Here is a 144,179-nt window from a genome sequence, read left to right as displayed (position 1 = left end):
TACCTAAATGTTAGCTGACAGTTAGCTGACAGTTATCTGACAGTTAGCTGGCAGTTACCTAAATGTTAGCTGACAGTTAGCTGGCAGTTAGCTGACAGTTACTTATATGTTATCTGACAGTTAGCTGGCAGTTAGCTGGCAGTTACCTAAATGTTAGCTGACAGTTAGCTGGCAGTTACCTAAATGTTAGCTGACAGTTATCTGACAGTTAGCTGAACGTTAGCTGACAGTTACCTGTGTCTTTGTCTTCAGCAAATCATGAAGGATCGCTGGATCAATAGCAGCAATGATGGTGAGGATCTGAAACCATTTTTGGAGCCGGAGGTGGACATCAGCGACCAGAGCAGGATAGGTACGCACACACAATCTGTCTGTGTGTAATAACAAATATATGGACGGGTGTATGGACCGGTGTATGGACCGGTGTATAGACAGGTGTATGGACAGGTGTATGGACAGGTATATGGACAGGTATACGGACAGGTGTATGGACAGGTATATGGACAGGTGTATGGACAGGTGTATGGACAGGTGTACTGACAGGTGTATGGACAGGTGTACTGACGGGTGTATGGACCGGTGTACTGACGGGTGTATGGACAGGTATATGGACAGGTGTATGGACAGGTATACGGACAGGTGTATGGACAGGTGTATGGACAGGTATACGGACAGGTGTATGGACAGGTGTATGGACCGGTGTACTGACGGGTGTATGGACAGGTATATGGACAGGTGTATGGACAGGTGTATGGACAGGTGTATGGACAGGTGTATGGACAGGTGTATGGACAGGTGTATGGACAGGTATATGGACAGGTGTATGGACAGGTGTATGGACAGGTATATGGACAGGTGTATGGACCGGTGTATGGACCGGTGTATGGACCGGTGTATGGACAGGTATATGGACAGGTGTATGGACAGGTGTATGGACAGGTATATGGACAGGTGTATGGACAGGTGTACTGACGGGTGTTTTGATGTTTGTGGTCAGACCTGATGGTGGGGATGGGATACTCCAGAGACAAGATCAACGATTCACTTGGCAAGATGAAGTACGATGACATCACCGCCACCTACCTGCTGCTGGGCCGTGAGGCGGCTGAGGTGAGGGGTTACTATGGTAACCGTCGGTGAGGCACTCAGACGCCGCAGAGCTAACAGGTGTATGTTGTTCAGGTCGAGGGCGACTCTCTGATCAAAGGTCGCACGTCCGGCAGCAGCCAGTCTCCCGCTCACCTGCCCACGCCTCGCTCCTCCTCCTCCTCCAAACAGAGGAGGTACAGTGACCAAGGTATGTCCCAGAACACCTGCAGAACACACCTGTAGAACACATCTACAGAACACACCTACAGAACACACCTGTAGAACACACCTGCAGAACACACCTGTAGAACACACCTGCAGAACACACCTGTAGAACACACCTGTAGAACACACCTGCAGAACACACCTGCAGAACACACCTGCAGAACACACCTGTAGAACACACCTGTAGAACACACCTGCAGAACACACCTGTAGAACACACCTACAGAACACACCTGTAGAACACACCTGCAGAACACACCTGTAGAACACACCTGCAGAACACACCTGTAGAACACACCTGTAGAACACACCTGTAGAACACACCTGCAGAACACACCTGCAGAACACACCTGCAGAACACACCTGCAGAACACACCTGCAGAACACACCTGTAGAACACACCTGTAGAACACACCTGCAGAACACACCTGTAGAACACACCTGTAGAACACACCTGCAGAACACACCTGCAGAACACACCTGCAGAACACACCTGCAGAACACACCTACAGAACACACCTGTAGAACACACCTGTAGAACACACCTGCAGAACACACCTGTAGAACACACCTGTAGAACACACCTGCAGAACACACCTGCAGAACACACCTGCAGAACACACCTGCAGAACACACCTGTAGAACACACCTGTAGAACACACCTGCAGAACACACCTGTAGAACACACCTGCAGAACACACCTGTAGAACACACCTGCAGAACACACCTGCAGAACACACCTGTAGAACACACCTGCAGAACACACCTACAGAACACACCTGTAGAACACACCTGCAGAACACACCTGTAGAACCCTAACGCTAACTGCCCCCCCTCCCCCACAGTGTGCCCTGCAGCTGCCCCGCCCACCAGGCGGACGGCAGCGGTGGCGGCGGAGGGCGGGTCCAAGCAGGAGGGCGGAGGTCCGAACAGGAAGTCCAGTCCAACGGAGGGCGCCAGCCCGTTGCTCGGCAACGCCCACAACCCCAACGTGAGCGACATCCCGGAGCGCAGGAAGACGGCGGCCACGCCCCCTGTGAGTACCCGTCCTGCAGGTGAGTGCAGCCGAGGGGCGGGGCCTCAGCACGCCATCACAGATGTGTTTGTTGCAGGCGGCGGCGGCGGCCAGCATGACGAGGCGGAACACGTACGTGTGCACCGAGCGGGGCGCCACCGACCGGACCCCCGCCGTCCACAACGGCAAGGAGAACAGGTAGGGTCCACCTGCCCGTCCTCGCCGCTCTCTGACACGCAGACATTAACCTCCCCGCCCTCCCTCAGCTCTGCCACGCCCCCTCAGCGCTCTGTGGGCGGAGCCTCCACACACAGCATCAGCGGCGGAGCCACGCCCCCCGACCGGCTGCGGTTTCCTCGGGGAACGGCGAGCCGCAGCACCTTCCACGGAGGCCAGCTCCGGGAGCGCCGCACCGCCACCTACAACGGCCCGCCGGCCTCGCCCAGCCTGTCGCACGACGCCACGCCGCTCGCCCAATCACGGGCCAGAGGCTCCACCAACCTGTTCTCCAAGCTCACCTCCAAACTCACACGCAGGTACGCCAGAGCAGAGCATCATGGGAGCTGTAGTTTCCTTTCCTCCCCGTGGCTGAGATGGATAATGGGTCTCTAACTTTAATTTATTTAATTTAATCTAATTTGATTTAATTTATTTTATTAAAGGGACGTTCAAACGTTTGGGGTTTGTTGGGCTCCTGGTGTTTCCTTCCTCCCTTCCTCTCTCCCTTCCTTCCCTTCCTCCCTACCTCTCTTCCCCCCCTCCTCCCTTGTTTCCTCCATCCCTTCCTATTTCCTTTCTCCCTTCCTCCCTTCCTTGTTTCCTCCCTCCCTCCTTTCCTCCCTTCCTTCCTCCCTCCTTTTCTCCCTTCCTCCCTCCCTCCTTTTCTCCTTTCCTCCCTCCCTCCTGAGGGTAATGACACTCACCAGGTGAGCTGGACAGGTGTGAGCAGGATGTCAGCTGACCAGGTTGCTGCTGTCCAATCAGAGTTGAGCAGACGCTGTCAGGTGACTGCGCCCTGACGCCTTTGTGTCCCCGCAGCCGTAACGTGGCGTCTGAGCAGAGGGAGGAGCCTGCGTCCCCTGCTGCGTCCCACCTGAGGGAGGTGAAGCCCCGCCCCCTCCGGTTCACCTGGAGCATGAAGACCACGTCCTCCATGGAGCCGCTGGACATGATGCGGGAGATCCGGAAGGTGCTGGACGCCAACAACTGCGACTACGAGCAGCGCGAGCGCTTCCTGCTGCTCTGCGTGCACGGAGACGGGCACGCCGACAGCCTCATCCAATGGGAGATGGAGGTGTGCAAGCTGCCCCGCCTCTCCCTCAACGGGGTGCGCTTCAAACGCATCTCAGGGACATCCATCGCCTTCAAGAACATCGCCTCCAAGATCGCCAACGAGCTCAAACTGTAGAAGCACAGGTACGTCTGAGACGGGGTTTAAATAATAAATAAATAAATAATAATAAATAAATAAATGTGGCTGATCTGTGTCTCTGATTGGTTGCAGATGTCAGGTGGACCGACGGCTCAGAGGCTTCATTTTTCTGCCGTTTGTACTTCATCTGATTGGACGCCACTCATTGATTATTGGCAGTTGATGACACCACCTGCTGTACGGGGTTTCCCTTCCAGCTCAGCAGGGACAGCTACACATGGACTTGGTGCAAAGGATCATGGGACTCGGAGTCCAGTGTTGTTTCACAGGAACTGTTGCAGAGAGCCTGCAGGTGTTTTTGGCCCCGCCCACCTCAGGTGGATAGGTTGTGTGAGTGTGTTTGTAAATAGTTTCTCACCTTGATTTCATTTTGTACATGTGAGCAGTCAGCTGATCGTTATCTGAACATCAGGCTCACCTGTCTCATTAAACACCTGAACGCAGCTCAGCTTCCTGTCATCAACCGCTCTGATCAGTATTTATCACAAAGGTCAAAGGCCGGGGGGTTAAGGTCCGAGCTCAGGCAACCACGACATAAAGTCTGTAGGAAAAACTCCTGTAACTGTGTTTATATTAAAAAGTCTAGAGAACCTCAACAGGTTCGATCTGATCCAGAAAACCTGAAAGAACCCTCTTAATTATGATTGGTCATGGCACTGGGGTGTAAGTAAGTAATACCTCAGTCAGTTGATGTCCGTAGAAAAAAGTATAATTTATTTATAATTGTGAAAAGGTAACATAACAAAAAGATCATCCAAAACCACAGTGGAGCTTTTACTCTTCAGGGTCAACAAACAAAACACCCCCTCTAATTATGAAATGAAAATATCTCTGGCTAAGAGTAAACTTAAAATTACAAGGGCTAAACTCTCTGCCTGACCAAAAACAGGAGAAAAGAGTGAGAACAAAAAAAGGCAGAGAACCCCTACCAGCTTCCACTGTGAGAAAACAAAACGCAAAATTACTCATCAGTGACCTAAAGCACATACCAAAACTGTACAGCTTTTCAAAACGCAATACCCAAGCACGAGCACGAGCACAAGCACGAGCACGAGCACCAGATCAAGGCCCAGAGGAAAAAGGAAGGCAGGCTTGGCACATCTGAGTGAAGCTCTTTATGGAGCAGCTGCGAGCTGTAACACCGGTCACCTGTGGCAGCGAGGCAGGCCTGAAACACAGGAAAAGGTAAGAAGGGTGTCTCCCCCCCCCCCCCCCCCCCCCCCTGGAGGTCAGGGACCGTAACAAGGAGTTAATCTGTAATTTCATTCCAGAGTGGCCCTGCCAGCAGTCTTTTTTCTTCTTCAGATTTTCTTCTGAGCTTTTTTCTGTGAAAACACAGATTTCTGAAACAGCTGGTTTGGATGCTTCTGGAAGGACTTCTGCTGGGAACTGAGCTTCCCAAGTAATGCCTGGAATAAGACCCGAATTAAGGAGCTGAAGAGGAGACGTCTTGGATGCAGAGCAGGAACAATATGGAGGAAAAGGAGGAGGAAGTTTAACCCATTTCTTCCCCTGATCATCAGGGGAAATGTGAGATCAGCAGGAATATCAGGCAGAGACCTGGCTGCAGGAACAGCTCTAACCACTGTTGTGGAAGACATCCTGTCTGGTTCCGGTACCAAAGAAAACTCACCCTTCAGACATCAATGACTACAGACCTGTTGCCCTGACATCCCACATCATGAAGGTCCTGGAGAGACTCCTGTTGACCCACCTGTGTAAGCAAACCAGCACATATCAGGACCCCCTGCAGTTTGCTTATCGCCATGGAGTTGGAGTTGAAGACGCTATCATACACCTGCTTCAACAAACCCACTGTCATCTGGACAAAGCAGGCAGCACTGTGAGGATCATGTTCTTTGATTTCTCCAGTGCATTTAACACAATCCAGCCTGATCTGCTTCGTCTGAAACTCCAGAAGACTCAGGTGGAGGCCTCAACAATCACCTGGATTAATGACTACCTGACAAACAGACCACAGTTTGTCAGACTGAAGAATTGTGTGTCTAACCAGGTGATCAGCAGCACAGGAGCACCACAGGGGACTGTACTCTCACCATTCCTTTTCACTCTGTACACTTCAGACTTCCAGTACAAGTCAGACTCCTATCATCTACAGAAATATTCAGATGACTCTGCAGTTGTCGGGTGTATCAGAGATGGACAAGAAGCTGAGTACAGAGAGCTGGTGGACCGCTTTGTGGCATGGTGTGGGAACAATCATCTCATCTTGAATGTTAACAAAACAAAGGAGATGATTGTAGATTTCAGGAGAAACAGGGTCAGATCAAACCCTGTTTCCATCATGGGAGAAGAAGTGGAGGTGGTTGAGGAATATAAATACCTTGGTGTTCATGTGGACAACAGACTGGACTGGAGACACAACAGTGAAGCCATCTACAAGAAAGGACAGAGCAGACTGTACTTCTTGAGGAAGCTAAGGTCCTTCAAGGTTTGCAACAAGATGTTGCAGATCTTCTACAAGTCTGTTGTTGAGAGCGTCATTTCCTCTTGCGTCATCTGTTGGGGCAGCAGCATCAGAACCAGGGACCTAAAAAGACTCAACAACCTGATAAAGAAGGCTGGTTCTGTTCTGGGGACGACTGTGGAACCTCTGGAGACAATAATGCAAAGAAGGATTTTGCATAAAATCAAGAGAATTATGGACAAACCTGAACATCCTCTCCATGAGACTGTTATCAGAAAACAGAGTCTCTTCGGTCAAAGGCTTCTTCAGTTTGGATGCAAAACGGACCGCTACAGGAAATCTTTCCTGCCCACAGCCATCAGCATCTATAATAACTCCTTGATTTAATTGAGCTACATCAACATTTAATTTCCCTCTGGGATAAATAAAGTATTTTTGAATTGAATTGAACAGCTCTCTGCTCAGCTTTAAGACTATCCGGGCAGACAGAGACTGCAGACAGAGCGCTAACAGGAAAGGAGGAGGATCACAGAGCTGGTTCACCTGAGCTACCTGCTGACGCTCTGTGTAAGTGATATCATCAGCTGCCTGCTGACGCTGTGTGTGACATCATCAGCTACCTGCTGACGCTGCGTGTGACATCATCAGCTACCTGCTGACGCTGTGTGTGACATCATCAGCTACCTGCTGACGCTCTGTGTAAGTGACATCATCAGCTACCTGCTGACGCTGTGTGTGACATCATCAGCTACCTGCTGACGCTGCGTGTGACATCATCAGCTACCTGCTGACGCTGCGTGTGACATCATCAGCTACCTGCTGACGCTGCGTGTGACATCATCAGCTACCTGCTGACGCTGCGTGTGACATCATCAGCTACCTGCTGACACTGCGTGTGACATCATCAGCTACCTGCTGACACTGCGTGTGACATCATCAGCTACCTGCTGACGCTGTGTGTGACATCATCAGCTACCTGCTGACGCTCTGTGTAAGTGACATCATCAGCTACCTGCTGACACTGCGTGTGACATCATCAGCTACCTGCTGACACTGCGTGTGACATCATCAGCTACCTGCTGACGCTGTGTGTGACATCATCAGCTACCTGCTGACGCTGTGTGTGACATCAGCTACCTGCTGACACTGCGTGTGACATCATCAGCTACCTGCTGACGCTGCGTGTGACATCATCAGCTACCTGCTGACACTGCGTGTGACATCATCAGTTACCTGCTGACGCTGTGTGTGACATCATCAGTTACCTGCTGACGCTCTGTGTAAGTGACATCATCAGCTACCTGCTGACACTGTGTGTGACATCATCAGCTACCTGCTGACGCTGTGTGTGACATCATCAGCTACCTGCTGACGCTGTGTGTGACATCATCAGCTACCTGCTGACGCTGTGTGTGACATCATCAGCTACCTGCTGACGCTGTGTGTGACATCATCAGCTACCTGCTGACGCTGTGTGTGACATCATCAGCTACCTGCTGACGCTGCGTGTGACATCAGCTACCTGCTGACGCTGTGTGTGACATCATCAGCTACCTGCTGACACTGCGTGTGACATCATCAGCTACCTGCTGACACTGCGTGTGACATCATCAGCTACCTGCTGACGCTGCGTGTGACATCATCAGCTACCTGCTGACGCTGCGTGTGACATCATCAGCTACCTGCTGACGCTGCGTGTGACATCATCAGCTACCTGCTGACGCTGTGTGTGACATCATCAGCTACCTGCTGACGCTGTGTGTGACATCATCAGCTACCTGCTGACGCTGCGTGTGTGTCTCTGCTGCACTTCAGCTGGTTTATATTTTATCCTGATCTTTGATAATAATGAATGCTGCAGGAATATAATTTATTAATAAAGTTTTATTGAACTGAATTTGGTTTATTTTTCTGGTTTCTATAAAGTCTTAACTGCGACACCTGCAGCCTCCCACCTGTCAGTTTGGATGCTCATTATGCAAATGAGTGGGCGGTCTTGTGAAGTAAAACTGACACAAAGATGAAAAAAAAAGGTTTTAATCAACAAATGAAACTGAAAATTAGAATATGAATATATCACAATATTAACCAAGTTAAATGAACACATATGTGATTAATTTCTGCTTTAGTGAGAACTTAAGGTCATTTTTCCAATAATCCTCTTTGGGATTCTCGGTTCTGATTGAAGATCTCTGAACCCAAAGCTCCCCTCCACCTCAGCAGGTGGTGCAGATGGGATTGCAGCTCGGTGTTTCAGGTGGTGCAGGTGTAGGTGTGCGGGTAATAAAGACAGGTGCGCGGTTTAGTTTGGGCCACAGACTTTATTAGGTTTCAGGTGTTAGATGGTCCAACAGGTGCAGACAGGAAATAGAAAATCCTTCTCACGTTGGAAGACTGAAGTCTAAGCGAGCGGCTCTAAACGCCCCGTGCTGGGACGGACGGGTTACAGTGAGGAGGGGGCGGGGCCAGGTGAGGAGGTGGCGGGGCCAGGTGAGGAGGTGTCGGGTTACGGGGTCACAGTTCACTTCTGCTCGGGCATCATGTCGTCGATGGCGTCTCCGCCCTCCAGACGCTTCTCCATGTTGACCAGCAGGTTGACTCCGTCCACCACCATCTGCACCAGCTCCACCTCAGAGAAGCCCAGGCGGTCCGCGTTGGAGATGTCGAAGACTCCGCCCACCGCCGCGGTGTCCACGCCACCTGAGACACAGAGAGGAGGTGAGGACACGTGCACAGGTGCGTCTCACAGGTGCGTCTCACAGGTGCGCCAGCCTACCTGTTCCTCTCTTCTGCAGCCGCAGCCTCTTCAGGATCTCGCCGAACTTCTCGTTCTTGCTGAGGTTGGGCAGCTTGACGTGCACGCCGGCCCTCAGGCCCGTGCCCAGGTTGGACGGGCAGGTGAGCACGTAGCCCAGGTGCTCGTTCCACATGAACTCGTGCGCTCGCTCCTTAAACAAGCTCTCGATCTGCCAGAGAAACACAGGAAGTGAGTTTGTGTGAGACAGGAAGTGAGAGTGTGAGACAGGAAGTATGAGACAGGAAGTATGAGACAGGAAGTAAGGGTGAGACAGGAAGTGTGAGACAGGAAGTGAGAGACAGGAAGTGTGCGATGGGAGGTAAGGGTGAGACAGGAAGTGAGAGACAGGAAGTGTGCGACAGGAAGTGAGTGGGTGAGACAGGAAGTGAGAGACAGGAAGTGTGAGACAGGAAGTGAGTGGGTGAGACAGGAAGTGAGAGTGTGAGACAGGAAGTGTGCGACAGGAAGGGTGAGACAGGAAGTGTGAGAGGAAGTGAGAGTGTGAGACAGGAAGTGAGGGCGGGTGGGACAGGAAGTGTGAGACAGGAAGTGAGTGGGTGAGACAGGAAGTGTGAGACAGGAAGTGAGAGTGTGAGACAGGAAGTGTGAGACAGGAAGTGAGTGGGTGAGACATGAAGTGTGAGACAGGAAGTGAGAGTGTGAGACAGGAAGTGAGAGTGTGAGACAGGAAGTGAGTGGGTGAGACATGAAGTGTGAGACAGGAAGTGAGAGTGTGAGACAGGAAGTGAGAGTGTGAGACAGGAAGTCTGAGACAGGAAGTGAGTGAGACAGGAAGTGAGAGACAGGAAGTGAGTTTGTGTGAGACAGGAAGTGAGTTTGTGAGAGACAGGAAGTAAGGGTGAGACAGGAAGTGAGAGACAGGAAGTGTGCGACAGGAAGTAAGGGTGAGACAGGAAGTGAGAGTGTGAGACAGGAAGTGAGAGACAGGAAGTGTGAGACAGGAAGTAAGGGTGAGACAGGAAGTGAGAGACAGGAAGTGAGTGGGTGAGACAGGAAGTCTGAGACAGGAAGTGAGTGAGTGAGACAGGAAGTGAGTTTGTGTGAGACAGGAAGTGAGTTTGTGAGAGACAGGAAGTAAGGGTGAGACAGGAAGTGAGAGACAGGAAGTGTGCGACAGGAAGTAAGGGTGAGACAGGAAGTGTGAGACAGGAAGTAAGGGTGAGACAGGAAGTGAGAGACAGGAAGTGTGAGACAGGAAGTGAGAGTGTGAGACAGGAAGTGAGTGGGTGAGACAGGACGTGAGAGACAGGAAGTGAGTTTGTGTGAGACAGGAAGTGAGTTTGTGAGAGACAGGAAGTAAGGGTGAGACAGGAAGTGAGAGACAGGAAGTGTGCAACAGGAAGTGAGAGTGTGAGACAGGAAGTGAGAGACAGGAAGTGTGAGACAGGAAGTGTGCGACAGGAAGGGTGAGACAGGAAGTGAGTGGGTGAGACAGGACGTGAGAGACAGGAAGTGTGAGACAGGAAGTGAGTGTGAGACAGGAAGTGAGGGCGGGTGAGACAGGAAGTGAGTTTGTGTGAGACATGAAGTGTGAGACAGGAAGTGAGTGGGTGAGACAGGAAGTGAGAGACAGGAAGTGAGTTTGTGTGAGACAGGAAGTGAGTTTGTGAGAGACAGGAAGTAAGGGTGAGACAGGAAGTGTGCGACAGGAAGTGAGTGGGTGAGACAGGAAGTGAGAGTGTGAGACAGGAAGTGTGAGACAGGAAGAAAGGGTGAGACAGGAAGTGTGAGACAGGAAGTGAGAGTGTGAGACAGGAAGTGTGCGACAGAAAGGGTGAGACAGGAAGTGAGTGGGTGAGACAGGAAGTGAGAGACAGGAAGTGAAAGTGTGAGACAGGAAGTGAAAGTGTGAGACAGGAAGTGAGAGTGTGAGACAGGAAGTGTGAGACAGGAAGTGAGTGGGTGAGACAGGAAGTGTGAGACAGGAAGTGAGAGTGTGAGACAGGAAGTGAGTGGGTGAGACAGGAAGTGTGAGACAGGAAGTGAAAGTGTGAGACAGGAAGTGAAAGTGTGAGACAGGAAGTGAGTGTGTGAGACAGGAAGTGTGAGACAGGAAGTGAGTGTGTGAGACAGGAAGTGTGAGACAGGAAGTGGCGCTCACCTTGGTGAGTCCGGTGCAGAAGCGGGTGAACACCTCCCGCATGTTCCCGCCTTTCTGCATGCTGATGACACGCAGGTGATCCTCCTCGTTCACCCACACCAAGAAGGTCTTGTTGTCGTTGTGCCTGCAGGTGAGAGACAGGTGAGAGACAGGTGGGAGACAGGTGAGAGACAAGTGGGAGGAAATGTGAGAGACAGGTGAGAGACAGGTGAGGGACAGGTGAGAGACAGGTGGTAGACAGGTGAGAGGAAAGGTGAGAGACAGGTGAGAGACAGGTGGTAGACAGGTGAGAGGAAAGGTGAGAGACAGGTGGGAGACAGGTGGGAGACAGGTGAGAGAGAGGTGAAAGGAAAGGTGAGAGACAGGTGAGAGACAGGTGAGAGACAGGTGAAAGGAAAGGTGAGAGACAGGTGGTAGACAGGTGAGAGGAAAGGTGAGAGACAGGTGGGAGACAGGTGGGAGACAGGTGAGAGAGAGGTGAAAGGAAAGGTGAGAGACAGGTGAAAGACAGGTGAGAGGAAAGGTGAGAGACAGGTGAGAGACAGGTGAGAGACAGGTGAAAGACAGGTGAAAGGAAAGGTGAGAGACAGGTGAGAGGAAAGGTGAGAGACAGGTGAGAGACAGGTGAGAGACAGGTGAAAGGAAAGGTGAGAGACAGGTGAAAGACAGGTGAAAGGAAAGGTGAGAGACAGGTGAAAGACAGGTGAGAGGAAAGGTGAGAGACAGGTGAGAGACAGGTGAGAGACAGGTGAGAGACAGGTGAAAGGAAAGGTGAGAGACAGGTGAAAGACAGGTGAGAGGAAAGGTGAGAGACAGGTGAGAGACAGGTGAGAGACAGGTGAAAGGAAAGGTGAGAGACAGGTGGTAGACAGGTGAGAGGAAAGGTGAGAGACAGGTGAAAGACAGGTGGGAGGAAAGGTGAGAGACAGGTGAGAGACAGGTGAGACAACGGTTAGAGACAGGTGAGAGACAGGTGGGAGACGGGTGAGACAACGGTTAGAGACAGGTGAGAGACAGGTGAGAGAAAGGTGAGACAACGGTTAGAGACAGGTGAGAGACAGGTGAGAGACTGGTGAGGGACAGGTGAGAGACAAGTGGGAGACAGGTGAGAGACAAGTGGGAGACAGGTGAGAGACAGGTGAGAGACAGGTGGGAGGAAAAGTGAGAGACAGGTGAGAGACAGGTGAGAGACAGGTGAGGGACAGGTGAGAGACAGGTGAAAGACAGGTGAGAGACAGGTGAGAGACAGGTGGGAGGAAAAGTGAGAGACAGGTGAGAGACAGGTGAGAGACAGGTGAGGGACAGGTGAGAGACAGGGACTCACCAGATGCCGCGGCCGTCGGGCCAGTCCCGGGCCATGCCGGACGCCAGCAGCAGGGGGGAGACGGGCTTATCGAACAGGAAGTGGTCATCGATCAGCTGCTGCTGCTCCTCCTCCGTCATGTTCTTCAGGGCGTAGTACTTCCCCTTCAGGTCCCCGTCCAGAGAGTCCAGACCTGCATCCAGAGACCACGTTAGAACCACAGGGAGTCCAGACCTGCACCCAGAGACCACGTTAGAACCCACAAGTGACCACAGGGAGTCCAGACCTGCACCTAGAGACCACGTTAGAAACACGGGAAGTCCAGACCTGCATCCAGAGACCACGTTAGAACCACAGGGAGTCCAGACCTGCACCTAGAGACCACGTTAGAAACACGGGAAGTCCAGACCTGCACCCTGAGACCACGTTAGAACCACAGGGAGTCCAGACCTGCACCCAGAGACCACGTTAAAACCACAGGGAGTCCAGACCTGCACCCAGAGACCACGTTAGAACCACAGGGAGTCCAGACCTGCACCCAGAGACCACGTTAGAACCACAGGGAGTCCAGACCTGCACCCAGAGACCACGTTAGAAACACGGGAAGTCCAGACCTGCACCCTGAGACCACGTTAGAACCACAGGGAGTCCAGACCTGCACCCAGAGACCACCTTAAAACCACAGGGAGTCCAGACCTGCACCCAGAGACCACGTTAAAACCACAGGGAGTCCAGACCTAAACCCAGAGACCACGTTAGAACCCACAGGTGACCCACAGGGAGTCCAGACCTGCACCCAGAGACCACGTTAGAACCACAGGGAGTCCAGACCTGCACCCAGAGACCACGTTAGAACCCACAGGTGACCCACAGGGAGTCCAGACCTGCACCCAGAGACCACGTTAGAACCCATAGGTGACCCGCAGGGAGTCCAGACCAGCACCCAGAGACCACGTTAGAACCCACAGGTGACCACAGGGAGTCCAGACCTGCACCCAGAGACCACGTTAGAACCCACAGGTGACCCGCAGGGAGTCCAGACCTGCAGCCAGAGACCACGTTAGAACCCACAGGTGACCCACAGGGAGTCCAGACCTGCACCCAGAGACCGCGTTAAAACCACAGATGACCCACAGGGAGTCCAGACCTGCACCCAGAGACCGCGTTAGAACCACAGGTGACCCACAGAGAGTCCAGACCTGCACCCAGAGACCGCGTTAGAACCACAGGTGACCCACAGAGAGTCCAGACCTGCACCCAGAGACCGCGTTAGAACCCACAGGTGACCCACAGGGAGTCCAGACCTGCACCCAGAGACCACGTTAAAACCCATAGGTGACCCACAGGGAGTCCAGACCTGCACCCAGAGACCACGTTAAAACTACAGGGAGTCCAGACCTGCAGCCAGAGACCACGTTAGAACCCACAGGTGACCCACAGGGAGTCCAGACCTGCAGCCAGAGACCACGTTAAAACTACAGGGAGTCCAGACCTGCAGCCAGAGACCACGTTAAAACCACAGATGACCCACAGGGAGTCCAGACCTGCACCCAGAGACCGCGTTAAAACCACAGATGACCCACAGGGAGTCCAGACCTGCACCCAGAGACCGCGTTAGAACCACAGGTGACCCACAGAGAGTCCAGACCTGCACCCAGAGACCGCGTTAGAACCACAGGTGACCCACAGGGAGTCCAGACCTGCACCCAGAGACCACGTTAAAACCCATAGGTGACCCACAGGGAGTCCAGACCTGCACCCAGAGACCACGTTAAAACTACAGGGAGTCCAGACCTGCAGCCAGAGACCACGTTAGAACCCACAGGTGACCCACAGGGAGTCCAGACCTGCACCCAGAGACCACGTTAGAACCCACAGGTGACCACAGGGAGTCCAGACCTGCACCCAGAGACCACGTTAGAACCCACAGGTGACCACAGGGAGTCCAGACCTGCACCCAGAGACCACGTTAGAACCCACAGGTGACCCGCAGGGAGTCCAGACCTGCACCCAGAGACCACGTTAGAACCCACAGGTGACCCACAGGGAGTCCAGACCTGCACCCAGAGACCGCGTTAAAACCACAGATGACCCACAGGGAGTCCAGACCTGCACCCAGAGACCGCGTTAGAACCACAGGTGACCCACAGAGAGTCCAGACCTGCACCCAGAGACCGCGTTAGAACCCACAGGTGACCCACAGGGAGTCCAGACCTGCACCCAGAGACCACGTTAAAACTACAGGGAGTCCAGACCTGCAGCCAGAGACCACGTTAGAACCCACAGGTGACCCACAGGGAGTCCAGACCTGCAGCCAGAGACCACGTTAAAACTACAGGGAGTCCAGACCTGCAGCCAGAGACCACGTTAGAACCACAGGTGACCCACAGGGAGTCCAGACCTGCACCCAGAGACCACGTTAGAACCACAGGTGACCCACAGGGAGTCCAGACCTGCACCCAGAGACCACGTTAGAACCACAGGTGACCCACAGAGAGTCCAGACCTGCACCCAGAGACCACGTTAAAACCCACAGGTGACCTACAGGGAGTCCAGACCTGCACCCAGAGACCATGTTAGAACCAAAGGTGACCCATAGGGAGTCCAGACCTGCACCCAGAGACCACGTTAGAACCACAGGTGACCCACAGAGAGTCCAGACCTGCACCCAGAGACCATGTTAGAACCAAAGGTGACCCATAGGGAGTCCAGACCTGCACTCAGAGACCACGTTAGAACTACAGGTGACCCACAGGGAGTCCAGACCTGCACCCAGAGACCACGTTAGAACCACAGGGAGTCCAGACCTGCACCCAGAGACCACGTTAGAACCACAGATGACCCAAAGGGAGTCCAGACCTGCACCCAGAGACCACGTTAGAACCATAGGTGACCCACAGAGAGTCCAGACCTGCACCCAGAGACCACGTTAGAACCCACAGGTGACCCACAGGGAGTCCAGACCTGCAGCCAGAGACCGCGTTAGAACCACAGGTGACCCACAGGGAGTCCAGACCTGCACCCAGAGACCACGTTAGAACCACAGGTGACCCACAGGGAGTCCAGACCTGCACCCAGAGACCACGTTAGAACCACAGGTGACCCACAGGGAGTCCAGACCTGCACCCAGAGACCACGTTAGAACCACAGGTGACCCAAAGGGAGTCCAGACCTGCACCCAGAGACCACGTTACAGCTCAGGGACCAGCCCTGTCAGGTTTTCAACACCTTGGGGATCTAAACGACTACTTTCTCAAAGCCAGAGTCTGAGTCCTGAAGGGACAGAGTCTCTGATCACAGAGAAGCTGAATCAGATTCAGGTTTTCATCTTTAATGGTTAATGGACTGAGCCATTTCTTTTTTATGAAGCCGGTCTGAGTGGATCTGTGTGCAGGTGTGTTTTACACCAGCAGGGGGCAGCATCGTCCCACCCTGCCGGGCTCCAGCAGCCGGTCTGATCCGGTCTGATCCGGTCCGTCTCATTTGAATATGAAAGCAGAGATTTTCTCTCTCAGGAACATCGGCCTCATTAACATTCTCAGCAGCTCGGCTCACAGTTACAGAACACTGAGGCATGATGGGAAGTCTGAATAAAGACCTGAACAGAACACTGAGGCATGATGGGAAGTCTGAATAAAGACCTGAACAGAACACTGAGGCATGATGGGAAGTCTGAATAAAGACCTGAACAGAACACTGAGGCATGATGGGAAGTCTGAATAAAGACCTGATCCTCACCAGCTGTCCTGGATCAGCTGTCCTGGGACCAGCTGTCCTGGGACCAGCTGTCCTGGGATCAGCTGTCCTGGGACTAGCTGTCCTGGGACCAGCTGTCCTGGGACCAGCTGTCCTGGGACCAGCTGTACTGGGACCAGCTGTCCTGGACCAGCTGTCCTGGGACCAGCTGTTCTGGGACCAGCTGTTCTGGGACCAGCTGTCCTGAGACCAGCTGTCCTGGGACCAGCTGTCCTGGGACCAGCTGTCCTGAGACCAGCTGTCCTGGGACTAGCTGTCCTGGGACCAGCTGTACTGGGACCAGCTGTCCTGGGACCAGCTGTACTGGGACCAGCTGTCCTGGGACCAGCTGTACTGGGACCAGCTGTCCTGGGACCAGCTGTTCTGGGACCAGCTGTCCTGGGACCAGCTGTCCTGGGACCAGCTGTCCTGGGATCAGCTGTCCTGGGACTAGCTGTCCTGGGACCAGCTGTTCTGGGACCAGCTGTCCTGGGACCAGCTGTTCTGGGACCAGCTGTCCTGAGACCAGCTGTCCTGGGACTAGCTGTCCTGGGACCAGCTGTTCTGGGACCAGCTGTCCTGAGACCAGCTGTCCTGGGACTAGCTGTCCTGGGACCAGCTGTTCTGGGACCAGCTGTCCTGAGACCAGCTGTCCTGGGACTAGCTGTCCTGGGACCAGCTGTACTGGGACCAGCTGTCCTGGGACCAGCTGTACTGGGACCAGCTGTCCTGGGACTAGCTGTCCTGGGACCAGCTGTTCTGGGACCAGCTGTCCTGAGACCAGCTGTCCTGGGACTAGCTGTCCTGGGACCAGCTGTTCTGGGACCAGCTGTCCTGAGACCAGCTGTCCTGGGACTAGCTGTCCTGGGACCAGCTGTACTGGGACCAGCTGTCCTGGGACCAGCTGTACTGGGACCAGCTGTCCTGGGACCAGCTGTCCTGGGACCAGCTGTACTGGGACCAGCTGTCCTGGGACCAGCTGTTCTGGGACCAGCTGTCCTGGGACCAGCTGTCCTGGGACCAGCTGTCCTGGGATCAGCTGTCCTGGGACCAGCTGTCCTGGGACCAGCTGTCCTGGGACTAGCTGTCCTGGGACCAGCTGTACTGGGACCAGCTGTCCTGGGACCAGCTGTCCTGGGACCAGCTGTCCTGGGACCAGCTGTACTGGGATCAGCTGTCCTGGGATCAGGGTAGAGAACCTTCTAGGTTCCTCAGGAGTTGGAACCTGGATCTGAATAATCTGACTTCAGAGCAGAATCCGAACAGAACCGGCTGTGTAACAGAACCACAGAGGTTCGGGTCGTACTTTCGATGGAGAGCTGCTCGATGGCGCGGCGCTCCCCGCGGCTGCAGTGCGGCGGCAGGCAGAAGCCCCGGATGCTGCGTCCGGTCCGGACCCGAGAGCTCAGGACGTAGTTGGGGTCCAGGTCGTCTCCACCCTGAGAGACAGCAGAGAGAACAAGTGTTAGAACCACAGACGGGTCCGGGATCAGGGTCTTAGGGAGGACCTGGTTCTGACCCTTTTGGACTCCTTTTTAGATTCTGTCACTCAAATAAAACATCTGTTCACATGTCACTGGTTGACTGAGCAGGTAACCAGGGTAACCAGGGTAACCATATTATGGTAGAGAGACAACTGATGTTCGGGTATGTTGTTGTTGTTGTTTACGTGCAGGTTGTCTGGATATGTTGTTGTTGTTGTTTACATGCAGGTTGTCTGGGTATGTTGTTGTTGTTGTTTACGTGCAGGTTGTCTGGGTATGTTGTTGTTGTTTACCTGCAGGTTGTCTGGGTATGTTGTTGTTGTTGTTTACGTGCAGGTTGTCTGGGTATGTTGTTGTTGTTGTTTACCTACAGGTCTGGATTCTGGTATGTTGTTGTTGTTGTTTACCTGCAGGTTGTCTGGGTATGTTGTTGTTGTTGTTGTTGTTTACGTGCAGGTTGTCTGGGTATGTTGTTGTTGTTGTTTACATGCAGGTTGTCTGGGTATGTTGTTGTTGTTGTTGTTGTTGTTGTTTACGTGCAGGTTGTCTGGGTATGTTGTTGTTGTTTACCTGCAGGTTGTCTGGGTATGTTGTTGTTGTTGTTGTTTACGTGCAGGTTGTCTGGGTATGTTGTTGTTGTTGTTTACCTACAGGTCTGGATTCTGGTATGTTGTTGTTGTTGTTTACCTGCAGGTTGTTTGGGTATGTTGTTGTTGTTGTTTACCTTCAGGTTGGGTTCGGGTATGTTTTTGTTGTTGTTTACCTGCAGGTTGTTTGGGTATGTTGTTGTTGTTTACCTGCAGGTTGTCTGGGTATGTTGTTGTTGTTTACCTGCAGGTTGTCTGGGTATGTTGTTTACCTGCAGGTTGTCTGGGTTTGGGTAAATTGTTGTTGTTGTTTACATGCAGGTTGTCTGGGTATGTTGTTGTTGTTGTTTACCTACAGGTTGTCTGGGTTCGGGTATGTTGTTGTTGTTTACCTACAGGTGTGGATTCTGGTATGTTGTTGTTGTTGACCTGCAGGTTGTTTGGGTATGATGTTGTTGTTGTTGTTGTTTACCTGCAGGTTGTATGGGTATATTGTTGTTGTTGTTTACCTGCAGGTTGTTTGGGTATGTTTTTGTTGTTGTTTCCCTGCAGGTTGTTTGTGTGTGTTGTTGTTGTTCTTCTTTACCTGTAGGTTGTTTGTGTATGTTGTTGTTGTTGTTTACCTGCAGGTTGTTTGTGTATGTTGTTGTTTAACTGCAGGTTGTTTTGGTTCAGATATCTTGTTGTTGTTTACATGCAGGTTGTTTGGGTATGTTGTTGTTATTGCTGTTTACCTGCAGGTTGTTTGTGTATGTTGTTTACCTGCAGGTTGTTTGGGTATGTTGTTGTTGTTTACCTGCAAGTTGTTTTGGTTCAGATATCTTGTTGTTGTTTACATGCAGGTTGTTTGTGTATGTTGTTTACCTGCAGGTTGTTTGGGTATGTTGTTGTTGTTTACCTGCAGGTTGTTTGGGTTCAGGTATGTTGTTGTTTACCTGCAGGTTGTTTGTGTATGTTGTTGTTGTTGTTCTTTACCTGTAGGTTGTTTGTGTATGTTGTTGATGTTGTTCTTTACCTGTAGGTTGTTTGTGTATGTTGTTGTTGTTGTTGTTTACCTGTAGGTTGTTTGTGTATGTTGTTATTGTTGTTCTTTACCTGTAGGTTGTTTGTGTATGTTGTTGTTTACCTGCAGGTTGTTTGTGTATGTTGTTATTGTTGTTCTTTACCTGTAGGTTGTTTGTGTATGTTGTTGTTGTTGTTTACCTGCAGGTTGTTTGTGTATGTTGTTGCTATTGTTGTTCTTTACCTGCAGGTTGTTTGTGTATGTTGTTTACCTGCAGGTTGTTTGGGTATGTTGTTGTTGTTTACCTGCAAGTTGTTTTGGTTCAGATATCTTGTTGTTGTTTACATGCAGGTTGTTTGGGTATGTTGTTGTTATTGCTGTTTACCTGCAGGTTGTTTGTGTATGTTGTTTACCTACAGGTTGTTTGGGTATGTTGTTGTTGTTTACCTGCAGGTTGTTTGGGTTCAGGTATGTTGTTGTTTACCTGCAGGTTGTTTGTGTATGTTGTTGTTGTTGTTGTTCTTTACCTGTAGGTTGTTTGTGTATGTTGTTGTTGTTGTTCTTCACCTGTAGGTTGTTTGTGTATGTTGTTGTTGTTGTTTACCTGTAGGTTGTTTGTGTATGTTGTTATTGTTGTTCTTTACCTGTAGGTTGTTTGTGTATGTTGTTGTTTACCTGCAGGTTGTTTGTGTATGTTGTTATTGTTGTTCTTTACCTGTAGGTTGTTTGTGTATGTTGTTGTTGTTGTTTACCTGCAGGTTGTTTGTGTATGTTGTTGTTATTGTTGTTCTTTACCTGCAGGTTGTTTGTGTATGTTGTTTACCTGCAGGTTGTTTGGGTATGTTGTTGTTGTTTACCTGCAAGTTGTTTTGGTTCAGATATCTTGTTGTTGTTTACATGCAGGTTGTTTGGGTATGTTGTTGTTATTGCTGTTTACCTGCAGGTTGTTTGTGTATGTTGTTGTTGTTATTGTTGTTCTTTACCTGCAGGTTGTTTGTGTATGTTGTTTACCTGCAGGTTGTTTGGGTATGTTGTTGTTGTTATTGTTGTTCTTTACCTGCAGGTTGTTTGTGTATGTTGTTTACCTGCAGGTTGTTTGGGTATGTTGTTGTTGTTATTGTTGTTCTTTACCTGCAGATTGTTTGGGTATGTTGTTGTTGTTTACCTGCAGGTTGTTTGGGTTCAGGTATGTTGTTGTTGTTGTTTACGTGCAGGTTGTTTGTGTATGTTGTTGTTGTTGTTGTTCTTTACCTGTAGGTTGTTTGTGTATGTTGTTGTTGTTTACCTGCAGGTTGTTTGTGTATGTTGTTGTTGTTCTTTACCTGTAGGTTGTTTGTGTATGTTGTTGTTGTTTAACTGCATGTTGTCTGGGTATGTTGTTGTTGTTTACCTGCAGGCTGTTTGTGTATGTTGTTGTTGTTTAACTGCAGGTTGTCTGTGTATGTTGTTGTTGTTTACTTGCAAGTTGTTTGGGTTCAGGTATGTTGTTGTTGTTTACATGCAGGTTGTTTGGGTATGTTGTTGTTATTGGTGTTTGTCTGCAGGTTGTTTGTGTATGTTGTTGTTGTTTACCTGCAGGTTGTTTGTGTATATTGTTGTTGTTTACCTGCAGGTTGTTTGGGTATGTTGTTGTTGTTTACCTGCAGGTTGTTTGGGTATGTTGTTGTTATTGTTGTTTACCTGCAGATTGTTTGGGTATGTTGTTGTTGTTGTTTACCTGCAGGTTGTTTGTGTATGTTGTTTACCTGCAGGTTGTTTGGGTATGTTGTTGTTATTTTTGTTTACCTGCAGGTTGTTTGTGTATGTTGTTTACCTGCAGGTTGTTTGGGTATGTTGTTGTTATTGTTGTTTACCTGCAGGTTGTTTGTGTATGTTGTTTACCTGCAGGTTGTTTGGGTATGTTGTTGTTATTTTTGTTTACCTGCAGGTTGTTTGTGTATGTTGTTTACCTGCAGGTTGTTTGTGTATGTTGTTGTTGTTGTTTACCTGCAGGTTGTTTGTGTATGTTGTTTACCTGCAGGTTGTTTGGGTATGTTGTTGTTATTGTTGTTTACCTGCAGGTTGTTTGGGTATGTTGTTGTTGTTTACCTGCAGGTTGTTTGTGTATGTTGTTTACCTGCAGGTTGTTTGGGTATGTTGTTGTTATTGTTGTTTACCTGCAGGTTTTTTGGGTATGTTGTTGTTGTTTACCTGCAGGTTGTTTGTGTATGTTGTTGTTGTTTACCTGCAGGTTGTTTGGCTATGTTGTTGTTGTTTACCTGCAGGTTGTTTGGGTATGTTGTTGTTATTGTTGTTTACCTACAGGTTGTTTGGGTATGTTGTTGTTATTTTTGTTTACCTGCAGGTTGTTTGGGTATGTTGTTGTTGTTGTTTACCTGCAGGTTGTTTGGGTATGTTGTTGTTATTGTTGTTTACCTGCAGGTTGTTTGGGTATGTTGTTGTTGTTTACCTGCAGGTTGTTTGTGTATGTTGTTTACCTGCAGGTTGTTTGGGTATGTTGTTGTTATTGTTGTTTACCTACAGGTTGTTTGGGTATGTTGTTGTTGTTGTTTACCTGCAGGTTGTTTGGGTATGTTGTTGTTATTGTTGTTTACCTACAGGTTGTTTGGGTATGTTGTTGTTATTTTTGTTTACCTGCAGGTTGTTTGGGTATGTTGTTGTTGTTGTTTACCTGCAGGTTGTTTGTGTATGTTGTTTACCTGCAGGTTGTTTGGGTATGTTGTTGTTATTGTTGTTTACCTGCAGGTTGTTTGGGTATGATGTTGTTGTTGTTGTTGTTGTTTACATGCAGGTTGTATGGGTATGTTGTTGTTATTGTTTTTTACCTGCAGGTTGTTTGGGTATGTTGTTGTTGTTTACCTGCAGGTTCTCTGGGTTAAGGTCCGTCTTGTGTTTGTCTGAAGGCTTGTATCCTCCGTGGCGGTCCTCGATCACGGGGTCCATCAGGTCCTTGAAAACCTCGTACGTCTCCTCGTCCCCGGCCACGCAGCCCACCGTCATGATGAACGGGTGACCTGTGGACCAATCAGAGGCGGGTGTGATGCAGAGGCCATCAGACAGGAAACAGGGCATTAAGGAGCAGAAATGACCCTGATACGAACAGTCAATCGGATTAAAGGTTATTATTGAGCAGAGAATCTCCAGAATAGAAAGTCTGTGTGAAGGTGATTAACGGGCTGATTAACGGGCTGATTAACGGGCTGATTCCTGGAAACAAGTTGGAGTGAAGAGAAGTTTCTGTGCAATCTGTCGGTTTCCTTCGAGAGGAAACTGTTTCTGAATCCAATTGGCTTGAATTGGACTTATTGAATTATTTAAGTGCCTTGAGATGACATTTGTTGTAATTTGGCGCTATATAAATAAAGTTCACTGTGATGAAGAGTTCTGATGGAAACATGTTCGGCTTCCTGTAAACAAAATGGCTGCTCGTGGCGTGGGGGCCGAACCTGCGACAGCAAGCTCTGGTTCTGAGCTCTGTGTTTCGGGTCAGAAGTCTGTTGTTCTTCATCCGGTAAAGAGTTTAATTCGTTTGGTTTTTTGTTGTTTACAGTAAAGAAAACAAACAAAGCCGTTAGCAACGTTAGCTTCCAAGTTGTGCTCCGAACGTTCGATGATCAGGTGACCCAGAGCCGGGTCCCAGAGCCGGGTCCCAGAGCCGGGTCCCAGAGCCGGGTCCCAGAGCCGGGTCCCAGAGCTGGGTCCCAGGGCCGGGTCCCAGAGCCGGGTCCCCAAGCTGGGTCCCAGGGCCGGGTCCCAGGGCCGGGTCCCAGGGCCGGGTCCCAGGGCCGGGTCCCAGGGCCGGGTCCCAGGGCCGGGTCCCCGAGCCATAGGGGGCGCCGCCCTCCAAATGTAAAATATTGTTTGTACAAATTCATTTAAAAATGTGGGTTTACACCCTCGTGTGTGCCTAATGCAATATGAATGATGTACACTACATTTCCCAGACTCGTGTCGTTTGGCCAATCGTGTGCTGTTGCCGGGCAAATTAGTGAATATTTGGTCTTTGGACTCTGAAAATATGGCCCCAGCAGCAGATTTCAGGTCAAAGGTTTGTGCAGCGCGTTCAATCAGCGGGATGATGCGAGCTGCAGCTTCCACCCGATTCAGGGAGATCCTGATTCATCTGCCAAGAAGGCCGATGGAGGAGAAAGTCCGGACTAAGGACCCAACGGCTTTTATTTTGTAAAAGTCTGCTGCTGTCTGCTGTGGAACAGGAAAAGAAAGTAATCGGCGGATCCACGAAACCTGTAGAAGGGTACGGAACTTTTACTCGGCCATTTTCATTTTAAAGTTCTTCCACACGGCGGAGTCGACAGAACCAAAGTCATCTTGTTACTCATCAACTAACTGAACGGGTCACTTTAGTCCCTACTGCCGGTTCCCCTGTTGGGACCCCGGTTACAGTTCTGGGTCTCCTGTTGGGACCCAGGTTACAGTTCTGGGTCTCCTGTTGGGACCCCGGTTACAGTTCTGGGTCTCCTGTTGGGACCCCGGTTACAGTTCTGGGTCTCCTGTTGGGACCCCGGTTACAGTTCTGGGTCTCTTGTTGGGACCCAGGTTACAGTTCTGGGTCTCCTGTTGGGACCCAGGTTACAGTTCTGGGTCTCCTGTTGGGACCCAGGTTACAGTTCTGGGTCTCCTGTTGGGACCCCGGTTACAGTTCTGGGTCTCCTGTTGGGACCCCGGTTACAGTTCTGGGTCTCCTGTTGGGACCCAGGTTACAGTTCTGTGTCTCCTGTTGGGACCCCGGTTACAGTTCTGTGTCTCCTGTTGGGACCCCGGTTACAGTTCTGGGTCTCTTGTTGGGACCCAGGTTACAGTTCTGGGTCTCCTGTTGGGACCCCGGTTACAGTTCTGGGTCTCCTGTTGGGACCCATGTTACAGTTCTGGGTCTCCTGTTGGGACCCCGGTTACAGTTCTGGGTCTCCTGTTGGGACCCCGGTTACAGTTCTGGGTCTCTTGTTGGGACCCAGGTTACAGTTCTGGGTCTCCTGTTGGGACCCATGTTACAGTTCTGGGTCTCCTGTTGGGACCCCGGTTACAGTTCTGGGTCTCCTGTTGGGACCCCGGTTACAGTTCTGGGTCTCTTGTTGGGACCCAGGTTACAGTTCTGGGTCTCCTGTTGGGACCCCGGTTACAGTTCTGGGTCTCCTGTTGGGACCCATGTTACAGTTCTGGGTCTCCTGTTGGGACCCCGGTTACAGTTCTGGGTCTCCTGTTGGGACCCATGTTACAGTTCTGGGTCTCCTGTTGGGACCCCGGTTACAGTTCTGGGTCTCCTGTTGGGACCCAGGTTACAGTTCTGGGTCTCCTGTTGGGACCCCGGTTACAGTTCTGGGTCTCCTGTTGGGACCCAGGTTACAGTTCTGGGTCTCCTGTTGGGACCCCGGTTACAGTTCTGGGTCTCCTGTTGGGACCCCGGTTACAGTTCTGGGTCTCCTGTTGGGACCCCGGTTACAGTTCTGGGTCTCTTGTTGGGACCCATGTTACAGTTCTGGGTCTCCTGTTGGGACCCCGGTTACAGTTCTGGGTCTCCTGTTGGGACCCATGTTACAGTTCTGGGTCTCCTGTTGGGACCCCGGTTACAGTTCTGGGTCTCCTGTTGGGACCCAGGTTACAGTTCTGGGTCTCCTGTTGGGACCCAGGTTACAGTTCTGGGTCTCCTGTTGGGACCCCGGTTACAGTTCTGTGTCTACTGTTGGGACCCCGGTTACAGTTCTGGGTCTCCTGTTGGGACCCAGGTTACAGTTCTGGGTCTCCTGTTGGGACCCAGGTTACAGTTCTGGGTCTCCTGTTGGGACCCCGGTTACAGTTCTGGGTCTCCTGTTGGGACCCCGGTTACAGTTCTGGGTCTCCTGTTGGGACCCAGGTTACAGTTCTGTGTCTCCTGTTGGGACCCCGGTTACAGTTCTGTGTCTCCTGTTGGGACCCCGGTTACAGTTCTGGGTCTCTTGTTGGGACCCAGGTTACAGTTCTGGGTCTCCTGTTGGGACCCCGGTTACAGTTCTGGGTCTCCTGTTGGGACCCATGTTACAGTTCTGGGTCTCCTGTTGGGACCCCGGTTACAGTTCTGGGTCTCCTGTTGGGACCCCGGTTACAGTTCTGGGTCTCTTGTTGGGACCCCGGTTACAGTTCTGGGTCTCCTGTTGGGACCCCGGTTACAGTTCTGGGTCTCCTGTTGGGACCCATGTTACAGTTCTGGGTCTCTTGTTGGGACCCAGGTTACAGTTCTGGGTCTCCTGTTGGGACCCCGGTTACAGTTCTGGGTCTCCTGTTGGGACCCATGTTACAGTTCTGGGTCTCCTGTTGGGACCCCGGTTACAGTTCTGGGTCTCCTGTTGGGACCCATGTTACAGTTCTGGGTCTCTTGTTGGGACCCCGGTTACAGTTCTGGGTCTCCTGTTGGGACCCCGGTTACAGTTCTGGGTCTCCTGTTGGGACCCAGGTTACAGTTCTGGGTCTCTTGTTGGGACCCAGGTTACAGTTCTGGGTCTCCTGTTGGGACCCCGGTTACAGTTCTGGGTCTCCTGTTGGGACCCATGTTACAGTTCTGGGTCTCCTGTTGGGACCCCGGTTACAGTTCTGGGTCTCCTGTTGGGACCCATGTTACAGTTCTGTGTCTCCTGTTGGGACCCCGGTTACAGTTCTGGGTCTCCTGTTGGGACCCAGGTTACAGTTCTGGGTCTCCTGTTGGGACCCATGTTACAGTTCTGGGTCTCCTGTTGGGACCCAGGTTACAGTTCTGGGTCTCCTGTTGGGACCCCGGTTACAGTTCTGGGTCTCCTGTTGGGACCCAGGTTACAGTTCTGGGTCTCCTGTTGGGACCCATGTTACAGTTCTGGGTCTCCTGTTGGGACCCCGGTTACAGTTCTGGGTCTCCTGTTGGGACCCAGGTTACAGTTCTGGGACCTACCTGGGTTGTCGATGCCGGTCTGGATGAGGTCGTCCAGCGTGAAGCCGCTGGGCGTCTCCTTGTCGCGCAGGCTGGCGTACATCTGGGGCGTCAGCACCTTGGCCATGTGGTTGTTGTGCTGGCTCAGGTCGGGGAACTCCTGCTCCGCCGTGTAGTTCATCTTCAGCTTGTTGTGGGTGTTCCCGAAAGGCATGATGACGTGTGACCTGCGGGAGGATGACATCATCACTCTGCTGCCTGTGACATCATCACACTGCTGCCTGCTGACATCATCACACTGCTGCCTGTGACATCATCACACTGCTGCCTGTGACATCATCACTCTGCTGCCTGTGACATCATCACACTGCTGCCTGCTGACATCATCACACTCCTGCCTGCTGACATCATCACTCTGCTGCCTGTGACATCATCACTCTGCTGCCTGCTGACATCATCACACTGCTGCCTGTGACATCATCACTCTGCTGCCTGTGACATCATCACTCTGCTGCCTGTGACATCATCACACTGCTGCCTGCTGACATCATCACACTGCTGCCTGTGACATCATCACTCTGCTGCCTGCTGACATCATCACACTGCTGCCTGCTGACATCATCACTGCTGCCTGTGACATCATCACTCTGCTGCCTGTGACATCATCACTCTGCTGCCTGCTGACATCATCACACTGCTGCCTGTGACATCATCACACTGCTGCCTGTGACATCATCACACTGCTGCCTGCTGACATCATCACTGCTGCCTGTGACATCATCACACTGCTGCCTGTGACATCATCACACTGCTGCCTGCTGACATCATCACTGCTGCCTGTGACATCATCACTCTGCTGCCTGTGACATCATCACACTGCTGCCTGCTGACATCATCACTCTGCTGCCTGTGACATCATCACTCTGCTGCCTGCTGACATCATCACACTGCTGCCTGTGACATCATCACTCTGCTGCCTGTGACATCATCACTCTGCTGCCTGTGACATCATCACACTGCTGCCTGCTGACATCATCACACTGCTGCCTGTGACATCATCACTCTGCTGCCTGTGACATCATCACTCTGCTGCCTGTGACATCATCACACTGCTGCCTGCTGACATCATCATCACTGCTGCCTGTGACATCATCACTCTGCTGCCTGTGACATCATCACTCTGCTGCCTGCTGACATCATCACTCTGCTGCCTGTGACATCATCACAATGCTGCCTACTGATTGGTTCTGAGCTGCTTCACATTCACCTGACATGAATAACTCAGGAAGAATATGTTTCAATGCTTCAGCTTTGGGGATCAATAAGTTTGATCAGAATTTTTTTTTTTATCAATAAGTGATCAATAAGTTTGATCAGAACTTTATCACTTCTACAGGTTTCTGGACCCAATTAAACAGTTTTATTCAATTCATTTTTATTTATAAAGCGCCAAATACAACAAATGTCATCTCAAGGCACTTGGATAATAAAGTCCAATTCAAGCCAATTGGAATTCAATTAATTGCAATCATAATTATTCATAAAATAATCCAATTCATTCATATAATTATTCTGGTCTCCTGTAACTGAACCCGATCTGAGAAACTCGGCAGGTCCGGTTCAGACCCGGTCCGGATCAGCAGCCCCGGTTCGGATCAGCATCCCCGGTTCGGATCAGCAGCTCCGGTTCGGATCAGCAGCCCCGGTTCGGATCAGCATCCCCGGTCCGGATCAGCAGCTCCGGTTCGGATCAGCAGCCCCGGTTCGGATCAGCATCCCCGGTTCGGATCAGCAGCCCCGGTCCGGATCAGCAGCTCCGGTCCGGATCAGCAGCCCCGGTTCGGATCAGCATCCCCGGTTCGGATCAGCAGCCCCGGTCCGGATCAGCAGCTCCGGTTCGGATCAGCAGCCCCGGTTCGGATCAGCAGCCCCGGTCCGGATCAGCAGCCCCGGTCCGGAGGGGATCAGTGGGACACAAAGGATTAGGATGTGCGGGAGGCCGCGCAGTGACGCAGCAGCAGGCCGCGCGGCTGGAGCACCGTGCGCGCGACGCCGCGGTCACCTTCAGCACCCTCCCCGAGCAGAGCCGGGCCGGTTCTGCCGGGTCGGTTCTGCCGGCCCAGTAACCAGCTGATGGTTCCGAGCAGAATAATCCTGTGAGCATGCGCAGTGCGGATGACAGACGGACGGATTCTGCGCACAGAAGCGGCAGCAGCGCCGCTTTGTTTGCGCAGATTCAGCTTTATTCACAGCCCGCTGCATTTAAGGTGGATTTAAGGTGGATTTATTCTGTCTCAGGTCTTTCTGACCCTGTTTTTGGCTCAGAGCTGCAGCCTGAGTCAGAACATCTCGGAGCGCATCAGCCTGACTGCGCAGCACCTGCAGACAGGACGAGCTGCAAGGTCGCCACAGGCACGCGCCCGCGCACGCACGCGGACGGGCTGTCTGTGGCTCTGCAGCCTGAAAATAACCAACAAATAACTGATAAACAACCAACAAATAACCAACAGATAACCAGTGAACAACCAACAAATAACCAGTAAATAACCCGCCGCTTTGTTCAGCATCTCTCTGGCTCCTCCATCCTCTGACCTCCGCAGCGCGCGCCCTTACCTGCGCTCAGATTTTGATCAGTGATTGGTGGGCTGCGGGTTCTCCTACCTGGTTTCAGTCTGCGGTTCGGAGGTCTGATGCGGGTCCGGTTCTGCTGCTGCTGCTGCTGCGGATTACAGCGGCGCTCAGCCTTTTATACCCGCCCCCTGCCGCCCATTGGCTCCTATTTACAGTCCATTCATTCCATTGGACGGAGGGCTGCCAGGAGTCACGTGACCCCTCTGCTGTCTGAGGTCCGCTTCCTGCCGCAGTGCCGCTGAGCAGCCGGAGAGCCGAAGGTGGAGGCAGGGATGGAGCCCAGGGATGGGCACAGCACCACCTGACACCATCACAGCACCACCTGACACCATCACAGCACCACCTGACACCATCACAGCACCACCTGACATCATCACATCATCACCTGACATCATCACAGCACCACCTGACATCATCACATCATCACCTGACATCATCACATCACCACCTGACATCATCACAGCACCACCTGACACCATCACAGCACCACCTGACATCATCACATCATCACCTGACATCATCACATCACCACCTGACATCATCACATCATCACCTGACACCATCACAGCACCACCTGACACCATCAGGCACCACCTGACACCATCACAGCACCACCTGACACCATCAGGCACCACCTGACACCATCACATCACCACCTGACACCATCAGAGCACCACCTGACATCATCACAGCACCACCTGACATCATCACAGCACCACCTGACATCATCACATCATCACCTGACATCATCACAGCACCACCTGACACCATCACAGGACCACCTGACACCATCAGGCACCACCTGACACCATCACATCACCACCTGACACCATCACATCACCACCTGACACCATCACAGGACCACCTGACACCATCAGAGCACCACCTGACACCATCACAGCACCACCTGACACCATCACAGGACCACCTGACATCATCACATCACCACCTGACACCATCACAGCACCACCTGACACCATCACATCACCACCTGACACCATCACATCACCACCTGACACCATCACAGCACCACCTGACATCATCACAGCACCACCTGACACCATCACATCACCACCTGACACCATCAGGCACCACCTGACATCATCACAGCACCACCTGACACCATCAGGCACCACCTGACACCATCAGGCACCACCTGACACCATCAGGCACCACCTGACACCATCACAGCACCACCTGACATCATCACATCACCACCTGACACCATCACATCACCACCTGACATCATCACAGCACCACCTGACACCATCACAGCACCACCTGACACCATCACAGCACCACCTGACATCATCACAGCACCACCTGACATCATCAGGCACCACCTGACATCATCACAGCACCACCTGACACCATCACAGCACCACCTGACACCATCAGGCACCACCTGACACCATCACATCACCACCTGACACCATCACAGCACCACCTGACACCATCACAGCACCACCTGACACATCACATCACCAACTGACACCATCACAGCACCACCTGACACCATCAGGCACCACCTGACACCATCACAGCACCACCTGACACCATCACATCACCAACTGACACCATCACAGCACCACCTGACACCATCACAGCACCACCTGACACCATCACATCACCAACTGACACCATCACAGCACCACCTGACACCATCACATCACCAACTGACACCATCACAGCACCACCTGACATCATCACAGCACCACCTGACACCATCACAGCACCACCTGACACCATCACATCACCACCTGACACCATCAGAGCACCACCTGACATCATCACAGCACCACCTGACATCATCACAGCACCACCTGACATCATCACAGCACCACCTGACATCATCACAGCTGGTTTTGGTTCTGGTTTTGGTTCTGGTTCCGGTTCTGGTTCTGGTTCTGGTTTTGTGTTTTATTCCTCGAGCCTCCAGAGAGGAACATTGTCATGTCTGAAGCAGAAACAGGAGGAGGCAGCCTGTTCAACCTGCTCCTCGTGGCTCTCACATATTGATCAGATGCAGCATTTAGGGGTTTTTAATCTTTTGATCACATGATCTGATCAATAATCCTGACTTTGATCTTTGCTGGCAGAGCCTGAAAGTGTCCCTGAGCTGCAGCTGCAGCAGCATGACGGAGCATCTGAATTATTCAGCATCTGCAGGATGCAGCACGTGAGCGGCCGGGCTGAACAAGCTGCTCCCGTTACCCTCCAATCAGAGAGAGCCGAGTGTTTCAGGCTGATTCTGTGGGATCTGTGGGATCTGTGGGGATCTGTTGGATCTGTTGGATCTGTGGGGATCTGTTGGATCTGTTGGATCTGTGGGATCTGTGGGATCTGTGGGATCTGTGGGGATCTGTGGGGATCTGTGGGGATCTGTGGGATCTGTGGGGATCTGTGGGGATCTGTGGGGATCTGTGGGATCTGTGGGGATCTGTGGGATCTGTGGGGATCTGTGGGGATCTGTGGGATCTGTGGGGATCTGTGGGATCTGTGGGATCTGTGGGGATCTGTGGGGATCTGTGGGATCTGTGGGGATCTGTGGGGATCTGTGGGATCTGTGGGGATCTGTGGGATCTGTGGGATCTGTTGGATCTGTGGGATCTGTGGGATCTGTGGGATCTGTGGGGATCTGTTGGATCTGTTGGATCTGTGCGGATCTGTGGGGATCTGTGGGATCTGTGGGGATCTGTTGGATCTGTGCGGATCTGTGGGGATCTGTGGGATCTGTGGGGATCTGTTGGATCTGTGGGATCTGTGGGATCTGTGGGGATCTGTTGGATCTGTTGGATCTGTGGGGATCTGTGGGGATCTGTTGGATCTGTTGGGATCTGTGGGGATCTGTGGGATCTGTGGGGATCTGTTGGATCTGTGGGATCTGTGGGGATCTGTTGGATCTGTGGGGATCTGTGGGGATCTGTTGGATCTGTGGGGATCTGTGGGGATCTGTTGGATCTGTTGGATCTGTGGGGATCTGTTGCATCTGTTGGATCTGTTGGGATCTGTGGGATCTGTGGGGATCTGTTGGATCTGTTGGGATCTGTGGGGATCTGTGGGGATCTGTTGGATCTGTGGGGATCTGTGGGGATCTGTTGGATCTGTTGGATCTGTGGGGATCTGTTGCATCTGTTGGATCTGTTGGGATCTGTGGGGATCTGTTGGATCTGTTGGGATCTGTGGGGATCTGTGGGGATCTGTTGGGATATGTTGGATCTGTTGGATCTGTTGGGATCTGTGGGGATCTGTTGGATCTGTTGGATCTGTTGGATCTGTTGGATCTGTGGGGATCTGTTGGATCTGTTGGATATGTTGGATCTGTTGGATCTGTTGGGATCTGTGGGGATCTGTGGGATATGTTGGATCTGTTGGATCTGTTGGGATCTGTGGGGATCTGTGGGATCTGTGGGATCTGTGGGGATCTGTTGGATCTGTTGGGATCTGTGGGGATCTGTGGGGATCTGTTGGATCTGTTGGATCTGTTGGATCTGTTGGATCTGTTGGGATCTGTTGGATCTGTTGGATCTGTTGGGATCTGTTGGATCTGTTGGATCTGTTGGATCTGTGGGATCTGTGGGATCTGTTGGATCTGTTGGATCTGTTGGGATCTGTTGGATCTGTGGGGATCTGTTGGGATCTGTGGGGATCTGTGGGGATCTGTTGGATCTGTTGGATCTGTTGGGATCTGTGGGGATCTGTGGGGATCTGTTGGATCTTTTACAAAATAAAAGCCTGTGAGCAACAGACTTTTACAGAATAAAAGCCTGTGAGCAGCAGACTTTTACAAAATAAAAGCCTGTGAGCAGCAGACTTTTACAAAATAAAAGCCTGTGAGCTACAGACTTTTACAGAACAAAAGCCTGTGAGCAACAGACTTTTACAAAAAAAAAGCCTGTGAGCAGCAGACTTTTACAAAATAAAAGCCTGTGAGCGACAGACTTTTACAAAAAAAAAGCCTGTGAGCAGCAGACTTTTACAAAATAAAAGCCTGTGAGCAGCAGACTTTTACAAAATAAAAGCCTGTGAGCTACAGACTTTTACAAAATAAAAGCCTGTGAGCAACAGACTTCTACAAAATAAAAGCCTGTCAGCGACAGACTTTTACAAAATAAAAGCCTGTGAGCAACAGACTTCTACAAAATAAAAGCCTGTGAGCAACAGACTTCTACAAAATAAAAGCCTGTCAGCGACAGACTTTTACAAAATAAAAGCATGTTAACTCGTTATTATCGCGCGATAATAACGAGTTACTGCGTTAACAATGAGTTAACGCGATAATAACGAGTTAACTGGCCCAGCCCTACTTTCTAAAACCCCACAGAGCTGCAGCTGTGGGTCAGTTGGCGCCTCCCACCAGCCGAGTCCTTGGGCCTTTTTTTGTCCTCTGCGGGCTGCCGTACCTCCGTGCTGTTACCGCACAGCTGATGATTCCTGCTATAAACTGCAGATTGTATAATCTGCTGGATTAAAGCTCTCAGATCACGCAGAGCAGGGGTGTTATCACAGCGAGGGCCGCTCGGCCCCGCCCACTCCCGCAGTGACCTCACAGGGAGGTCAAAGACACACAGTGATCCCGGTCCAGCAGATCCACCGGCCCCCTGCTGGGATCCCCTGCTGGGATCCCCTGCTGGGATCACCTGCTGGGTTCCACCGGGTCCTGCTTAGAAATCTGTTTAAACTTTGGATCTCAGGACTCAAACAGGATCTAAGATGGTTCCTGCGGTCCAGCCCAGTAGAACCGCTTAAATCTACTGGAGCCAAATAAGTATGATGAGGTCTACCAGAAAGATGTCTTTAAGACCTGCTGTAGTCTGACCAACCTGTTGGCTTCATCTGGTTTCAGGGAAGTGATCAACCTTTTCCTGGTGATGATGTCATGATGTCAGAGGGACTCTCAGCGGGTCACATGCTGAGAGTAATCTGATTACAGCTACAGCTGAGTAATTCTCCTTGGATATGTGGCGGTGAATGAATGGGATCAGAGGCACAAAGCGTGTCATACCCCGGTATGATAGGTGGCGCTGTACCCATTCCAGCTGTTGCTAAAAGAGCCACTTCCTGTTGACCTCTTCACCACCAACAACAACAACAAACTCAGGCATTGGAGAAAGATGGAGAACGCAGAGCCAGATGAAGCTACGTCCCTCTACATTTGCTCTGTGATGAGCTGCTTGTTGCACAAACTCGACGCCCAACGGAGCATTCTCCATCGCGTTGTTTGTTTCTTTCTGACGGCGACAACAACAGGAATATCGTCTCCTTTGACTTCCGGGTCACGACCCCGGGAAAACATCTGGAGCATGCGCAGAACGCAAAGTCTGATTCACCACGTGCTTCAGCGTCTACAAGCAGGTTTAGAGTGACTTTCAGCCCAGTTATCTCGGGGTCTGAATCCGATCCAATCCAATTTCTTGTCAGATTAAGGTGTCTACATGCACTTAATAACTCAGTCTGATTGTAATTTAGCCAATAATCCGATCCGATCCAATTCTTAGTCAGATTAAGGTGTCTACATGCACTTAATAACTCAGTCTGATTGTAATTTAGCCAATAATCCGATCCGATCCAATTCTTAGTCAGATTAAGGTGTCTACATGCACTTAATAACTCAGTCTGATTGTAATTTAGCCAATAATCCGATCCGATCCAATTCTTAGTCAGATTAAGGTGTCTACATGCACTTAATAACTCAGTCTGATTGTAAATCAGCCAATAATCCGATCCTTTCGGTGCCATGTGACCCCACTGGGTGATCTGCATCTGCAGCAGACTGAAGTCTGACTCACTCAGACAGGCCCCGCCCCCTCTCCCCCCTCATTTGCATATGAAATGAGAGCGTTTGTGAATGAAACAGTGAAGTCTTTGTTGGTGAGAGTACAGCTCAGTCCTCCACTCTGAGGGCCTCAGAGCCACACTTTCTTTCTGCTCATTTCCTGGCTTCAGATCCAGATTCTGCTTTTATTTCCTTCATTTAACCAGAAGATGCAACATTAAGACATAAAACAAGCCTCATTAAAAGCACGGATTCAGACTTTAGTCCAGTGAAATGTACACATTTCTGACTCTGAAACTGAATGCAGTGTTCTCAGTTCTCAGTTCTCAGTGTTCTGTGAGTTATTTCTGTCTGTCAGTCTTACCTCTGATAAAGCTGGTTCTGAGCAGCAGGTTTCCTTCGGGACGGATTCTGAAACAGCTTAAAGGGACATTTCACCTCTTCTGACATGAAGCTGTATGACATCCCATATCAGCTTCATGTCAAAAGAGGCGAACTGTCCCTTTAAAGGTGTTCCAAGGTGGAGTGGTGGCGTTTTGAGGCTTTAAACGTACAAGAGCGTAGAAGAAGAGACAGAAGAAGAAGAAGAAGAAGAAGAAGAAGAAGAAGAAGAAGAAGAAGAAGAAGAAGAAGAAGAAGAAGAAGAAGAAGAAGAAGAAGAAGAAGAAGAAGAAGAAGAAGAAGAAGAAGAAGAAGAAGAAGAAGAAGAAGAAGAAGAAGAAGAAGAAGAAGAAGAAGAAGAAGAAGAAGAAGAAGAAGAAGAAGAAGAAGAAGAAGGAGGATGGTTCAGATGGCGTGCCATCAGCAGCTCTTCTCCCTGCGTGTAAACGGCTGCAGGTCACCTGACCACGCCATCTCTGGGCGGAGGCTCACCACGCCATCTCTGGGCGGAGGCTCACCACGCCATCTCTGGGCGGAAGCTCACCACGCCATCTCTGGGCGGAGGCTCACCACGCCATCTCTGGGCGGAGGCTCACCACGCCATCTCTGGGCGGAGGCTCACCACGCCATCTCTGGGCGGAGGCTCACCACGCCATCTCTGGGTGGAAGCTCACCACGCCATCTCTGGGCGGAGGCTCACCACGCCATCTCTGGGCGGAGGCTCACCACGCCATCTCTGGGCGGAGGCTCACCACGACATCTCTGGGCGGAGGCTCACCACGCCATCTCTGGGCGGAGGCTCACCACGCCATCTCTGGGCGGAGGCTCACCACGCCATCTCTGGGCGGAGGCTCACCACGCCATCTCTGGGCGGAGGCTCACCACGCCATCTCTGGGCGGAGGCTCACCACACCATCTCTGGGCGGAGGCTCACCACGCCATCTCTGGGCGGAGGCTCACCACGCCATCTCTGGGCGGAGGCTTGCTTGTGGCTCTGAGGCGTTTCCGCACAGTCACCTAAAGGCTGACGGCCTTCTGCGGGTGGGGGTGGGGCCCGGCGTGGCGCCGTCTCCATGGTAACAGCTGCAGCAGCAGGCGGAGAGTCTGTCAGAGCAGATGGAGCAGAATTAGGATTAGAATAAGTGTTCAAAAGGGGGCGGAGCTTCAGCCATCTGATGTGTGTGTGTCGACATCACCAGCAGCACCGTCAGGTGTTTGGAGCTGAATACAAAGCAGGTCCTCCTCCTCCACCCCTCCTCCACCCTTCAAAGCCCCCCAAACGGTCGGTCATTTATTCATGACCAACCGTGGCAAGGACGGCGTGTTCTTCCTGTCCGTTGCCATGGAGATGCCCCGTATCCCTGCTCCGACTGGGGGGGCTCAGCTGCCGAGGAAGAGAAAATGGAGCCTTAAAGGGCCGGTACGCCTTTTCATGTGACCCCCGGCTGATGCTGACACAGCATAAAGGGCCGGTACGCCCTTTATGCTGTGTCAGCATCAGCCGGGGTCATGTGACCGGACCTGATCCATGGTGACATCATTGTTTAGCTGAAGATTAAATAAAGTTTTGTGTGTTTGAACCAAAGCTGCTGACTGTGTTCACTGTCCCCTCGTTCATCTGAACATCAGAGCTCAAAGCCCCGTTACCAGGCAACCAACAGTGGCGGCCATGACAGCTCCATTCAGGAGGGGGAGGGGTGAGGGAGGGGGAGGGGGAGAGGGAGAGAGGGGGAGGGGGAGAGGGGGGATGGATAAAAAGAATAAATGAAGGAAGGAGAGAATGATCCGATTTCTTCACCCTGAAAGTAGAACCAAAGTATTTTAACAGCTTCATCATCATCATCATCATCATCATCATCATCATCATCATCATCATCTTCATCATCATCATCATCATCATCATCTTCATCTTCATCTTCATCATCATCATCATCATCATCATCTTCATCATCTTCATCATCATCATCTTCATCATCATTATCATCATCTTCATCATGATCATCTTCATCATCATCGTCATCTTCATCATCATCATCATCATCTTCATCATCTTCATCATCATCTTCATCACCATCATCATCATCATCTTCATCATCATCATCTTCATCATCATCATCATCATCATCATCATCATCTTCATCATCATCATCATCATCATCTTCATCATCTTCATCATCATCATCATCATCATCATTATCTTCATCATCATCTTCATCATCTTCATCATCATCATCATTATCTTCATCATCTTCATCATCATCATCATCATCATCATCATCTTCATCTTCATCTTCATCATCATCTTCATCATCATCTTCATCATCATCACCTTCATCATCATCATCATCTTCATCACCTTCATCATCATCATCTTCATCATCATCTTCATCTTCATCTTCATCATGCAGCCTCACACTGATGCCTCTGGAACTTGTTTCTGCCGACTGTAAACATTAATAACTTTTATAGTTATTGTTCATATCAGGTCTGAGCTCATATCTGAACCATCCACAGCCTGCTGAACAGGAAGTGACATCATGACCTGTTCCATGTTGCTTTCTGAGGGTTAACAGCTGCTGTCATTGACGCTGCTAACGAGCTAATCCATCACGGAGCAGATTACTGATCACATGATCAGGAGAACCTCAGGAAACAGCTCAGACTTTGTTTGGTGCTGGTCCTCACAGTCCTGGTCCTCAGAGTGGGTGGTCCTCAGAGTGCTGGTCCTCACAGTGCTGGTCCTCACAGTGGGTGGTCCTCAGAGTGCTGGTCCTCAGAGTGCTGGTCCTCACAGTCCTGGTCCTCAGAGTAGGTGGTCCTCACAGTATTGGTCCTCAGAGTGCTGGTCCTCAGAGTGGGTGGTCCTCACAGTACTGGTCCTCAGAGTGCTGGTCCTCACAGTGCTGGTCCTCAGAGTGCTGGTCCTCAGAGTGGGTGGTCCTCACAGTCCTGGTCCTGAGAGTGGGTGGTCCTCACAGTGCTGGTCCTCACAGTGCTGGTCCTCACAGTCCTGGTCCTCAGAGTGGGTGGTCCTCAGAGTTCTGGTCCTCACAGTCCTGGTCCTCAGAGTGCTGGTCCTCAGAGTGCTGGTCCTCAGAGTGCTGGTCCTCAGAGTGCTGGTCCTCACAGTCCTGGTCCTCACAGTCCTGGTCCTCAGAGAGCTGGTCCTCACAGTGCTGGTCTTCACAGTGATGGTCCTCAGAGTACTGGTCCTCACAGTGCTGGTCCTCAGAGTGCTGGTCCTCACAGTGCTGGTCCTCACAGTATTGGTCCTCAGAGTGCTGGTCCTCAGAGTGGCTGGTCCTCACAGTACTGGTCCTCAGAGTGCTGGTCCTCACAGTGCTGGTCCACAGAGTGGGTGGTCCTCACAGTGGGTGGTCCTCACAGTTGGTGGTCCTCACAGTGCTGGTCCTCACAATGCTGATCCTCACAGTGCTGGTCCTCAAAGTGGGTGGTCCTCACAGTGCTGGTCCTCACAGTGCTGGTCCACAGAGTGGGTGGTCCTCACAGTGGGTGGTCCACACAGTGCTGGTCCTCACAGTGCTGGTCCTCACAATGCTGATCCTCACAGTGCTGGTCCTCACAGTGCTGGTCCTCAGAGTGTGGGTCCTCACAGTGCTGGTCCTCAGAGTGCTGGTCCTCACAGTGCTGGTCCTCAGAGTGCTGGTCCTCAGAGTAGGTGGTCCTCACAGTGCTGGTCCTCACATTACTGGTCGTCAGAGTGCTGGTCCTCAGAGTAGGTGGTCCTCGCAGTGCTGGTCCTCACAGTGCTGGTCCTCACAGTGCTGGTCCTCAGAGTGCTGGTCCTCACAGTGCTGGTCCTCACAGTGCTGGTCCTCACAGTGGGATGTCCTCAGAGTGGGTGGTCCTCACAGTGGGTGGTCCTCACAGTGGGTGGTCCTCAAAGTGCTGGTCCTCAGAGTGGGTGGTCGCCAGAATGGGTGGTCCTCAAAGTGGGTGGTCCTCAGAGTGGGTGGTCCTCACAGTGGGTGGTCCTCAGAGTGGGTGGTCCTCAGAGTGCTGGTCCTCAGAGTCCTGGTCCTCACAGTCCTGGCCCTCAGAGTGGGTGGTCCTCACAGTGCTGGTCCTCACAGTGCTGGTCCTCAGAGTGCTGGTCCTCACAGTACTGGTCCTCACAGTGGGTGGTCCTCACAGTGCTGGTCCTCACAGTGCTGGTCCTCAGAGTGCTGGTCCTCACAGTGCTGGTCCTCACAGTATTGGTCCTCAGAGTGCTGGTCCTCGGAGTGCTGGTCCTCACAGTACTGGTCCTCAGAGTGCTGGTCCTCACAGTGCTGGTCCTCACAGTGCTGGTCCTCAGAGTGCTGGTCCTCAGAGTGCTGGTCCTCACAGTCCTGGTACTCACAGTCCTGGTCCTCAGAGAGCTGGTCCTCACAGTGCTGGTCTTCACAGTGATGGTCCTCAGAGTACTGGTCCTCACAGTGCTGGTCCTCAGAGTGCTGGTCCTCACAGTGCTGGTCCTCACAGTATTGGTCCTCAGAGTGCTGGTCCTCAGAGTGGCTGGTCCTCACAGTACTGGTCCTCAGAGTGCTGGTCCTCACAGTGCTGGTCCACAGAGTGGGTGGTCCTCACAGTGGGTGGTCCTCACAGTTGGTGGTCCTCACAGTGCTGGTCCTCACAATGCTGATCCTCACAGTGCTGGTCCTCAGAGTGGGTGGTCCTCACAGTGCTGGTCCTCACAGTGCTGGTCCACAGAGTGGGTGGTCCTCACAGTGGGTGGTCCACACAGTGCTGGTCCTCACAGTGCTGGTCCTCACAATGCTGATCCTCACAGTGCTGGTCCTCACAGTGCTGGTCCTCAGAGTGTGGGTCCTCACAGTGCTGGTCCTCAGAGTGCTGGTCCTCAGAGTAGGTGGTCCTCACAGTGCTGGTCCTCACATTACTGGTCGTCAGAGTGCTGGTCCTCAGAGTAGGTGGTCCTCGCAGTGCTGGTCCTCACAGTGCTGGTCCTCACAGTGCTGGTCCTCAGAGTGCTGGTCCTCACAGTGCTGGTCCTCACAGTGCTGGTCCTCACAGTGGGATGTCCTCAGAGTGGGTGGTCCTCACAGTGGGTGGTCCTCACAGTGGGTGGTCCTCAAAGTGCTGGTCCTCAGAGTGGGTGGTCGCCAGAATGGGTGGTCCTCAAAGTGGGTGGTCCTCAGAGTGGGTGGTCCTCACAGTGGGTGGTCCTCAGAGTGGGTGGTCCTCAGAGTGCTGGTCCTCAGAGTCCTGGTCCTCACAGTCCTGGCCCTCAGAGTGGGTGGTCCTCACAGTGCTGGTCCTCACAGTGCTGGTCCTCAGAGTGCTGGTCCTCACAGTACTGGTCCTCACAGTGGGTGGTCCTCACAGTGCTGGTCCTCACAGTGCTGGTCCTCAGAGTGCTGGTCCTCACAGTGCTGGTCCTCACAGTATTGGTCCTCAGAGTGCTGGTCCTCGGAGTGCTGGTCCTCACAGTACTGGTCCTCAGAGTGCTGGTCCTCACAGTGCTGGTCCTCACAGTGCTGGTCCTCAGAGTGCTGGTCCTCAGAGTGCTGGTCCTCACAGTCCTGGTCCTCACAGTCCTGGTCCTCAGAGAGCTGGTCCTCACAGTGCTGGTCTTCACAGTGATGGTCCTCAGAGTACTGGTCCTCACAGTGCTGGTCCTCAGAGTGCTGGTCCTCACAGTGCTGGTCCTCACAGTATTGGTCCTCAGAGTGCTGGTCCTCAGAGTGGCTGGTCCTCACAGTACTGGTCCTCAGAGTGCTGGTCCTCACAGTGCTGGTCCACAGAGTGGGTGGTCCTCACAGTGGGTGGTCCTCACAGTTGGTGGTCCTCACAGTGCTGGTCCTCACAATGCTGATCCTCACAGTGCTGGTCCTCAGAGTGGGTGGTCCTCACAGTGCTGGTCCTCACAGTGCTGGTCCACAGAGTGGGTGGTCCTCACAGTGGGTGGTCCACACAGTGCTGGTCCTCACAGTGCTGGTCCTCACAATGCTGATCCTCACAGTGCTGGTCCTCACAGTGCTGGTCCTCAGAGTGTGGGTCCTCACAGTGCTGGTCCTCAGAGTGCTGGTCCTCACAGTGCTGGTCCTCAGAGTGCTGGTCCTCAGAGTAGGTGGTCCTCACAGTGCTGGTCCTCACATTACTGGTCGTCAGAGTGCTGGTCCTCAGAGTAGGTGGTCCTCGCAGTGCTGGTCCTCACAGTGCTGGTCCTCACAGTGCTGGTCCTCAGAGTGCTGGTCCTCACAGTGCTGGTCCTCACAGTGCTGGTCCTCACAGTGGGATGTCCTCAGAGTGGGTGGTCCTCACAGTGGGTGGTCCTCACAGTGGGTGGTCCTCAAAGTGCTGGTCCTCAGAGTGGGTGGTCGCCAGAATGGGTGGTCCTCAAAGTGGGTGGTCCTCAGAGTGGGTGGTCCTCAGAGTGGGTGGTCCTCAGAGTGGGTGGTCCTCAGAGTGCTGGTCCTCAGAGTCCTGGTCCTCACAGTCCTGGCCCTCAGAGTGGGTGGTCCTCACAGTGCTGGTCCTCACAGTGCTGGTCCTCAGAGTGCTGGTCCTCACAGTACTGGTCCTCACAGTGGGTGGTCCTCACAGTGCTGGTCCTCACAGTGCTGGTCCTCAGAGTGCTGGTCCTCACAGTGCTGGTCCTCACAGTATTGGTCCTCAGAGTGCTGGTCCTCGGAGTGCTGGTCCTCACAGTACTGGTCCTCAGAGTGCTGGTCCTCACAGTGCTGGTCCTCACAGTGCTGGTCCTCAGAGTGCTGGTCCTCAGAGTGGGTGGTCCTCACAGTACTGGTCCTCAGAGTGCTGGTCCTCACAGTGCTGGTCCTCAGAGTGCTGGTCCTCACAGTACTGGTCCTAAGAGTGCTGGTCCTCACAGTACTGGTCCTCAGAGTGCTGGTCCTCACAGTCCTGGTCCTCAGAGTGCTGGTCCTCACAGTGCTGGTCCTCACAGTGCTGGTCCTCACAGTGGGATGTACTCAGAGTGGGTGGTCCTCAGAGTGGGTGGTCCTCACAGTGGGTGGTCCTCACAGTGGGTGGTCCTCAAAGTGCTGGTCCTCGGAGTGGGTGGTCGCCAGAATGGGTGGTCCTCAAAGTGGGTGGTCCTCAGAGTGGGTGGTCCTCACAGTGGGTGGTCCTCAGAGTGGGTGGTCCTCAGAGTGCTGGTCCTCAGAGTGCTGGTCCTCACAGTCCTGGTCCTCAGAGTGCTGGTCCTCACAGTCCTGGTCCTCACAGTCCTGGTCCTCACAGTGGGTGGTCCTCACAGTGCTGGTCCTCACAGTGCTGGTCCTCACAGTATTGGTCCTCAGAGTGCTGGTCCTCAGAGTGCTGGTCCTCACAGTACTGGTCCTCAGAGTGCTGGTCCTCACAGTGCTGGTCCTCACAGTGCTGGTCCTCAGAGTGCTGGTCCTCAGAGTGGGTGGTCCTCACAGTACTGGTCCTCAGAGTGCTGGTCCTCACAGTGCTGGTCCTCAGAGTGCTGGTCCTCACAGTACTGGTCCTAAGAGTGCTGGTCCTCACAGTACTGGTCCTCAGAGTAATGGTCCTCACAGTCCTGGTCCTCAGAGTGCTGGTCCTCACAGTGCTGGTCCTCACAGTGCTGGTCCTCACAGTGGGATGTCCTCAGAGTGGGTGGTCCTCACAGTGGGTGGTCCTCACAGTGGGTGGTCCTCAAAGTGCTGGTCCTCGGAGTGGGTGGTCGCCAGAATGGGTGGTCCTCAAAGTGGGTGGTCCTCAGAGTGGGTGGTCCTCACAGTGGGTGGTCCTCAGAGTGGGTGGTCCTCAGAGTGCTGGTCCTCAGAGTGCTGGTCCTCACAGTCCTGGTCCTCAGAGTGCTGGTCCTCACAGTCCTGGTCCTCACAGTCCTGGTCCTCACAGTGGGTGGTCCTCACAGTGCTGGTCCTCACAGTGCTGGTCCTCAGAGTGCTGGTCCTCACAGTACTGGTCCTCACAGTGGGTGGTCCTCACAGTGCTGGTCCTCACGGTGCTGGTCCTCAGAGTGCTGGTCCTCACAGTGCTGGTCCTCACAGTATTGGTCCTCAGAGTGCTGGTCCTCAGAGTGCTGGTCCTCACAGTACTGGTCCTCAGAGTGCTGGTCCTCACAATGCTGGTCCTCACAGTGCTGGTCCTCAGAGTGCTGGTCCTCAGAGTGGGTGGTCCTCACAGTACTGGTCCTCAGAGTGCTGGTCCTCACAGTGCTGGTCCTCAGAGTGCTGGTCCTCACAGTACTGGTCCTAAGAGTGCTGGTCCTCACAGTACTGGTCCTCAGAGTGCTGGTCCTCACAATACTGGTCCTCAGAGTGCTGGTCCTCAGAGTGCTGGTCCTCACAGTATTGGTCCTCAGAGTGCTGGTCCTCACAGTACTGGTCCTCAGAGTCCTGGTCCTCACAGTGCTGGTCCTCAGAGTGCTGGTCCTCAGAGTGGGTGGTCCTCAGAGTGCTGGTCCTCAGAGTGCTGGTCCTCACAGTACTGGTCCTCAGAGTGCTGGTCCTCACAGTGCTGGTCCTCACAGTGCTGGTCCTCAGAGTGCTGGTCCTCAGAGTGGGTGGTCCTCACAGTCCTGGTCCTGAGAGTGGGTGGTCCTCACAGTGCTGGTCCTCAGAGTGCTGGTCCTCACAGTGCTGGTCCTCACAGTGCTGGTCCTCACAGTATTGGTCCTCAGAGTGCTGGTCCTCAGAGTGCTGGTCCTCACAGTCCTGGTCCTCACAGTCCTGGTCCTCAGAGTGCTGGTCCTCACAGTGCTGGTCCTCACAGTGCTGGTCCTCAGAGTGCTGGTCCTCAGAGTGGGTGGTCCTCACAGTGCTGGTCCTCAGAGTGCTGGTCCTCACAGTGCTGGTCCTCACAATATTGGTCATCAGAGTGCTGGTCCTCACAGTGCTGGTTCTCACAGTGCTGGTCCTCACAATGCTGGTCCTCAGAGTGCTGGTCCTCACAGTGCTGGCCCTCACAGTACTTGTCCTCAGAGTGCTGGTCCTCAGAGTGGCTGGTCCTCACAGTACTGGTCCTCAGAGTGCTGGTCCTCAGAGTGCTGGTCCTCAAAGTGCTGGTCCACAGAGTGGGTGGTCCTCACAGTGGGTGGTCCTCACAGTGCTGGTCCTCACAATGATGATCCTCACAGTACTGGTCCTCAGAGTGCTGGTCCTCAGAGTGCTGGTCCTCACAGTGCTGGTCCACAGAGTGGGTGGTCCTCAGAGTGGGTGGTCCTCAGAGTGGGTGGTCCTCACAGTGGGTGGTCCTCAGAGTGCTGGTCCTCAGAGTGGGTGGTCCTCAGAGTGCTGGTCCTCAGAGTAGGTGGTCCTCAGAATGGTTGGTCCTCAAAGTGGGTGGTCCACAGAGTGGGTGGTCCTCACAGTGCTGGTTCTCACAGCGCTGGTCCTCACAATGCTGGTCCTCAGAGTGCTGGTCCTCACAGTGCTGGTCCTCACAGTACTTGTCCTCAGAGTGCTAGTCCTCAGAGTGGCTGGTCCTCAAAGTACTGGTCCTCAGAGTGCTGGTCCTCACAGTGCTGGTCCACAGAGTGGGTGGTCCTCACAGTGGGTGGTCCTCACAGTTGGTGGTCCTCACAGTGCTGGTCCTCACAATGCTGATCCTCACAGTGCTGGTCCTCAGAGTGGGTGGTCCTCACAGTGCTGGTCCTCACAGTGCTGGTCCACAGAGTGGGTGGTCCTCACAGTGGGTGGTCCACACAGTGCTGGTCCTCACAGTGCTGGTCCTCACAGTGCTGGTCCTCACAATGCTGATCCTCACAGTGCTGGTCCTCACAGTGCTGGTCCTCAGAGTGTGGGTCCTCACAGTGCGTGTACTCAGAATGCTGGTACTCACAGTGCTGGTCCTCACAGTGCTGTTCCTCACAGTGCTGTTCCTCACAGTGCTGGTCCTCACAGTGCTGGTCCTCACAGTGGCTGATCCTCACAGTGGGTGGTCCTCAGAGTTGGTGGTCCTCACAGTGGGTGGTCCTCAGAGTGGGTGGTCCTCACAGTGCTGGTCCTCACAGTGGGTGTTCGTCAGAGTCCTGGTCCTCAGAGTGGGTGGTCCTCACAGTGGGTGGTCCTCACAGTGCTGGTCCTCAGAGTGCTGGTCTTCACAGTGGGTGGTCCTCAGAGTGGGTGGTCCTCACAGTGCTGGTCCTCACAGTGGGTGGTCCTCAGAGTGCTGGTCCTCACACTGGGTGGTCCTCACAGTGGGTGGTCCTCACAGTGGGTGGTCCTCACAGTGGGTGGTCCTCAGAGTGCTGGTCCTCAGAGTAGGTGGTCTTCAGAATGGGTGGTCCTCAAAGTGGGTGGTCCTCAGAGTGGGTGGTCCTCACAGTGCTGGTCCTCACAGTACTGGTCCACAGAGTTGGTGGTCCTCACTTTGCTGGTCCTCACAGTAATGGTCCACAGAGTGGGTGGTCCTCACAGTGCTGGTCCTCACAGTGCTGGTCCTCACAGTATTGGTCCTCAGAGTGCTGGTCATCAGAGTGCTGGTACTCACAGTGCTGGTCCTCAGAGTGGGTGGTCCTCACAGTGCTGGTTCTCACAGTGCTGGTCCTCACAGTGCTGGCCCTCACAGTACTTGTCCTCAGAGTGCTGGTCCTCAGAGTGGCTGGTCCTCACAGTACTGGTCCTCAGAGTGCTGGTCCTCACAGTACTGGTCCTCAGAGTGCTGGTCCTCACAGTACTGGTCCTCAGAGTGCTGGTCCTCAGAGTGATGGTCCTCAGAGTGGGTGGTTCTCACAGTCCTGGTCCTGAGAGTGTGTGTTCCTCACAGTGCTGGTCCTCACAGTGCTGGTCCTCACAGTGCTGGTCCTCACAGTCCTGGTCCTCAGAGTGCTGTTCCTCACAGTCCTGGTCCTCAGAGTGCTGGTCCTCAGAATGCTGGTCCTCACAGTCCTGGTCCTCAAAGTCCTGGTCCTCAGAGTGCTGGTCCTCACAGTGCTGGTCCTCAGAGTGCTGGTCCTCACAGTCCTGGTCCTCAGAGTGCTGGTCCTCAGAATGCTGGTCCTCACAGTCCTGGTCCTCACAGTCCTGGTCCTCAGAGTGCTGGTCCTCACAGTGCTGGTCCTCAGAGTGCTGGTCCTCAGAGTGGGTGATCCTCACAGTGCTGGTCCACAGAGTGGGTGGTCCTCACAGTGGGTGGTCCTCACAGTGCTGGTCCTCACAATGCTGATCCTCACAGTGCTGGTCCGCAGAGTGGGTGGTCCTCACAGTGCTGGTCCACAGAGTGGGTGGTCCTCAGAGTGCTGGTCCTCACAGTGCTGGTCCTCACAGTGGGTGGTCCTCAGAGTGGGTGGTCCTCAGAGTAGGTGGTCCTCACAGTGGGTGGTCCTCAGAGTGCTGGTCCTCAGAGTGGGTGGTCCTCAGAGTGCTGGTCCTCACAGTGCTGGTCCTCACAGTGCTGGTCCTCACAATGCTGGTACTCACAGTGCTGGTCCACAGAGTGGGTGGTCCTCACAGTGCTGGTTCTCACAGCGCTGGTCCTCACAATGCTGGTCCTCAGAGTGCTGGTCCTCACAGTGCTGGTCCTCACAGTACTTGTCCTCAGAGTGGCTGGTCCTCACAGTACTGGTCCTCAGAGTGCTGGTCCTCAAAGTGCTGGTCCACAGAGTGGGTGGTCCTCACAGTGGGTGGTCCTCACAGTGCTGGTCCTCACAATGCTGATCCTCACAGTGCTGGTCCTCAGAGTGGGTGGTCCTCACAGTGCTGGTCCTCACAGTGCTGGTCCACAGAGTGGGTGGTCCTCACAGTGGGTGGTCCACACAGTGCTGGTCCTCACAGTGCTGGTCCTCACAATGCTGATCCTCACAGTGCTGGTCCTCACAGTGCTGGTCCTCAGAGTGTGGGTCCTCACAGTGCGTGTACTCACAATGCTGGTACTCACAGTGCTGGTCCTCACAGTGCTGTTCCTCACAGTGCTGTTCCTCACAGTGCTGGTCCTCACAGTGCTGGTCCTCACAGTGGCTGATCCTCACAGTGGGTGGTCCTCAGAGTGGGTGGTCCTCACAGTGGGTGGTCCTCAGAGTGGGTAGTCCTCACAGTGCTGGTCCTCACAGTGGGTGTTCGTCAGAGTCCTGGTCCTCAGAGTGGGTGGTCCTCACAGTGGGTGGTCCTCACAGTGCTGGTCCTCAGAGTGCTGGTCCTCAGAGTGCTGGTCCTCACAGTGCTGGTCCTCAGAGTGCTGGTCCTCAGAGTGGGTGATCCTCACAGTGCTGGTCCACAGAGTGGGTGGTCCTCACAGTGGGTGGTCCTCACAGTGCTGGTCCTCACAATGCTGATCCTCACAGTGCTGGTCCGCAGAGTGGGTGGTCCTCACAGTGCTGGTCCACAGAGTGGGTGGTCCTCAGAGTGCTGGTCCTCACAGTGCTGGTCCTCACAGTGGGTGGTCCTCAGAGTGGGTGGTCCTCAGAGTAGGTGGTCCTCACAGTGGGTGGTCCTCAGAGTGCTGGTCCTCAGAGTGGGTGGTCCTCAGAGTGCTGGTCCTCACAGTGCTGGTCCTCACAGTGCTGGTCCTCACAATGCTGGTACTCACAGTGCTGGTCCACAGAGTGGGTGGTCCTCACAGTGCTGGTTCTCACAGCGCTGGTCCTCACAATGCTGGTCCTCAGAGTGCTGGTCCTCACAGTGCTGGTCCTCACAGTACTTGTCCTCAGAGTGGCTGGTCCTCACAGTACTGGTCCTCAGAGTGCTGGTCCTCAAAGTGCTGGTCCACAGAGTGGGTGGTCCTCACAGTGGGTGGTCCTCACAGTTGGTGGTCCTCACAGTGCTGGTCCTCACAATGCTGATCCTCACAGTGCTGGTCCTCAGAGTGGGTGGTCCTCACAGTGCTGGTCCTCACAGTGCTGGTCCACAGAGTGGGTGGTCCTCACAGTGGGTGGTCCACACAGTGCTGGTCCTCACAGTGCTGGTCCTCACAATGCTGATCCTCACAGTGCTGGTCCTCACAGTGCTGGTCCTCAGAGTGTGGGTCCTCACAGTGCGTGTACTCACAATGCTGGTACTCACAGTGCTGGTCCTCACAGTGCTGTTCCTCACAGTGCTGTTCCTCACAGTGCTGTTCCTCACAGTGCTGGTCCTCACAGTGCTGGTCCTCACAGTGGCTGATCCTCACAGTGGGTGGTCCTCAGAGTGGGTGGTCCTCAGAGTGGGTGGTCCTCACAGTGCTGGTCCTCACAGTGGGTGTTCGTCAGAGTCCTGGTCCTCAGAGTGGGTGGTCCTCACAGTGGGTGGTCCTCACAGTGCTGGTCCTCAGAGTGCTGGTCCTCAGAGTGCTGGTCCTCACAGTGCTTGTCCACAGAGTGGGTGGTCCTCACAGTGGGTGGTCCTCACAGTGCTGGTTCTCACAATGCTGATCCTCACAGTGCTGGTCCTCAGAGTGGGTGGTCCTCACAGTGCTGGTCCTCACAGTGCTGGTCCACAGAGTGGGTGGTCCTCAGAGTGCTGGTCCTCACAGTGCTGGTCCTCACAGTGGGTGGTCCTCAGAGTGCTGGTCCTCACAATGGGTGGTCCTCACAGTGGGTGGTCCTCAGAGTGGGTGGTCCTCAGAGTAGGTGGTCCTCACAGTGGGTGGTCCTCAGAGTGGGTGGTCCTCACAGTGCTGGTCAACAGAGTGCTGGTCCACAGAGTGGGTGGTCCTCACAGTGCTGGTCCTCACAGTGCTGGTCCACAGAGTGGGTGGTCCTCACAGTGCTGGTCCTCACAGTGCTGGTCCTCACAATGCTGGTACTCACAGTGCTGGTCCACAGAGTGGGTGGCCCTCACAGTGCTGTTTCTCACAGCGCTGGTCCTCACAATGCTGGTCCTCAGAGTGCTGGTCCTCACAGTGCTGGTCCTCACAGTACTTGTCCTCAGAGTGCTGGTCCTCAGAGTGTTTTTTCCTCACAGTACTGGTCTTCAGAGTGCTGGTCCACAGAGTGGGTGGTCCTCACAGTGGGTGGTCCTCACAGTTGGTGGTCCTCACAGTGCTGGTCCTCACAATGCTGATCCTCACAGTGCTGGTCCTGAGAGTGGGTGGTCCTCACAGTGCTGGTCCACAGAGTGGGTGGTCCTCACAGTGGGTGGTCCACACAGTGCTGGTCCTCACAGTGCTGGTCCTCACAATGCTGATCCTTACAGTGCTGGTCCTCACAGTGCTGGTCCTCAGAGTGTGGGTCCTCACAATGCGTGTACTCACAATGCTGGTACTCACAGTGCTGGTCCTCAGAGTGGGTGGTCCTCACAGTGCTGGTCCTCACAGTGCTGTTCCTCACAGTGCTGTTCCTCACAGTGCTGGTCCTCACAGTGCTGGTCCTCACAATGCTGGTACTCACAGTGCTGGTCCACAGAGTGGGTGGCCCTCACAGTGCTGTTTCTCACAGCGCTGGTCCTCACAATGCTGGTCCTCAGAGTGCTGGTCCTCAGAGTGCTGGTCCTCACAGTGCTGGTCCTCACAGTACTTGTCCTCAGAGTGCTGGTCCTCAGAGTGTTTTTTCCTCACAGTACTGGTCTTCAGAGTGCTGGTCCACAGAGTGGGTGGTCCTCACAGTGGGTGGTCCTCACAGTTGGTGGTCCTCACAGTGCTGGTCCTCACAATGCTGATCCTCACAGTGCTGGTCCTGAGAGTGGGTGGTCCTCACAGTGCTGGTCCACAGAGTGGGTGGTCCTCACAGTGGGTGGTCCACACAGTGCTGGTCCTCACAGTGCTGGTCCTCACAATGCTGATCCTTACAGTGCTGGTCCTCACAGTGCTGGTCCTCAAAGTGTGGGTCCTCACAATGCGTGTACTCACAATGCTGGTACTCACAGTGCTGGTCCTCAGAGTGGGTGGTCCTCACAGTGCTGGTCCTCACAGTGCTGTTCCTCACAGTGCTGTTCCTCACAGTGCTGGTCCTCACAGTGCTGGTCCTCACAGTGCTGGTCCTCACAGTGCTGTTCCTCACAGTGCTGGTCCTCACAGTGCTGGTCCCCTGTGGACAGCTGTTCCCTCAGAACAGAAACACCTGCTTGCTCAACTGTGCAGGTGCATCTGACAGCAGGTAATGTAAACAGTACTCAGACTGATCAGAACCGCTGAGTTTAGGAGTCTGCAGCACTATGTTTTCACCCAGGAAGTGAGAGCAGACACTTCCTGTTTTAAGAGCAGACACTTCCTGTTTGTGAGAGCAGACACTTCCTGTTGGTCAGTTTTTATGACTTTCCTCTGCGGGTCAACGGGTTCATCAGCTGTAGTACCATCTGTAGTACCATCTGTGGTACCATCAGTAAACTGTAGTAGTACTGTAGTACCATCTGTAGTACCATCTGTGGTACCATCTGTAGTACCATCTGTAGTACCATCTGTAGTACCATCTGTGGTATCATCAGTAAACTGTAGTAGTACTGTAGTACCATCTGTAGTACCATCTGTAGTACCATCTGTAGTACCATCTGTGGTACCATCTGTGGTACCATCAGTAAACTGTAGTAGTACTATAGTACCATCTCTAGTAGTACTGTAGTACCATCTGTGGTACCATCTGCAGTACCATCTGTAGTACCATCTGTGGTACCATCAGTAAACTGTAGTAGTACTGTAGTACCATCTGTAGTAGTACTGTAGTACCATCTGTGGTACCATCTGTAGTACCATCTGTAGTACCATCTGTGGTACCATCAGTAAACTGTAGTAGTACTGTAGTACCATCTGTAGTACCATCTGTGGTACCATCTGTGGTACCATCAGTAAACTGTAGTAGTACTGTAGTACCATATGTAGTACCATCTGTAGTACCACCAGTATCATCAGTATACTTTAGTAGTACTGTAGTACTCATAGTACCAGCTGTAGTACCATCAGTAAACACTGTAGTATTACTGTAGTACTCATAGTACCAGCAGTAATACCAGCAGTATACTGTAGTAGTACTGTAGTACTCATAGTACCAGCTGTAGTACCGTCAGTAAACACTGTAGTATTACTGTAGTACTCATAGTACCAGCAGTAATACCAGCAGTATACTGTAGTAGTACTGTAGTACTCATAGTACCAGCTGTAGTACCGTCAGTAAACACTGTAGTAGTACTGTAGTACTCATAGTACCAGCAGTACCATGTACCATCTGTACTACCATCTGTAGTACCAGCAGTGGTATCATCAGTATACTGTAGTAGTACTGTAGTACTCATAGTACCAGCAGTAATTACAGCAGTATACTGTAGTAGTACTGTAGTACTCATAGTACCAGCTGTAGTACCATCAGTAAACACTGTAGTATTACTGTAGTACTCATAGTACCAGCAGTAATACCAGCAGTTTACTGTAGTAGTACTGTAGTACTCATAGTACCAGCTGTAGTACCATCAGTAAACACTGTAGTATTACTGTAGTACTCATAGTACCAGCTCTAGTACCATCAGTAAACACTGTAGTAGTACTGTAGTACTCATAGTACCAGCTGTAGTACCATCTGTGGTACAAACAGTAAACTGTAGTAGTACTGTAGTACTCATAGTACCCGTATGTATCAGGCTCTGTTCGTATTAACCTCCCCCCTCTTATATAAGGGCATCACAGGTGCATCATGGGACATGAGGAGGTGAACCCAGTCGATTAGGAAATCCTGAGCCGGTTTAATCCCCGTAACCTTAGCAACCAGCAGATCTGTCACACACTGGTGGCATTTCAGAGGGGGGGGGGGTAGTAACAGAGGGCTGATGGAGCCATCAGGGGGGGCAAGGACGAGCTGAAGAAAGATGGAGTCAGAGGACAAAGGTGTGAAATACAGACAGAAGGGGAAGAAGGGATGAAGGAGGAAGTGGAGGAGGAGGGGGAGGGGGAGGGGACAAAGGGATAAATTGGGTGAGGGAGGGGGGAGGAAGAGTAATCTGGGGCACTGAGCACCACATGACCGTCTCCATGACAACCGTCTCCCTGCAGGTCAGAGAGGGCTGTGATTGGCTGCAGCACCAGTACTCTGACAGTGTGAGAAAGTACTGTAACATAACTGAAGTACAAGTACACAGAGGCCCGGCCTGCAAATACTCAACCAGAGTACAAGTACACAGAGGCCCGGCCTGCAAATACTCAACCAGGGTACAAGTACACAGAGGCCCAACCAGCAAATACTCAACCAGGGTACAAGTACACAGAGGCCCAACCAGCAAATACTCAGAGTACAAGTACACAGAGGCCCAACCAGCAAATACTCAACCAGAGTACAAGTACACAGAGGCCCAACCAGCAAATACTCAGAGTACAAGTACACAGAGGCCCGGCCTGCAAATACTCAACCAGAGTACAAGTACAAAGAGGCCCAACCAGCAAATACTCAGAGTACAAGTACACAGAGGCCCAACCAGCAAATACTCAGAGTACAAGTACACAGAGGCCCAACCAGCAAATACTCAGAGTACAAGTACACAGAGGCCCAACCAGCAAATACTCAGAGTACAAGTACACAGAGGCCCAACCAGCAAATACTCAGAGTACAAGTACACAGAGGCCCAACCAGCAAATACTCAGAGTACAAGTACACAGAGGCCCAACCAGCAAATACTCAGAGTACAAGTACACAGAGGCCCAACCAGCAAATACTCAGAGTACAAGTACACAGAGGCCCAACCAGCAAATACTCAGAGTACTCAGAGTACACAGAGGCCCAACCAGCAAATACTCAGAGTACAAGTACACAGAGGCCCAACCAGCAAATACTCAGAGTACTCAGAGTACACAGAGGCCCAACCAGCAAATACTCAGAGTACAAGTACACAGAGGCCCAACCAGCAAATACTCAGAGTACACAGAGTACACAGAGGCCAAACCAGCAAATACTCAGAGTACACAGAGTACACAGAGGCCCAACCAGCAAATACTCAGAGTACACAGAGTACACAGAGGCCCAACCAGCAAATACTCAGAGTACACAGAGTACACAGAGGCCCAACCAGCAAATACTCAGAGTACACAGAGTACACAGAGGCCCAACCAGCAAATACTCAGAGTACACAGAGTACTCAGAGCAGCACGGATGGAGCCCGTGTCTCTCTCTGTGCATCAGCTCGTCTCTGCCGCCCTCTGGTGGGGAAACGCTGCAGCAGCAGGCTGTTTAAAGGAAAGTTACGCTCTTTTTCATCACTTTGTTTCAGGACTGAAATGTGTCTTTTCTCATCTTTTTGTTGCGTTTAACGGTGACGTCACTGCTGTAATGTTTGATAGTCCATCCCTTCATCTGGTCAGGACCGGTGGGGGGGTGGGACACGGACTCCAGAAGTGAGAAAAGAAGCTGGGTTTATTTTACAAAGAAAGTTAAACAAAAAGCGCGATAACAAGACCAAACTGTGGAATAAACACATGAATATTATCCAAGAACAAAACAAAAGACTTGACATGAAGGACACTTAACTTCATCGTGGTAAGGGAGAGGGGACAATGAACAACCAAGACCTAAAACAACCTAAAACATGATCAAACATCAAACTAAAAACATGGTAAAACCCCCTGGGACACACATCTGTCTGCTGGAGAGGCTCCCAGTTTGTTTCCTGATGGGAACCGAACTGAGATGATTTATTCGGACAGTCACCTCAGACATGTCTGACCTACTGGTCTACAGGTCTCTGACCAACAGATCAGATTATTACAATTCAGTTCAATTCATTTTTATTTATATAGCGCCAAATACAACAAATGTCATCTCAAGGCACTTAGATAGTAAGTCCAATTCAAGCAAATTGGAATTCAATTAAATAATAATAATCATAATTCATAAAATAATCCAATTCGTTCATATAGAGCCAATTCAAAAACAATTTCCTAGTTAAGGAAACCAACAGATTGCACTGAAAACTTTTTGTTTTTCGGTCCAATCTCCCGGCCTGAGCGTGCCTGAGGCGACTGTGGAGAGAAACGACTCCCTTTGAACAGGAAGAAACCTCTGGCAGAACCAGACTCAGGAAGGGTGGCCATCCGCCTCCATCAGCTGGGGTTTGAGAAGACAGAAAGGGGGGGAGGGGGCCGCGGCGGCATTGTAACACCATTCAAAGGATATCTGTTGGAACAGGGAAACACGAGTTAATGACCACAATAATATCACATATACATAAAGAGAGTGAAGTGAGGAAAGGTGTGACAGATGAGGCCCCCCAGCAGTCTAGGCCTATAGCAGCTTAACTATGGGATGTTTCAGGATTACCTGAGCCATCCCTATTCAAGGTAAACACAAGAAACTTGTGCTAACGAAAAAATAAATAATAAAATAAAGGACCAGACTCAGTGAGTAATTCCCTATACTCCCTATATAGATCTGCTCCTCACACCACAACTACCATCTTTTTACAGCCACAAGCTACCTCAGCCTCTCACCAACTGCACACCAGTCACAGCGGGGTGGGGATGCAAACCCTGGTTCGGGTAGGGGGAGATATAAAAGAGGTAAGATAAGCGGGAATGGGATTCAAACCCTGGTTCGGGTAGGGGGTAATGAAAGTATAGAGGGTGCCAGAGGTGGAGGCAGAACAAGACACACTAGCAGATACACTATCAGATTCAACAGACCTAACTATAAGCTTTATAAAAAAGGAAAGTTTTAAGCCTGGTCTTAAAAGTGGAAAGGGTGTCTGCTTCCCGGACATTTACTGGCAGCTTATTCCACAAGAGAGGGGCCTGATAACTGAAGGCTCTGCCTCCCATTCTACTTTTAGAAACTCTGGGAACCTCAAGTAAACCTGCAGTTTGGGAACGAAGTGCTCTGTTAGGAAAATATCTTACAATGAGATCTTTAAGATATGATGGAGCTCGGTCATTAAGAGTTTTATATGTAAGGAGAAGAATCTTAAATTCTATTCTGAATTTAACAGGGAGCCAATGAAGAGAAGCTAAAACTGGAGAAATATGATCTCTGCTGTTAGTTCTCATCAGAACTCTGGCTGCAGCATTTTGGATCAGCTGAAGGCTTTTCAGAGAATATGTGGGACAGCCCAATAATAAAGAATTACAGCAGTCCTGAAGTAACAAATGCATGGAGCAGTTTTTCTGCATCACTCTGAGACAAGATGTTCCTGATTTTAACAATATTACGAAGGTGAAAGAAGGCAGTCCTAGAAACCTGTTTTATATGCGAGTCAAATGATAAGTTCTGGTCAAAAATAACTCCAAGGTTCCTCACTGTAGAACTAGAAGTCAAGGAAATACCATCTAGAGTAACTATATAGCTAGACAATTTCTCCCTGAAACGCTCAGGTCCAAAGATAACGACTTCAGTTTTGTCTGAATTTAGAAGCAGACAGTTCTGAGTCATCCAGGTCTTTATGTCTTTAAGACATGCTTGTAGTCTGACCAACCTATTGGGTTCATCTGGTTTTATAGATAAGTACAGCTGAGTATCATCAGCATAGCAATGGAAATTTATGCCATGCTGTCTAATAATGTTACCTAATGGAAGCATGTATAAAGTGAAAAGAATCGGTCCAAGCACAGAACCCTGGGGAACTCCATGACTTACTCTGGTGTGTGAGGAAGATTCTTCATTTACAAGAATAAACTGAAATCTATCAGATAAATATGACTTAAACCAGCCTAATGCAGTTCCTTTAATCCCAATAACATGTTCAAGTCTGTGTAATAAGATACTGTGATCGACCGTATCAAATGCAGCACTGAGATCCAACAGGACAAGCACAGACACAAGTCCGCTATCAGAGGCTAAGAGGAGATCATTGGTAACTTTCAGCAGTGCTGTTTCTGTGCTATGATGCACTCTGAATCCTGACTGAAACTCTTCAAACAGATTATTTCTGTGTAAGTGATCACAAAGCTGAGCAGCAACTATTTTTTCAAGAACTTTAGACATAAAAGGGAGATTGGATATAGGTCTATAATGAGCTAACACTTCTGAATCAAGAGTAGGTTTTTTAAGTAAAGGTTTAATTACAGCAACCTTAAAAGTCTGAGGTACATATCCTGTCAACAAAGACAGATTGATCAAATCCAATATGGAAGTGTCAATTAATGGGAAAACCTCCTTGAACAGTCTGGTTGGGATTGGGTCTAAAACACAAGTTGATGGTTTAGAAGAGACTATTGCTGTTGTTAGTTCAGAGAGATCAACTGGGCAGAAGCCGTCTAAATACAAATCAGGTTCTAAAGATACTTCTAAAGCTGCTGTACTTGATGATACATCACTGATAATAGTGGGAAGGACTCCATCAATCTTCTCTCTGATAGAAACAATTTTATTAATAATTACAGTATACATATATACACACAAATACATACATTATACAGTTAGCTGCCCTGTTAGCTTAGGAGTAACTGTTTGTTTCTGCTGCCAGTTTGGGAGGCAGAGCCTTCAGTTATCAAGCCCCTCTCTGTGGAACCAGCTGCCAGTTTGGGAGGCAGAGCCTTCAGTTATCAGGCCCCTCTCTGTGGAAGCAGCTGCCAGTTTGGGAGGCAGAGCCTTCAGTTATCAGGCCCCTCTCTGTGGAAGCAGCTGCCAGTTTGGGAGGCAGAGCCTTCAGTTATCAGGCCCCTCTCTGTGGAACCAGCTGCCAGTTTGGGAGGCGGAGCCTTCAGTTATCAGGCCCCTCTCTTGTGGAACCAGCTGCCAGTTTGGGAGGCGGAGCCTTCAGTTATCAGGCCCCTCTCTTGTGGAACCAGCTGCCAGTTTGGGAGGCAGAGCCTTCAGTTATCAGGCCCCTCTCTGTGGGACCAGCTGCCAGTTTGGGAGGCAAAGCCTTCAGTTATCAGGCCCGTCTCTGAGGAATCAGCTGCCAGTTTGGGAGGCAAAGCCTTCAGTTATCAGGCCCCTCTCTGAGGAACGAGCTGCCAGTTTGGGAGGCAGAGCCCTCAGTTATCAGGCCCGTCTCTTGTGGAATAAGCTGCCAGTAAATGTCCGGGAAGCAGACACCCTTTCCACTTTTAAGAACAGGCTTAAAACTTTCCTTTTTGATAAAGCTTATAGTTAGGGATGGCTCAGGTGATCCTGAAACATCCCATAGTTAAGCTGCTATAGGCCTAGTCTGCTGGGGGAGCTCCCATGATGCAATTCTCCATGAACATGTGACATACGGTGTTTGTTGTCCCCTCTTTCCCTTCCTCTCGTCCCCCAGCTGGTCCAGGCATTTGGTTCCTGGTTCTGGTTCTGATGGAGGTTTCGTCCTGTTCAAAGGGAGTTTTTCTCTCCACAGTCGCCTCGTGCAGCTCAGGATGGGGATTGGATCAGAGAGAAGATTCAGTGAATCTGTTGGTTTCCTTGTTTTTAACTGGTTCTGAATGAACTGGACTCATTTGGCAGTTAATGGATTGCACTTTGCTTGAATTGGACTTGAATTGAATAGAACTGAATTCTGAGATGAAACTTAGTGTGTTTTGGTGCTTTATTGATAAATTGAATTGAATCGATGATTCTGCTGCACTTTGCTGCAGCTTCTGTTTGTATTCAGAGTCCAGGGTTCCCCTGAAACTAACCCGGGTGTCTCCAGATGAGGGCGCCGTCTGACAGAGTCCGAGCTTGGGTCATAGCTGTGGGATAAAGTTCATGTACACACACAGAAGCAGCTGTTTGCTTTATTTCATCACTTTATTTACATTTCTGAGGGCTGAATCGGACTTCAGTTCTCATACATTTGTTCTCTTTTTCACATTTAACAGGCGGTTTGTTACTTTCTCCTTTCTGATGGTCTATAGCTAAAACCTTTAGCTCAAAGCTGTCACCAAACTGCAGTTTTAGTCTGTTTTCCGAAGGAAATCGCTGCTCCCACTTCAGTCCCTTTTGTTCATCAAGAAATTTAATTTAGAAACCAGAAGAAATCTGGTTACATGACACTTTCAAGTGTCTCCTTCATTGTTCCAAAATACCAAAGTAGCCGTTGGGGGTCCATCAGCTGGACACGTTTCTTCAGATTCATCAGAGTTCCCAGATGACGGCTTGAGCCAATCACGCCACATCCTGCAGCCGGACGGATTTCCTGCTCTGTGGTCAGGGTTCTGGCTGGATGCTAGCTGGATGTTAGCTGGATGCTAGCTGGTCACCGGCACCTCCTGCTCCCCGGCCGCCGTCGGGATGTTGATGTTCGGGTCATCGTCCACTTGGTAACACTTCCCGAGGTTCTTGATGATGTTAAAGTTGGAGCGGGCTGTCTCTGCCAGGCTGTTCTCCAGAATCCAACCCTCCGACTCTGACTCTGGATCGCCCAGCCGAAGAACGTTCTCCATGGCCGTCTGCAGGTATCGGACCCCGGTCAGAACAAGCAGCTGGCGGGAAAAGATCAACGTTACTGTGGAACATCTGTTAAGGTAAAGTGAGCCACTACTGCGTCATAAAGAAGGAGAATGTTTACTGTCTCTTCCTTTTTCTTAGCCTCTTCCTGACCCTAAACCTAACCCTACCCGACCCTACCCTAACCCTACTCTACCTTACTCTAACCCTACCCAACCCTAACCCTACCCAACCCTAACCCTACCCGACCCTACCCTAACCCTACCCTACCCTAACCCTACCCTACCCTACTCTAACCCTACCATACCCTAACCCTACCCTAACCCTATCCTAACCTAACCTAACCTAACCCTAACCTAACCCTACCCCACCCTACCCTACCCTAACCCTACCCTACCCTACTGAACCCTACCCGACCCTACCCTAACCCTACCCTACTCTAACCCCACCCTACCCTACCCTAACCCTACCCTACTCTAACCCTACCCAACCCTACCCTAAACCTAACCCTAACCATACCCGACCCTACCCTAACCCTACCCTACCCTACTCTAACCCTACCATACCCTAACCCTACCCTAACCCTATCCTAACCTAACCTAACCTAACCTAACCCTACCCTACCCCACCCTACCCTACCCTAACCCTACCCTACCCTAACCCTACCCTACCCTACTGAACCCTACCCGACCCTACCCTAACCCTACCCTACCCTACTCTAACCCTACCATACCCTAACCCTACCCTACCCTACTCTAACCCTACCCTACCCTAACCCTAACCCTACCCTAACCCTACCCTACTCTAACCCTAACCGACCCTACCCTAACCCTACCCTACCCTACTCTAACCCTACCATACCCTAACCCTACCCTACCCTAACCTAACCTAACCTAACCTAACCTAACCCTACCCTCCCCTCCCCTCCCCTACCCTAACCCTACCCTACTCTAAACCTACCCTACCCCAACCCTACTCTAACCCTACCCTAACCCTACCCTACTCTAACCCTACACGAACCCTAACCTGACCTAACCTAACCTAACCCTACACTACCCTACCCTACCCTACCCTACCCTACCCTACCCTACCCTAACCCTAACCCTACCCTGCCCTAACCCAACCCTACCCTAATCCTACCCTACTCTAACTCTACCCTGCCCTAACCCAACCCAACCCTACCCTACCCTAACCCTACCCTACTCTAACTCTACCCTGCCCTAACCCAACCCTAACCTAACCCTACCCTACCCTACCCTACTCTAACCCTACCCTACCCTAACCCTACCCTACTCTAACTCTACCCTACCCTAACCCTTACCCTACCCTAACCCTATCCTACCCTACTCTAACCCTACCCTACCCTACCCTACCCTACCCTAACCCTACCCTACTCTAACTCTACCCTTCCCTACCCTAACCCTACCCTAGCCCAACCCTACCCTACCCTAACCCTAACCCTAGCTTAATCTAACTCTACCCTACCCTACCCTAACCCTACCCTACCCTACTCTACTCTAACCCTAACCCTAACCCTACTCTAACTCTAACCCCAACCCCAACCCTAACCCTACCTTACCCTACCCTAACCCTAACCCTACCCTACCCTACTCTAACCCTACCCTAACCCTAACCCTAACCTTAAAACTTTGAAGGAATACCTCTAAGTTAATAGTTAACGGACACATCAATCAGAAGATGTTCCAATGAAACTAAAGGACGGACACCAAAATCATAGCATTCATGATACCCAGAAAGCCAACTGAAAGGGGAACTGATGGAGGTGCACAGCAGGGTGGAGTTTGTGGGGTTAACATCTCAGAGTCCCTGTTCTGAACTGATGGAGGTGCACAGCAGGGTGCTGAGTCTGAATGAATGATTTAACCTGTGCTGTTTTTGTCCATAAAATATTGAGAAACAACAGATTCTTGGACTTGGACCAGTTAAAACTGGTTAACTTGTGATTAATAAGAAGCAGAAAGTAGTCTGAAGTTAACTTTGTGTGCAGAACTCAGAGAGGAAAGCTTCTCCTTGTGTTTCTGCAGGATAACTGAGGATAACTGCGTACCTCAAAGAGCCAGATGAGGAGCACAGTGAGGCCGATGGACTGCATGATGCCGGTGTAGTGGTCCAGCAGCGCCTGCCGGCAGCCCCTCCCCCACAGGTTCTGCTGCCGGCTCTGCTGGTCGTAGTTGTAGTGAGCCGAGGGTCTGCTGAGCTGCTGCTGGATGCAGGGCCGGGGAGACAGGGTGCTGCAGCAGCTGAAGGGGACGCCGTCCATCAGGAACTTCCCCTCCACGTTGGACCTGAGGCGGCTGCAGGGACAAGAGAAACTAAGTGAACCCTTGATCCAGCAGCTGGAGGGGACGCCTACCAACAGTTCCTCACAAACAGTTCTTCACCAACAGTTCCTACCAACTGTTCCTCACCAACTGTTCCTACCAACTGTTCCTACCAACTGTTCCTACCAACTGTTCCTCACCAACTGTTCCTCACCAACAGTTCCTACCAACTGTTCCTCACCAACAATTCCTACCAACAGTTCCTACCAACAGTTCGTACCAACTGTTCCTCACCAACAATTCCTACCAACAGTTCCTCACCAACTGTTCCTACCAACTGGTCCTCACCAACAGTTCCTCACCAACAGTTCCTCACCAACAGTTCCAACCAACTGTTCCTACCAACTGTTCCTCACCAACAGTTCCGACCAACAGTTCCTAACAACAGTTCCTACCAACAGTTCCTACCAACTGTTCCTACCAACTGTTCCTACCAACAGTTCCTACCAACAGTTCCTACCCAACAGTTCCTAAGCAACAGTTCCTACCAACTGTTCCTACCAACTGTTCCTCACCAACAGTTCCCACCAACAGTTCATACCAACTGTTCCTCACCAACAGTTCCTCACCAACAGTTCCTCACCAACAGTTCCTCACCAACAGTTCCTATCAACAGTTCCTCACCAACTGTTCCTACCAACTGTTCCTCACCAACAGTTCCTCACCAACAGTTCCTCACCAACAGTTCCTACCAACTGTTCCTACCAACTGTTCCTCACCAACAGTTCCGACCAACAGTTCCTACCAACAGTTCCTACCAACAGTTCCCTACCAACAGTTCCTCACCAACAGTTCCTACCGAACAGTTCCTACCGAACAGTTCCTACCGAACAGTTCCTACCAACTGTTCCTACCAACTGTTCCTCACCAACAGTTCCTCACCAACAGTTCCTCACCAACAGTTCCTACCGACAGTTCCTACCAATAGTTCCTCACCAACAGTTCCTCACCAACTGTTCCTACCGACAGTTCCTATCAACTGTTCCTACCAACTGTTCCTCACCAACAGTTCCTCACCAACAGTTCCTCACCAACAGTTCCTACCGACAGTTCCTACCAATAGTTCCTCAACAACAGTTCCTCACCAACTGTTCCTCACCAACTGTTCCTATCAACTGTTCCTACCAACAGTTCCTCACCAACAGTTCCTACCCAACAGTTCCTACCAACTGTTCCTACCAACTGTTCCTCACCAACAGTTCCTACCAACTGTTCCTCACCAACAATTCCTACCAACAGTTCCTCACCAACAGTTCCTACCAACAGTTCCTACCAACTGTTCCTCACCAACAATTCCTACCAACAGTTCCTCACCAACAGTTCCTACCAACAGTTCGTTCCAACTGTTCCTCACCAACAATTCCTACCAACAGTTCCTCACCAACTGTTCCTACCAACTGGTCCTCACCAACAGTTCCTCACCAACAGTTCCAACCAACAGTTCCAACCAACTGTTCCTACCAACTGTTCCTCACCAACAGTTCCGACCAACAGTTCCTAACAACAGTTCCTACCAACAGTTCCTCACCAACTGTTCCTACCGAACAGTTCCTACCAACAGTTCCTACCACCTGTTCCTACCAACTGTTCCTACCAACAGTTCCTCACCAACTGTTCCTCACCAACGGTTCCTACCAACTGTTCCTACCCAACAGTTCCTAAGCAACAGTTCCTACGAACTGTTCCTACCAACTGTTCCTCACCAACAGTTCCCACCAACAGTTCCTACCAACTGTTCCTACCAACTGTTCCTACCAACATTTCCTCACCAACAGTTCCTACCAACAGTTCCTACCCAACAGTTCCTAAGCAACAGTTCCTACCAACTGTTCCTACCAACTGTTCCTCACCAACAGTTCCTACCAACTGTTCCTCACCAACAGTTCCTACCAACAGTTCCTCACCAACAGTTCCTATCAACAGTTCCTCACCAACAGTTCCTACCAACTGTTCCTACCAACTGTTCCTCACCAACAGTTCCTCACCAACAGTTCCTCACCAACAGTTCCTACAAACTGTTCCTACCAACTGTTCCTCACCAACAGTTCCGACCAACAGTTCCTACCAACAGTTCCTACCAACAGTTCCTACCAACTGTTCCTACCAACTGTTCCTCACCAACAGTTCCGACCAACAGTTCCCTACCAAAAGTTCCTCACCAACAGTTCCTACCGAACAGTTCCTACCGAACAGTTCCTACCAACTGTTCCTACCAACTGTTCCTCACCAACAGTTCCTCACCAACAGTTCCTCACCAACAGTTCCTACCGACAGTTCCTACCAATAGTTCCTCACCAACAGTTCCTCACCAACTGTTCCTCACCAACTGTTCCTATCAACTGTTCCTACTAACAGTTCCTACCAACTGTTCCTACCAACAGTTCCTCACCAACAGTTCCTACCAACTGTTCCTAACAACTGTTCCTACCAACAGTTCCTCACCAACTGTTCCTCACCAACAGTTCCTACCCACTGTTCCTACCAACAGTTCCTCACCAACAGTTCCTACCGACAGTTCCTACCAATAGTTCCTCACCAACAGTTCCTCACCAACTGTTCCTCACCAACTGTTCCTATCAACTGTTCCTAACAACAGTTCCTACCAACTGTTCCTACCAACAGTTCCTAACCAAATGTTCCTACCCACAATTCCTCACCAACTGTTCCTACCAACAGTTCCTCACCAACAGTTCCTACCAACAGTTCTTCACCAACAGTTCCTACCAAAAGTTCCTACCAACAGTTCCTCAAACAACAGCTCCTACCAAAAGTTCCTCACCAACTGTTCCTACCAACTGTTCCTGACCAAAAGTTCCTACCAACAGTTCCTCACCAACTGTTCCTACAAACAGTTCCTCACCAACTGTTCCTACCAACAGTTCCTCACCAACAGTTCCTCACCAACTGTTCCTCACCAACAGTTCCTCACCAACAGTTGCTCACCAACAATTCCTACCAACAGTTCCTCACCAACAGTTCCTACCAACAGTTCCTCACCAACTGTTCCTCACCAACAGTTCCTCACCAACTGTTCCTACCAACAGTTCCTACCAACTGTTCCTACCAACTGTTCCTACCAACAGTTTATCACCAACTGTTCCTCACCAACAGTTCCTACCAACTGTTCCTACCAACAGTTCCTCACCAACAGTTCCTACCCAACAGTTCCTACCAACTGTTCCTAACAACTGTTCCTACCAACTGTTCCTACCAACTGTTCCTCACCAACAGTTCCGACCAACAGTTCCTACCAACAGTTCCTACCAACAGTTCCTACCAACTGTTCCTACCAACTGTTCCTCACCAACAGTTCCTACCAACTGTTCCTACCAACTGTTCCTACCAACAGTTCCTCACCAACTGTTCCTCACCAACAGTTCCTACCAACTGTTCCTACCAACAGTTCCTCACCAACAGTTCCTACCCAACAGTTCCTACCAACTGTTCCTACCAACAGTTCCTCACCAACAGTTCCTCACCAACTGTTCCTCACCAACAATTCCTACCAACAGTTCCTCACCAACAGTTCCTACCAACAGTTCCTCACCAACTGTTCCTCACCAACAGTTCCTCACCAACTGTTCCTACCAACAGTTCCTACCAACTGTTCCTACCAACTGTTCCTACCAACAGTTCCTCACCAACTGTTCCTCACCAACTGTTCCTACCAACTGTTCCTACCAACAGTTCCTCACCAACAGTTCCTACTCAACAGTTCCTACCAACTGTTCCTAACAACTGTTCCTACCAACTGTTCCTACCAACTGTTCCTCACCAACAGTTCCGACCAACAGTTCCTACCAACAGTTCCTACCAACAGTTCCTACCAACTGTTCCTACCAACTGTTCCTCACCAACAGTTCCTACCAACTGTTCCTACCAACTGTTCCTACCAACAGTTCCTCACCAAATGTTCCTCACCAACAGTTCCTACCAACTGTTCCTACCAACAGTTCCTCACCAACAGTTCCCACCAACAGTTCCTACCAACTGTTCCTACCAACAGTTCCTCACCAACTGTTCCTCACCAACAGTTCCTACCAACTGTTCCTACCAACTGTTCCTCACCAACAGTTCCCACCAACAGTTCCTACCAACTTTTCCTCACCAACAGTTCCTACCAACTGTTCCTCACCAACAGTTCCTACCAACAGTTCCTCACCAACAGTTCCTATCAACAGTTCCTCACCAACAGTTCCTACCAACTGTTCCTACCAACTGTTCCTCACCAACAGTTCCTCACCAACAGTTCCTCACCAACAGTTCCTACCAACTGTTCCTACCAACTGTTCCTCACCAACAGTTCCGACCAACAGTTCCTACCAACAGTTCCTACCAACTGTTCCTACCAACTGTTCCTCACCAACAGTTCCGACCAACAGTTCCCTACCAACAGTTCCTCACCAACAGTTCCTACCGAACAGTTCCTACCGAACAGTTCCTACCAACTGTTCCTACCAACTGTTCCTCACCAACAGTTCCTCACCAACAGTTCCTCACCAACAGTTCCTACCGACAGTTCCTACCAATAGTTCCTCACCAACAGTTCCTCACCAACTGTTCCTCACCAACTGTTCCTATCAACTGTTCCTACTAACAGTTCCTACCAACTGTTCCTACCAACAGTTCCTCACCAACAGTTCCTACCAACTGTTCCTAACAACTGTTCCTACCAACAGTTCCTCACCAACTGTTCCTCACCAACAGTTCCTACCGACTGTTCCTACCAACAGTTCCTCACCAACAGTTCCTACCGACAGTTCCTACCAATAGTTCCTCACCAACAGTTCCTCACCAACTGTTCCTCACCAACTGTTCCTATCAACTGTTCCTAACAACAGTTCCTACCAACTGTTCCTACCAACAGTTCCTAACCAAATGTTCCTACCCACAATTCCTCACCAACTGTTCCTACCAACAGTTCCTCACCAACAGTTCCTACCAACTGTTCCTACCAACTGTTCCTCACCAACAGTTCCTACCAACTGTTCCTACCAACAGTTCCTAACCAAATGTTCCTACCCACAATTCCTCACCAACTGTTCCTACCAACAGTTCCTACCAACAGTTCCTACCAACTGTTCCTACCAACTGTTCCTCACCAACAGTTCCTACCAACTGTTCCTACCAACTGTTCCTACCAACAGTTCCTCACCAACTGTTCCTCACCAACAGTTCCTACCAACTGTTCCTACCAACAGTTCCTCACCAACAGTTCCTACCCAACAGTTCCTACCAACTGTTCCTACCAACAGTTCCTCACCAACAGTTCCTCACCAACTGTTCCTCACCAACAGTTCCTCACCAACAGTTCCTCACCAACAATTCCTACCAACAGTTCCTCACCAACAGTTCCTACCAACAGTTCCTCACCAACTGTTCCTCACCAACAGTTCCTCACCAACTGTTCCTACAAACAGTTCCTACCAACTGTTCCTACCAACTGTTCCTACCAACAGTTCCTCACCAACTGTTCCTCACCAACAGTTCCTACCAACTGTTCCTACCAACAGTTCCTCACCAACAGTTCCTACCCAACAGTTCCTACCAACTGTTCCTAACAACTGTTCCTACCAACTGTTCCTACCAACTGTTCCTCACCAACAGTTCCGACCAACAGTTCCTACCAACAGTTCCTACCAACAGTTCCTACCAACTGTTCCTACCAACTGTTCCTCACCAACAGTTCCTACCAACTGTTCCTACCAACTGTTCCTACCAACAGTTCCTCACCAACTGTTCCTCACCAACAGTTCCTACCAACTGTTCCTACCAACTGTTCCTACCAACAGTTCCTCACCAACAGTTCCTACCAACTGTTCCTAACAACTGTTCCTACCAACAGTTCCTCACCAACTGTTCCTCACCAACAGTTCCTACCGACTGTTCCTACCAACAGTTCCTCACCAACAGTTCCTACCGACAGTTCCTACCAATAGTTCCTCACCAACAGTTCCTCACCAACTGTTCCTCACCAACTGTTCCTATCAACTGTTCCTAACAACAGTTCCTACCAACTGTTCCTACCAACAGTTCCTAACCAAATGTTCCTACCCACAATTCCTCACCAACTGTTCCTACCAACAGTTCCTCACCAACAGTTCCTACCAACTGTTCCTACCAACTGTTCCTCACCAACAGTTCCTACCAACTGTTCCTACCAACAGTTCCTAACCAAATGTTCCTACCCACAATTCCTCACCAACTGTTCCTACCAACAGTTCCTACCAACAGTTCCTACCAACTGTTCCTACCAACTGTTCCTCACCAACAGTTCCTACCAACTGTTCCTACCAACTGTTCCTACCAACAGTTCCTCACCAACTGTTCCTCACCAACAGTTCCTACCAACTGTTCCTACCAACAGTTCCTCACCAACAGTTCCTACCCAACAGTTCCTACCAACTGTTCCTACCAACAGTTCCTCACCAACAGTTCCTCACCAACTGTTCCTCACCAACAGTTCCTCACCAACAGTTCCTCACCAACAATTCCTACCAACAGTTCCTCACCAACAGTTCCTACCAACAGTTCCTCACCAACTGTTCCTCACCAACAGTTCCTCACCAACTGTTCCTACCAACAGTTCCTACCAACTGTTCCTACCAACTGTTCCTACCAACAGTTCCTCACCAACTGTTCCTCACCAACAGTTCCTACCAACTGTTCCTACCAACAGTTCCTCACCAACAGTTCCTACCCAACAGTTCCTACCAACTGTTCCTAACAACTGTTCCTACCAACTGTTCCTACCAACTGTTCCTCACCAACAGTTCCGACCAACAGTTCCTACCAACAGTTCCTACCAACAGTTCCTACCAACTGTTCCTACCAACTGTTCCTCACCAACAGTTCCTACCAACTGTTCCTACCAACTGTTCCTACCAACAGTTCCTCACCAAATGTTCCTCACCAACAGTTCCTACCAACTGTTCCTACCAACAGTTCCTCACCAACAGTTCCCACCAACAGTTCCTACCAACTGTTCCTACCAACAGTTCCTCACCAACTGTTCCTCACCAACAGTTCCTACCAACTGTTCCTACCAACTGTTCCTCACCAACAGTTCCCACCAACAGTTCCTACCAACTTTTCCTCACCAACAGTTCCTACCAACTGTTCCTCACCAACAGTTCCTACCAACAGTTCCTCACCAACAGTTCCTATCAACAGTTCCTCACCAACAGTTCCTACCAACTGTTCCTACCAACTGTTCCTCACCAACAGTTCCTCACCAACAGTTCCTCACCAACAGTTCCTACCAACTGTTCCTACCAACTGTTCCTCACCAACAGTTCCGACCAAAAGTTCCTACCAACAGTTCCTACCAACAGTTCCTACCAACTGTTCCTACCAACTGTTCCTCACCAACAGTTCCGACCAACAGTTCCCTACCAACAGTTCCTCACCAACAGTTCCTACCGAACAGTTCCTACCGAACAGTTCCTACCAACTGTTCCTACCAACTGTTCCTCACCAACAGTTCCTCACCAACAGTTCCTCACCAACAGTTCCTACCGACAGTTCCTACCAATAGTTCCTCACCAACAGTTCCTCACCAACTGTTCCTCACCAACTGTTCCTATCAACTGTTCCTACTAACAGTTCCTACCAACTGTTCCTACCAACAGTTCCTCACCAACAGTTCCTACCAACTGTTCCTAACAACTGTTCCTATCAACAGTTCCTCACCAACTGTTCCTCACCAACAGTTCCTACCGACTGTTCCTACCAACAGTTCCTCACCAACAGTTCCTACCGACAGTTCCTACCAATAGTTCCTCACCAACAGTTCCTCACCAACTGTTCCTCACCAACTGTTCCTACCAACAGTTCCTACCAACTGTTCCTACCAACTGTTCCTACCAACAGTTTATCACCAACTGTTCCTCACCAACAGTTCCTACCAACTGTTCCTACCAACAGTTCCTCACCAACAGTTCCTACCCAACAGTTCCTACCAACTGTTCCTAACAACTGTTCCTACCAACTGTTCCTACCAACTGTTCCTCACCAACAGTTCCGACCAACAGTTCCTACCAACAGTTCCTACCAACAGTTCCTACCAACTGTTCCTACCAACTGTTCCTCACCAACAGTTCCTACCAACTGTTCCTACCAACTGTTCCTACCAACAGTTCCTCACCAACTGTTCCTCACCAACAGTTCCTACCAACTGTTCCTACCAACAGTTCCTCACCAACAGTTCCTACCCAACAGTTCCTACCAACTGTTCCTACCAACAGTTCCTCACCAACAGTTCCTCACCAACTGTTCCTCACCAACAATTCCTACCAACAGTTCCTCACCAACAGTTCCTACCAACAGTTCCTCACCAACTGTTCCTCACCAACAGTTCCTCACCAACTGTTCCTACCAACAGTTCCTACCAACTGTTCCTACCAACTGTTCCTACCAACAGTTCCTCACCAACTGTTCCTCACCAACAGTTCCTACCAACTGTTCCTACCAACAGTTCCTCACCAACAGTTCCTACCCAACAGTTCCTACCAACTGTTCCTAACAACTGTTCCTACCAACTGTTCCTACCAACTGTTCCTCACCAACAGTTCCGACCAACAGTTCCTACCAACAGTTCCTACCAACAGTTCCTACCAACTGTTCCTACCAACTGTTCCTCACCAACAGTTCCTACCAACTGTTCCTACCAACTGTTCCTACCAACAGTTCCTCACCAAATGTTCCTCACCAACAGTTCCTACCAACTGTTCCTACCAACAGTTCCTCACCAACAGTTCCCACCAACAGTTCCTACCAACTGTTCCTACCAACAGTTCCTCACCAACTGTTCCTCACCAACAGTTCCTACCAACTGTTCCTACCAACTGTTCCTCACCAACAGTTCCCACCAACAGTTCCTACCAACTTTTCCTCACCAACAGTTCCTACCAACTGTTCCTCACCAACAGTTCCTACCAACAGTTCCTCACCAACAGTTCCTATCAACAGTTCCTCACCAACAGTTCCTACCAACTGTTCCTACCAACTGTTCCTCACCAACAGTTCCTCACCAACAGTTCCTCACCAACAGTTCCTACCAACTGTTCCTACCAACTGTTCCTCACCAACAGTTCCGACCAACAGTTCCTACCAACAGTTCCTACCAACAGTTCCTACCAACTGTTCCTACCAACTGTTCCTCACCAACAGTTCCGACCAACAGTTCCCTACCAACAGTTCCTCACCAACAGTTCCTACCGAACAGTTCCTACCGAACAGTTCCTACCAACTGTTCCTACCAACTGTTCCTCACCAACAGTTCCTCACCAACAGTTCCTCACCAACAGTTCCTACCGACAGTTCCTACCAATAGTTCCTCACCAACAGTTCCTCACCAACTGTTCCTCACCAACTGTTCCTATCAACTGTTCCTACTAACAGTTCCTACCAACTGTTCCTACCAACAGTTCCTCACCAACAGTTCCTACCAACTGTTCCTAACAACTGTTCCTACCAACAGTTCCTCACCAACTGTTCCTCACCAACAGTTCCTACCGACTGTTCCTACCAACAGTTCCTCACCAACAGTTCCTACCGACAGTTCCTACCAATAGTTCCTCACCAACAGTTCCTCACCAACTGTTCCTCACCAACTGTTCCTATCAACTGTTCCTAACAACAGTTCCTACCAACTGTTCCTACCAACAGTTCCTAACCAAATGTTCCTACCCACAATTCCTCACCAACTGTTCCTACCAACAGTTCCTCACCAACAGTTCCTACCAACTGTTCCTACCAACTGTTCCTCACCAACAGTTCCTACCAACTGTTCCTACCAACAGTTCCTAACCAAATGTTCCTACCCACAATTCCTCACCAACTGTTCCTACCAACAGTTCCTACCAACAGTTCCTACCAACTGTTCCTACCAACTGTTCCTCACCAACAGTTCCTACCAACTGTTCCTACCAACTGTTCCTACCAACAGTTCCTCACCAACTGTTCCTCACCAACAGTTCCTACCAACTGTTCCTACCAACAGTTCCTCACCAACAGTTACTACCCAACAGTTCCTACCAACTGTTCCTACCAACAGTTCCTCACCAACAGTTCCTCACCAACTGTTCCTCACCAACAGTTCCTCACCAACAGTTCCTCACCAACAATTCCTACCAACAGTTCCTCACCAACAGTTCCTACCAACAGTTCCTCACCAACTGTTCCTCACCAACAGTTCCTCACCAACTGTTCCTACCAACAGTTCCTACCAACTGTTCCTACCAACTGTTCCTACCAACAGTTCCTCACCAACTGTTCCTCACCAACAGTTCCTACCAACTGTTCCTACCAACAGTTCCTCACCAACAGTTCCTACCCAACAGTTCCTACCAACTGTTCCTAACAACTGTTCCTACCAACTGTTCCTACCAACTGTTCCTCACCAACAGTTCCGACCAACAGTTCCTACCAACAGTTCCTACCAACAGTTCCTACCAACTGTTCCTACCAACTGTTCCTCACCAACAGTTCCTACCAACTGTTCCTACCAACTGTTCCTACCAACAGTTCCTCACCAAATGTTCCTCACCAACAGTTCCTACCAACTGTTCCTACCAACAGTTCCTCACCAACAGTTCCCACCAACAGTTCCTACCAACTGTTCCTACCAACAGTTCCTCACCAACTGTTCCTCACCAACAGTTCCTACCAACTGTTCCTACCAACTGTTCCTCACCAACAGTTCCCACCAACAGTTCCTACCAACTTTTCCTCACCAACAGTTCCTACCAACTGTTCCTCACCAACAGTTCCTACCAACAGTTCCTCACCAACAGTTCCTATCAACAGTTCCTCACCAACAGTTCCTACCAACTGTTCCTACCAACTGTTCCTCACCAACAGTTCCTCACCAACAGTTCCTCACCAACAGTTCCTACCAACTGTTCCTACCAACTGTTCCTCACCAACAGTTCCGACCAAAAGTTCCTACCAACAGTTCCTACCAACAGTTCCTACCAACTGTTCCTACCAACTGTTCCTCACCAACAGTTCCGACCAACAGTTCCCTACCAACAGTTCCTCACCAACAGTTCCTACCGACAGTTCCTACCAATAGTTCCTCACCAACAGTTCCTCACCAACTGTTCCTCACCAACTGTTCCTATCAACTGTTCCTACTAACAGTTCCTACCAACTGTTCCTACCAACAGTTCCTCACCAACAGTTCCTACCAACTGTTCCTAACAACTGTTCCTACCAACAGTTCCTCACCAACTGTTCCTCACCAACAGTTCCTACCGACTGTTCCTACCAACAGTTCCTCACCAACAGTTCCTACCGACAGTTCCTACCAATAGTTCCTCACCAACAGTTCCTCACCAACTGTTCCTCACCAACAATTCCTACCAACAGTTCCTCACCAACAGTTCCTACCAACAGTTCCTACCAACTGTTCCTCACCAACAATTCCTACCAACAGTTCCTCACCAACAGTTCCTACCAACAGTTCGTACCAACTGTTCCTCACCAACAATTCCTACCAACAGTTCCTCACCAACTGTTCCTACCAACTGGTCCTCACCAACAGTTCCTCACCAACAGTTCCAACCAACAGTTCCAACCAACTGTTCCTACCAACTGTTCCTCACCAACAGTTCCGACCAACAGTTCCTAACAACAGTTCCTACCAACAGTTCCTCACCAACTGTTCCTACCGAACAGTTCCTACCAACAGTTCCTACCACCTGTTCCTACCAACTGTTCCTACCAACAGTTCCTCACCAACTGTTCCTCACCAACGGTTCCTACCAACTGTTCCTACCCAACAGTTCCTAAGCAACAGTTCCTACGAACTGTTCCTACCAACTGTTCCTCACCAACAGTTCCCACCAACAGTTCCTACCAACTGTTCCTACCAACTGTTCCTACCAACATTTCCACACCAACAGTTCCTACCAACAGTTCCTACCCAACAGTTCCTAAGCAACAGTTCCTACCAACTGTTCCTACCAACTGTTCCTCACCAACAGTTCCCACCAACAGTTCCTACCAACTGTTCCTCACCAACAGTTCCTACCAACTGTTCCTCACCAACAGTTCCTACCAACAGTTCCTCACCAACAGTTCCTATCAACAGTTCCTCACCAACAGTTCCTACCAACTGTTCCTACCAACTGTTCCTCACCAACAGTTCCTCACCAACAGTTCCTCACCAACAGTTCCTACCAACTGTTCCTACCAACTGTTCCTCACCAACAGTTCCGACCAACAGTTCCTACCAACAGTTCCTACCAACAGTTCCTACCAACTGTTCCTACCAACTGTTCCTCACCAACAGTTCCGACCAACAGTTCCCTACCAAAAGTTCCTCACCAACAGTTCCTACCGAACAGTTCCTACCGAACAGTTCCTACCAACTGTTCCTACCAACTGTTCCTCACCAACAGTTCCTCACCAACAGTTCCTCACCAACAGTTCCTACCGACAGTTCCTACCAATAGTTCCTCACCAACAGTTCCTCACCAACTGTTCCTCACCAACTGTTCCTATCAACTGTTCCTACTAACAGTTCCTACCAACTGTTCCTACCAACAGTTCCTCACCAACAGTTCCTACCAACTGTTCCTAACAACTGTTCCTACCAACAGTTCCTCACCAACTGTTCCTCACCAACAGTTCCTACCCACTGTTCCTACCAACAGTTCCTCACCAACAGTTCCTACCGACAGTTCCTACCAATAGTTCCTCACCAACAGTTCCTCACCAACTGTTCCTCACCAACTGTTCCTATCAACTGTTCCTAACAACAGTTCCTACCAACTGTTCCTACCAACAGTTCCTAACCAAATGTTCCTACCCACAATTCCTCACCAACTGTTCCTACCAACAGTTCCTCACCAACAGTTCCTACCAACAGTTCTTCACCAACAGTTCCTACCAAAAGTTCCTACCAACAGTTCCTCAAACAACAGCTCCTACCAAAAGTTCCTCACCAACTGTTCCTACCAACTGTTCCTGACCAAAAGTTCCTACCAACAGTTCCTCACCAACTGTTCCTACAAACAGTTCCTCACCAACTGTTCCTACCAACAGTTCCTCACCAACAGTTCCTCACCAACTGTTCCTCACCAACAGTTCCTCACCAACAGTTGCTCACCAACAATTCCTACCAACAGTTCCTCACCAACAGTTCCTACCAACAGTTCCTCACCAACTGTTCCTCACCAACAGTTCCTCACCAACTGTTCCTACCAACAGTTCCTACCAACTGTTCCTACCAACTGTTCCTACCAACAGTTTATCACCAACTGTTCCTCACCAACAGTTCCTACCAACTGTTCCTACCAACAGTTCCTCACCAACAGTTCCTACCCAACAGTTCCTACCAACTGTTCCTAACAACTGTTCCTACCAACTGTTCCTACCAACTGTTCCTCACCAACAGTTCCGACCAACAGTTCCTACCAACTGTTCCTACCAACTGTTCCTCACCAACAGTTCCTCACCAACAGTTCCTCACCAACAGTTCCTACCAACTGTTCCTACCAACTGTTCCTCACCAACAGTTCCGACCAAAAGTTCCTACCAACAGTTCCTACCAACAGTTCCTACCAACTGTTCCTACCAACTGTTCCTCACCAACAGTTCCGACCAACAGTTCCCTACCAACAGTTCCTCACCAACAGTTCCTACCGACAGTTCCTACCAATAGTTCCTCACCAACAGTTCCTCACCAACTGTTCCTCACCAACTGTTCCTATCAACTGTTCCTACTAACAGTTCCTACCAACTGTTCCTACCAACAGTTCCTCACCAACAGTTCCTACCAACTGTTCCTAACAACTGTTCCTACCAACAGTTCCTCACCAACTGTTCCTCACCAACAGTTCCTACCGACTGTTCCTACCAACAGTTCCTCACCAACAGTTCCTACCGACAGTTCCTACCAATAGTTCCTCACCAACAGTTCCTCACCAACTGTTCCTCACCAACAATTCCTACCAACAGTTCCTCACCAACAGTTCCTACCAACAGTTCCTACCAACTGTTCCTCACCAACAATTCCTACCAACAGTTCCTCACCAACAGTTCCTACCAACAGTTCGTACCAACTGTTCCTCACCAACAATTCCTACCAACAGTTCCTCACCAACTGTTCCTACCAACTGGTCCTCACCAACAGTTCCTCACCAACAGTTCCAACCAACAGTTCCAACCAACTGTTCCTACCAACTGTTCCTCACCAACAGTTCCGACCAACAGTTCCTAACAACAGTTCCTACCAACAGTTCCTCACCAACTGTTCCTACCGAACAGTTCCTACCAACAGTTCCTACCACCTGTTCCTACCAACAGTTCCTCACCAACTGTTCCTCACCAACGGTTCCTACCAACTGTTCCTACCCAACAGTTCCTAAGCAACAGTTCCTACGAACTGTTCCTACCAACTGTTCCTCACCAACAGTTCCCACCAACAGTTCCTACCAACTGTTCCTACCAACTGTTCCTACCAACATTTCCACACCAACAGTTCCTACCAACAGTTCCTACCCAACAGTTCCTAAGCAACAGTTCCTACCAACTGTTCCTACCAACTGTTCCTCACCAACAGTTCCCACCAACAGTTCCTACCAACTGTTCCTCACCAACAGTTCCTACCAACTGTTCCTCACCAACAGTTCCTACCAACAGTTCCTCACCAACAGTTCCTATCAACAGTTCCTCACCAACAGTTCCTACCAACTGTTCCTACCAACTGTTCCTCACCAACAGTTCCTCACCAACAGTTCCTCACCAACAGTTCCTACCAACTGTTCCTACCAACTGTTCCTCACCAACAGTTCCGACCAACAGTTCCTACCAACAGTTCCTACCAACAGTTCCTACCAACTGTTCCTACCAACTGTTCCTCACCAACAGTTCCGACCAACAGTTCCCTACCAAAAGTTCCTCACCAACAGTTCCTACCGAACAGTTCCTACCGAACAGTTCCTACCAACTGTTCCTACCAACTGTTCCTCACCAACAGTTCCTCACCAACAGTTCCTCACCAACAGTTCCTACCGACAGTTCCTACCAATAGTTCCTCACCAACAGTTCCTCACCAACTGTTCCTCACCAACTGTTCCTATCAACTGTTCCTACTAACAGTTCCTACCAACTGTTCCTACCAACAGTTCCTCACCAACAGTTCCTACCAACTGTTCCTAACAACTGTTCCTACCAACAGTTCCTCACCAACTGTTCCTCACCAACAGTTCCTACCCACTGTTCCTACCAACAGTTCCTCACCAACAGTTCCTACCGACAGTTCCTACCAATAGTTCCTCACCAACAGTTCCTCACCAACTGTTCCTCACCAACTGTTCCTATCAACTGTTCCTAACAACAGTTCCTACCAACTGTTCCTACCAACAGTTCCTAACCAAATGTTCCTACCCACAATTCCTCACCAACTGTTCCTACCAACAGTTCCTCACCAACAGTTCCTACCAACAGTTCTTCACCAACAGTTCCTACCAAAAGTTCCTACCAACAGTTCCTCAAACAACAGCTCCTACCAAAAGTTCCTCACCAACTGTTCCTACCAACTGTTCCTGACCAAAAGTTCCTACCAACAGTTCCTCACCAACTGTTCCTACAAACAGTTCCTCACCAACTGTTCCTACCAACAGTTCCTCACCAACAGTTCCTCACCAACTGTTCCTCACCAACAGTTCCTCACCAACAGTTGCTCACCAACAATTCCTACCAACAGTTCCTCACCAACAGTTCCTACCAACAGTTCCTCACCAACTGTTCCTCACCAACAGTTCCTCACCAACTGTTCCTACCAACAGTTCCTACCAACTGTTCCTACCAACTGTTCCTACCAACAGTTTATCACCAACTGTTCCTCACCAACAGTTCCTACCAACTGTTCCTACCAACAGTTCCTCACCAACAGTTCCTACCCAACAGTTCCTACCAACTGTTCCTAACAACTGTTCCTACCAACTGTTCCTACCAACTGTTCCTCACCAACAGTTCCGACCAACAGTTCCTACCAACAGTTCCTACCAACAGTTCCTACCAACTGTTCCTACCAACTGTTCCTCACCAACAGTTCCTACCAACTGTTCCTACCAACTGTTCCTACCAACAGTTCCTCACCAACTGTTCCTCACCAACAGTTCCTACCAACTGTTCCTACCAACAGTTCCTCACCAACAGTTCCTACCCAACAGTTCCTACCAACTGTTCCTACCAACAGTTCCTCACCAACAGTTCCTCACCAACTGTTCCTCACCAACAATTCCTACCAACAGTTCCTCACCAACAGTTCCTACCAACAGTTCCTCACCAACTGTTCCTCACCAACAGTTCCTCACCAACTGTTCCTACCAACAGTTCCTACCAACTGTTCCTACCAACTGTTCCTACCAACAGTTCCTCACCAACTGTTCCTCACCAACAGTTCCTACCAACTGTTCCTACCAACAGTTCCTCACCAACAGTTCCTACCCAACAGTTCCTACCAACTGTTCCTAACAACTGTTCCTACCAACTGTTCCTACCAACTGTTCCTCACCAACAGTTCCGACCAACAGTTCCTACCAACAGTTCCTACCAACAGTTCCTACCAACTGTTCCTACCAACTGTTCCTCACCAACAGTTCCTACCAACTGTTCCTACCAACTGTTCCTACCAACAGTTCCTCACCAAATGTTCCTCACCAACAGTTCCTACCAACTGTTCCTACCAACAGTTCCTCACCAACAGTTCCCACCAACAGTTCCTACCAACTGTTCCTACCAACAGTTCCTCACCAACTGTTCCTCACCAACAGTTCCTACCAACTGTTCCTACCAACTGTTCCTCACCAACAGTTCCCACCAACAGTTCCTACCAACTTTTCCTCACCAACAGTTCCTACCAACTGTTCCTCACCAACAGTTCCTACCAACAGTTCCTCACCAACAGTTCCTATCAACAGTTCCTCACCAACAGTTCCTACCAACTGTTCCTACCAACTGTTCCTCACCAACAGTTCCTCACCAACAGTTCCTCACCAACAGTTCCTACCAACTGTTCCTACCAACTGTTCCTCACCAACAGTTCCGACCAACAGTTCCTACCAACAGTTCCTACCAACAGTTCCTACCAACTGTTCCTACCAACAGTTCCTCACCAACAGTTCCGACCAACAGTTCCCTACCAACAGTTCCTCACCAACAGTTCCTACCGAACAGTTCCTACCGAACAGTTCCTACCAACTGTTCCTACCAACTGTTCCTCACCAACAGTTCCTCACCAACAGTTCCTCACCAACAGTTCCTACCGACAGTTCCTACCAATAGTTCCTCACCAACAGTTCCTCACCAACTGTTCCTCACCAACTGTTCCTATCAACTGTTCCTACTAACAGTTCCTACCAACTGTTCCTACCAACAGTTCCTCACCAACAGTTCCTACCAACTGTTCCTAACAACTGTTCCTACCAACAGTTCCTCACCAACTGTTCCTCACCAACAGTTCCTACCGACTGTTCCTACCAACAGTTCCTCACCAACAGTTCCTACCGACAGTTCCTACCAATAGTTCCTCACCAACAGTTCCTCACCAACTGTTCCTCACCAACTGTTCCTATCAACTGTTCCTAACAACAGTTCCTACCAACTGTTCCTACCAACAGTTCCTAACCAAATGTTCCTACCCACAATTCCTCACCAACTGTTCCTACCAACAGTTCCTCACCAACAGTTCCTACCAACTGTTCCTACCAACTGTTCCTCACCAACAGTTCCTACCAACTGTTCCTACCAACAGTTCCTAACCAAATGTTCCTACCCACAATTCCTCACCAACTGTTCCTACCAACAGTTCCTACCAACAGTTCCTACCAACTGTTCCTACCAACTGTTCCTCACCAACAGTTCCTACCAACTGTTCCTACCAACTGTTCCTACCAACAGTTCCTCACCAACTGTTCCTCACCAACAGTTCCTACCAACTGTTCCTACCAACAGTTCCTCACCAACAGTTCCTACCCAACAGTTCCTACCAACTGTTCCTACCAACAGTTCCTCACCAACAGTTCCTCACCAACTGTTCCTCACCAACAGTTCCTCACCAACAGTTCCTCACCAACAATTCCTACCAACAGTTCCTCACCAACAGTTCCTACCAACAGTTCCTCACCAACTGTTCCTCACCAACAGTTCCTCACCAACTGTTCCTACCAACAGTTCCTACCAACTGTTCCTACCAACAGTTCCTCACCAACTGTTCCTCACCAACAGTTCCTACCAACTGTTCCTACCAACAGTTCCTCACCAACAGTTCCTACCCAACAGTTCCTACCAACTGTTCCTAACAACTGTTCCTACCAACTGTTCCTACCAACTGTTCCTCACCAACAGTTCCGACCAACAGTTCCTACCAACAGTTCCTACCAACAGTTCCTACCAACTGTTCCTACCAACTGTTCCTCACCAACAGTTCCTACCAACTGTTCCTACCAACTGTTCCTACCAACAGTTCCTCACCAAATGTTCCTCACCAACAGTTCCTACCAACTGTTCCTACCAACAGTTCCTCACCAACAGTTCCCACCAACAGTTCCTACCAACTGTTCCTACCAACAGTTCCTCACCAACTGTTCCTCACCAACAGTTCCTACCAACTGTTCCTACCAACTGTTCCTCACCAACAGTTCCCACCAACAGTTCCTACCAACTTTTCCTCACCAACAGTTCCTACCAACTGTTCCTCACCAACAGTTCCTACCAACAGTTCCTCACCAACAGTTCCTATCAACAGTTCCTCACCAACAGTTCCTACCAACTGTTCCTACCAACTGTTCCTCACCAACAGTTCCTCACCAACAGTTCCTCACCAACAGTTCCTACCAACTGTTCCTACCAACTGTTCCTCACCAACAGTTCCGACCAAAAGTTCCTACCAACAGTTCCTACCAACAGTTCCTACCAACTGTTCCTACCAACTGTTCCTCACCAACAGTTCCGACCAACAGTTCCCTACCAACAGTTCCTCACCAACAGTTCCTACCGAACAGTTCCTACCGAACAGTTCCTACCAACTGTTCCTACCAACTGTTCCTCACCAACAGTTCCTCACCAACAGTTCCTCACCAACAGTTCCTACCGACAGTTCCTACCAATAGTTCCTCACCAACAGTTCCTCACCAACTGTTCCTCACCAACTGTTCCTATCAACTGTTCCTACTAACAGTTCCTACCAACTGTTCCTACCAACAGTTCCTCACCAACAGTTCCTACCAACTGTTCCTAACAACTGTTCCTATCAACAGTTCCTCACCAACTGTTCCTCACCAACAGTTCCTACCGACTGTTCCTACCAACAGTTCCTCACCAACAGTTCCTACCGACAGTTCCTACCAATAGTTCCTCACCAACAGTTCCTCACCAACTGTTCCTCACCAACTGTTCCTACCAACAGTTCCTACCAACTGTTCCTACCAACAGTTTATCACCAACTGTTCCTCACCAACAGTTCCTACCAACTGTTCCTACCAACAGTTCCTCACCAACAGTTCCTACCCAACAGTTCCTACCAACTGTTCCTAACAACTGTTCCTACCAACTGTTCCTACCAACTGTTCCTCACCAACAGTTCCGACCAACAGTTCCTACCAACAGTTCCTACCAACTGTTCCTACCAACTGTTCCTCACCAACAGTTCCTACCAACTGTTCCTACCAACTGTTCCTACCAACAGTTCCTCACCAACTGTTCCTCACCAACAGTTCCTACCAACTGTTCCTACCAACAGTTCCTCACCAACAGTTCCTACCCAACAGTTCCTACCAACTGTTCCTACCAACAGTTCCTCACCAACAGTTCCTCACCAACTGTTCCTCACCAACAATTCCTACCAACAGTTCCTCACCAACAGTTCCTACCAACAGTTCCTCACCAACTGTTCCTCACCAACAGTTCCTCACCAACTGTTCCTACCAACAGTTCCTACCAACTGTTCCTACCAACTGTTCCTACCAACAGTTCCTCACCAACTGTTCCTCACCAACAGTTCCTACCAACTGTTCCTACCAACAGTTCCTCACCAACAGTTCCTACCCAACAGTTCCTACCAACTGTTCCTAACAACTGTTCCTACCAACTGTTCCTACCAACTGTTCCTCACCAACAGTTCCGACCAACAGTTCCTACCAACAGTTCCTACCAACAGTTCCTACCAACTGTTCCTACCAACTGTTCCTCACCAACAGTTCCTACCAACTGTTCCTACCAACTGTTCCTACCAACAGTTCCTCACCAAATGTTCCTCACCAACAGTTCCTACCAACTGTTCCTACCAACAGTTCCTCACCAACAGTTCCCACCAACAGTTCCTACCAACTGTTCCTACCAACAGTTCCTCACCAACTGTTCCTCACCAACAGTTCCTACCAACTGTTCCTACCAACTGTTCCTCACCAACAGTTCCCACCAACAGTTCCTACCAACTTTTCCTCACCAACAGTTCCTACCAACTGTTCCTCACCAACAGTTCCTACCAACAGTTCCTCACCAACAGTTCCTATCAACAGTTCCTCACCAACAGTTCCTACCAACTGTTCCTACCAACTGTTCCTCACCAACAGTTCCTCACCAACAGTTCCTCACCAACAGTTCCTACCAACTGTTCCTACCAACTGTTCCTCACCAACAGTTCCGACCAACAGTTCCTACCAACAGTTCCTACCAACAGTTCCTACCAACTGTTCCTACCAACTGTTCCTCACCAACAGTTCCGACCAACAGTTCCCTACCAACAGTTCCTCACCAACAGTTCCTACCGAACAGTTCCTACCGAACAGTTCCTACCAACTGTTCCTACCAACTGTTCCTCACCAACAGTTCCTCACCAACAGTTCCTCACCAACAGTTCCTACCGACAGTTCCTACCAATAGTTCCTCACCAACAGTTCCTCACCAACTGTTCCTCACCAACTGTTCCTATCAACTGTTCCTACTAACAGTTCCTACCAACTGTTCCTACCAACAGTTCCTCACCAACAGTTCCTACCAACTGTTCCTAACAACTGTTCCTACCAACAGTTCCTCACCAACTGTTCCTCACCAACAGTTCCTACCGACTGTTCCTACCAACAGTTCCTCACCAACAGTTCCTACCGAAAGTTCCTACCAATAGTTCCTCACCAACAGTTCCTCACCAACTGTTCCTCACCAACTGTTCCTATCAACTGTTCCTAACAACAGTTCCTACCAACTGTTCCTACCAACAGTTCCTAACCAAATGTTCCTACCCACAATTCCTCACCAACTGTTCCTACCAACAGTTCCTCACCAACAGTTCCTACCAACTGTTCCTACCAACTGTTCCTCACCAACAGTTCCTACCAACTGTTCCTACCAACTGTTCCTAACCAAATGTTCCTACCCACAATTCCTCACCAACTGTTCCTACCAACAGTTCCTACCAACAGTTCCTACCAACTGTTCCTACCAACTGTTCCTCACCAACAGTTCCTACCAACTGTTCCTACCAACTGTTCCTACCAACAGTTCCTCACCAACTGTTCCTCACCAACAGTTCCTACCAACTGTTCCTACCAACAGTTCCTCACCAACAGTTACTACCCAACAGTTCCTACCAACTGTTCCTACCAACAGTTCCTCACCAACAGTTCCTCACCAACTGTTCCTCACCAACAGTTCCTCACCAACAGTTCCTCACCAACAATTCCTACCAACAGTTCCTCACCAACTGTTCCTCACCAACAGTTCCTCACCAACTGTTCCTACCAACAGTTCCTACCAACTGTTCCTACCAACTGTTCCTACCAACAGTTCCTCACCAACTGTTCCTCACCAACAGTTCCTACCAACTGTTCCTACCAACAGTTCCTCACCAACAGTTCCTACCCAACAGTTCCTACCAACTGTTCCTAACAACTGTTCCTACCAACTGTTCCTACCAACTGTTCCTCACCAACAGTTCCGACCAACAGTTCCTACCAACAGTTCCTACCAACAGTTCCTACCAACTGTTCCTACCAACTGTTCCTCACCAACAGTTCCTACCAACTGTTCCTACCAACTGTTCCTACCAACAGTTCCTCACCAAATGTTCCTCACCAACAGTTCCTACCAACTGTTCCTACCAACAGTTCCTCACCAACAGTTCCCACCAACAGTTCCTACCAACTGTTCCTACCAACAGTTCCTCACCAACTGTTCCTCACCAACAGTTCCTACCAACTGTTCCTACCAACTGTTCCTCACCAACAGTTCCCACCAACAGTTCCTACCAACTTTTCCTCACCAACAGTTCCTACCAACTGTTCCTCACCAACAGTTCCTACCAACAGTTCCTCACCAACAGTTCCTATCAACAGTTCCTCACCAACAGTTCCTACCAACTGTTCCTACCAACTGTTCCTCACCAACAGTTCCTCACCAACAGTTCCTCACCAACAGTTCCTACCAACTGTTCCTACCAACTGTTCCTCACCAACAGTTCCGACCAAAAGTTCCTACCAACAGTTCCTACCAACAGTTCCTACCAACTGTTCCTACCAACTGTTCCTCACCAACAGTTCCGACCAACAGTTCCCTACCAACAGTTCCTCACCAACAGTTCCTACCGAACAGTTCCTACCGAACAGTTCCTACCAACTGTTCCTACCAACTGTTCCTCACCAACAGTTCCTCACCAACAGTTCCTCACCAACAGTTCCTACCGACAGTTCCTACCAATAGTTCCTCACCAACAGTTCCTCACCAACTGTTCCTCACCAACTGTTCCTATCAACTGTTCCTACTAACAGTTCCTACCAACTGTTCTTACCAACAGTTCCTCACCAACAGTTCCTACCAACTGTTCCTAACAACTGTTCCTACCAACAGTTCCTCACCAACTGTTCCTCACCAACAGTTCCTACCGACTGTTCCTACCAACAGTTCCTCACCAACAGTTCCTACCGACAGTTCCTACCAATAGTTCCTCACCAACAGTTCCTCACCAACTGTTCCTCACCAACTGTTCCTCACCAACTGTTCCTATCAACTGTTCCTAACAACAGTTCCTACCAACTGTTCCTACCAACAGTTCCTAACCAAATGTTCCTACCCACAATTCCTCACCAACTGTTCCTACCAACAGTTCCTCACCAACAGTTCCTACCAACAGTTCTTCACCAACAGTTCCTACCAAAAGTTCCTACCAACAGTTCCTCAAACAACAGTTCCTACCAAAAGTTCCTCACCAACTGTTCCTACCAACAGTTCCTCACCAAAAGTTCCTACCAACAGTTCCTCACCAACAGTTCCTCACCAACTGTTCCTCACCAACTGTTCCTACCAACAGTTCCTCACCAACAGTTCCTACCAACAGTTCCTCACCAACTGTTCCTACAAACAGTTCCTCACCAACTGTTCCTACCAACAGTTCCTCACCAACAGTTCCTCACCAACTGTTCCTCACCAACAGTTCCTCACCAACAGTTCCTCACCAACAATTCCTACCAACAGTTCCTCACCAACTGTTCCTACCAACAGTTCCTACCAACTGTTCCTACCAACTGTTCCTACCAACAGTTTATCACCAACTGTTCCTCACCAACAGTTCCTACCAACTGTTCCTACCAACAGTTCCTCACCAACAGTTCCTACCCAACAGTTCCTACCAACTGTTCCTAACAACTGTTCCTACCAACTGTTCCTACCAACTGTTCCTCACCAACAGTTCCGACCGACAGTTCCTACCAACAGTTCCTACCAACAGTTCCTACCAACTGTTCCTCACCAACAGTTCCTACCAACTGTTCCTACCAACTGTTCCTACCAACAGTTCCTCACCAACTGTTCCTCACCAACAGTTCCTACCAACTGTTCCTACCAACAGTTCCTCACCAACAGTTCCTACCCAACAGTTCCTACCAACTGTTCCTACCAACAGTTCCTCACCAACAGTTCCTCACCAACTGTTCCTCACCAACAGTTCCTCACCAACAGTTCCTCACCAACAATTCCTACCAACAGTTCCTCACCAACAGTTCCTACCAACAGTTCCTCACCAACTGTTCCTCACCAACAGTTCCTCACCAACTGTTCCTACCAACAGTTCCTACCAACTGTTCCTACAAACAGTTCCTCACCAACTGTTCCTCACCAACAGTTCCTACCAACTGTTCCTACCAACAGTTCCTCACCAACAGTTCCTACCCAACAGTTCCTACCAACTGTTCCTAACAACTGTTCCTACCAACTGTTCCTACCAACTGTTCCTCACCAACAGTTCCGACCAACAGTTCCTACCAACAGTTCCTACCAACAGTTCCTACCAACTGTTCCTACCAACTGTTCCTCACCAACAGTTCCGACCAACAGTTCCCTACCAACAGTTCCTCACTAACAGTTCCTACCGAACAGTTCCTACCGAACAGTTCCTACCGAACAGTTCCTACCAACTGTTCCTACCTACTGTTCCTCACCAACAGTTCCTCACCAACTGTTCCTCACCAACAGTTCCTACCGACAGTTCCTACCAATAGTTCCTCACCAACAGTTCCTCACCAACTGTTCCTCACCAACTGTTCCTATCAACTGTTCCTACCAACAGTTCCTACCAACTGTTCCTACCAACAGTTCCTCACCAACAGTTCCTACCCAACAGTTCCTACCAACTGTTCCTAACAACTGTTCCTACCAACAGTTCCTCACCAACTGTTCCTCACCAACAGTTCCTACCGACTGTTCCTACCAACAGTTCCTCACCAACAGTTCCTACCGACAGTTCCTACCAATAGTTCCTCACCAACAGTTCCTCACCAACTGTTCCTCACCAACTGTTCCTATCAACTGTTCCTACCAACAGTTCCTACCAACTGTTCCTTACAACAGTTCCTCACCAAATGTTCCTACCCACAATTCCTCACCAACTGTTCCTACCAACAGTTCCTCACCAACAGTTCCTACCAACAGTTCTTCACCAACAGTTCCTACCAAAAGTTCCTACCAACAGTTCCTCAAACAACAGTTCCTACCAAAAGTTCCTCACCAACTGTTCCCACCAACAGTTCCTCACCAACAGTTCCTACCAACAGTTCCTCACCAACAGTTCCTCACCAACAGTTCCTCACCAACTGTTCCTCACCAACTGTTCCTACCAACAGTTCCTCACCAACAGTTCCTACCAACAGTGCCTCACCAACTGTTCCTACCAACAGTTCCTCACCAACTGTTCCTACCAACAGTTCCTCACCAACAGTTCCTCACCAACTGTTCCTCACCAACAGTTCCTCACCAACAGTTCCTCACCAACAATTCCTACCAACAGTTCTTCACCAACAGTTCCTACCAACAGTTCCTCACCAACTGTTCTTCACCAACAGTTCCTCACCAACTGTTCCTACCAACAGTTCCTACCAACTGTTCCTACCAACAGTTCCTAACCAACTGTTCCTCACCAACAGTTCCTACCAACTGTTCCTACCAACAGTTCCTAACCAACTGTTCCTCACCAACAGTTCCTACCAACTGTTCCTACTAACAGTTCCTCACCAACAGTTCCTCACCAACAGTTCCTACCGACAGTTCCTACCAATAGTTCCTCACCAACAGTTCCTCACCAACTGTTCCTCACCAACTGTTCCTATCAACTATTCCTACCAACAATTCCTACCAACTGTTCCTACCAACAGTTCCTCACCAACAGTTCCTACCCAACAGTTCCTAACAACTGTTCCTAACAACTGTTCCTACCAACAGTTCCTCACCAACTGTTCCTCACCAACAGTTCCTACCGACTGTTCCTACCAACAGTTCCTCACCAACAGTTCCTACCGACAGTTCCTACCAATAGTTCCTCACCAACAGTTCCTCACCAACTGTTCCTCACCAACTGTTCCTATCAACTGTTCCTACCAACAGTTCCTACCAACTGTTCCTACCAATAGTTCCTCACCAAATGTTCCTACCCACAATTCCTCACCAACTGTTCCTACCAACAGTTTCTCATCAACAGTTCCTACCAACAGTTCTTACCAACAGTTCCTACCAAAAGTTCCTACCAACAGTTCCTCAAACAACAGTTCCTACCAAAAGTTCCTCACCAACTGTTCCTACCAACAGTTCCTCACCAACAGTTCCTACCAACAGTTCCTCACCAACAGTTCCTCACCAACAGTTCCTCACCAACAGTTCCTCACCAACAGTTCCTCACCAACTGTTCCTCACCAACTGTTCCTACCAACAGTTCCTCACCAACAGTTCCTACCAACAGTTCCTACCAACAGTTCCTCACCAACTGTTCCTACCAACAGTTCCTCACCAACAGTTCCTCACCAACAGTTCCTCACCAACTGTTCCTCACCAACTGTTCCTACCAACAGTTCCTCACCAACAGTTCCTACCAACTGTTCCTACCAACAGTTCCTCACCAACTGTTCCTACCAACAGTTCCTAAACAACAGTTCCTCACCAACTGTTCCTCACCAACAGTTCCTCACCAACAGTTCCTCACCAACAATTCCTACCAACAGTTCCTCACCAACAGTTCCTACCAACAGTTCCTCACCAACTGTTCCTCACCAACAGTTCCTACCAACAGTTCCTCACCAACTGTTCCTCACCAACTGTTCCTACCAACAGTTCCTCACCAACAGTTCCTCACCAACTGTTCCTCACCAACTGTTCCTATCAACTGTTCCTACCAACAGTTCCTACCAACTGTTCCTACCAACTGTTCCTACCAACAGTTCCTCACCAACTGTTCCTACCAACAGTTCCTCACCAACAGATCCTCACCAACTGTTCCTCACCAACAGTTCCTCACCAACAGTTCCTCACCAACAATTCCTACCAACAGTTCCTCACCAACAGTTCCTACCAACAGTTCCTCACCAACTGTTCCTCACCAACAGTTCCTACCAACAGTTCCTCACCAACTGTTCCTCACCAACTGTTCCTACCAACAGTTCCTCACCAACAGTTCCTCACCAACTGTTCCTCACCAACAGTTCCTACCAACTGTTCCTACCAACAGTTCCTCACCAACAGTTCCTGCCAACAGTTCCTACCAACTGTTCCTACCAACAGTTCCTCACCAACTGTTCCTCACCAACAGTTCCTACCGACTGTTCCTCACCAACAGTTCCTCACCAACAGTTCCTACCGAACAGTTCCTACCAACAGTTCCTACCAACTGTTCCTACCAACAGTTCCTCACCAACTGTTCCTAACCAACTGTTCCTACCAACTGTTCCTACCAACTGTTCCTCACCAAAAGTTCCTCACCAACAGTTCCTACCGACTGTTCCTCACCAACAGTTCCGACCAACTGTTCCTACCAACAGTCCCCTACCAACAGTTCCTCACCAACAGTTCCTACCGAACAGTTCCTACCAACAGTTCCTACCAACTGTTCCTACCAACAGTTCCTCACCAACTGTTCCTAACCAACTGTTCCTACCAACTGTTCCTACCAACTGTTCCTCACCAACAGTTCCTCACCAACAGTTCCTACCAACAGTTCCTCACCAACAGTTCCTACCGACAGTTCCTACCAATAGTTCCTCACCAAGAGTTCCTCACCAACTGTTCCTCACCAACTGTTCGTACCAACTGTTCCTACCAACAGTTCCTACCAACAGTTCCTACCCAACAGTTCCTACCAACTGTTCCTCAACAACAGTTCCTACCAACTGTTCCTACCAACAGTTCCTCACCAACAGTTCCTACCCAACAGTTCCTACCAACTGTTCCTCAACAACAGTTCCTACCAACTGTTCCTACCAACTGTTCCTCACCAACAGTTCCTCACCAACAGTTCCTACCCACAATTCCTCACCAACTGTTCCTACCAACAGTTCCTCACCAACAGTTCCTACCAACAGTTCTTCACCAACAGTTCCTACCAAAAGTTCCTACCAACAGTTCCTCAAACAACAGTTCTTACCAAAAGTTCCTCACCAACTGTTCCTACCAACAGTTCCTCACCAAAAGTTCCTACCAACAGTTCCTCACCAACAGTTCCTCACCAACTGTTCCTCACCAACTGTTCCTAGCAACAGTTCCTCACCAACAGTTCCTACCAACAGTTCCTCACCAACTGTTCCTACAAACAGTTCCTCACCAACTGTTCCTACCAACAGTTCCTCACCAACAGTTCCTCACCAACTGTTCCTCACCAACAGTTCCTCACCAACAGTTCCTCACCAACAATTCCTACCAACAGTTCCTCACCAACAGTTCCTACCAACAGTTCCTCACCAACTGTTCCTCACCAACAGTTCCTCACCAACTGTTCCTACCAACAGTTCCTACCAACTGTTCCTACCAACTGTTCCTACCAACAGTTTATCACCAACTGTTCCTCACCAACAGTTCCTACCAACTGTTCCTACCAACAGTTCCTCACCAACAGTTCCTACCCAACAGTTCCTACCAACTGTTCCTAACAACTGTTCCTACCAACTGTTCCTACCAACTGTTCCTCACCAACAGTTCCGACCAACAGTTCCTACCAACAGTTCCTACCAACTGTTCCTACCAACTGTTCCTCACCAACAATTCCTACCAACAGTTCCTCACCAACAGTTCCTACCAACAGTTCCTCACCAACTGTTCCTCACCAACAGTTCCTCACCAACTGTTCCTACCAACAGTTCCTACCAACTGTTCCTACCAACAGTTCCTACCAACAGTTCCTCACCAACTGTTCCTCACCAACAGTTCCTACCAACTGTTCCTACCAACAGTTCCTCACCAACAGTTCCTACCCAACAGTTCCTACCAACTGTTCCTAACAACTGTTCCTACCAACTGTTCCTACCAACTGTTCCTCACCAACAGTTCCGACCAACAGTTCCTACCAACAGTTCCTACCAACAGTTCCTACCAACTGTTCCTACCAACTGTTCCTCACCAACAGTTCCGACCAACAGTTCCCTACCAACAGTTCCTCACCAACAGTTCCTACCGAACAGTTCCTACCGAACAGTTCCTACCGAACAGTTCCTAACAACTGTTCCTACCTACTGTTCCTCACCAACAGTTCCTCACCAACAGTTCCTACCGACAGTTCCTACCAATAGTTCCTCACCAACAGTTCCTCACCAACTGTTCCTCACCAACTGTTCCTACCAACAGTTCCTACCAACAGTTCCTACCAAAAGTTCCTACCAACAGTTCCTCAAAGAACAGTTCCTACCAAAAGTTCCTCACCAACTGTTCCCACCAACAGTTCCTCACCAACAGTTCCTACCAACAGTTCCTCACCAACAGTTCCTCACCAACAGTTCCTCACCAACTGTTCCTCACCAACTGTTCCTACCAACAGTTCCTCACCAACAGTTCCTACCAACAGTTCCTCACCAACTGTTCCTACCAACAGTTCCTCACCAACTGTTCCTACCAACAGTTCCTCACCAACAGTTCCTCACCAACAGTTCCTCACCAACTGTTCCTACCAACAGTTCCTCACCAACAGTTCCTACCAACAGTTCCTCACCAACTGTTCCTACAAACAGTTCCTCACCAACTGTTCCTACCAACAGTTCCTCACCAACAGTTCCTCACCAACTGTTCCTCACCAACAGTTCCTCACCAACAGTTCCTCACCAACAATTCCTACCAACAGTTCCTCACCAACAGTTCCTACCAACAGTTCCTCACCAACTGTTCCTCACCAACAGTTCCTCACCAACTGTTCCTACCAACAGTTCCTACCAACTGTTCCTACCAACTGTTCCTACCAACAGTTCCTCACCAACAGTTCCTACCCAACAGTTCCTACCAACTGTTCCTACCAACAGTTCCTCACCAACAGTTCCTCACAAACTGTTCCTCACCAACAGTTCCTCACCAACAGTTCCTCACCAACAATTCCTACCAACAGTTCCTCACCAACAGTTCCTACCAACAGTTCCTCACCAACTGTTCCTCACCAACAGTTCCTCACCAACTGTTCCTACCAACAGTTCCTACCAACTGTTCCTACCAACAGTTCCTACCAACAGTTCCTCACCAACTGTTCCTCACCAACAGTTCCTACCAACTGTTCCTACCAACAGTTCCTCACCAACAGTTCCTACCCAACAGTTCCTACCAACTGTTCCTAACAACTGTTCCTACCAACTGTTCCTACCAACTGTTCCTCACCAACTGTTCCTACCAACTGTTCCTCACCAACAGTTCCGACCAACAGTTCCTACCAACAGTTCCTACCAACAGTTCCTACCAACTGTTCCTACCAACTGTTCCTCACCAACAGTTCCGACCAACAGTTCCCTACCAACAGTTCCTCACCAACAGTTCCTACCGAACAGTTCCTACCGAACAGTTCCTACCGAACAGTTCCTAACAACTGTTCCTACCTACTGTTCCTCACCAACAGTTCCTCACCAACAGTTCCTACCGACAGTTCCTACCAATAGTTCCTCACCAACAGTTCCTCACCAACTGTTCCTCACCAACTGTTCCTACCAACAGTTCCTACCAACAGTTCCTACCAAAAGTTCCTACCAACAGTTCCTCAAAGAACAGTTCCTACCAAAAGTTCCTCACCAACTGTTCCCACCAACAGTTCCTCACCAACAGTTCCTACCAACAGTTCCTCACCAACAGTTCCTCACCAACAGTTCCTCACCAACAGTTCCTCACCAACTGTTCCTCACCAACTGTTCCTACCAACAGTTCCTCACCAACAGTTCCTACCAACAGTTCCTCACCAACTGTTCCTACCAACAGTTCCTCACCAACTGTTCCTACCAACAGTTCCTCACCAACAGTTCCTCACCAACAGTTCCTCACCAACAGTTCCTCACCAACAGTTCCTCACCAACTGTTCCTACCAACTGTTCCTACCAACAGTTCCTAACCAACTGTTCCTCACCAACAGTTCCTACCAACTGTTCCTACCAACAGTTCCTAACCAACTGTTCCTCACCAACAGTTCCTACCAACTGTTCCTACCAACAGTTCCTCACCAACAGTTCCTAACCAACAGTTCCTACCGACAGTTCCTACCAATAGTTCCTCACCAACAGTTCCTCACCAACTGTTCCTCACCAACTGTTCCTATCAACTATTCCTACCAACAGTTCCTACCAACAGTTCCTACCAACAGTTCCTCACCAACAGTTCCTCACCAACAGTTCCTCACCAACTGTTCCTCACCAACTGTTCCTACCAACAGTTCCTCACCAACAGTTCCTACCAACAGTTCCTCACCAACTGTTCCTACAAACAGTTCCTCACCAACTGTTCCTACCAACAGTTCCTCACCAACAGTTCCTCACCCACTGTTCCTCACCAACAGTTCCTCACCAACAGTTCCTCACCAACAATTCCTACCAACAGTTCCTCACCAACAGTTCCTACCAACAGTTCCTCACCAACTGTTCCTCACCAACTGTTCCTACCAACAGTTCCTACCAACTGTTCCTACCAACTGTTCCTACCAACAGTTTATCACCAACTGTTCCTCACCAACAGTTCCTACCAACTGTTCCTACCAACAGTTCCTCACCAACAGTTCCTACCCAACAGTTCCTACCAACTGTTCCTAACAACTGTTCCTACCAACTGTTCCTACCAACTGTTCCTCACCAACAGTTCCGACCAACAGTTCCTACCAACAGTTCCTACCAACTGTTCCTACCAACTGTTCCTCACCAACAGTTCCTACCAACTGTTCCTACCAACTGTTCCTACCAACAGTTCCTCACCAACTGTTCCTCACCAACAGTTCCTACCAACTGTTCCTACCAACAGTTCCTCACCAACAGTTCCTACCCAACAGTTCCTACCAACTGTTCCTACCAACAGTTCCTCACCAACAGTTCCTCACCAACTGTTCCTCACCAACAGTTCCTCACCAACAGTTCCTCACCAACAATTCCTACCAACAGTTCCTCACCAACAGTTCCTACCAACAGTTCCTCACCAACTGTTCCTCACCAACAGTTCCTCACCAACTGTTCCTACCAACAGTTCCTACCAACTGTTCCTACCAACAGTTCCTACCAACAGTTCCTCACCAACTGTTCCTCACCAACAGTTCCTACCAACTGTTCCTACCAACAGTTCCTCACCAACAGTTCCTACCAACTGTTCCTAACAACTGTTCCTACCAACTGTTCCTACCAACTGTTCCTCACCAACAGTTCCGACCAACAGTTCCTACCAACAGTTCCTACCAACAGTTCCTACCAACTGTTCCTACCAACTGTTCCTCACCAACAGTTCCGACCAACATTTCCCTACCAACAGTTCCTCACCAACAGTTCCTACCGAACAGTTCCTACCGAACAGTTCCTACCGAACAGTTCCTACCAACTGTTCCTACCTACTGTTCCTCACCAACAGTTCCTCACCAACAGTTCCTACCGACAGTTCCTACCAATAGTTCCTCACCAACAGTTCCTCACCAACTGTTCCTCACCAACTGTTCCTACCAACAGTTCCTACCAACAGTTCCTACCAAAAGTTCCTACCAACAGTTCCTCAAACAACAGTTCCTACCAAAAGTTCCTCACCAACTGTTCCCACCAACAGTTCCTCACCAACAGTTCCTACCAACAGTTCCTCACCAACAGTTCCTCACCAACAGTTCCTCACCAACTGTTCCTCACCAACTGTTCCTACCAACAGTTCCTCACCAACAGTTCCTACCAACAGTTCCTCACCAACTGTTCCTACCAACAGTTCCTCACCAACTGTTCCTACCAACAGTTCCTCACCAACAGTTCCTCACCAACAGTTCCTCACCAACAGTTCCTCACCAACAGTTCCTCACCAACTGTTCCTACCAACTGTTCCTACCAACAGTTCCTAACCAACTGTTCCTCACCAACAGTTCCTACCAACTGTTCCTACCAACAGTTCCTAACCAACTGTTCCTCACCAACAGTTCCTACCAACTGTTCCTACCAACAGTTCCTCACCAACAGTTCCTAACCAACAGTTCCTACCGACAGTTCCTACCAATAGTTCCTCACCAACAGTTCCTCACCAACTGTTCCTCACCAACTGTTCCTATCAACTATTCCTACCAACAGTTCCTACCAACTGTTCCTACCAACAGTTCCTACCAATAGTTCCTCACCAACAGTTCCTACCAATAGTTCCTCACCAACAGTTCCTCACCAACTGTTCCTCACCAACTGTTCCTACCAACAGTTCCTCACCAACAGTTCCTACCAACTGTTCCTACCAACAGTTCCTCACCAACTGTTCCTACCAACAGTTCCTCACCAACAGTTCCTCACCAACTGTTCCTCACCAACAGTTCCTCACCAACAGTTCCTCACCAACAATTCCTACCAACAGTTCCTCACCAACAGTTCCTACCAACAGTTCCTCACCAACTGTTCCTCACCAACAGTTCCTACCAACAGTTCCTCACCAACTGTTCCTCACCAACTGTTCCTTTCCAACTGTTCCTATCAACTGTTCCTACCAACAGTTCCTACCAACTGTTCCTACCAACAGTTCCTCACCAACAGTTCCTACCAACAGTTCCTACCAACTGTTCCTACCAACAGTTCCTCACCAACTGTTCCTACCAACAGTTCCTCACCAACAGTTCCTCACCAACTGTTCCTCACCAACTGTTCCTACCAACAGTTCCTCACCAACAGTTCCTACCAACTGTTCCTACCAACAGTTCCTCACCAACTGTTCCTACCAACAGTTCCTCACCAACAGTTCCTCACCAACTGTTCCTCACCAACAGTTCCTCACCAACAGTTCCTCACCAACAATTCCTACCAACAGTTCCTCACCAACAGTTCCTACCAACAGTTCCTCACCAACTGTTCCTCACCAACAGTTCCTACCAACAGTTCCTCACCAACTGTTCCTCACCAACTGTTCCTACCAACAGTTCCTCACCAACAGTTCCTCACCAACTGTTCCTCACCAACAGTTCCTACCAACTGTTCCTACCAACAGTTCCTCACCAACAGTTCCTACCAACAGTTCCTACCAACTGTTCCTACCAACAGTTCCTCACCAACTGTTCCTCACCAACAGTTCCTACCGACTGTTCCTCACCAACAGTTCCGACGAACAGTTCCTACCAACAGTCCCCTACCAACAGTTCCTCACCAACAGTTCCTACCGAACAGTTCCTACCAACAGTTCCTCACCAACTGTTCCTAACCAACTGTTCCTACCAACTGTTCCTACCAACTGTTCCTCACCAACAGTTCCTCACCAACAGTTCCTACCGACTGTTCCTCACCAACAGTTCCGACGAACAATTCCTACCAACAGTCCCCTACCAACAGTTCCTCACCAACAGTTCCTACCGAACAGTTCCTACCAACAGTTCCTCACCAACTGTTCCTAACCAACTGTTCCTACCAACTGTTCCTACCAACTGTTCCTCACCAACAGTTCCTCACCAACAGTTCCTACCGACTGTTCCTCATCAACAGTTCCGACCAACAGTTCCTACCAACAGTCCCCTACCAACAGTTCCTCACCAACAGTTCCTACCGAACAGTTCCTACCAACAGTTCCTACCAACTGTTCCTACCAACAGTTCCTCACCAACTGTTCCTAACCAACTGTTCCTACCAACTGTTCCTACCAACTGTTCCTCACCAACAGTTCCTCACCAACAGTTCCTACCAACAGTTCCTCACCAACAGTTCCTACCGACAGTTCCTACCAATAGTTCCTCACCAAGAGTTCCTCACCAACTGTTCCTCAACAACTGTTCGTACCAACTGTTCCTACCAACAGTTCCTACCAACTGTTCCTACCCACAGTTCCTCACCAACAGTTCCTACCCAACAGTTCCTACCAACTGTTCCTCAACAACAGTTCCTACCAACTGTTCCTACCAACTGTTCTTCACCAACTGTTCCTACCAACTATTCCTACCAACTGTTCCTCACCAACAGTTCCTACCAACTGTTCCTCACCAACAATTCCTACCAACAGTTCCTCACCAACAGTTCCTACCAACAGTTCCTACCAACAGTTCCTCACCAACAATTCCTACCAACAGTTCCTCACCAACAGTTCCTCACCAACAGTTCCTCACCAACAGTTCCTACCAACAGTTCCTACCAACTGTTCCTACCAACTGTTCCTACCAACAGTTCCTCACCAACTGTTCCTCACCAACAGTTCCTACCAACTGTACCTACCAACAGTTCCTCACCAACTGTTCCTCACCAACAGTTCCTCACCAACAGTTCCCACCAACAGTTCCTTCCAACTGTTCCTCACCAACAGTTCCTACCAACAGTTCGTCACCAACTGTTCGTACCAACAGTTCCTACCAACAGTTCCTACCAACAGTTACTCACCAACAGTTCCTCACCAACAGTTCCTCACCAACTGTTACTACCAACTGTTCCTCACCAACAGTTCCTACCAACAGTTCCCCACCAACTGTTCCTACCAACAGTTCCTACCAACAGTTCCTCACCAACTGTTCCTACCAACAGTTCCTACCAACAGTTCCTCACCAACAGTTCCTCACCAACAGTTCCTCACCAACAGTTCCTCACCAACAGTTCCTACCAACAGTTCCTCACCAACAGTTCCTCACCAACAGTTCCTCACCAACTGTTCCTCACCAACAGTTCCTCACCAACTGTTCCTACCAACTGTTCCTCACCAACTGTTCCTCACCAACTGTTCCTCACCAACTGTTCCTCACCAACTGTTCCTACCAACTGTTCCTCACCAACTTTTCCTACCAAAAGTTCCTACCAACAGTTCCTTACCAACAGTTCCTCACCAACTGTTCCTCACCAACAGTTCCTCACCAACAGTTCCTACCAACAGTTCATCACCAACTGTTCCTCACCAACAGTTCCTCACCAACAGTTCCTACCAACAGTTCCTCACCAACAGTTCCTACCAACAGTTCCTACCAACAGTTCCTCACCAACAGTTCCTACCAATAGTTCCTCACCAACTGTTCTTACCAACTGTTCCTACCAACAGTTCCTACCAACAGTTCCTACCAACAGTTCCTGTCAACAGTTCCTCACCAACTGTTCCTACCAACAGTTCCTACCAACAGTTCCTCACCAACAGTTCCTACCAATAGTTCCTCACCAACTGTTCTTACCAACTGTTCCTACCAACAGTTCCTACCAACAGTTCCTACCAACTGTTCCTCACCAACAGTTCCTACCAACAGTTCCTACCAACAGTTCCTACCAACTGTTCCTCACCAACAGTTCCTACCAACAGTTCCTACCAACAGTTCCTCACCAACAGTTCCTACCAACAGTTCGAACCAACAGTTCCTACCAACTGTTCCTCACCAACAGTTCCTACCAACAGTTTCTCACCAACTGTTCCTCACCAACAGTTCCTACCAACAGTTCCCTACCAACAGTTCCTCACCAACAGTTCCTACCAACTGTTCCTCACCAACTGTTCATACCAACTGTTCCTCACCAACTGTTCATACCAACAATTCCTACCAACAGTTCCTCACCAACAGTTCCTACCAACTGTTCCTCACCAACAGTTCCTACCAACAGTTCCTCACCAACTGTTCCTACCAACTGTTCCTACCAACAGTTCCTACCAACTGTTCCTCACCAACAGTCCCTACCAACAGTTCCTACCAACAGTTCCTCACCAACTGTTCCTCACCAACAGTTCCTACCAACTGTTCATACCAACAGTTCCTCACCAACAGTTCCTCACCAACTGTTCCTACCAACAGTTCCTACCAACTGTTCCTACCAACAGTTCCTCACCAACAGTTCCTACCCAACAGTTCCTACCAACTGTTCCTACCAACAGTTCCTCACCAACAGTTCCTCACCAACTGTTCCTCACCAACAATTCCTACCAACAGTTCCTCACCAACAGTTCCTACCAACAGTTCCTCACCAACTGTTCCTCACCAACAGTTCCTCACCAACTGTTCCTACCAACAGTTCCTACCAACTGTTCCTACCAACTGTTCCTACCAACAGTTCCTCACCAACTGTTCCTCACCAACAGTTCCTACCAACTGTTCCTACCAACAGTTCCTCACCAACAGTTCCTACCCAACAGTTCCTACCAACTGTTCCTAACAACTGTTCCTACCAACTGTTCCTACCAACTGTTCCTCACCAACAGTTCCGACCAACAGTTCCTACCAACAGTTCCTACCAACAGTTCCTACCAACTGTTCCTACCAACTGTTCCTCACCAACAGTTCCTACCAACTGTTCCTACCAACTGTTCCTACCAACAGTTCCTCACCAAATGTTCCTCACCAACAGTTCCTACCAACTGTTCCTACCAACAGTTCCTCACCAACAGTTCCCACCAACAGTTCCTACCAACTGTTCCTACCAACAGTTCCTCACCAACTGTTCCTCACCAACAGTTCCTACCAACTGTTCCTACCAACTGTTCCTCACCAACAGTTCCCACCAACAGTTCCTACCAACTTTTCCTCACCAACAGTTCCTACCAACTGTTCCTCACCAACAGTTCCTACCAACAGTTCCTCACCAACAGTTCCTATCAACAGTTCCTCACCAACAGTTCCTACCAACTGTTCCTACCAACTGTTCCTCACCAACAGTTCCTCACCAACAGTTCCTCACCAACAGTTCCTACCAACTGTTCCTACCAACTGTTCCTCACCAACAGTTCCGACCAACAGTTCCTACCAACAGTTCCTACCAACAGTTCCTACCAACTGTTCCTACCAACTGTTCCTCACCAACAGTTCCGACCAACAGTTCCCTACCAACAGTTCCTCACCAACAGTTCCTACCGAACAGTTCCTACCGAACAGTTCCTACCAACTGTTCCTACCAACTGTTCCTCACCAACAGTTCCTCACCAACAGTTCCTCACCAACAGTTCCTACCGACAGTTCCTACCAATAGTTCCTCACCAACAGTTCCTCACCAACTGTTCCTCACCAACTGTTCCTATCAACTGTTCCTACTAACAGTTCCTACCAACTGTTCCTACCAACAGTTCCTCACCAACAGTTCCTACCAACTGTTCCTAACAACTGTTCCTACCAACAGTTCCTCACCAACTGTTCCTCACCAACAGTTCCTACCGACTGTTCCTACCAACAGTTCCTCACCAACAGTTCCTACCGACAGTTCCTACCAATAGTTCCTCACCAACAGTTCCTCACCAACTGTTCCTCACCAACTGTTCCTATCAACTGTTCCTAACAACAGTTCCTACCAACTGTTCCTACCAACAGTTCCTAACCAAATGTTCCTACCCACAATTCCTCACCAACTGTTCCTACCAACAGTTCCTCACCAACAGTTCCTACCAACTGTTCCTACCAACTGTTCCTCACCAACAGTTCCTACCAACTGTTCCTACCAACAGTTCCTAACCAAATGTTCCTACCCACAATTCCTCACCAACTGTTCCTACCAACAGTTCCTACCAACAGTTCCTACCAACTGTTCCTACCAACTGTTCCTCACCAACAGTTCCTACCAACTGTTCCTACCAACTGTTCCTACCAACAGTTCCTCACCAACTGTTCCTCACCAACAGTTCCTACCAACTGTTCCTACCAACAGTTCCTCACCAACAGTTACTACCCAACAGTTCCTACCAACTGTTCCTACCAACAGTTCCTCACCAACAGTTCCTCACCAACTGTTCCTCACCAACAGTTCCTCACCAACAGTTCCTCACCAACAATTCCTACCAACAGTTCCTCACCAACAGTTCCTACCAACAGTTCCTCACCAACTGTTCCTCACCAACAGTTCCTCACCAACTGTTCCTACCAACAGTTCCTACCAACTGTTCCTACCAACTGTTCCTACCAACAGTTCCTACCAACTGTTCCTACCCAACAGTTCCTACCAACTGTTCCTAACAACTGTTCCTACCAACTGTTCCTACCAACTGTTCCTCACCAACAGTTCCGACCAACAGTTCCTACCAACAGTTCCTACCAACAGTTCCTACCAACTGTTCCTACCAACTGTTCCTCACCAACAGTTCCTACCAACTGTTCCTACCAACTGTTCCTACCAACAGTTCCTCACCAAATGTTCCTCACCAACAGTTCCTACCAACTGTTCCTACCAACAGTTCCTCACCAACAGTTCCCACCAACAGTTCCTACCAACTGTTCCTACCAACAGTTCCTCACCAACTGTTCCTCACCAACAGTTCCTACCAACTGTTCCTACCAACTGTTCCTCACCAACAGTTCCCACCAACAGTTCCTACCAACTTTTCCTCACCAACAATTCCTACCAACTGTTCCTCACCAACAGTTCCTACCAACAGTTCCTCACCAACAGTTCCTATCAACAGTTCCTCACCAACAGTTCCTACCAACTGTTCCTACCAACTGTTCCTCACCAACAGTTCCTCACCAACAGTTCCTCACCAACAGTTCCTACCAACTGTTCCTACCAACTGTTCCTCACCAACAGTTCCGACCAAAAGTTCCTACCAACAGTTCCTACCAACAGTTCCTACCAACTGTTCCTACCAACTGTTCCTCACCAACAGTTCCGACCAACAGTTCCCTACCAACAGTTCCTCACCAACAGTTCCTACCGAACAGTTCCTACCGAACAGTTCCTACCAACTGTTCCTACCAACTGTTCCTCACCAACAGTTCCTCACCAACAGTTCCTCACCAACAGTTCCTACCGACAGTTCCTACCAATAGTTCCTCACCAACAGTTCCTCACCAACTGTTCCTCACCAACTGTTCCTATCAACTGTTCCTACTAACAGTTCCTACCAACTGTTCCTACCAACAGTTCCTCACCAACAGTTCCTACCAACTGTTCCTAACAACTGTTCCTACCAACAGTTCCTCACCAACTGTTCCTCACCAACAGTTCCTACCGACTGTTCCTACCAACAGTTCCTCACCAACAGTTCCTACCGACAGTTCCTACCAATAGTTCCTCACCAACAGTTCCTCACCAACTGTTCCTCACCAACTGTTCCTCACCAACTGTTCCTATCAACTGTTCCTAACAACAGTTCCTACCAACTGTTCCTACCAACAGTTCCTAACCAAATGTTCCTACCCACAATTCCTCACCAACTGTTCCTACCAACAGTTCCTCACCAACAGTTCCTACCAACAGTTCCTCACCAACTGTTCCTCACCAACTGTTCCTTTCCAACTGTTCCTATCAACTGTTCCTACCAACAGTTCCTACCAACTGTTCCTACCAACAGTTCCTCACCAACAGTTCCTACCAACAGTTCCTACCAACTGTTCCTACCAACAGTTCCTCACCAACTGTTCCTACCAACAGTTCCTCACCAACAGTTCCTCACCAACTGTTCCTCACCAACTGTTCCTACCAACAGTTCCTCACCAACAGTTCCTACCAACTGTTCCTACCAACAGTTCCTCACCAACTGTTCCTACCAACAGTTCCTCACCAACAGTTCCTCACCAACTGTTCCTCACCAACAGTTCCTCACCAACAGTTCCTCACCAACAATTCCTACCAACAGTTCCTCACCAACAGTTCCTACCAACAGTTCCTCACCAACTGTTCCTCACCAACAGTTCCTACCAACAGTTCCTCACCAACTGTTCCTCACCAACTGTTCCTACCAACAGTTCCTCACCAACAGTTCCTCACCAACTGTTCCTCACCAACAGTTCCTACCAACTGTTCCTACCAACAGTTCCTCACCAACAGTTCCTACCAACAGTTCCTACCAACTGTTCCTACCAACAGTTCCTCACCAACTGTTCCTCACCAACAGTTCCTACCGACTGTTCCTCACCAACAGTTCCGACGAACAGTTCCTACCAACAGTCCCCTACCAACAGTTCCTCACCAACAGTTCCTACCGAACAGTTCCTACCAACAGTTCCTCACCAACTGTTCCTAACCAACTGTTCCTACCAACTGTTCCTACCAACTGTTCCTACTAACAGTTCCTACCAACTGTTCCTACCAACAGTTCCTCACCAACAGTTCCTACCAACTGTTCCTAACAACTGTTCCTACCAACAGTTCCTCACCAACTGTTCCTCACCAACAGTTCCTACCGACTGTTCCTACCAACAGTTCCTCACCAACAGTTCCTACCGACAGTTCCTACCAATAGTTCCTCACCAACAGTTCCTCACCAACTGTTCCTCACCAACTGTTCCTATCAACTGTTCCTAACAACAGTTCCTACCAACTGTTCCTACCAACAGTTCCTAACCAAATGTTCCTACCCACAATTCCTCACCAACTGTTCCTACCAACAGTTCCTCACCAACAGTTCCTACCAACTGTTCCTACCAACTGTTCCTCACCAACAGTTCCTACCAACTGTTCCTACCAACAGTTCCTAACCAAATGTTCCTACCCACAATTCCTCACCAACTGTTCCTACCAACAGTTCCTACCAACAGTTCCTACCAACTGTTCCTACCAACTGTTCCTCACCAACAGTTCCTACCAACTGTTCCTACCAACTGTTCCTACCAACAGTTCCTCACCAACTGTTCCTCACCAACAGTTCCTACCAACTGTTCCTACCAACAGTTCCTCACCAACAGTTACTACCCAACAGTTCCTACCAACTGTTCCTACCAACAGTTCCTCACCAACAGTTCCTCACCAACTGTTCCTCACCAACAGTTCCTCACCAACAGTTCCTCACCAACAATTCCTACCAACAGTTCCTCACCAACAGTTCCTACCAACAGTTCCTCACCAACTGTTCCTCACCAACAGTTCCTCACCAACTGTTCCTACCAACAGTTCCTACCAACTGTTCCTACCAACTGTTCCTACCAACAGTTCCTCACCAACTGTTCCTCACCAACAGTTCCTACCAACTGTTCCTACCCAACAGTTCCTACCAACTGTTCCTAACAACTGTTCCTACCAACTGTTCCTACCAACTGTTCCTCACCAACAGTTCCGACCAACAGTTCCTACCAACAGTTCCTACCAACAGTTCCTACCAACTGTTCCTACCAACTGTTCCTCACCAACAGTTCCGACCAACTGTTCCTACCAACTGTTCCTACCAACAGTTCCTCACCAAATGTTCCTCACCAACAGTTCCTACCAACTGTTCCTACCAACAGTTCCTCACCAACAGTTCCCACCAACAGTTCCTACCAACTGTTCCTACCAACAGTTCCTCACCAACTGTTCCTCACCAACAGTTCCTACCAACTGTTCCTACCAACTGTTCCTCACCAACAGTTCCCACCAACAGTTCCTACCAACTTTTCCTCACCAACAGTTCCTACCAACTGTTCCTCACCAACAGTTCCTACCAACAGTTCCTCACCAACAGTTCCTATCAACAGTTCCTCACCAACAGTTCCTACCAACTGTTCCTACCAACTGTTCCTCACCAACAGTTCCTCACCAACAGTTCCTCACCAACAGTTCCTACCAACTGTTCCTACCAACTGTTCCTCACCAACAGTTCCGACCAAAAGTTCCTACCAACAGTTCCTACCAACAGTTCCTACCAACTGTTCCTACCAACTGTTCCTCACCAACAGTTCCGACCAACAGTTCCCTACCAACAGTTCCTCACCAACAGTTCCTACCGAACAGTTCCTACCGAACAGTTCCTACCAACTGTTCCTACCAACTGTTCCTCACCAACAGTTCCTCACCAACAGTTCCTCACCAACAGTTCCTACCGACAGTTCCTACCAATAGTTCCTCACCAACAGTTCCTCACCAACTGTTCCTCACCAACTGTTCCTATCAACTGTTCCTACTAACAGTTCCTACCAACTGTTCCTACCAACAGTTCCTCACCAACAGTTCCTACCAACTGTTCCTAACAACTGTTCCTACCAACAGTTCCTCACCAACTGTTCCTCACCAACAGTTCCTACCGACTGTTCCTACCAACAGTTCCTCACCAACAGTTCCTACCGACAGTTCCTACCAATAGTTCCTCACCAACAGTTCCTCACCAACTGTTCCTCACCAACTGTTCCTCACCAACTGTTCCTATCAACTGTTCCTAACAACAGTTCCTACCAACTGTTCCTACCAACAGTTCCTAACCAAATGTTCCTACCCACAATTCCTCACCAACTGTTCCTACCAACAGTTCCTCACCAACAGTTCCTACCAACAGTTCCTCACCAACTGTTCCTCACCAACTGTTCCTTTCCAACTGTTCCTATCAACTGTTCCTACCAACAGTTCCTACCAACTGTTCCTACCAACAGTTCCTCACCAACAGTTCCTACCAACAGTTCCTACCAACTGTTCCTACCAACAGTTCCTCACCAACTGTTCCTACCAACAGTTCCTCACCAACAGTTCCTCACCAACTGTTCCTCACCAACTGTTCCTACCAACAGTTCCTCACCAACAGTTCCTACCAACTGTTCCTACCAACAGTTCCTCACCAACTGTTCCTACCAACAGTTCCTCACCAACAGTTCCTCACCAACTGTTCCTCACCAACAGTTCCTCACCAACAGTTCCTCACCAACAATTCCTACCAACAGTTCCTCACCAACAGTTCCTACCAACAGTTCCTCACCAACTGTTCCTCACCAACAGTTCCTACCAACAGTTCCTCACCAACTGTTCCTCACCAACTGTTCCTACCAACAGTTCCTCACCAACAGTTCCTCACCAACTGTTCCTCACCAACAGTTCCTACCAACTGTTCCTACCAACAGTTCCTCACCAACAGTTCCTACCAACAGTTCCTACCAACTGTTCCTACCAACAGTTCCTCACCAACTGTTCCTCACCAACAGTTCCTACCGACTGTTCCTCACCAACAGTTCCGACGAACAGTTCCTACCAACAGTCCCCTACCAACAGTTCCTCACCAACAGTTCCTACCGAACAGTTCCTACCAACAGTTCCTCACCAACTGTTCCTAACCAACTGTTCCTACCAACTGTCTACCAACTGTTCCTCACCAACAGTTCCTACCAACTGTTCCTACCAACAGTTCCTCACCAACAGTTACTACCCAACAGTTCCTACCAACTGTTCCTACCAACAGTTCCTCACCAACAGTTCCTCACCAACTGTTCCTCACCAACAGTTCCTCTCCAACAGTTCCTCACCAACAATTCCTACCAACAGTTCCTCACCAACAGTTCCTACCAACAGTTCCTCACCAACTGTCCTCACCAACAGTTCCTCACCAACTGTTCCTACCAACAGTTCCTACCAACTGTTCCTACCAACTGTTCCTACCAACAGTTCCTCACCAACTGTTCCTCACCAACAGTTCCTACCAACTGTTCCTACCCAACAGTTCCTACCAACTGTTCCTAACAACTGTTCCTACCAACTGTTCCTACCAACTGTTCCTCACCAACAGTTCCGACCAACAGTTCCTACCAACAGTTCCTACCAACAGTTCCTACCAACTGTTCCTACCAACTGTTCCTCACCAACAGTTCCTACCAACTGTTCCTACCAACTGTTCCTACCAACAGTTCCTCACCAAATGTTCCTCACCCAACAGTGTCCTACCAACTGTTCCTACCAACAGTTCCTCACCAACAGTTCCCACCAACAGTTCCTACCAACTGTTCCTACCAACAGTTCCTCACCAAACTGTTCCTCACCAACAGTTCCTACCAACTGTTCTACCAACTGTTCCTCACCAACAGTTCCCACCAACAGTTCCTACCAACTTTTCCTCACCAACAGTTCCTACCAACTGTTCCTCACCAACAGTTCCTACCAACAGTTCCTCACCAACAGTTCCTATCAACAGTTCCTCACCAACAGTTCCTACCAACTGTTCCTACCAACTGTTCCTCACCAACAGTTTCCTCACCAACAGTTCCTCACCAACAGTTCCTACCAACTGTTCCTACCAACTGTTCCTCACCAACAGTTCCGACCAAAAGTTCCTACCAACAGTTCCTACCAACAGTTCCTACCAACTGTTCCTACCAACTGTTCCTCACCACAGTTCCGACCAACAGTTTCCCTACCAACAGTTCCTCACCAACAGTTCCTACCGAACAGTTCCTACCGAACAGTTCCTACCAACTGTTCCTACCAACTGTTCCTCACCAACAGTTCCTCACCAACAGTTCCTCACCAACAGTTCCTACCGACAGTTCCTACCAATAGTTCCTCACCAACCAGTTCCTCACCAACTGTTCCTCACCAACTGTTCCTATCAACTGTTCCTACTAACAGTTCCTACCAACTGTTCCTACCAACAGTTCCTCACCAACAGTTCCTACCAACTGTTCCTAACAACTGTTCCTACCAACAGTTCCTCACCAACTGTTCCTCTCCAACAGTTCCTACCGACTGTTCCTACCAACAGTTCCTCACCAACAGTTCCTACCGACAGTTCCTACCAATAGTTCCTCACCAACAGTTCCTCACCAACTGTTCCTCACCAACTGTTCCTCACCAACTGTTCCTATCAACTGTTCCTAACAACAGTTCCTACCAACTGTTCCTACCAACAGTTCCTAACCAAATGTTCCTACCCACAATTCCTCACCAACTGGTTCCTACCAACAGTTCCTCACCAACAGTTCCTACCAACAGTTCCTCACCAACTGTTCCTCACCAACTGTTCCTTTCCAACTGTTCCTATCAACTGTTCCTACCAACAGTTCCTACCAACTGTTCCTACCAACAGTTCCTCACCAACAGTTCCTACCAACAGTTCCTACCAACTGTTCCTACCAACAGTTCCTCACCAACTGTTCCTACCAACAGTTCCTCACCAACAGTTCCTCACCAACTGTTCCTCACCAACTGTTCCTACCAACAGTTCCTCACCAACAGTTCCTACCAACTGTTCCTACCAACAGTTCCTCACCAACTGTTCCTACCACAGTTCCTCACCAACGTTCCTCACCAACTGTTCCTCACCAACAGTTCCTCACCAACAGTTCCTCACCAACAATTCCTACCAACAGTTCCTCACCAACAGTTCCTACCAACAGTTCCTCACCAACTGTTCCTCACCAACAGTTCCTACCAACAGTTCCTCACCAACTGTTTCCTCACCAACTGTTCCTACCAACAGTTCCTCACCAACAGTTCCTCACCAACTGTTCCTCACCAACAGTTCCTACCAACTGTTCCTACCAACAGTTCCTCACCAACAGTTCCTACCAACAGTTCCTACCAACTGTTCCTACCAACAGTTCCTCACCAACTGTTCCTCACCAACAGTTCCTACCGACTGTTCCTCACCAACAGTTCCGACGAACAGTTCCTACCAACAGTCCCCTACCAACAGTTCCTCACCAACAGTTCCTACCGAACAGTTCCTACCAACAGTTCCTCACCAACTGTTCCTAACCAACTGTTCCTACCAACTGTTCCTACCAACTGTTCCTCACCAACAGTTCCTCACCAACAGTTCCTACCGACTGTTCCTCACCAACAGTTCCGACGAACAATTCCTACCAACAGTCCCCTACCAACAGTTCCTCACCAACAGTTCCTACCGAACAGTTCCTACCAACAGTTCCTCACCAACTGTTCCTAACCAACTGTTCCTACCAACTGTTCCTACCAACTGTTCCTCACCAACAGTTCCTCACCAACAGTTCCTACCGACTGTTCCTCATCAACAGTTCCGACCAACAGTTCCTACCAACAGTCCCCTACCAACAGTTCCTCACCAACAGTTCCTACCGAACAGTTCCTACCAACAGTTCCTACCAACTGTTCCTACCAACAGTTCCTCACCAACTGTTCCTAACCAACTGTTCCTACCAACTGTTCCTACCAACTGTTCCTCACCAACAGTTCCTCACCAACAGTTCCTACCAACAGTTCCTCACCAACAGTTCCTACCGACAGTTCCTACCAATAGTTCCTCACCAAGAGTTCCTCACCAACTGTTCCTCAACAACTGTTCGTACCAACTGTTCCTACCAACAGTTCCTACCAACTGTTCCTACCCACAGTTCCTCACCAACAGTTCCTACCCAACAGTTCCTACCAACTGTTCCTCAACAACAGTTCCTACCAACTGTTCCTACCAACTGTTCTTCACCAACTGTTCCTACCAACTATTCCTACCAACTGTTCCTCACCAACAGTTCCTACCAACTGTTCCTCACCAACAATTCCTACCAACAGTTCCTCACCAACAGTTCCTACCAACAGTTCCTACCAACAGTTCCTCACCAACAATTCCTACCAACAGTTCCTCACCAACAGTTCCTACCAACAGTTCCTCACCAACAGTTCCTCACCAACAGTTCCTCACCAACTGTTCCTACCAACAGTTCCTACCAACTGTTCCTACCAACTGTTCCTACCAACAGTTCCTCACCAACTGTTCCTCACCAACAGTTCCTACCAACTGTACCTACCAACAGTTCCTCACCAACTGTTCCTCACCAACAGTTCCTCACCAACAGTTCCCACCAACAGTTCCTTCCAACTGTTCCTCACCAACAGTTCCTACCAACAGTTCGTCACCAACTGTTCGTACCAACAGTTCCTACCAACAGTTCCTACCAACAGTTACTCACCAACAGTTCCTCACCAACAGTTCCTCACCAACTGTTACTACCAACTGTTCCTCACCAACAGTTCCTACCAACAGTTCCCCACCAACTGTTCCTACCAACAGTTCCTACCAACAGTTCCTCACCAACTGTTCCTACCAACAGTTCCTACCAACAGTTCCTCACCAACAGTTCCTCACCAACAGTTCCTCACCAACAGTTCCTCACCAACAGTTCCTACCAACAGTTCCTCACCAACAGTTCCTCACCAACAGTTCCTCACCAACTGTTCCTCACCAACAGTTCCTCACCAACTGTTCCTACCAACTGTTCCTCACCAACTGTTCCTCACCAACTGTTCCTCACCAACTGTTCCTCACCAACTGTTCCTACCAACTGTTCCTCACCAACTTTTCCTACCAAAAGTTCCTACCAACAGTTCCTTACCAACAGTTCCTCACCAACTGTTCCTCACCAACAGTTCCTCACCAACAGTTCCTACCAACAGTTCATCACCAACTGTTCCTCACCAACAGTTCCTCACCAACAGTTCCTACCAACAGTTCCTCACCAACAGTTCCTACCAACAGTTCCTACCAACAGTTCCTCACCAACAGTTCCTACCAATAGTTCCTCACCAACTGTTCTTACCAACTGTTCCTACCAACAGTTCCTACCAACAGTTCCTACCAACAGTTCCTGCCAACAGTTCCTCACCAACTGTTCCTACCAACAGTTCCTACCAACAGTTCCTCACCAACAGTTCCTACCAATAGTTCCTCACCAACTGTTCTTACCAACTGTTCCTACCAACAGTTCCTACCAACAGTTCCTACCAACTGTTCCTCACCAACAGTTCCTACCAACAGTTCCTACCAACAGTTCCTACCAACTGTTCCTCACCAACAGTTCCTACCAACAGTTCCTACCAACAGTTCCTCACCAACAGTTCCTAACAACAGTTCGAACCAACAGTTCCTACCAACTGTTCCTCACCAACAGTTCCTACCAACAGTTTCTCACCAACTGTTCCTCACCAACAGTTCCTACCAACAGTTCCCTACCAACAGTTCCTCACCAACAGTTCCTACCAACTGTTCCTCACCAACTGTTCATACCAACTGTTCCTCACCAACTGTTCATACCAACAATTCCTACCAACAGTTCCTCACCAACAGTTCCTACCAACAGTTCCTCACCAACAGTTCCTACCAACAGTTCCTCACCAACTGTTCCTACCAACTGTTCCTACCAACAGTTCCTACCAACTGTTCCTCACCAACAGTCCCTACCAACAGTTCCTACCAACAGTTCCTCACCAACTGTTCCTCACCAACAGTTCCTACCAACTGTTCATACCAACAGTTCCTCACCAACAGTTCCTCACCAACTGTTCCTACCAACAGTTCCTACCAACTGTTCCTACCAACAGTTCCTCACCAACAGTTCCTACCCAACAGTTCCTACCAACTGTTCCTACCAACAGTTCCTCACCAACAGTTCCTCACCAACTGTTCCTCACCAACAATTCCTACCAACAGTTCCTCACCAACAGTTCCTACCAACAGTTCCTCACCAACTGTTCCTCACCAACAGTTCCTCACCAACTGTTCCTACCAACAGTTCCTACCAACTGTTCCTACCAACTGTTCCTACCAACAGTTCCTCACCAACTGTTCCTCACCAACAGTTCCTACCAACTGTTCCTACCAACAGTTCCTCACCAACAGTTCCTACCCAACAGTTCCTACCAACTGTTCCTAACAACTGTTCCTACCAACTGTTCCTACCAACTGTTCCTCACCAACAGTTCCGACCAACAGTTCCTACCAACAGTTCCTACCAACAGTTCCTACCAACTGTTCCTACCAACTGTTCCTCACCAACAGTTCCTACCAACTGTTCCTACCAACTGTTCCTACCAACAGTTCCTCACCAAATGTTCCTCACCAACAGTTCCTACCAACTGTTCCTACCAACAGTTCCTCACCAACAGTTCCCACCAACAGTTCCTACCAACTGTTCCTACCAACAGTTCCTCACCAACTGTTCCTCACCAACAGTTCCTACCAACTGTTCCTACCAACTGTTCCTCACCAACAGTTCCCACCAACAGTTCCTACCAACTGTTCCTCACCAACAGTTCCTACCAACAGTTCCTCACCAACAGTTCCTATCAACAGTTCCTCACCAACAGTTCCTACCAACTGTTCCTACCAACTGTTCCTCACCAACAGTTCCTCACCAACAGTTCCTCACCAACAGTTCCTACCAACTGTTCCTACCAACTGTTCCTCACCAACAGTTCCGACCAACAGTTCCTACCAACAGTTCCTACCAACAGTTCCTACCAACTGTTCCTACCAACTGTTCCTCACCAACAGTTCCGACCAACAGTTCCCTACCAACAGTTCCTCACCAACAGTTCCTACCGAACAGTTCCTACCGAACAGTTCCTACCAACTGTTCCTACCAACTGTTCCTCACCAACAGTTCCTCACCAACAGTTCCTCACCAACAGTTCCTACCGACAGTTCCTACCAATAGTTCCTCACCAACAGTTCCTCACCAACTGTTCCTCACCAACTGTTCCTATCAACTGTTCCTACTAACAGTTCCTACCAACTGTTCCTACCAACAGTTCCTCACCAACAGTTCCTACCAACTGTTCCTAACAACTGTTCCTACCAACAGTTCCTCACCAACTGTTCCTCACCAACAGTTCCTACCGACTGTTCCTACCAACAGTTCCTCACCAACAGTTCCTACCGACAGTTCCTACCAATAGTTCCTCACCAACAGTTCCTCACCAACTGTTCCTCACCAACTGTTCCTATCAACTGTTCCTAACAACAGTTCCTACCAACTGTTCCTACCAACAGTTCCTAACCAAATGTTCCTACCCACAATTCCTCACCAACTGTTCCTACCAACAGTTCCTCACCAACAGTTCCTACCAACTGTTCCTACCAACTGTTCCTCACCAACAGTTCCTACCAACTGTTCCTACCAACAGTTCCTAACCAAATGTTCCTACCCACAATTCCTCACCAACTGTTCCTACCAACAGTTCCTACCAACAGTTCCTACCAACTGTTCCTACCAACTGTTCCTCACCAACAGTTCCTACCAACTGTTCCTACCAACTGTTCCTACCAACAGTTCCTCACCAACTGTTCCTCACCAACAGTTCCTACCAACTGTTCCTACCAACAGTTCCTCACCAACAGTTACTACCCAACAGTTCCTACCAACTGTTCCTACCAACAGTTCCTCACCAACAGTTCCTCACCAACTGTTCCTCACCAACAGTTCCTCACCAACAGTTCCTCACCAACAATTCCTACCAACAGTTCCTCACCAACAGTTCCTACCAACAGTTCCTCACCAACTGTTCCTCACCAACAGTTCCTCACCAACTGTTCCTACCAACAGTTCCTACCAACTGTTCCTACCAACTGTTCCTACCAACAGTTCCTCACCAACTGTTCCTCACCAACAGTTCCTACCAACTGTTCCTACCCAACAGTTCCTACCAACTGTTCCTAACAACTGTTCCTACCAACTGTTCCTACCAACTGTTCCTCACCAACAGTTCCGACCAACAGTTCCTACCAACAGTTCCTACCAACAGTTCCTACCAACTGTTCCTACCAACTGTTCCTCACCAACAGTTCCTACCAACTGTTCCTACCAACTGTTCCTACCAACAGTTCCTCACCAAATGTTCCTCACCAACAGTTCCTACCAACTGTTCCTACCAACAGTTCCTCACCAACAGTTCCCACCAACAGTTCCTACCAACTGTTCCTACCAACAGTTCCTCACCAACTGTTCCTCACCAACAGTTCCTACCAACTGTTCCTACCAACTGTTCCTCACCAACAGTTCCCACCAACAGTTCCTACCAACTTTTCCTCACCAACAGTTCCTACCAACTGTTCCTCACCAACAGTTCCTACCAACAGTTCCTCACCAACAGTTCCTATCAACAGTTCCTCACCAACAGTTCCTACCAACTGTTCCTACCGACTGTTCCTCACCAACAGTTCCTCACCAACAGTTCCTCACCAACAGTTCCTACCAACTGTTCCTACCAACTGTTCCTCACCAACAGTTCCGACCAAAAGTTCCTACCAACAGTTCCTACCAACAGTTCCTACCAACTGTTCCTACCAACAGTTCCCTACCAACAGTTCCTCACCAACAGTTCCTACCGAACAGTTCCTACCGAACAGTTCCTACCAACTGTTCCTACCAACTGTTCCTCACCAACAGTTCCTCACCAACAGTTCCTCACCAACAGTTCCTACCGACAGTTCCTACCAATAGTTCCTCACCAACAGTTCCTCACCAACTGTTCCTCACCAACTGTTCCTATCAACTGTTCCTACTAACAGTTCCTACCAACTGTTCCTACCAACAGTTCCTCACCAACAGTTCCTACCAACTGTTCCTAACAACTGTTCCTACCAACAGTTCCTCACCAACTGTTCCTCACCAACAGTTCCTACCGACTGTTCCTACCAACAGTTCCTCACCAACAGTTCCTACCGACAGTTCCTACCAATAGTTCCTCACCAACAGTTCCTCACCAACTGTTCCTCACCAACTGTTCCTCACCAACTGTTCCTATCAACTGTTCCTAACAACAGTTCCTACCAACTGTTCCTACCAACAGTTCCTAACCAAATGTTCCTACCCACAATTCCTCACCAACTGTTCCTACCAACAGTTCCTCACCAACAGTTCCTACCAACAGTTCTTCACCAACAGTTCCTACCAAAAGTTCCTACCAACAGTTCCTCAAACAACAGTTCCTACCAAAAGTTCCTCACCAACTGTTCCTACCAACAGTTCCTCACCAAAAGTTCCTACCAACAGTTCCTCACCAACAGTTCCTCACCAACTGTTCCTCACCAACTGTTCCTACCAACAGTTCCTCACCAACAGTTCCTACCAACAGTTCCTCACCAACTGTTCCTACAAACAGTTCCTCACCAACTGTTCCTACCAACAGTTCCTCACCAACAGTTCCTCACCAACTGTTCCTCACCAACAGTTCCTCACCAACAGTTCCTACCAATAGTTCCTCACCAACAGTTCCTCACCAACTGTTCCTCACCAACTGTTCCTACCAACAGTTCCTCACCAACAGTTCCTACCAACTGTTCCTACCAACAGTTCCTCACCAACTGTTCCTACCAACAGTTCCTCACCAACAGTTCCTCACCAACTGTTCCTCACCAACAGTTCCTACCAACTGTTCCTACCAACAGTTCCTCACCAACAGTTCCTACCCAACAGTTCCTACCAACTGTTCCTAACAACTGTTCCTACCAACTGTTCCTACCAACTGTTCCTCACCAACAGTTCCGACCAACAGTTCCTACCAACAGTTCCTACCAACAGTTCCTACCAACTGTTCCTACCAACTGTTCCTCACCAACAGTTCCGACCAAGAGTTCCCTACCAACAGTTCCTCACTAACAGTTCCTACCGAACAGTTCCTACCGAACAGTTCCTACCGAACAGTTCCTACCAACTGTTCCTACCTACTGTTCCTCACCAACAGTTCCTCACCAACTGTTCCTCACCAACAGTTCCTACCGACAGTTCCTACCAATAGTTCCTCACCAACAGTTCCTCACCAACTGTTCCTCACCAACTGTTCCTATCAACTGTTCCTACCAACAGTTCCTACCAACTGTTCCTACCAACAGTTCCTCACCAAATGTTCCTACCCACAATTCCTCACCAACTGTTCCTACCAACAGTTCCTCACCAACAGTTCCTACCAACAGTTCTTCACCAACAGTTCCTACCAACTGTTCCTACCAACTGTTCCTCACCAACAGTTCCGACCAAAAGTTCCTACCAACAGTTCCTACCAACATTTCCTACCAACTGTTCCTACCAACTGTTCCTCACCAACAGTTCCGACCAACAGTTCCCTACCAACAGTTCCTCACCAACAGTTCCTACCGAACAGTTCCTACCGAACAGTTCCTACCAACTGTTCCTACCAACTGTTCCTCACCAACAGTTCCTCACCAACAGTTCCTCACCAACAGTTCCTACCGACAGTTCCTACCAATAGTTCCTCACCAACAGTTCCTCACCAACTGTTCCTCACCAACTGTTCCTATCAACTGTTCCTACTAACAGTTCCTACCAACTGTTCCTACCAACAGTTCCTCACCAACAGTTCCTACCAACTGTTCCTAACAACTGTTCCTACCAACAGTTCCTCACCAACTGTTCCTCACCAACAGTTCCTACCGACTGTTCCTACCAACAGTTCCTCACCAACAGTTCCTACCGACAGTTCCTACCAATAGTTCCTCACCAACAGTTCCTCACCAACTGTTCCTCACCAACTGTTCCTCACCAACTGTTCCTATCAACTGTTCCTAACAACAGTTCCTACCAACTGTTCCTACCAACAGTTCCTAACCAAATGTTCCTACCCACAATTCCTCACCAACTGTTCCTACCAACAGTTCCTCACCAACAGTTCCTACCAACAGTTCTTCACCAACAGTTCCTACCAAAAGTTCCTACCAACAGTTCCTCAAACAACAGTTCCTACCAAAAGTTCCTCACCAACTGTTCCTACCAACAGTTCCTCACCAAAAGTTCCTACCAACAGTTCCTCACCAACAGTTCCTCACCAACTGTTCCTCACCAACTGTTCCTACCAACAGTTCCTCACCAACAGTTCCTACCAACAGTTCCTCACCAACTGTTCCTACAAACAGTTCCTCACCAACTGTTCCTACCAACAGTTCCTCACCAACAGTTCCTCACCAACTGTTCCTCACCAACAGTTCCTCACCAACAGTTCCTCACCAACAATTCCTACCAACAGTTCCTCACCAACAGTTCCTACCAACAGTTCCTCACCAACTGTTCCTCACCAACAGTTCCTCACCAACTGTTCCTACCAACAGTTCCTACCAACTGTTCCTACCAACTGTTCCTACCAACAGTTTATCACCAACTGTTCCTCACCAACAGTTCCTACCAACTGTTCCTACCAACAGTTCCTCACCAACAGTTCCTACCCAACAGTTCCTACCAACTGTTCCTAACAACTGTTCCTACCAACTGTTCCTACCAACTGTTCCTCACCAACAGTTCCGACCGACAGTTCCTACCAACAGTTCCTACCAACTGTTCCTACCAACTGTTCCTCACCAACAGTTCCTACCAACTGTTCCTACCAACTGTTCCTACCAACAGTTCCTCACCAACTGTTCCTCACCAACAGTTCCTACCAACTGTTCCTACCAACAGTTCCTCACCAACAGTTCCTACCCAACAGTTCCTACCAACTGTTCCTACCAACAGTTCCTCACCAACAGTTCCTCACCAACTGTTCCTCACCAACAGTTCCTCACCAACAGTTCCTCACCAACAATTCCTACCAACAGTTCCTCACCAACAGTTCCTACCAACAGTTCCTCACCAACTGTTCCTCACCAACAGTTCCTCACCAACTGTTCCTACCAACAGTTCCTACCAACTGTTCCTACAAACAGTTCCTCACCAACTGTTCCTCACCAACAGTTCCTACCAACTGTTCCTACCAACAGTTCCTCACCAACAGTTCCTACCCAACAGTTCCTACCAACTGTTCCTAACAACTGTTCCTACCAACTGTTCCTACCAACTGTTCCTCACCAACAGTTCCGACCAACAGTTCCTACCAACAGTTCCTACCAACAGTTCCTACCAACTGTTCCTACCAACTGTTCCTCACCAACAGTTCCGACCAAGAGTTCCCTACCAACAGTTCCTCACTAACAGTTCCTACCGAACAGTTCCTACCGAACAGTTCCTACCGAACAGTTCCTACCAACTGTTCCTACCTACTGTTCCTCACCAACAGTTCCTCACCAACTGTTCCTCACCAACAGTTCCTACCGACAGTTCCTACCAATAGTTCCTCACCAACAGTTCCTCACCAACTGTTCCTCACCAACTGTTCCTATCAACTGTTCCTACCAACAGTTCCTACCAACTGTTCCTACCAACAGTTCCTCACCAACAGTTCCTACCCAACAGTTCCTACCAACTGTTCCTAACAACTGTTCCTACCAACAGTTCCTCACCAACTGTTCCTCACCAACAGTTCCTACCGACTGTTCCTACCAACAGTTCCTCACCAACAGTTCCTACCGACAGTTCCTACCAATAGTTCCTCACCAACAGTTCCTCACCAACTGTTCCTCACCAACTGTTCCTATCAACTGTTCCTACCAACAGTTCCTACCAACTGTTCCTACCAACAGTTCCTCACCAAATGTTCCTACCCACAATTCCTCACCAACTGTTCCTACCAACAGTTCCTCACCAACAGTTCCTACCAACAGTTCTTCACCAACAGTTCCTACCAAAAGTTCCTACCAACAGTTCCTCAAACAACAGTTCCTACCAAAAGTTCCTCACCAACTGTTCCCACCAACAGTTCCTCACCAACAGTTCCTAAAAACAGTTCCTCACCAACAGTTCCTCACCAACAGTTCCTCACCAACTGTTCCTCACCAACTGTTCCTACCAACAGTTCCTCACCAACAGTTCCTACCAACAGTGCCTCACCAACTGTTCCTACCAACAGTTCCTCACCAACTGTTCCTACCAACAGTTCCTCACCAACAGTTCCTCACCAACTGTTCCTCACCAACAGTTCCTCACCAACAGTTCCTCACCAACAATTCCTACCAACAGTTCTTCACCAACAGTTCCTACCAACAGTTCCTCACCAACTGTTCTTCACCAACAGTTCCTCACCAACTGTTCCTACCAACAGTTCCTACCAACGGTTCCTACCAACAGTTCCTAACCAACTGTTCCTCACCAACAGTTCCTACCAACTGTTCCTACCAACAGTTCCTAACCAACTGTTCCTCACCAACAGTTCCTACCAACTGTTCCTACTAACAGTTCCTCACCAACAGTTCCTACCGACAGTTCCTACCAATAGTTCCTCACCAACAGTTCCTCACCAACTGTTCCTATCAACTATTCCTACCAACAATTCCTACCAACTGTTCCTACCAACAGTTCCTCACCAACAGTTCCTACCCAACAGTTCCTAACAACTGTTCCTAACAACTGTTCCTACCAACAGTTCCTCACCAACTGTTCCTCACCAACAGTTCCTACCGACTGTTCCTACCAACAGTTCCTCACCAACAGTTCCTACCGACAGTTCCTACCAATAGTTCCTCACCAACAGTTCCTCACCAACTGTTCCTCACCAACTGTTCCTATCAACTGTTCCTACCAACAGTTCCTACCAACTGTTCCTACCAATAGTTCCTCACCAAATGTTCCTACCCACAATTCCTCACCAACTGTTCCTACCAACAGTTTCTCATCAACAGTTCCTACCAACAGTTCTTACCAACAGTTCCTACCAAAAGTTCCTACCAACAGTTCCTCAAACAACAGTTCCTACCAAAAGTTCCTCACCAACTGTTCCTACCAACAGTTCCTCACCAACAGTTCCTACCAACAGTTCCTCACCAACAGTTCCTCACCAACAGTTCCTCACCAACAGTTCCTCACCAACAGTTCCTCACCAACTGTTCCTCACCAACTGTTCCTACCAACAGTTCCTCACCAACAGTTCCTACCAACAGTTCCTACCAACAGTTCCTCACCAACTGTTCCTACCAACAGTTCCTCACCAACAGTTCCTCACCAACAGTTCCTCACCAACTGTTCCTCACCAACTGTTCCTACCAACAGTTCCTCACCAACAGTTCCTACCAACTGTTCCTACCAACAGTTCCTCACCAACTGTTCCTACCAACAGTTCCTCACCAACAGTTCCTCACCAACTGTTCCTCACCAACAGTTCCTCACCAACAGTTCCTCACCAACAATTCCTACCAACAGTTCCTCACCAACAGTTCCTACCAACAGTTCCTCACCAACTGTTCCTCACCAACAGTTCCTACCAACAGTTCCTCACCAACTGTTCCTCACCAACTGTTCCTACCAACAGTTCCTCACCAACAGTTCCTCACCAACTGTTCCTCACCAACTGTTCCTATCAACTGTTCCTACCAACAGTTCCTACCAACTGTTCCTACCAACTGTTCCTACCAACAGTTCCTCACCAACTGTTCCTACCAACAGTTCCTCACCAACAGTTCCTCACCAACTGTTCCTCACCAACAGTTCCTCACCAACAGTTCCTCACCAACAATTCCTACCAACAGTTCCTCACCAACAGTTCCTACCAACAGTTCCTCACCAACTGTTCCTCACCAACAGTTCCTACCAACAGTTCCTCACCAACTGTTCCTCACCAACTGTTCCTACCAACAGTTCCTCACCAACAGTTCCTCACCAACTGTTCCTCACCAACAGTTCCTACCAACTGTTCCTACCAACAGTTCCTCACCAACAGTTCCTGCCAACAGTTCCTACCAACTGTTCCTACCAACAGTTCCTCACCAACTGTTCCTCACCAACAGTTCCTACCGACTGTTCCTCACCAACAGTTCCGACCAACAGTTCCTACCAACAGTCCCCTACCAACAGTTCCTCACCAACAGTTCCTACCGAACAGTTCCTACCAACAGTTCCTACCAACTGTTCCTACCAACAGTTCCTCACCAACTGTTCCTAACCAACTGTTCCTACCAACTGTTCCTACCAACTGTTCCTCACCAAAAGTTCCTCACCAACAGTTCCTACCGACTGTTCCTCACCAACAGTTCCGACCAACTGTTCCTACCAACAGTCCCCTACCAACAGTTCCTCACCAACAGTTCCTAACGAACAGTTCCTACCAACAGTTCCTACCAACTGTTCCTACCAACAGTTCCTCACCAACTGTTCCTAACCAACTGTTCCTACCAACTGTTCCTACCAACTGTTCCTCACCAACAGTTCCTCACCAACAGTTCCTACCAACAGTTCCTCACCAACAGTTCCTACCGACAGTTCCTACCAATAGTTCCTCACCAAGAGTTCCTCACCAACTGTTCCTCACCAACTGTTCGTACCAACTGTTCCTACCAACAGTTCCTACCAACAGTTCCTACCCAACAGTTCCTACCAACTGTTCCTCAACAACAGTTCCTACCAACTGTTCCTACCAACAGTTCCTCACCAACAGTTCCTACCCAACAGTTCCTACCAACTGTTCCTCAACAACAGTTCCTACCAACTGTTCCTACCAACTGTTCCTCACCAACAGTTCCTCACCAACAGTTCCTACCCACAATTCCTCACCAACTGTTCCTACCAACAGTTCCTCACCAACAGTTCCTACCAACAGTTCTTCACCAACAGTTCCTACCAAAAGTTCCTACCAACAGTTCCTCAAACAACAGTTCTTACCAAAAGTTCCTCACCAACTGTTCCTACCAACAGTTCCTCACCAAAAGTTCCTACCAACAGTTCCTCACCAACAGTTCCTCACCAACTGTTCCTCACCAACTGTTCCTACCAACAGTTCCTCACCAACAGTTCCTACCAACAGTTCCTCACCAACTGTTCCTACAAACAGTTCCTCACCAACTGTTCCTACCAACAGTTCCTCACCAACAGTTCCTCACCAACTGTTCCTCACCAACAGTTCCTCACCAACAGTTCCTCACCAACAATTCCTACCAACAGTTCCTCACCAACAGTTCCTACCAACAGTTCCTCACCAACTGTTCCTCACCAACAGTTCCTCACCAACTGTTCCTACCAACAGTTCCTACCAACTGTTCCTACCAACTGTTCCTACCAACAGTTTATCACCAACTGTTCCTCACCAACAGTTCCTACCAACTGTTCCTACCAACAGTTCCTCACCAACAGTTCCTACCCAACAGTTCCTACCAACTGTTCCTAACAACTGTTCCTACCAACTGTTCCTACCAACTGTTCCTCACCAACAGTTCCGACCAACAGTTCCTACCAACAGTTCCTACCAACTGTTCCTACCAACTGTTCCTCACCAACAGTTCCTACCAACTGTTCCTACCAACTGTTCCTACCAACAGTTCCTCACCAACTGTTCCTCACCAACAGTTCCTACCAACTGTTCCTACCAACAGTTCCTCACCAACAGTTCCTACCCAACAGTTCCTACCAACTGTTCCTACCAACAGTTCCTCACCAACAGTTCCTCACCAACTGTTCCTCACCAACAGTTCCTCACCAACAGTTCCTCACCAACAATTCCTACCAACAGTTCCTCACCAACAGTTCCTACCAACAGTTCCTCACCAACTGTTCCTCACCAACAGTTCCTCACCAACTGTTCCTACCAACAGTTCCTACCAACTGTTCCTACCAACAGTTCCTACCAACAGTTCCTCACCAACTGTTCCTCACCAACAGTTCCTACCAACTGTTCCTACCAACAGTTCCTCACCAACAGTTCCTACCCAACAGTTCCTACCAACTGTTCCTAACAACTGTTCCTACCAACTGTTCCTACCAACTGTTCCTCACCAACAGTTCCGACCAACAGTTCCTACCAACAGTTCCTACCAACAGTTCCTACCAACTATTCCTACCAACTGTTCCTCACCAACAGTTCCGACCAACAGTTCCCTACCAACAGTTCCTCACCAACAGTTCCTACCGAACAGTTCCTACCGAACAGTTCCTAACAACTGTTCCTACCTACTGTTCCTCACCAACAGTTCCTCACCAACAGTTCCTACCGACAGTTCCTACCAATAGTTCCTCACCAACAGTTCCTCACCAACTGTTCCTCACCAACTGTTCCTACCAACAGTTCCTACCAACAGTTCCTACCAAAAGTTCCTACCAACAGTTCCTCAAAGAACAGTTCCTACCAAAAGTTCCTCACCAACTGTTCCCACCAACAGTTCCTCACCAACAGTTCCTACCAACAGTTCCTCACCAACAGTTCCTCACCAACAGTTCCTCACCAACTGTTCCTCACCAACTGTTCCTACCAACAGTTCCTCACCAACAGTTCCTACCAACAGTTCCTCACCAACTGTTCCTACCAACAGTTCCTCACCAACTGTTCCTACCAACAGTTCCTCACCAACAGTTCCTCACCATGAGTTCCTCACCAACAGTTCCTCACCAACAGTTCCTCACCAACTGTTCCTACCAACTGTTCCTACCAACAGTTCCTAACCAACTGTTCCTCACCAACAGTTCCTACCAACTGTTCCTACCAACAGTTCCTAACCAACTGTTCCTCACCAACAGTTCCTACCAACTGTTCCTACCAACAGTTCCTCACCAACAGTTCCTAACCAACAGTTCCTACCGACAGTTCCTACCAATAGTTCCTCACCAACAGTTCCTCACCAACTGTTCCTCACCAACTGTTCCTATCAACTATTCCTACCAACAGTTCCTACCAACAGTTCCTACCAACAGTTCCTCACCAACAGTTCCTCACCAACAGTTCCTCACCAACTGTTCCTCACCAACTGTTCCTACCAACAGTTCCTCACCAACAGTTCCTACCAACAGTTCCTCACCAACTGTTCCTACAAACAGTTCCTCACCAACTGTTCCTACCAACAGTTCCTCACCAACAGTTCCTCACCAACTGTTCCTCACCAACAGTTCCTCACCAACAGTTCCTCACCAACAATTCCTACCAACAGTTTATCACCAACTGTTCCTCACCAACAGTTCCTACCAACTGTTCCTACCAACAGTTCCTCACCAACAGTTCCTACCCAACAGTTCCTACCAACTGTTCCTAACAACTGTTCCTACCAACTGTTCCTACCAACTGTTCCTCACCAACAGTTCCGACCAACAGTTCCTACCAACAGTTCCTACCAACTGTTCCTACCAACTGTTCCTCACCAACAGTTCCTACCAACTGTTCCTACCAACTGTTCCTACCAACAGTTCCTCACCAACTGTTCCTCACCAACAGTTCCTACCAACTGTTCCTACCAACAGTTCCTCACCAACAGTTCCTACCCAACAGTTCCTACCAACTGTTCCTACCAACAGTTCCTCACCAACAGTTCCTCACCAACTGTTCCTCACCAACAGTTCCTCACCAACAGTTCCTCACCAACAATTCCTACCAACAGTTCCTCACCAACAGTTCCTACCAACAGTTCCTCACCAACTGTTCCTCACCAACAGTTCCTCACCAACTGTTCCTACCAACAGTTCCTACCAACTGTTCCTACCAACAGTTCCTACCAACAGTTCCTCACCAACTGTTCCTCACCAACAGTTCCTACCAACTGTTCCTACCAACAGTTCCTCACCAACAGTTCCTACCAACTGTTCCTAACAACTGTTCCTACCAACTGTTCCTACCAACTGTTCCTACCAACAGTTCCTACCAACTGTTCCTACCAACTGTTCCTCACCAACAGTTCCGACCAACAGTTCCCTACCAACAGTTCCTCACCAACAGTTCCTACCGAACAGTTCCTACCGAACAGTTCCTACCGAACAGTTCCTACCAACTGTTCCTACCTACTGTTCCTCACCAACAGTTCCTCACCAACAGTTCCTACCGACAGTTCCTACCAATAGTTCCTCACCAACAGTTCCTCACCAACTGTTCCTCACCAACTGTTCCTACCAACAGTTCCTACCAACAGTTCCTACCAAAAGTTCCTACCAACAGTTCCTCAAACAACAGTTCCTACCAAAAGTTCCTCACCAACTGTTCCCACCAACAGTTCCTCACCAACAGTTCCTACCAACAGTTCCTCACCAACAGTTCCTCACCAACAGTTCCTCACCAACTGTTCCTCACCAACTGTTCCTACCAACAGTTCCTCACCAACAGTTCCTACCAACAGTTCCTCACCAACTGTTCCTACCAACAGTTCCTCACCAACTGTTCCTACCAACAGTTCCTCACCAACAGTTCCTCACCAACAGTTCCTCACCAACAGTTCCTCACCAACAGTTCCTCACCAACTGTTCCTACCAACTGTTCCTACCAACAGTTCCTAACCAACTGTTCCTCACCAACAGTTTCTACCAACTGTTCCTACCAACAGTTCCTAACCAACTGTTCCTCACCAACAGTTCCTACCAACTGTTCCTACCAACAGTTCCTCACCAACAGTTCCTAACCAACAGTTCCTACCGACAGTTCCTACCAATAGTTCCTCACCAACAGTTCCTCACCAACTGTTCCTCACCAACTGTTCCTATCAACTATTCCTACCAACAGTTCCTACCAACTGTTCCTACCAACAGTTCCTACCAATAGTTCCTCACCAACAGTTCCTACCAATAGTTCCTCACCAACAGTTCCTCACCAACTGTTCCTCACCAACTGTTCCTACCAACAGTTCCTCACCAACAGTTCCTACCAACTGTTCCTACCAACAGTTCCTCACCAACTGTTCCTACCAACAGTTCCTCACCAACAGTTCCTCACCAACTGTTCCTCACCAACAGTTCCTCACCAACAGTTCCTCACCAACAATTCCTACCAACAGTTCCTCACCAACAGTTCCTACCAACAGTTCCTCACCAACTGTTCCTCACCAACAGTTCCTACCAACAGTTCCTCACCAACTGTTCCTCACCAACTGTTCCTTTCCAACTGTTCCTATCAACTGTTCCTACCAACAGTTCCTACCAACTGTTCCTACCAACTGTTCCTACCAACTGTTCCTCACCAAAAGTTCCTCACCAACAGTTCCTACCGACTGTTCCTCACCAACAGTTCCGACCAACTGTTCCTACCAACAGTCCCCTACCAACAGTTCCTCACCAACAGTTCCTAACGAACAGTTCCTACCAACAGTTCCTACCAACTGTTCCTACCAACAGTTCCTCACCAACTGTTCCTAACCAACTGTTCCTACCAACTGTTCCTACCAACTGTTCCTCACCAACAGTTCCTCACCAACAGTTCCTACCAACAGTTCCTCACCAACAGTTCCTACCGACAGTTCCTACCAATAGTTCCTCACCAAGAGTTCCTCACCAACTGTTCCTCACCAACTGTTCGTACCAACTGTTCCTACCAACAGTTCCTACCAACAGTTCCTACCCAACAGTTCCTACCAACTGTTCCTCAACAACAGTTCCTACCAACTGTTCCTACCAACAGTTCCTCACCAACAGTTCCTACCCAACAGTTCCTACCAACTGTTCCTCAACAACAGTTCCTACCAACTGTTCCTACCAACTGTTCCTCACCAACAGTTCCTCACCAACAGTTCCTACCCACAATTCCTCACCAACTGTTCCTACCAACAGTTCCTCACCAACAGTTCCTACCAACAGTTCTTCACCAACAGTTCCTACCAAAAGTTCCTACCAACAGTTCCTCAAACAACAGTTCTTACCAAAAGTTCCTCACCAACTGTTCCTACCAACAGTTCCTCACCAAAAGTTCCTACCAACAGTTCCTCACCAACAGTTCCTCACCAACTGTTCCTCACCAACTGTTCCTACCAACAGTTCCTCACCAACAGTTCCTACCAACAGTTCCTCACCAACTGTTCCTACAAACAGTTCCTCACCAACTGTTCCTACCAACAGTTCCTCACCAACAGTTCCTCACCAACTGTTCCTCACCAACAGTTCCTCACCAACAGTTCCTCACCAACAATTCCTACCAACAGTTCCTCACCAACAGTTCCTACCAACAGTTCCTCACCAACTGTTCCTCACCAACAGTTCCTCACCAACTGTTCCTACCAACAGTTCCTACCAACTGTTCCTACCAACTGTTCCTACCAACAGTTTATCACCAACTGTTCCTCACCAACAGTTCCTACCAACTGTTCCTACCAACAGTTCCTCACCAACAGTTCCTACCCAACAGTTCCTACCAACTGTTCCTAACAACTGTTCCTACCAACTGTTCCTACCAACTGTTCCTCACCAACAGTTCCGACCAACAGTTCCTACCAACAGTTCCTACCAACTGTTCCTACCAACTGTTCCTCACCAACAGTTCCTACCAACTGTTCCTACCAACTGTTCCTACCAACAGTTCCTCACCAACTGTTCCTCACCAACAGTTCCTACCAACTGTTCCTACCAACAGTTCCTCACCAACAGTTCCTACCCAACAGTTCCTACCAACTGTTCCTACCAACAGTTCCTCACCAACAGTTCCTCACCAACTGTTCCTCACCAACAGTTCCTCACCAACAGTTCCTCACCAACAATTCCTACCAACAGTTCCTCACCAACAGTTCCTACCAACAGTTCCTCACCAACTGTTCCTCACCAACAGTTCCTCACCAACTGTTCCTACCAACAGTTCCTACCAACTGTTCCTACCAACAGTTCCTACCAACAGTTTATCACCAACTGTTCCTCACCAACTGTTCCTACAAACAGTTCCTCACCAACTGTTCCTACCAACAGTTCCTCACCAACAGTTCCTCACCAACTGTTCCTCACCAACAGTTCCTCACCAACAGTTCCTCACCAACAATTCCTACCAACAGTTCCTCACCAACAGTTCCTACCAACAGTTCCTCACCAACTGTTCCTCACCAACAGTTCCTCACCAACTGTTCCTACCAACAGTTCCTACCAACTGTTCCTACCAACTGTTCCTACCAACAGTTTATCACCAACTGTTCCTCACCAACAGTTCCTACCAACTGTTCCTACCAACAGTTCCTCACCAACAGTTCCTACCCAACAGTTCCTACCAACTGTTCCTAACAACTGTTCCTACCAACTGTTCCTACCAACTGTTCATCACCAACAGTTCCGACCAACAGTTCCTACCAACAGTTCCTACCAACTGTTCCTACCAACTGTTCCTCACCAACAGTTCCTACCAACTGTTCCTACCAACTGTTCCTACCAACAGTTCCTCACCAACTGTTCCTCACCAACAGTTCCTACCAACAGTTCCTCACCAACAGTTCCTCACCAACTGTTCCTCACCAACTGTTCCTACCAACAGTTCCTCACCAACAGTTCCTACCAACAGTTCCTCACCAACTGTTCCTACAAACAGTTCCTCACCAACTGTTCCTACCAACAGTTCCTCACCAACAGTTCCTCACCAACTGTTCCTCACCAACAGTTCCTCACCAACAAGTCCTCACCAACAATTCCTACCAACAGTTCCTCACCAACAGTTCCTACCAACAGTTCCTCACCAACTGTTCCTCACCAACAGTTCCTCACCAACTGTTCCTACCAACAGTTCCTACCAACTGTTCCTACCAACTGTTCCTACCAACAGTTTATCACCAACTGTTCCTCACCAACAGTTCCTACCAACTGTTCCTACCAACAGTTCCTCACCAACAGTTCCTACCCAACAGTTCCTACCAACTGTTCCTAACAACTGTTCCTACCAACTGTTCCTACCAACTGTTCCTCACCAACAGTTCCGACCAACAGTTCCTACCAACAGTTCCTACCAACTGTTCCTACCAACTGTTCCTCACCAACAGTTCCTACCAACTGTTCCTACCAACTGTTCCTACCAACAGTTCCTCACCAACTGTTCCTCACCAACAGTTCCTACCAACTGTTCCTACCAACAGTTCCTCACCAACAGTTCCTACCCAACAGTTCCTACCAACTGTTCCTACCAACAGTTCCTCACCAACAGTTCCTCACCAACTGTTCCTCACCAACAGTTCCTCACCAACAGTTCCTCACCAACAATTTCTACCAACAGTTCCTCACCAACAGTTCCTACCAACAGTTCCTCACCAACTGTTCCTCACCAACAGTTCCTCACCAACTGTTCCTACCAACAGTTCCTACCAACTGTTCCTACCAACAGTTCCTACCAACAGTTCCTCACCAACTGTTCCTCACCAACAGTTCCTACCAACTGTTCCTACCAACAGTTCCTCACCAACAGTTCCTACCCAACAGTTCCTACCAACTGTTCCTAACAACTGTTCCTACCAACTGTTCCTACCAACTGTTCCTCACCAACAGTTCCGACCAACAGTTCCTACCAACAGTTCCTACCAACAGTTCCTACCAACTGTTCCTACCAACTGTTCCTCACCAACAGTTCCGACCAACAGTTCCCTACCAACAGTTCCTCACCAACAGTTCCTACCGAACAGTTCCTACCGAACAGTTCCTAACAACTGTTCCTACCTACTGTTCCTCACCAACAGTTCCTCACCAACAGTTCCTACCGACAGTTCCTACCAATAGTTCCTCACCAACAGTTCCTCACCAACTGTTCCTCACCAACTGTTCCTACCAACAGTTCCTACCAACAGTTCCTACCAAAAGTTCCTACCAACAGTTCCTCAAAGAACAGTTCCTACCAAAAGTTCCTCACCAACTGTTCCCACCAACAGTTCCTCACCAACAGTTCCTACCAACAGTTCCTCACCAACAGTTCCTCACCAACAGTTCCTCACCAACTGTTCCTCACCAACTGTTCCTACCAACAGTTCCTCACCAACAGTTCCTACCAACAGTTCCTCACCAACTGTTCCTACCAACAGTTCCTCACCAACTGTTCCTACCAACAGTTCCTCACCAACAGTTCCTCACCAACAGTTCCTCACCAACAGTTCCTCACCAACAGTTCCTCACCAACTGTTCCTACCAACTGTTCCTACCAACAGTTCCTAACCAACTGTTCCTCACCAACAGTTCCTACCAACTGTTCCTACCAACAGTTCCTAACCAACTGTTCCTCACCAACAGTTCCTACCAACAGTTCCTACCAACAGTTCCTCACCAACAGTTCCTCACCAACAGTTCCTCACCAACTGTTCCTCACCAACTGTTCCTACCAACAGTTCCTCACCAACAGTTCCTACCAACAGTTCCTCACCAACTGTTCCTACAAACAGTTCCTCACCAACTGTTCCTACCAACAGTTCCTCACCAACAGTTCCTCACCAACTGTTCCTCACCAACAGTTCCTCACCAACAGTTCCTCACCAACAATTCCTACCAACAGTTCCTCACCAACAGTTCCTACCAACAGTTCCTCACCAACTGTTCCTCACCAACAGTTCCTCACCAACTGTTCCTACCAACAGTTCCTACCAACTGTTCCTACCAACTGTTCCTACCAACAGTTTATCACCAACTGTTCCTCACCAACAGTTCCTACCAACTGTTCCTACCAACAGTTCCTCACCAACAGTTCCTACCCAACAGTTCCTACCAACTGTTCCTAACAACTGTTCCTACCAACTGTTCCTACCAACTGTTCCTCACCAACAGTTCCGACCAACAGTTCCTACCAACAGTTCCTACCAACTGTTCCTACCAACTGTTCCTCACCAACAGTTCCTACCAACTGTTCCTACCAACTGTTCCTACCAACAGTTCCTCACCAACTGTTCCTCACCAACAGTTCCTACCAACTGTTCCTACCAACAGTTCCTCACCAACAGTTCCTACCCAACAGTTCCTACCAACTGTTCCTACCAACAGTTCCTCACCAACAGTTCCTCACCAACTGTTCCTCACCAACAGTTCCTCACCAACAGTTCCTCACCAACAATTCCTACCAACAGTTCCTCACCAACAGTTCCTACCAACAGTTCCTCACCAACTGTTCCTCACCAACAGTTCCTCACCAACTGTTCCTACCAACAGTTCCTACCAACTGTTCCTACCAACAGTTCCTACCAACAGTTCCTCACCAACTGTTCCTCACCAACAGTTCCTACCAACTGTTCCTACCAACAGTTCCTCACCAACAGTTCCTACCAACTGTTCCTAACAACTGTTCCTACCAACTGTTCCTACCAACTGTTCCTCACCAACAGTTCCGACCAACAGTTCCTACCAACAGTTCCTACCAACAGTTCCTACCAACTGTTCCTACCAACTGTTCCTCACCAACAGTTCCGACCAACAGTTCCCTACCAACAGTTCCTCACCAACAGTTCCTACCGAACAGTTCCTACCGAACAGTTCCTACCGAACAGTTCCTACCAACTGTTCCTACCTACTGTTCCTCACCAACAGTTCCTCACCAACAGTTCCTACCGACAGTTCCTACCAATAGTTCCTCACCAACAGTTCCTCACCAACTGTTCCTCACCAACTGTTCCTACCAACAGTTCCTACCAACAGTTCCTACCAAAAGTTCCTACCAACAGTTCCTCAAACAACAGTTCCTACCAAAAGTTCCTCACCAACTGTTCCCACCAACAGTTCCTCACCAACAGTTCCTACCAACAGTTCCTCACCAACAGTTCCTCACCAACAGTTCCTCACCAACTGTTCCTCACCAACTGTTCCTACCAACAGTTCCTCACCAACAGTTCCTACCAACAGTTCCTCACCAACTGTTCCTACCAACAGTTCCTCACCAACTGTTCCTACCAACAGTTCCTCACCAACAGTTCCTCACCAACAGTTCCTCACCAACAGTTCCTCACCAACAGTTCCTCACCAACTGTTCCTACCAACTGTTCCTACCAACAGTTCCTAACCAACTGTTCCTCACCAACAGTTTCTACCAACTGTTCCTACCAACAGTTCCTAACCAACTGTTCCTCACCAACAGTTCCTACCAACTGTTCCTACCAACAGTTCCTCACCAACAGTTCCTAACCAACAGTTCCTACCGACAGTTCCTACCAATAGTTCCTCACCAACAGTTCCTCACCAACTGTTCCTCACCAACTGTTCCTATCAACTATTCCTACCAACAGTTCCTACCAACTGTTCCTACCAACAGTTCCTACCAATAGTTCCTCACCAACAGTTCCTACCAATAGTTCCTCACCAACAGTTCCTCACCAACTGTTCCTCACCAACTGTTCCTACCAACAGTTCCTCACCAACAGTTCCTACCAACTGTTCCTACCAACAGTTCCTCACCAACTGTTCCTACCAACAGTTCCTCACCAACAGTTCCTCACCAACTGTTCCTCACCAACAGTTCCTCACCAACAGTTCCTCACCAACAATTCCTACCAACAGTTCCTCATCAACAGTTCCTCACCAACAGTTCCTACCAACAGTTCCTCACCAACTGTTCCTCACCAACAGTTCCTCACCAACTGTTCCTACCAACAGTTCCTACCAACTGTTCCTACCAACTGTTCCTACCAACAGTTTATCACCAACTGTTCCTCACCAACAGTTCCTACCAACTGTTCCTACCAACAGTTCCTCACCAACAGTTCCTACCCAACAGTTCCTACCAACTGTTCCTAACAACTGTTCCTACCAACTGTTCCTACCAACTGTTCCTCACCAACAGTTCCGACCAACAGTTCCTACCAACAGTTCCTACCAACTGTTCCTACCAACTGTTCCTCACCAACAGTTCCTACCAACTGTTCCTACCAACTGTTCCTACCAACAGTTCCTCACCAACTGTTCCTCACCAACAGTTCCTACCAACTGTTCCTACCAACAGTTCCTCACCAACAGTTCCTACCCAACAGTTCCTACCAACTGTTCCTACCAACAGTTCCTCACCAACAGTTCCTCACCAACTGTTCCTCACCAACAGTTCCTCACCAACAGTTCCTCACCAACAATTCCTACCAACAGTTCCTCACCAACAGTTCCTACCAACAGTTCCTCACCAACTGTTCCTCACCAACAGTTCCTCACCAACTGTTCCTACCAACAGTTCCTACCAACTGTTCCTACCAACAGTTCCTACCAACAGTTTATCACCAACTGTTCCTCACCAACTGTTCCTACAAACAGTTCCTCACCAACTGTTCCTACCAACAGTTCCTCACCAACAGTTCCTCACCAACTGTTCCTCACCAACAGTTCCTCACCAACAGTTCCTCACCAACAATTCCTACCAACAGTTCCTCACCAACAGTTCCTACCAACAGTTCCTCACCAACTGTTCCTCACCAACAGTTCCTCACCAACTGTTCCTACCAACAGTTCCTACCAACTGTTCCTACCAACTGTTCCTACCAACAGTTTATCACCAACTGTTCCTCACCAACAGTTCCTACCAACTGTTCCTACCAACAGTTCCTCACCAACAGTTCCTACCCAACAGTTCCTACCAACTGTTCCTAACAACTGTTCCTACCAACTGTTCCTACCAACTGTTCCTCACCAACAGTTCCGACCAACAGTTCCTACCAACAGTTCCTACCAACTGTTCCTACCAACTGTTCCTCACCAACAGTTCCTACCAACTGTTCCTACCAACTGTTCCTACCAACAGTTCCTCACCAACTGTTCCTCACCAACAGTTCCTACCAACAGTTCCTCACCAACAGTTCCTCACCAACTGTTCCTCACCAACTGTTCCTACCAACAGTTCCTCACCAACAGTTCCTACCAACAGTTCCTCACCAACTGTTCCTACAAACAGTTCCTCACCAACTGTTCCTACCAACAGTTCCTCACCAACAGTTCCTCACCAACTGTTCCTCACCAACAGTTCCTCACCAACAGTTCCTCACCAACAATTCCTACCAACAGTTCCTCACCAACAGTTCCTACCAACAGTTCCTCACCAACTGTTCCTCACCAACAGTTCCTCACCAACTGTTCCTACCAACAGTTCCTACCAACTGTTCCTACCAACTGTTCCTACCAACAGTTTATCACCAACTGTTCCTCACCAACAGTTCCTACCAACTGTTCCTACCAACAGTTCCTCACCAACAGTTCCTACCCAACAGTTCCTACCAACTGTTCCTAACAACTGTTCCTACCAACTGTTCCTACCAACTGTTCCTCACCAACAGTTCCGACCAACAGTTCCTACCAACAGTTCCTACCAACTGTTCCTACCAACTGTTCCTCACCAACAGTTCCTACCAACTGTTCCTACCAACTGTTCCTACCAACAGTTCCTCACCAACTGTTCCTCACCAACAGTTCCTACCAACTGTTCCTACCAACAGTTCCTCACCAACAGTTCCTACCCAACAGTTCCTACCAACTGTTCCTACCAACAGTTCCTCACCAACAGTTCCTCACCAACTGTTCCTCACCAACAGTTCCTCACCAACAGTTCCTCACCAACAATTCCTACCAACAGTTCCTCACCAACAGTTCCTACCAACAGTTCCTCACCAACTGTTCCTCACCAACAGTTCCTCACCAACTGTTCCTACCAACAGTTCCTACCAACTGTTCCTACCAACAGTTCCTACCAACAGTTCCTCACCAACTGTTCCTCACCAACAGTTCCTACCAACTGTTCCTACCAACAGTTCCTCACCAACAGTTCCTACCCAACAGTTCCTACCAACTGTTCCTAACAACTGTTCCTACCAACTGTTCCTACCAACTGTTCCTCACCAACAGTTCCGACCAACAGTTCCTACCAACAGTTCCTACCAACAGTTCCTACCAACTGTTCCTACCAACTGTTCCTCACCAACAGTTCCGACCAACAGTTCCCTACCAACAGTTCCTCACCAACAGTTCCTACCGAACAGTTCCTACCGAACAGTTCCTAACAACTGTTCCTACCTACTGTTCCTCACCAACAGTTCCTCACCAACAGTTCCTACCGACAGTTCCTACCAATAGTTCCTCACCAACAGTTCCTCACCAACTGTTCCTCACCAACTGTTCCTACCAACAGTTCCTACCAACAGTTCCTACCAAAAGTTCCTACCAACAGTTCCTCAAAGAACAGTTCCTACCAAAAGTTCCTCACCAACTGTTCCCACCAACAGTTCCTCACCAACAGTTCCTACCAACAGTTCCTCACCAACAGTTCCTCACCAACAGTTCCTCACCAACTGTTCCTCACCAACTGTTCCTACCAACAGTTCCTCACCAACAGTTCCTACCAACAGTTCCTCACCAACTGTTCCTACCAACAGTTCCTCACCAACTGTTCCTACCAACAGTTCCTCACCAACAGTTCCTCACCAACAGTTCCTCACCAACAGTTCCTCACCAACAGTTCCTCACCAACTGTTCCTACCAACTGTTCCTACCAACAGTTCCTAACCAACTGTTCCTCACCAACAGTTCCTACCAACTGTTCCTACCAACAGTTCCTAACCAACTGTTCCTCACCAACAGTTCCTACCAACTGTTCCTACCAACAGTTCCTCACCAACAGTTCCTAACCAACAGTTCCTACCGACAGTTCCTACCAATAGTTCCTCACCAACAGTTCCTCACCAACTGTTCCTCACCAACTGTTCCTATCAACTATTCCTACCAACAGTTCCTACCAACAGTTCCTACCAACAGTTCCTACCAACAGTTCCTCACCAACAGTTCCTCACCAACAGTTCCTCACCAACTGTTCCTCACCAACTGTTCCTACCAACAGTTCCTCACCAACAGTTCCTACCAACAGTTCCTCACCAACTGTTCCTACAAACAGTTCCTCACCAACTGTTCCTACCAACAGTTCCTCACCAACAGTTCCTCACCAACTGTTCCTCACCAACAGTTCCTCACCAACAGTTCCTCACCAACAATTCCTACCAACAGTTCCTCACCAACAGTTCCTACCAACAGTTCCTCACCAACTGTTCCTCACCAACAGTTCCTCACCAACTGTTCCTACCAACAGTTCCTACCAACTGTTCCTACCAACTGTTCCTACCAACAGTTTATCACCAACTGTTCCTCACCAACAGTTCCTACCAACTGTTCCTACCAACAGTTCCTCACCAACAGTTCCTACCCAACAGTTCCTACCAACTGTTCCTAACAACTGTTCCTACCAACTGTTCCTACCAACTGTTCCTCACCAACAGTTCCGACCAACAGTTCCTACCAACAGTTCCTACCAACTGTTCCTACCAACTGTTCCTCACCAACAGTTCCTACCAACTGTTCCTACCAACTGTTCCTACCAACAGTTCCTCACCAACTGTTCCTCACCAACAGTTCCTACCAACTGTTCCTACCAACAGTTCCTCACCAACAGTTCCTACCCAACAGTTCCTACCAACTGTTCCTACCAACAGTTCCTCACCAACAGTTCCTCACCAACTGTTCCTCACCAACAGTTCCTCACCAACAGTTCCTCACCAACAATTCCTACCAACAGTTCCTCACCAACAGTTCCTACCAACAGTTCCTCACCAACTGTTCCTCACCAACAGTTCCTCACCAACTGTTCCTACCAACAGTTCCTACCAACTGTTCCTACCAACAGTTCCTACCAACAGTTCCTCACCAACTGTTCCTCACCAACAGTTCCTACCAACTGTTCCTACCAACAGTTCCTCACCAACAGTTCCTACCAACTGTTCCTAACAACTGTTCCTACCAACTGTTCCTACCAACTGTTCCTCACCAACAGTTCCGACCAACAGTTCCTACCAACAGTTCCTACCAACAGTTCCTACCAACTGTTCCTACCAACTGTTCCTCACCAACAGTTCCGACCAACAGTTCCCTACCAACAGTTCCTCACCAACAGTTCCTACCGAACAGTTCCTACCGAACAGTTCCTACCGAACAGTTCCTACCAACTGTTCCTACCTACTGTTCCTCACCAACAGTTCCTCACCAACAGTTCCTACCGACAGTTCCTACCAATAGTTCCTCACCAACAGTTCCTCACCAACTGTTCCTCACCAACTGTTCCTACCAACAGTTCCTACCAACAGTTCCTACCAAAAGTTCCTACCAACAGTTCCTCAAACAACAGTTCCTACCAAAAGTTCCTCACCAACTGTTCCCACCAACAGTTCCTCACCAACAGTTCCTACCAACAGTTCCTCACCAACAGTTCCTCACCAACAGTTCCTCACCAACTGTTCCTCACCAACTGTTCCTACCAACAGTTCCTCACCAACAGTTCCTACCAACAGTTCCTCACCAACTGTTCCTACCAACAGTTCCTCACCAACTGTTCCTACCAACAGTTCCTCACCAACAGTTCCTCACCAACAGTTCCTCACCAACAGTTCCTCACCAACAGTTCCTCACCAACTGTTCCTACCAACTGTTCCTACCAACAGTTCCTAACCAACTGTTCCTCACCAACAGTTTCTACCAACTGTTCCTACCAACAGTTCCTAACCAACTGTTCCTCACCAACAGTTCCTACCAACTGTTCCTACCAACAGTTCCTCACCAACAGTTCCTAACCAACAGTTCCTACCGACAGTTCCTACCAATAGTTCCTCACCAACAGTTCCTCACCAACTGTTCCTCACCAACTGTTCCTATCAACTATTCCTACCAACAGTTCCTACCAACTGTTCCTACCAACAGTTCCTACCAATAGTTCCTCACCAACAGTTCCTACCAATAGTTCCTCACCAACAGTTCCTCACCAACTGTTCCTCACCAACTGTTCCTACCAACAGTTCCTCACCAACAGTTCCTACCAACTGTTCCTACCAACAGTTCCTCACCAACTGTTCCTACCAACAGTTCCTCACCAACAGTTCCTCACCAACTGTTCCTCACCAACAGTTCCTCACCAACAGTTCCTCACCAACAATTCCTACCAACAGTTCCTCACCAACAGTTCCTACCAACAGTTCCTCACCAACTGTTCCTCACCAACAGTTCCTACCAACAGTTCCTCACCAACTGTTCCTCACCAACTGTTCCTTTCCAACTGTTCCTATCAACTGTTCCTACCAACAGTTCCTACCAACTGTTCCTACCAACAGTTCCTCACCAACAGTTCCTACCAACAGTTCCTACCAACTGTTCCTACCAACAGTTCCTCACCAACTGTTCCTACCAACAGTTCCTCACCAACAGTTCCTCACCAACTGTTCCTCACCAACTGTTCCTACCAACAGTTCCTCACCAACAGTTCCTACCAACTGTTCCTACCAACAGTTCCTCACCAACTGTTCCTACCAACAGTTCCTCACCAACAGTTCCTCACCAACTGTTCCTCACCAACAGTTCCTCACCAACAGTTCCTCACCAACAATTCCTACCAACAGTTCCTCACCAACAGTTCCTACCAACAGTTCCTCACCAACTGTTCCTCACCAACAGTTCCTACCAACAGTTCCTCACCAACTGTTCCTCACCATCTGTTCCTACCAACAGTTCCTCACCAACAGTTCCTCACCAACTGTTCCTCACCAACAGTTCCTACCAACTGTTCCTACCAACAGTTCCTCACCAACAGTTCCTACCAACAGTTCCTACCAACTGTTCCTACCAACAGTTCCTCACCAACAGTTCCTCACCAACAGTTCCTCACCAACTGTTCCTAACCAACTGTTCCTACCAACTGTTCCTACCAACTGTTCCTCACCAACAGTTCCTCACCAACAGTTCCTACCGACTGTTCCTCACCAACAGTTCCGACGAACAATTCCTACCAACAGTCCCCTACCAACAGTTCCTCACCAACAGTTCCTACCGAACAGTTCCTACCAACAGTTCCTCACCAACTGTTCCTAACCAACTGTTCCTAACCAACTGTTCCTACCAACTGTTCCTACCAACTGTTCCTCACCAACAGTTCCTCACCAACAGTTCCTACCGACTGTTCCTCATCAACAGTTCCGACCAACAGTTCCTACCAACAGTCCCCTACCAACAGTTCCTCACCAACAGTTCCTACCGAACAGTTCCTACCAACAGTTCCTACCAACTGTTCCTACCAACAGTTCCTCACCAACTGTTCCTAACCAACTGTTCCTACCAACTGTTCCTACCAACTGTTCCTCACCAACAGTTCCTCACCAACAGTTCCTACCAACAGTTCCTCACCAACAGTTCCTACCGACAGTTCCTACCAATAGTTCCTCACCAAGAGTTCCTCACCAACTGTTCCTCAACAACTGTTCGTACCAACTGTTCCTACCAACAGTTCCTACCAACTGTTCCTACCCACAGTTCCTCACCAACAGTTCCTACCCAACAGTTCCTACCAACTGTTCCTCAACAACAGTTCCTACCAACTGTTCCTACCAACTGTTCTTCACCAACTGTTCCTACCAACTATTCCTACCAACTGTTCCTCACCAACAGTTCCTACCAACTGTTCCTCACCAACAATTCCTACCAACAGTTCCTCACCAACAGTTCCTACCAACAGTTCCTACCAACAGTTCCTCACCAACAATTCCTACCAACAGTTCCTCACCAACAGTTCCTACCAACAGTTCCTCACCAACTGTTCCTCACCAACAGTTCCTCACCAACTGTTCCTACCAACAGTTCCTACCAACTGTTCCTACCAACTGTTCCTACCAACAGTTCCTCACCAACTGTTCCTCACCAACAGTTCCTACCAACTGTACCTACCAACAGTTCCTCACCAACTGTTCCTCACCAACAGTTCCTCACCAACAGTTCCCACCAACAGTTCCTTCCAACTGTTCCTCACCAACAGTTCCTACCAACAGTTCGTCACCAACTGTTCGTACCAACAGTTCCTACCAACAGTTCCTACCAACAGTTACTCACCAACAGTTCCTCACCAACAGTTCCTCACCAACTGTTACTACCAACTGTTCCTCACCAACAGTTCCTACCAACAGTTCCCCACCAACTGTTCCTACCAACAGTTCCTACCAACAGTTCCTCACCAACTGTTCCTACCAACAGTTCCTACCAACAGTTCCTCACCAACAGTTCCTCACCAACAGTTCCTCACCAACAGTTCCTACCAACAGTTCCTCACCAACAGTTCCTCACCAACAGTTCCTCACCAACTGTTCCTCACCAACAGTTCCTCACCAACTGTTCCTACCAACAGTTCCTCACCAACTGTTCCTCACCAACTGTTCCTCACCAACTGTTCCTCACCAACTGTTCCTACCAACTGTTCCTCACCAACTTTTCCTACCAAAAGTTCCTACCAACAGTTCCTTACCAACAGTTCCTCACCAACTGTTCCTCACCAACAGTTCCTCACCAACAGTTCCTACCAACAGTTCATCACCAACTGTTCCTCACCAACAGTTCCTCACCAACAGTTCCTACCAACAGTTCCTCACCAACAGTTCCTACCAACAGTTCCTACCAACAGTTCCTCACCAACAGTTCCTACCAATAGTTCCTCACCAACTGTTCTTACCAACTGTTCCTACCAACAGTTCCTACCAACAGTTCCTACCAACAGTTCCTGCCAACAGTTCCTCACCAACTGTTCCTACCAACAGTTCCTACCAACAGTTCCTCACCAACAGTTCCTACCAATAGTTCCTCACCAACTGTTCTTACCAACTGTTCCTACCAACAGTTCCTACCAACAGTTCCTACCAACTGTTCCTCACCAACAGTTCCTACCAACAGTTCCTACCAACAGTTCCTACCAACTGTTCCTCACCAACAGTTCCTACCAACAGTTCCTACCAACAGTTCCTCACCAACAGTTCCTACCAACAGTTCGAACCAACAGTTCCTACCAACTGTTCCTCACCAACAGTTCCTACCAACAGTTTCTCACCAACTGTTCCTCACCAACAGTTCCTACCAACAGTTCCCTACCAACAGTTCCTCACCAACAGTTCCTACCAACTGTTCCTCACCAACTGTTCATACCAACTGTTCCTCACCAACTGTTCATACCAACAATTCCTACCAACAGTTCCTCACCAACAGTTCCTACCAACAGTTCCTCACCAACAGTTCCTACCAACAGTTCCTCACCAACTGTTCCTACCAACTGTTCCTACCAACAGTTCCTACCAACTGTTCCTCACCAACAGTCCCTACCAACAGTTCCTACCAACAGTTCCTCACCAACTGTTCCTCACCAACAGTTCCTACCAACAGTTTCTCACCAACTGTTCCTCACCAACAGTTCCTACCAACAGTTCCCTACCAACTGTTCCTCACCAACTGTTCCTACCAACTGTTCCTCACCAACTTTTCCTACCAAAAGTTCCTACCAACAGTTCCTTACCAACAGTTCCTCACCAACTGTTCCTCACCAACAGTTCCTCACCAACAGTTCCTACCAACAGTTCATCACCAACTGTTCCTCACCAACAGTTCCTCACCAACAGTTCCTACCAACAGTTCCTCACCAACAGTTCCTACCAACAGTTCCTACCAACAGTTCCTCACCAACAGTTCCTACCAATAGTTCCTCACCAACTGTTCTTACCAACTGTTCCTACCAACAGTTCCTACCAACAGTTCCTACCAACAGTTCCTGCCAACAGTTCCTCACCAACTGTTCCTACCAACAGTTCCTACCAACAGTTCCTCACCAACAGTTCCTACCAATAGTTCCTCACCAACTGTTCTTACCAACTGTTCCTACCAACAGTTCCTACCAACAGTTCCTACCAACTGTTCCTCACCAACAGTTCCTACCAACAGTTCCTACCAACAGTTCCTACCAACTGTTCCTCACCAACAGTTCCTACCAACAGTTCCTACCAACAGTTCCTCACCAACAGTTCCTACCAACAGTTCGAACCAACAGTTCCTACCAACTGTTCCTCACCAACAGTTCCTACCAACAGTTTCTCACCAACTGTTCCTCACCAACAGTTCCTACCAACAGTTCCCTACCAACAGTTCCTCACCAACAGTTCCTACCAACTGTTCCTCACCAACTGTTCATACCAACTGTTCCTCACCAACTGTTCATACCAACAATTCCTACCAACAGTTCCTCACCAACAGTTCCTACCAACAGTTCCTCACCAACAGTTCCTACCAACAGTTCCTCACCAACTGTTCCTACCAACTGTTCCTACCAACAGTTCCTACCAACTGTTCCTCACCAACAGTCCCTACCAACAGTTCCTACCAACAGTTCCTCACCAACTGTTCCTCACCAACAGTTCCTACCAACTGTTCATACCAACAGTTCCTCACCAACAGTTCCTCACCAACTGTTCCTACCAACAGTTCCTACCAACTGTTCCTCACCAACTGTTCCTACCAAAAGTTCCTACCAACAGTTCCTCACCAACTGTTCCTACCAACAGTTCCTCACCAACAGTTCCTACCAACAGTTCCTACCAACAGTTCCTCACCAACAGTTCCTACCAATAGTTCCTCACCAACTGTTCTTACCAACTGTTCCTACCAACAGTTCCTACCAACAGTTCCTACCAACAGTTCCTGCCAACAGTTCCTCACCAACTGTTCCTACCAATAGTTCCTCACCAACTGTTCTTACCAACTGTTCCTACCAACAGTTCCTACCAACAGTTCCTACCAACAGTTCCTGCCAACAGTTCCTCACCAACTGTTCCTACCAACAGTTCCTACCAACAGTTCCTCACCAACAGTTCCTACCAATAGTTCCTCACCAACTGTTCTTACCAACTGTTCCTACCAACAGTTCCTACCAACAGTTCCTACCAACTGTTCCTCACCAACAGTTCCTACCAACAGTTCCTACCAACAGTTCCTACCAACTGTTCCTCACCAACAGTTCCTAACAACAGTTCCTACCAACAGTTCCTCACCAACAGTTCCTACCAACAGTTCGAACCAACAGTTCCTACCAACTGTTCCTCACCAACAGTTCCTCACCAACAGTTCCTACCAACAGTTTCTCACCAACTGTTCCTCACCAACAGTTCCTCACCAAGTGTTCCTCACCAACAGTTCCTACCAACAGTTCCTACCAACAGTTCCTCACCAACAGTTCCTACCAACAGTTCCTCACCAACTGTTCATACCAACAGTTCCTACCAACAGTTCCTACCAACAGTTCCTCACCAACAGTTCCTACCAACAGTTCCTCACCAACAGTTCCTACAAACAGTTCCTACCAACAGTTCATCACCAACTGTTCCTACCAAAAGTTCCTCACCAACAGTTCCTACCAACAGTTCCTACCAACAGTTCCTCACCAACAGTTCCTACAAACAGTTCCTACCAACAGTTCATCACCAACTGTTCCTACCAACAGTTCCTCACCAACAGTTCCTACCAACAGTTCCTACCAACAGTTCCTCACCAATAGTTCCTACCAACAGTTCCTCACCAACAGTTCCTACCAACAGTTCCTCACCAACAGTTCCTCACCAACAGTTCCTACCAATAGTTCCTACCAACAGTTCCTAACCAACAGTTCCTACCAACAGTTCCTAACCAACAGTTCCTACCAACAGTTCCTCACCAACAGTTCCTCACCAACAGTTCCTCACCAAAAGTTCCTACCAACAGTTCCTACCCACAGTTCCTACCAACCTTTTCATCGGAACCTTTTCATCAGAACCTTTTCATCAGAACCTTTTCATGTGGTTTGTTTTTGTTTCACAGACATCAAATCTTCTCTGAATTCAGCAGAACTTCTACCAAACACATTGCTGCTGCCCAGCCTTACCAGAACCAGAACCAGCAAACACCTTCAGCTCCACTTACTCGCTCACAGAGCTGCTGCTCAGGTCCAGGTAGCGGCTGCCGATCCACTGGACCTGGAACCAGTCCCGGTAGCCGGTGTTCCCACAGCACTGGAACTGGATCTGAAGCAGGTCCAGAGTCCTCTTCAGGTAGCAGCGGCCCGGCGTGTCCGTGTCCTTGTAGTAGCTCATGGTGTTTCTCAGGCCCAGGAACAGGGACTCCTCCAGCTGGCCGCGCACGCCGTAGCACATGAGCGCGCCCGCCAGGACGCAGGCCGTGAAGAAGAAGGTGCAGACCACGTAGGGCATCATGGCCAGCTTCCAGCGCAGGAACTTGTTCGTGTCGGCGCAGTCCAGGCAGATCCGGGCGCCCAGGAAGTTGATGCCGCAGGCGGCCAGGCCCGTGGTGATCAGCATGTGCGGCACGTAGAGGATCCCCTGCTCTGACATCACTTCCTGCCATTTCTGGATCTCCACTTTGAGGAACAAGCCCAGGCCGAAGAGGATAGCGCCGGTCACCACGGAGATCCAGTTGAGCAGCCAGAGGACCTGAGCCAGCTTCTCCCGCTCTGCCCTGGTGAAGGTTACCTTCCCCACCGCCATGTTGGCCCGTCACAGCGTCTCACATCCAGAGGAGCCGGGCATGCTCAGAACCTCATGGTGCAGTACCAATCATGACCACTAGGGGACAAACATCTGCACCATCCAACCATGAGCACCCCCCCCCCCGAACAGGAAGTCTGGATGTTGGGAAATCAGCTCGTTTCAGAAGTTTGGTCCAGCTTTCTGCTAAAGGATCCAAACGTCCAAAGGTCCGGTTGGACCGCGGTCTAAAGGATCCAAAGGTCCGGTTGGACCGCGGTCTAAAGGATCCAAAGATCCGGTTGGACCGCGGTCTAAAGGATCCAAAGGTCCGGTTGGACCGCGGTCATGTGGTTCAGTCTAAAGGATCCAAAGGTCCGGTTGGACTGCGGTCATGTGGTTCAGTCTAAAGGATCCAAAGGTCCGGTTGGACCGCGGTCATGTGGTTCAGTCTAAAGGATCCAAAGGTCCGGTTGGACCGCGGTCTAAAGGATCCAAAGATCCGGTTGGACCGCGGTCTAAAGGATCCAAAGGTCCGGTTGGACTGCGGTCATGTGGTTCCGACTAAAGGATCCAAAGGTCTGGTTGGACTGCGGTGTTAAGGATCCAAAGGTCCGGTTGGACCGCGCTCTAAAGGATCGAACGGTCCGGTTGGACCGCGGTCATGTGGTTCCGATGGTAAAGAAGAGGACCCAGAACAGCTCCCTGCTGTATGCCGTGGTGTTAGCAGGTTTAAAGGTCAGGCTTCCTCCTCTCTGATCAGGATCAGCACCAAGCCCGTCGAACAGAACATGGCGCCCCCTCAGAACCCGACGCCCCCTCAGAACCCGACGCCCCCTCAGAACCCGACGCCCCCTCAGAACCTGGCGCCCCCTCAGAACCGCTCCGGTTGGAAGCTCCACTCCCGGCTCAGAGCGCCTTCAGTGGGGCCATAAGCAGCTTAATGAGGTATTTCAGTAGCTCCACAGGCTACAGGAAAGGAAAGGCTAAAGGAAGGTCAGAGTTCACCAAACTGCGGCTGATGACATCACACTCTGACGCCATCGGTCACTTGACGTGTCGGAGGCTCAGAACCAGAATCAAACGTCTCCGGGTTCTGCTCGGTAACAGTTCACCTGAGCCGGGGATGCATCCGTCGGACGCTCGGCTTGGCTAGCAGGACACCATCCGGCCAACGCTGCAGCTCTGCGGCGGCTGCCCACGTCCCATCATGCACCTGTAATCTGCTTACAGATAATCAGCCTTGTTTTAAGCTCTGAGCGCCCGATGGAGCGTCACCAGGACGCCTCCTCTCACTTTACACCTGAGAGCAGCCGGGGCCGTTTGCATCGTTCAGGCATGCTCCCTTTGGGTCAGATATTACAGAACTTTAACATCAATTATCACAGTTTATGCAGACGATACACAACTTTATGTCTCTGTCACCATGGCAACTGCAGCCCAGCAGACGTACTGGTCACACTGGACAAAATGCCCCTCCAAAAATAAGTAAAAACAACAAAAAAAAGACGTTTTTGCTTGAAATAAGCAAAAAAATCTGCCAATGGAACTAGTGAAAATCGGCTTGTCAAGATTTCTTGAAATAAAATGTGATATTTAGGACTTTTGAGTTAAAAGTGATCTTGAAATTGGCTTAAAAACCTCTTCAAATGAAAAAAATGCTTGTTTCAAATGATATGTGACTCAAAACGAGATGTTTTCAAGACTTTTTCACTTAACAAGATATTCCAGATGTATTGTATTAAAACAAGTCCCTATATCTGGCTGAAATGGTGCTTGTTAGGCAGTTGTGTCTGATATTAAGTGTAATGAGATACTCAATGAGACAAATATACTTGGTAAGATTTAGATTTTAGATAACATAAAATGAATACATAGAGAGAGGAGAGTAATAAGAACAGAACAATAGAGTCAGAGAGTGTAGCAGCAACAGGTGTGGCAGTTACATGAGTACTGTAAATCCGCAAAATGTTACATAAAATCAATGTGTTTATAAAATACTACTTAAACTCAGGTGGCATCCTTTCTTATTGGATTGTTTGTTTCTCAAAAAAAGAAGAAGAAAAAAAAAAAGATCCTAGATTATTTCTGGCATATATTGTTTGAGATATTTTTCCCACCTATTCCAATGTTTACAAAATGAGTCTATTTTTAAATTAACTGTGAAAGTTTTTTTTTCCATTTTGTAAGTATCTGCCACTATTTGGGCCCATTCTCTATCAGTAGGTTCGAGAGAGAATTTTCTACAGTTAAATGAAGACCAAACTGAGATCATTCTGTTTGGGAGCAAAGAGAAGAGGGTCAGCGTTGATAAATATCTTGAGACTCGGGACCTTACAATCACTGAGCGAGTCGGTAACCTCGGAGTGTTGATAGACTCAGATCTGACTTTCAGCAGCCACATCAAAGCTGTCACCAAGGCAGCTTTTTACCACCTCAGAATTACAATTAGCAGCTATGAATCTGAGCGAGTGGAGTCCCCCAGGGGTCAATTCTTGGACTTCCCACAAAGAGCATTAAACATCTGCAGCTCATCCAGAACGCTGCTGCTGGAGTTTTAACCCGGACTAAGAGATCTGAACACATCACAGCAGCTTTAAAATCTTTACTCTGGCTTCCAGTCAGTCACAGAATAGATTTTAAAAGCCTGCTGATGGTTTACAATCTGTGATCTGTTCAGAGAATATAAAGCCAGCAGAGCTCTTAGATCCAAGGACTCAGGTCAGCTGGTCCAGTCCAGAGTCCAGACTAAACATGGAGAAGCAGCATTTAGCTG

At 49.3% G+C, this 144,179-nt stretch overlaps 3 protein-coding genes across 3 annotated transcripts in view; 1 reads left to right on the top strand and 2 right to left on the bottom strand.

The window, feature by feature from the left end:
- Window positions 1–4,199, top strand: part of LOC142374934 (MAP/microtubule affinity-regulating kinase 3-like) — a 13,391-nt gene extending 9,192 nt beyond the window's left edge. The window contains exons 10-17 of the mRNA XM_075458807.1: window positions 253–352; window positions 998–1,110; window positions 1,183–1,297; window positions 2,160–2,350; window positions 2,427–2,527; window positions 2,596–2,865; window positions 3,368–3,745; window positions 3,834–4,199. Coding sequence (XP_075314922.1) covers window positions 253–352; window positions 998–1,110; window positions 1,183–1,297; window positions 2,160–2,350; window positions 2,427–2,527; window positions 2,596–2,865; window positions 3,368–3,737 — 1,260 coding nt within the window. The 3' untranslated portion in view covers window positions 3,738–3,745; window positions 3,834–4,199. The remainder of the gene's footprint in view (window positions 1–252; window positions 353–997; window positions 1,111–1,182; window positions 1,298–2,159; window positions 2,351–2,426; window positions 2,528–2,595; window positions 2,866–3,367; window positions 3,746–3,833) is intronic.
- Window positions 4,200–8,490: 4,291 nt separating this feature from the next.
- Window positions 8,491–28,882, bottom strand: LOC142374891 (creatine kinase B-type). Its single transcript, XM_075458758.1, has 8 exons — window positions 28,774–28,882; window positions 26,134–26,339; window positions 22,080–22,234; window positions 17,453–17,585; window positions 12,433–12,604; window positions 11,109–11,232; window positions 8,966–9,155; window positions 8,491–8,889 (listed from the first exon to the last, which is right to left on the bottom strand). Exons 2-8 carry the CDS (start codon window positions 26,324–26,326, stop codon window positions 8,711–8,713), a joined length of 1,146 nt encoding a protein of 381 aa, XP_075314873.1. The 5' UTR covers window positions 26,327–26,339; window positions 28,774–28,882; the 3' UTR covers window positions 8,491–8,710.
- A 28,938-nt stretch (window positions 28,883–57,820) lies between these two features.
- On the bottom strand, window positions 57,821–141,427 carry LOC142375628 (photoreceptor outer segment membrane glycoprotein 2-like). The gene is made up of 3 exons (XM_075459773.1): window positions 140,844–141,427; window positions 60,088–60,334; window positions 57,821–58,054 (listed from the first exon to the last, which is right to left on the bottom strand). Exons 1-3 carry the CDS (start codon window positions 141,422–141,424, stop codon window positions 57,821–57,823), a joined length of 1,062 nt encoding a protein of 353 aa, XP_075315888.1. The 5' UTR covers window positions 141,425–141,427.
- Between the last annotated feature and the right edge of the window lie 2,752 nt (window positions 141,428–144,179).

This window comes from Odontesthes bonariensis, chromosome 24 (genome assembly GCF_027942865.1).
Source record: "Odontesthes bonariensis isolate fOdoBon6 chromosome 24, fOdoBon6.hap1, whole genome shotgun sequence".
In the NCBI taxonomy this organism is placed as follows: domain Eukaryota; kingdom Metazoa; phylum Chordata; class Actinopteri; order Atheriniformes; family Atherinopsidae; genus Odontesthes; species Odontesthes bonariensis.
Note: the sequence above shows the minus strand (reverse complement) of the source record. Positions and strands in the feature narration are given on the sequence as shown.

What these genes read in the sequence shown, in the direction of transcription:
- LOC142375628 (XM_075459773.1), bottom strand. Translation starts at nt 141,424, where the DNA reads ATGGCGGTGGGGAAGGTAACCTTCACCAGGGCAGAGCGGGAGAAGCTG. An exon ending in AGCAGCAGCTCTGTGAGCGA is followed by an intron (nt 60,335 to 140,843) that starts GTAAGTGGAGCT and finishes TTGTCCCTGCAG; the next exon opens with CCGCCTCAGGTCCAACGTGG. An exon ending in TCCTCATCTGGCTCTTTGAG is followed by an intron (nt 58,055 to 60,087) that starts GTACGCAGTTAT and finishes TTTTCCCGCCAG; the next exon opens with CTGCTTGTTCTGACCGGGGT.
- LOC142374891 (XM_075458758.1), bottom strand. Translation starts at nt 26,326, where the DNA reads ATGCCTTTCGGGAACACCCACAACAAGCTGAAGATGAACTACACGGCG. An exon ending in TTAACCCAGAGAACCTGCAG is followed by an intron (nt 17,586 to 22,079) that starts GTAAACAACAAC and finishes GCTGTCTCTCAG; the next exon opens with GGTGGAGACGACCTGGACCC. An exon ending in TCTGCACCGGACTCACCAAG is followed by an intron (nt 9,156 to 11,108) that starts GTGAGCGCCACT and finishes TTTCTCTGGCAG; the next exon opens with ATCGAGAGCTTGTTTAAGGA.